Source organism: Chenopodium album, chromosome 14 (assembly GCF_948465745.1).
Source record: "Chenopodium album chromosome 14, dcCheAlbu1.1, whole genome shotgun sequence".
NCBI lineage: Eukaryota > Viridiplantae > Streptophyta > Magnoliopsida > Caryophyllales > Amaranthaceae > Chenopodium > Chenopodium album.
The window spans coordinates 761,595-905,773 of NC_137847.1; the positions used below are offsets into that span (position 1 = coordinate 761,595).

General features: G+C 33.7%; 12 protein-coding genes, 1 long non-coding RNA gene and 2 pseudogenes across 17 annotated transcripts; 7 read left to right on the forward strand and 8 right to left on the reverse strand.

Annotated features, from left to right (window-relative positions):
• Positions 1-3,082: 3,082 nt before the first annotated feature.
• LOC145578457 (uncharacterized) lies at positions 3,083-5,235 on the reverse strand. The gene is made up of 4 exons (XR_014098868.1): positions 5,101-5,235; positions 4,058-4,172; positions 3,874-3,977; positions 3,083-3,369 (listed from the first exon to the last, which is right to left on the reverse strand). It is a non-coding gene; the product is annotated as an uncharacterized LOC145578457 (long non-coding RNA).
• Positions 5,236-11,850: 6,615 nt separating this feature from the next.
• Positions 11,851-13,148, reverse strand: LOC145579669 (protein LATERAL BRANCHING OXIDOREDUCTASE 1-like). Its single transcript, XM_081636906.1, has 4 exons — positions 13,140-13,148; positions 12,605-12,849; positions 12,181-12,514; positions 11,851-11,979 (listed from the first exon to the last, which is right to left on the reverse strand). The coding sequence occupies exons 1-4, from the start codon at positions 13,146-13,148 to the stop codon at positions 11,851-11,853; spliced, it is 717 nt and encodes a 238-aa protein (XP_081493032.1).
• Positions 13,149-18,188: 5,040 nt separating this feature from the next.
• On the forward strand, positions 18,189-20,152 carry LOC145579759 (protein LATERAL BRANCHING OXIDOREDUCTASE 1-like; annotated as a pseudogene). The gene is made up of 4 exons (XR_014099191.1): positions 18,189-18,562; positions 18,672-18,915; positions 19,019-19,352; positions 19,457-20,152. The product of XR_014099191.1 is annotated as a protein LATERAL BRANCHING OXIDOREDUCTASE 1-like (transcript).
• A 1,412-nt stretch (positions 20,153-21,564) lies between these two features.
• On the forward strand, positions 21,565-23,864 carry LOC145579761 (protein LATERAL BRANCHING OXIDOREDUCTASE 1-like). The gene is made up of 4 exons (XM_081637001.1): positions 21,565-22,014; positions 22,126-22,370; positions 22,562-22,895; positions 23,242-23,864. Exons 1-4 carry the CDS (start codon positions 21,757-21,759, stop codon positions 23,476-23,478), a joined length of 1,074 nt encoding a protein of 357 aa, XP_081493127.1. The 5' UTR covers positions 21,565-21,756; the 3' UTR covers positions 23,479-23,864.
• A 1,595-nt stretch (positions 23,865-25,459) lies between these two features.
• On the reverse strand, positions 25,460-27,240 carry LOC145579760 (prephenate dehydrogenase family protein). Its single transcript, XM_081637000.1, has one exon. The coding sequence runs from the start codon at positions 27,184-27,186 to the stop codon at positions 26,029-26,031; it is 1,158 nt and encodes a 385-aa protein (XP_081493126.1). The 5' UTR covers positions 27,187-27,240; the 3' UTR covers positions 25,460-26,028.
• A 14,807-nt stretch (positions 27,241-42,047) lies between these two features.
• LOC145579758 (arogenate dehydrogenase 2, chloroplastic-like) lies at positions 42,048-45,042 on the reverse strand. Its single transcript, XM_081636999.1, has 2 exons — positions 44,467-45,042; positions 42,048-43,169 (listed from the first exon to the last, which is right to left on the reverse strand). Exons 1-2 carry the CDS (start codon positions 44,896-44,898, stop codon positions 42,414-42,416), a joined length of 1,188 nt encoding a protein of 395 aa, XP_081493125.1. The 5' UTR covers positions 44,899-45,042; the 3' UTR covers positions 42,048-42,413.
• An 8,294-nt stretch (positions 45,043-53,336) lies between these two features.
• LOC145579757 (uncharacterized) lies at positions 53,337-59,164 on the reverse strand. The gene is made up of 8 exons (XM_081636997.1): positions 59,027-59,164; positions 57,536-58,739; positions 57,386-57,451; positions 56,021-56,165; positions 55,720-55,938; positions 54,908-55,124; positions 53,883-54,078; positions 53,337-53,689 (listed from the first exon to the last, which is right to left on the reverse strand). Exons 2-8 carry the CDS (start codon positions 58,690-58,692, stop codon positions 53,578-53,580), a joined length of 2,112 nt encoding a protein of 703 aa, XP_081493123.1. The 5' UTR covers positions 58,693-58,739; positions 59,027-59,164; the 3' UTR covers positions 53,337-53,577.
• Positions 59,165-60,244: 1,080 nt separating this feature from the next.
• Positions 60,245-66,901, reverse strand: LOC145579756 (pyrophosphate-energized vacuolar membrane proton pump). The gene is made up of 8 exons (XM_081636996.1): positions 66,574-66,901; positions 63,233-63,807; positions 62,733-63,112; positions 62,477-62,563; positions 62,062-62,392; positions 61,400-61,810; positions 60,958-61,017; positions 60,245-60,792 (listed from the first exon to the last, which is right to left on the reverse strand). Exons 1-8 carry the CDS (start codon positions 66,815-66,817, stop codon positions 60,586-60,588), a joined length of 2,295 nt encoding a protein of 764 aa, XP_081493122.1. The 5' UTR covers positions 66,818-66,901; the 3' UTR covers positions 60,245-60,585.
• Positions 66,902-91,410: 24,509 nt separating this feature from the next.
• On the reverse strand, positions 91,411-95,847 carry LOC145578458 (uncharacterized protein At2g39795, mitochondrial-like; annotated as a pseudogene). Its single transcript, XR_014098869.1, has 4 exons — positions 95,502-95,847; positions 95,093-95,430; positions 91,623-91,841; positions 91,411-91,513 (listed from the first exon to the last, which is right to left on the reverse strand). The product of XR_014098869.1 is annotated as an uncharacterized protein At2g39795, mitochondrial-like (transcript).
• Positions 95,848-99,619: 3,772 nt separating this feature from the next.
• LOC145578459 (uncharacterized) lies at positions 99,620-105,445 on the forward strand. Of its 2 annotated transcripts, none has more exons than XM_081635769.1 (4): positions 99,620-100,021; positions 101,934-101,977; positions 102,971-103,277; positions 104,574-105,445. In XM_081635769.1, exons 1-4 carry the CDS (start codon positions 99,961-99,963, stop codon positions 104,876-104,878), a joined length of 717 nt encoding a protein of 238 aa, XP_081491895.1. In that variant the 5' UTR covers positions 99,620-99,960; the 3' UTR covers positions 104,879-105,445. The 2 variants fall into 2 exon arrangements, with proteins under 2 accessions (XP_081491895.1, XP_081491896.1); XM_081635770.1 differs by having other exon boundaries at positions 102,974-103,277.
• Positions 105,446-109,395: 3,950 nt separating this feature from the next.
• Positions 109,396-113,570, forward strand: LOC145578460 (monogalactosyldiacylglycerol synthase 2, chloroplastic-like). The gene is made up of 8 exons (XM_081635771.1): positions 109,396-109,985; positions 110,816-110,988; positions 111,517-111,678; positions 111,774-111,915; positions 112,057-112,281; positions 112,371-112,433; positions 112,532-112,606; positions 112,869-113,570. Exons 1-8 carry the CDS (start codon positions 109,677-109,679, stop codon positions 113,127-113,129), a joined length of 1,410 nt encoding a protein of 469 aa, XP_081491897.1. The 5' UTR covers positions 109,396-109,676; the 3' UTR covers positions 113,130-113,570.
• Positions 113,571-116,526: 2,956 nt separating this feature from the next.
• LOC145578461 (ATP-dependent Clp protease ATP-binding subunit ClpA homolog, chloroplastic-like) lies at positions 116,527-122,716 on the forward strand. Its single transcript, XM_081635772.1, has 10 exons — positions 116,527-116,666; positions 117,063-117,690; positions 117,913-118,027; position 118,082; positions 118,135-118,248; positions 118,409-118,594; positions 119,227-119,660; positions 120,305-120,380; positions 120,457-120,546; positions 121,345-122,716. Exons 2-10 carry the CDS (start codon positions 117,090-117,092, stop codon positions 122,533-122,535), a joined length of 2,808 nt encoding a protein of 935 aa, XP_081491898.1. The 5' UTR covers positions 116,527-116,666; positions 117,063-117,089; the 3' UTR covers positions 122,536-122,716.
• Positions 122,717-123,505: 789 nt separating this feature from the next.
• LOC145579763 (actin-related protein 2/3 complex subunit 3-like) lies at positions 123,506-126,213 on the forward strand. Of its 2 annotated transcripts, none has more exons than XM_081637004.1 (5): positions 123,506-123,588; positions 123,709-123,792; positions 124,440-124,548; positions 124,658-124,927; positions 125,736-126,213. In XM_081637004.1, the coding sequence occupies exons 2-5, from the start codon at positions 123,790-123,792 to the stop codon at positions 125,876-125,878; spliced, it is 525 nt and encodes a 174-aa protein (XP_081493130.1). In that variant the 5' UTR covers positions 123,506-123,588; positions 123,709-123,789; the 3' UTR covers positions 125,879-126,213. The 2 variants fall into 2 exon arrangements, with proteins under 2 accessions (XP_081493130.1, XP_081493131.1); XM_081637005.1 differs by having other exon boundaries at positions 123,510-123,588; positions 123,743-123,792.
• Positions 126,214-131,573: 5,360 nt separating this feature from the next.
• On the forward strand, positions 131,574-137,481 carry LOC145579762 (uncharacterized). Its single transcript, XM_081637003.1, has 2 exons — positions 131,574-134,505; positions 136,805-137,481. The coding sequence occupies exons 1-2, from the start codon at positions 131,886-131,888 to the stop codon at positions 137,215-137,217; spliced, it is 3,033 nt and encodes a 1,010-aa protein (XP_081493129.1). The 5' UTR covers positions 131,574-131,885; the 3' UTR covers positions 137,218-137,481.
• A 450-nt stretch (positions 137,482-137,931) lies between these two features.
• LOC145579670 (uncharacterized) lies at positions 137,932-138,510 on the reverse strand. Its single transcript, XM_081636907.1, has one exon. The coding sequence runs from the start codon at positions 138,508-138,510 to the stop codon at positions 137,932-137,934; it is 579 nt and encodes a 192-aa protein (XP_081493033.1).
• Between the last annotated feature and the right edge of the window lie 5,669 nt (positions 138,511-144,179).

The window sequence follows — 144,179 nt, forward strand, 5'->3', positions numbered from 1 at the left end:
CAATAAAGACAACTTGTGTACAAAAAAAATATGAAAATTTGTGGGGTCTATTGCTAACATAAACACAACTTGTGTTACAACATATGAAACCTGGGGATAAAGTTTAAAAGAGGAGTTGGAAATTAATCACCTGAATGTAATAGTATGTATAAGACTCTCAGATTGGTGAAAGTGACAGAACACTAATATTTCTTCTACCACGTAGATTTCCCAAAAATGTCATAGATATTTGGAGTGACCTAAAATGTCAAAGAGAAATAAGTTATAGATGCTAGAAATCATAGAAATAAATAGTAACTATCTCATGAAATTGTAAAGCCACAAAAAGAAACCTTAAGAGAATGTAGCATGCATCCTCTTATGCACCTCCAAGTCTTCTCTGAACCACAAACTGTATGAAAGGATCATTATCACACATGAAACTTCCTCGAGTTCAGTATTTTCATCAATTTCCTTGGAAACTGAACCACTTGTTTTGGCCTTTCCTAGTTCCGACCCTATGTCAAAGCCATTTTCAAAATCTGAAGCACAGGGCAATAACATATACTCCGTATTATTTATTTGCCTAGCTAATCCAATAAGCAAGATATATCCTGCAAAGGACTTGAATTGTGAGAACTGTAATTTCATGAGAATGTATAGGAACAACAAGTAAGCGACTGGTAAAAAAAATTACTTTATAATAGAACATAACAAAGTTTTTACCACTTTTATCTTTTATTATCTTCCTCTCTTTCTCCCTTCTTCCTGATTATAGACTTGCCTTTTATAGGGTTCTAATACTGCACACATTTTTTTTAAAAAATAACATTCTAATACTGCATTTTGTATAACTATAAGTTAATTAGATTAAGATGAATCCTAAAAAGAGGGAGGGTGGTTTGTTCTATACATGTGATTTTAGTTCAAGAATGGTCCACTTGTATAACATATATGCTAAGTCTCTATGAGGTATTTTAAATTAGCCAACTAATGCAATCATGCAATGCCTTTTTCAGTGGTGAAATAACTGAATAATCTTAATCATCTACGGAATTTACCATAATGATTGTGCCTACTTTTGAGGTATGATGCTGATAGAATAATTATCTTCAGCGACACTTTTAGATTAAGTCTTTATATTCTAGAAGAACAGAAAAGAAAAGAAATTGCATCATCAATTAATTATTAGCAGAATCTATCACTTCATATTTCATATTTGCAGCAACAGATGAAAGAAACATTTTAAAACATATCAATTTCATATTTTCATCATCAAGAATTTGACTATGCTCCTGCTGAAACTTTGTTTTTTAAGTTAGGTATATGAACATTTAACTTTCTCTTTCTATAAATCCCAACCTAACTTTTGCATGATACTAAATAACTCAGAACAGTATTGTATAAATTCCTTCAATAAACTATCAAGAATTATTGAAATTACTATAAGAAATTTGACACTGTAAGTTAACAAACTACAAAGTATATCAAATCACTTACTCATATTCAAGAAAGAAAGTAGTCCATCCCCTCTCTCCATCCCCACCACCACTACACCACTCCAGTCCCATAACCACCACCAGAACCGCCCCCTCCCCTTCCTGACCACCGCTGACAACCTTCATCCTCCTCCCACCAGGCCAAAACTCCCATATACCCCCCACCAACCAGTCCCTATTCCACCCCCACCCTTCTACAGCCCCGATTCCACCAATTCCCGACCACCATAGCCAACCGTCACCACCAAAAACGCCCACACACCCCACCAACGAGCCATAATCCCCCACCTCACCCAACCACAACTCCTTTCTCCCTCACGGACAGCAGCAACCAGCAACCCGAGTGCCCTGCTGCTGCTCCATCTTCTTGCACCACCACCAACAACCCCACATCACTAAAATTCCAGAACATTGGTTACTGTTTGAAATTGTCCATTTGCTTGGTTTTTGTGCTCTCGAATTTTATGGAGAAATGTTCGAATTGTATGTTATGCTGCTATTGGTACTGAAGCTAAACTCCACCTCTTATCAATCACAAACCATATAAGTTAATAAGAAAAGCATAATACAGGAAAACTTCAATGCAATACTTACATGCAAATTCTAGACAATCCAAACTTAAACAGGAGAACAAGAAAGAGATATACAAAATACAAGAACCATATCCTTTACAGGCAAATCCTACAAGGCACGCCTGTGATATATACAATACCCACAATAGATTTTACAACAAATTCCATCATACATACTAATTACAAGAAAAAGAAACACAATTTCATTCAAATTAATTATTCGTCCAACATAATCACTCCACAATGTGTGAATTCATTCAACGAAAATACGATCAATAAACAAGAAATTTGACAAAAACAAAAAGGGGGAAAACATTCAACAATGTTGAAGTAATCTTACAAAGGGAAAATAAATTTGTCTTAGATGATAATTATTTCAAATTTTAGGGCATAGTATTGACTGTATTGAGTAGCAAAAAGAGTTGTAGAGCTCAAGTAAAAGAATAGCACACTAATTAAAGATAAATTATACTAATTAGAGATAAAATATGAGCAATTAAAATTGAAAAGTTTGCATCATACCCATCAGCCATCACAACTTTCACTTCAACACTACTGACAGAAACAACACTTGTGAAGGTTTTACACATTTTAATATTAATACGTTAGTTCCAACCATCAATCCACTTTTCTATATTCATTGATATTGAATCAATGACACATTAAGGATCTTTTTACAATGTATAACAGTGCCCAAACTAATTAAAAGAGCAAAGCAAGTTCCTCATTTAACCGACTCACCTTAGTGGTATATTTGCACTTTGATGCTCAAGTACAATGATAGCATCATTGCTGATCCAAACCAAGCTTTCATTTTCCACCATACGGTGAGGATCAACATCAGCTAATGATAGCACAAACTGGAAAAAGAAGTTAGTAAACTTAATATCTGAAATGATTGCCAGCAGTTTTCACATTGATACCAACTAAAAATCAGGGACATAGCTTAAGATTTGACAGATATGTTTACATAGCGAACCATTCTGCCTTTTTCATGGGATAATGCTGAACATTATTTTCTTGTCCCAAATGTATAGATCAAATGGAATTTAACCAGCTAAAAAGATCTACATCTTAACATCTACATTTTTATCTTATATTATCAGAACTATTTACACATGGTCATTAATACCAATGTTTTGTACTTACATAAGTATATATGACTCAGGTCCCATAGGTCCTGTATAAATTCCCCTCTTTCTTTATAGTCTTCTTTCTCTTTGTGCGCTGAACTTGCTGCTGTAAGTAGTTTAAAGGGGTTTGTGCTTTAGAATGGAATCACTTGAATCAGCTGACTCATCCATGAAACTCTGAAAATGCTGCAGTACAATAATTATGAGAATCAAGAAGCCGAATGGCAAATGAAATTATTCAAATATCACAAGTCCTTTTAGGAAATACCATATATCATACAGTACAGAAATTAGCACCCTTAAGCGCTTACACCCTACAAGCAAAAGCAGTTTCAAAAAGAGCAGGTAATTAACACCAGAGATTCTATTCTCAAGACATGAAAGTCCATATACATTAAAATGACGTGTTAGGCTTATTGTCTAAGAGGCAATTAAATGGAGCAAACTGTTCTTTGTGCCCTAATTTGAAAAAACATTAATCCAAAAACATTAATTCAAACCTTAGAGCAGAAGAGATAAAATTCTCTTTCTGTTTTCCTAATGTGACTTAAAATCACTCAAAATTGAAGAACAAACAGTAAAGCAAGAACAAGAAAAGGTTAGGTGGAAGAGAATGGTTGAAGCAGAACCAAGGAGATGGGGACAAATTTCATTTATAATTATAACTATAACCTTTAATTTGCTCCATACCTTATTTAATAAGTTCGTCACAACCAAAACCCTCGATATTAAGATTAATCAAACCACCGAAGCTACATCCTCGATTTTCCCATCTCCTTGTCTTCTTGAGCAAACTGACAACTAACAACACGCATTAAAATCCCCTTATCCTAAAATCCCTAAAATCAAACACAATCGAAACACTCATACCCACCTGAGATACACGCACATCATTTCCCCGTATCTTGTCAGCCTCAAACTCTCTTTGCTTCCCTTACAAATCTTTTTGTACTTCCTTTGCAAAGTGTTTGATTTCTACCCCCTACAACCTGTTAGAAATTAGAGGTTAATTAACATAAATAATCCAAATCAAAAATTAACATCAATAACGCTATAAAAAGGTTAAGATAAAAAAATTAAACAAAGTTTATTGGATGAAAGAATTAGGAGAAAAAGTCATATGATGAGATCTCAATTAGTCGCCGGTGACCAGCCCACCACCCCACCCCGAGCCTACCTACTTGCCCACCCCCAAATCCCCGACCCTACTACACCACTCCATGACCCTACTACTTCCCAACTAATTTTTAATCCTTTTCTCTCTCCTTCCCCAAACACCACCACTGCTCCACCCCCTCTCTCTATCCCCACCACCACTACATCACTCCAGTCCCATAACCACCACAAGAACGGCCCCCTCCCCTTCCCGACCACCGCTGACAACCTTCCATCCCCTTCCCACCAGGCCAAAACTCCCACATACCCCCCACCAACTAGTCCCTATTCCACCCCCACCCTTCTACAGCCCCGATTCCACCAATTCCCGACCACCACAGCCAACCGTCACCACCAAAAACGCCCACACACCCCACCAACGAGCCATAATCCCCCACCTCACCCAACCACAACTCCTTTCTCCCTCACGAACAGCATCCACCAGCAACCCTAGTGCCTTGCTGCTGCTCCAACTTCTTGCACCAACAACCCCACATCACCAATTCCTCAATTGCCCACTAAATCACAGCCAACGCCACCGTTTACCTCCAAAAAAAAAACATTGTTCTATAATTGATACTACCAAATACCAATTTCACCCAACTATCAAATACGAAGTACAATCTAGCATCTTTACATCAACTGACCAAATAAAATATAATTAGATAAGCATTAATCTTAATATCAAGAAAAACATCAAATTAATCACGATTAAGAGCTAGATTATGAGTTAAAAAAATAATCAAATTAGCATAGACATACCTCGCAAGTTGCTTCAATGGAGGGATAGCTTAGAAGTTCACCTCCCTTGGTATGAGAAAGCATATGGCAGAAAGAAAGAAAAAGGAGAGATGGAGTGACTGAGTGAGAAAGATGGGTTCAAAGGAGAGAGAAAACAAAAGGTTGAAATGAACGGTGGAGCAGGAAAAGGGGAAAAGGCAACCAAAGCTGAAGACCAAAGTCAATCAACAAGGAAAATAAGAAAAAAAAAAGCAAGGGTATAATCGTCACTACACTGTAGAATTGAAACAGTAACACAACTCAACTTTTGTCAATTACATATTACTCCCTCCTCTGCCTTGCTTCCCAAGTTCCCATCTCCCTCCTCTGGTATTCTCTCCTATTCATCTTTTTCATCTCCATTTTTGCTTATACCTTCTTCTATACTCATCTCTAGATTCTCTCTCTCTATTTCTAATTGTTGCTTATTCTTGATTTCTTCTTCCATAATTGTTACATCACTATTGTTGTCATACTACTCCGTTTGAAAAATGAAATTTCACCTCCTGTATTATTCCATCAGTAAATTTAGCCCCCTTAAATATTATCCTCTTAATTATTACATGAAATCCAGACATGCCCTTAATATAAAATTTTCAACCTCTTCCATTTCCCCCCTCTTTCTTCCCATGCTCAGTCTTCTGCACCATCAACAACCTCTAATATCGAATTTCCACAACGTTCCCTCACTTATTATGATTTTTATATTGCTCAGCACTCTCACCTATTAAGGTCTTATTTGAAGATGGTTAAATGTAACAAAACACCCATAAACCTAATTAGGTGTGAGGATTTTGTTCAACTGAAAATGAGGTTCATGTCCTCTGGAATTTTATCTCCAGAAATCTTGTGGTCTCTTTTTACTGAACACCGTTTGGTTGTTGAGCACTGTCTTTCCTTTTTTCCGAAAATTTTTAGTGACATTCAAGCTCAACCACTAAAATTATCCCGGCCTATTGAAGTTATACACAGACCAATTCCCAATGAAAAGTGGACAAATTTCTATTGTGACGGTTCGTTTGTCCAAAAGATTAAGGTTCAATATGGTGGCATCGTTTGAGTTACTGCGCAAGGAACTGAAATTTGGCATACCATGTTTCTTGCTCAATCCCCTTTTGAATCTGAGCTGAAAACTGTCAGCAACGCTATTGATCTTGCCTTGAAGAAGAAGATAGAAAAACTCAGAATATATTCAGACTGTTTGGAGCTGACGGAGATTTTGAATGGGACGGCGTTCTTACAAAATACTTTTGATCGTTTATTGGGGTGAGTGATATTAATTACAGGAAGTAAATTTTAATTTTTTATAATTTTTTAATTAAATCTGACAGATTTTAATTTTTTTTTCTACAGAAAATTGTTTATGAAATTAATGCAATTAGAAGAATGGGAGGTGAAATATTTACCCAGGGAGGCCAATAAGCTTGCGGATTTTGTAGCGAAAAACAGTGATAAAATGGGAACATGCGAGTTGGATAAATGCGACGAAATTGATATGAGAGGTCTTCGTGATTATGAGATTAATTATATCATACAAGAGAAACAAAATCTTGATGAAGGGATTCCAGCATTTCGAGTTAAAAAACTCCAACAATATCAATCTGTGAGGTATTATTCTTAATTTAATTAATTTATATAAGTTTTTTCCTGATTAGGGTTCATTTGGAAAGAAATTAATCCAACAATTATTAGTGTTTATCTCTTAATTGAATATGGTTGTTTGGTCATTTTTTCCATGTTAGTCCTCCACTAATAACATAATTTTCTGATTGCAGGGTTGCTCCAAGAAATAAAATATTTAAAGTTGCATGATATATATGGTGGAGAGATGATGATGATGATAAATTGGAAGAATGCACCATTGCTCGGTTTATGCCTTGTTTGAATGTTATGAGTTTAGTTGCTTGTTATGATTAAAGTTTGAATCTTTGTAATTGTTTTTTATTTCATTCAATCTACTTGCAATGTTTATGCCTTTATTTCCAATTATTTGTAGTTTAATCATGTTTTTCCCTCTTCTACGCTAGATTTCTAGCTAGGGGAGGGGGTTTAATGGATTTAATGATATTTTGGTGAAAAGCTTGGAACTTTGGTGATTGTTTTATGTGTTGGTAGTTGGCTTAGAGTGTTTTATTGAAGTAAGGAGTGAAACTTGATCACTTTCATGCTTGAATTCTTGGTTATTCATGTATCTCGCGAGAGGGAATATGTGAGTGATTGAATACTAAGTCTAGCTAGACTACGACCACCGTGGCGGGGTTGGGAGGTTAGTGTTTTCCGGACTTTCGAGAGCGACCGTTCGATGCTAACGACTTGGACTTGAGCGAATGGACTTGCGAGAGCGACTATTTGTTCATGTTGCTTGTCTTCCACCAATACTTGACCTTCACCATTGAACCTTGCTTGCTACCTTATGTTTATTCTATCTATGATGCCACCTTCCCTAGTGTTTTTATTGCTTGATTCAAGTTCTATTTGTGGCTAGTTGTTATTGGTTAGTTGTAGTCTTGGACTTTAGTTTAATCAATCTCAAAATCAAAGAAAACACCCCTTCCACTTAAGACATTATTGAACTAGGTTTGACCAATCGCTTCCTTGTGGGATTCGACCCCTTTGCTTGACCATACTACCCTTTTCGATAGTGCCCTAATCATTTTATAATATCAATGATTAGTAATTTTATTAATAATTTGGTCAAGATCATGTGATATTTGTATTGTTAATTAGTGTTAAAAGATATCATAATAACTAAATTATTAAGTTTAATTATCATTATTGGATATCTTATTGGGTACCGATAATCGATCCGAAATTTGGGTACCCGAAATCCGGGTGCCCGAATTTACCTATTCAGTTTATGGATATCACTTTTAGTGATATTGGTTATCGGGTACCAACCGTTAGTACTAACTAAGTCTTCTAAAGTTCTAATTAAGTTCTTTAGAACTTTGTACTCCCTCCGCCCCTTAATTAGATTCCTACTTCTCTCTATTATGTGAGTAATAAATAAAGGAAATAGAAATCTAATTAAGGGACGGAGGGAGTAGTATTTTTTCTAGTTGCTAATGTATTTGTTTTTGAGGATTGAGTAGTTTTGAGGGTGTTTCTCTTGCAAGAAACCAAGGATTTTGATGTAACATTAATGTCTTTGGATTTGGTAAAATATGATCTCGGTAATTTGACAAATTTTACCGCTAGAATCAATGAAAGGGAAAAAATATTAGGGCAAAAGAATTGGCAAAATTGGGAGGAATACTGTTTATTATTGTTTGGATTGATGGGATGGCCTCATTAATTGATAAGCTTATATTTATAAAAAAAAAAATAGGTAATAATAATGCTTGATTGCTACGCATTATGTACTGTAATGAGATATGTAATTACATTTACAACTCCTTTTGCATGCCCCCAGTTTACAATAATTTTATTGTACATCGAACATTTTTGCGAAAAGTGACCCTTTTTCTTTATAAAAGTGACCCTTTTTCTTTACAAAAGTGACCCTTTTTATTACAAAAGTGACCCCTATTTTCACAAAAGTGACCTTTTTTTACAAAAGTGACCTTTTTTTTTACAAAAGTTACCCTTTTTTTTACACAAAAGTGACCCTTTTTTTTTCACAAAAACAGAGTATCAAAATAAAAAAAATAAACACAAAAGGCAAAAGTTTTTGTTCTATAGCAATCATCACCTCTCAGTTTCGAAAGTATTGTTCTTGAAGTTGCAATTTCAGTCCCAGATGATATCACACCCTCTCCCACTTACCACCTTCTTCCCAACAATACAATACATTTATCCTCCATCATATTCACTTTCTTCAAAATTCAACCATCTTTCTTCTACAATTAGCAAGTATTTTCCTCCATTTTTTCTCTCCTTTAATGGTGAAATCAATTAATCTTGAGAACAACAACCCTTCCGAAGATCCGCCAAACTCCTCCGACCCGAATTCCTCCCTTGCGTCCTTCGTCGTTACCCGTTTCTCTCTCATCTCGACCTCTTTCCCTGTCCTCGAATCACTGACACCCACCTCCAAATCACTGGCGCCGGAATTGGGGGAGGGGGGGGTCAGCAAGGTCGAATCGGAGGGGGACGCCGGATTCTTGGGAGAAACTAAGGGAGTGGCGACGGTGGTGGGTGTTTTTCTCGGTGATGAAGTTGCCCAGCCAGCCCGATTTACACTAATTTAGTGTAAACCGGATGTTAGTAAGAGTTTGTGTTACATTTATAGATAAAAAATTTGGATAATGATCATATGTATGTAGCCTTTAACGGTACAAAATTCATTTAATTTAAATAATTGAAATTGGTACGGAGCTTCTAAATTGGTATTCCCTCTACTCCATACTTCAATATACTTTTCACAAGAATTGAGGAATATAGAATTATCAAATTATATTTGTAATTGTATAGTTGCATTTTTATGGAAAATTACACAATTTAATGGGAATGCCCCATTTTCTCAATAAACCAACAACTTTATTCAATTATGAAGCCTACAAAAATGAAAAAGTTGTTGATTTATTCCCGAAAATATCCCCATGAGAAACAAATTTCGTTTCTCAATATGAAAATAGAGAATTTCCCTACTTTAATGTTGATGATGATAAAATTATACGGAGTATATTCTTTTGTAGTAATAATGTACTCATTATTGCATTCGAAAGAAAATATGAATCCATTATCAATGTAAGTACATTTTTTTTTTTTTGGAAAATGAGGATATTTAATTATGTTGGGACACCACAAAATAAATGAAAAGATTATTTTCTACTCATTAGAAAAAAGAATAAACTTCCTAAACTTTGACCCCCCTTATCTAATTACATATCCCATTACTGTACATATTGCGTAACAATCAAGCATATATCATTATTACCTAATTTACCTATAAATATAAGCTTATTAATTAATGAGGCCATCCCATCAATCCAAACAATAATAAACAGTATTTCCTTCCAATTTGCCAATTCTTTGCCCTAATATTTTTTTCCCTTTGTTTTTCTTCAAGACTTGCGTACAGTTAGAAGTTAATGATGAATTCCTCAAAGAAGTTGGCTAAAATTACCCTAATTTACCCATCTTCGAATGAACCCGGGAAGGTGATTCGAGCTGTAAAATTTGTGAAATTACCAAAATCATACTTAACCGAATCCAAAGACATTAATGTTACATCAAAATCCTTGGTTTCTTGCAAGACAAACACCCTCAAAACTACTCAATTCTGAAAAACAAATACATTAGCAACTAGAAAGAGTACTACAAAACCTCTAATTAAGTCAAAATTCGTTAAAGGAGCAAATGGAAGGAGCACTACTACTGCGCATTTGATTGGAACTTCCGGCACTTCATCGTTGTTGCGTAAAGGTGTTGTTACTATGGCTGCCGGGGATAAAGATATCGTCACTAAGGCTACTAGGCGTGCTATACGGCCAATTGACCTTGAGAAGATGAGACACAACCGAGATTATTCTTTCTTATTCGATGCCAATTGAAGGTGAAGATTATCAAGATTCAAGAAGTTTTATGTTGTACTTTGTTTAGTTATGAGTTTAATGTACGATAGATATATCCAAATCTTTATGTTACGCATGCAATAGTTTGGTATAGACACATACTTGAATATATATTATTCTACAGTTCTACTAGATTAACTAATTGTTTATTTGTTTACTTTAATCTTTAGGTTTTATTTCATGTAATAATCTTATTGTCTATATATCTATGATGTACTCGATCAAGATTATTGATTTTCTTGAATTATTTCTTCCATCAATAGTATATGTATGTGTATTCTCTTTACTTGATGGTATAGGTCCTAAGGCACGCTTCCTCTATGGTTGTCTCGAATTCTCGTATTTTAATTTGTTTCATGATTTTGGAATGTCGGTGTTAATTCGAACCGAATTCATCTAGTTTTGTCTAATTTGAGATCGAGTCAAGAATATTGGTTCAAATGATGTTACGTTGTTATTCTATAATATTTGATTTGTAAATCAAAGATGAATTGGCATCAAAAGGTTAAAAAAGAACAAAATTCCAATGCTTAATTATAATAAACTTCTCTGACCAATTTTATTATAAGTACACATTATACATAAAGCAAAGGGGCTTAATAAGATATCCCATACATACGTAAACACAAAATTTATATGAAAGAAGAAAGCATTGTTCCTTTAGAATGAAGCTACTTATTAGAATACATCAAGAATAACAATTATCCAAACCTTACTAGAGCAAGATTTAGACATATTTGACTGCAATACACAGTCTTATGAGAGTGAGAGATAGCTTGAAAGCTTCCCTCCCGATTCTAATGATCCTGGGATTGATTCTCATCACCCGCCCTTGTGGCTCTCTAAACACCAAAAAAAATAAAAAAATACACAGCTTATTGTACGTCATGAGGTTTAGATATTCATTGCAGGGATGGCTCTTTCTCCTTTTGAATAGTATTGGAAGAAAAGAGATCACATAATTCCGCCTCTTCTTGCATAGAAGCTTTTAGCGTAGTTGTCGGCTACCGTCGACTATAATAATATAAAAGATATAGACTGTGTTAATATGTTTATCTAAAATCCTAGCCATTTATTTTGTAAAAAATAAATTAATTAGAAGAGTACATCTACTCCGTATGTTTTAATTAAGTACTCGTACTATTAATGTCATGTTTGTTTTGGCTTAACGAACATGAATTAATAATTTATGTAATTCAATTGATTATTTTCATGTTTAAGGCTGAATATTTTCTATCTCTTTGTGAAAGTGTAGAGTACATACCGTAGCAATAGAAATCCTTTCTTTCTCCTTATCAATCACAACCTTGTGCACCACACTCTTCAGTTTGCCATTGGTCATCATCTGCATGCAACACATTTTCTTAATCAATTTCTTATTTCGTATTTGGTACGTGTATATATGTGTATGTGCTCATGTGCAGTGTAGGTATATTAGAGTTTTCCGTTTACATGCAACCTAATAAGTGAACTTGCCTTAAATTGAACTGGATAATACATAAATGTCTATTAAAAAAATCTATCATTGTCAAATTAAAGTACGTACCTCCAACTGGTCACCAATATTGATGAAAAGAGCATCAGGAACAATTGGAACTTTAAACCATTGGCCATCTTTAAGAGCTTGTAAACCTTCAACTTGTTTGTCTTGCTGGAGAATGGTAACGACTGTCCCATCCGAATGTGGTTTAAGGCCTATAACGCTTTCTGGTGTTGAACACGGCGGATAATAATTGAATCTTGTGAACAAGTTCATGGCCTCGTCTTCTCCACACTCTTTCAAAAAGCTGCCTTCATCCAACTCCACTGATTTTGCAATCGCCTTTAAGAGGGATTTTGTTACTCTCCTCACTTCCACGGCGTACTCCTCCAATGTTTCCCTGCAATATGATCATATATACATGTTTATCATCATCATATAGTTTTGACTTTTGAGGTTTATAGTATATGATTGTAAATTAAAATGTCACCTGAAATTTGGAATATATTCAGGCCAAAAGTTGAAATTGCGTTGATCAACAGGGTAAACTCTAAGATGCAGTCTATCATTCCAGTTGTAATTCTGACCCTCGGAGATTGTATCGCCTCCATAACCTTCAAACCAATCCAATGTTCTGCTATGCTTCTGTTTTTGTTCCAATGGCAGACCAAAGAATTCCTTCCCGACTTCACGGATTTTATCTAGTAATGAACTAGCCAACCCATGATTGATAAGCTGAAATAAAAAAACATCAGCAAGCCGCGAAATATTCAGTCTAATAATCTATAACAGCAAGCACTCTGACAGGAAAAAAAAAAAAAAAAAACATCAGCAAGCCGCGAAATAATTATTCTGATGACAGCAAGCACTCTGACAGCTAGAAGAAAAAAAAAAAAACATGGAATGGCTAAGTTAGTTCCCCTGCTGTTAGGGTTAGTAATAATCTACTATATGTACCGATAATGTACGTAGTATCGACCACTAGTGAGATTGTATATGGAAGGTCCAGCTTATACTTCCCTAACGATTCTCATTTTTAGTTTGTGAATACATTTTTTTTTAAAACACTAATATATTTATTGCGGATATGTGAAGATTTAGAAATTTAATAATAAATAAATACCGTTCGAGATGAAACTAATAAAATTAAATTCTAAGTACATGAAAATGTTTATTTGTAAGCATAAATCATCAATGTTAATCAAAAGTGAAGTATATGAATGGAATATTTATGTACAACTACCCGTTTTTTTGCTCTTCTGTGAACAACTACCCATTTTTAAGAAATCTATTTACAACTACCCATTTTTTTCAAAAGTTTGTGAATCACTCACTACCCACAAAAGGATTTTGTCTAATTTCACTGTTTGTGGGCCAACATTTTCGTTTCCCATCCATCAACCCCTTTCCCACCCTAATTAACCCCCTTCCCACCCTAATTAACCCCTTTTCCACCCTAATTTAATGTAGATTTTGCAAATTAATTTACATTAATTTTTTTGACAAAGAATCCAACTTGGCTTATGTGGAGACACATATTCATTGGTTCTATTTAGTAATCGTAGATAAATAAAACGATAGAAAAGTGTATATTACATACTCGATCATGTAGTCATGTAAGCATATCCTTTTTTTTTTTTTTTTTTTAAGTTTAGCGGGTCCCTACTCCTTAGTTGAGTAGGTCTTTAGTCCTTAGTTGAGAATCGAACTTGAAATTTAGGTATTGTTTGATTGAACCACTTTTTTTATGGACACTCATAATTTCTAGGAAATACACAATTGTGGTATAATGTTTGGTTAGCCAAATAAGAGCATAATAGAGGAACGAAGTTGACATTATTTGGAAATTTTCGAATTTGAAAAAGTTTTCTTAGGTCATTCAAAATTCACATGTTTTATAATTTCCTTAATGTCTACCAAACTAACTTAAACAATTTCCTAAGAATTAGATAAGAGAAATAATATCCCATAAATTGGAAGTCATTTTCCATTGTATTCAAACAAGACAATTCATATACAAGTTCCTGGTCAAACCTTCCTCAAAAAAAAAAAAAAAAAAAAATAAAATAAAATAAATAAATAAATAAATAAATGGGACCTAGTCAAACCATTCATCCTAAGATAAACTTATCATTAGAAATTAATTTGTTTAGCGCAATGAAATGATAAGTGTTATTCATGGGTGTCTTTTCCTAGCACCGGTTGCTAGATCATGTGCTCTAGCCACCACATTGCTATTGCAAAGGATTCCATCAGGTCTATTATTTTTTTATTTTTTTTTACTTGTATTTTAAATACTCTAGTACTCTACTTTTGATTAGCATTGATGATTTCTAGATCTTGTTAGATTCGTCTCGATTTATATTTTTTTATAATATTTTTTTTTAATTTTACATATTTCATGATATCAAAATATTAATACTTAAAATAATGTATTGATACCTGTCAAAAATAAATATATAAATAATGCATTGATAAGCTTTAACCGAGAATTGTTAGAGAATACATAATACGAAGTATAAGAATAGATAGACTAATCAATGAAATCATCGGTATAATCCTACTAGTGATACATATGGAGTAGTAAATTACCGTTGTGCCCAACACTACTTAGGGACCAAACTCCCTAACTACAACCTATTCATAGCAATTATTATTAATATTAAGGCTTTGTTCACTTTATCTTATTTTTGCTAAACTAAAATTATTTTTATTTAATTGAAATTATTTTTACGGAATTGAAATTAATTTTGCTGAACAAAAATTGAGTGTGGTGCACAAGGTTGTGATGATAGGAGAAAGAAAGGATTTCTATTGCTACAGTATGCATATAAATTATGAAAATTATAATTGAATTACATACACCACCTTAAATATGAATCGAATATTATTAATTGAATTACACAAATTATTCATGTTCCTTGAGCCAAAAAAAGGAAAAAAAAAAAGGTATTTTAATGTAATAGTATTTGGAAATACTTTGCACTCGTACTCATTATACATACGACATCGTCAGTTGTAAATGCTCAATAATACCAAGTATTTAACTTGGAGGTACCAAATTCTACCTCCGTTTCATAATTTTTACAACTTTTAAATATTTTATATCTCACAAATAACACCCTTAAATTACAAAAAATATGAAACGCGGACGGTCTAGATTTTTTGTGTTATTGTAGTCAATAGTAGCCGACGATTACACTACAAGCTTTTATGCAAGAAGAAAGAGCCATCACTGCAATGAAAATATGAACTCGAAAATAATATAGTTGGCTGTTAAATTATGTTGGTATGTACAATAAGGTTGTTACAGCCAAATATCTCTAAATAACGACGGCATCCTGAAGGAGCAATGCTTTCTTTCTTCTTTCACATTTTGTTCATGTTTACGTATGTATGTATGGGCTATCTTATTAAGCCCCTTTAATTTTCTTTATGTAATAATGTGTACTTATAATAAATTTGGTGACTCAAGTTTATGATAATTAAGCATTGGGATTTTGTTTTAACCTTTTGATGCCTATTCATCTTTGATTTACAAATCAAATATTGCGTGATAATCAAATAGCTACAATAGAATAACAACGTAACATCATTTGAACCAATATTCTAGACTCGATCTCAAATTAGACAAAACTAGATGAATTCGGTTCGAATTAACACCGACATTCCAAAATCATGAAACAAATTAAAATACAAGAATTCGAGACAACCATAGAGCGAGCGTGCCTTAGGACCTATACCATCAAGTAAAGAGAACACACATACATATATTATTGATGGAAGAAATAATTCGAGAAAATCAATACTCTTGATCGAGTACATCATAGATATATAGACAATAAGATTATTACATGAAATAAAACCTAAAGATTAAAGTAAACAAATAAACAATTAGTTAATCTAGTAGAACTGTAGAATAATATATATTCAAGTATGTGTCTATACCAAACTATTGCATGCGTAACATAAAGATTTGGATGTATCTATCGTACATTAAACTCATAACTAAACAAAGTACAACATAAAACTTCTTGAATCTTGATCATCTTCACCTTCAATTGGCATCGAATAAGAAAGAATAATCTCAGTTGTGTCTCATCTTCTCAAGGTCAATTGGCCGTATAGCACGCCTAGTAGCCTTAGTGACGATATCTTTATCCCCGGCAGCCATAGTAACAACACCTTTACGCGACAACGATGAAGTGCCGGAAGTTCCAATCAAATGCGCAGTAGTAGTGCTCCTTCCATTTGCTCCTTTAACGAATTTTGACTTAATTAGAGGTTTTGTAGTACTCTTTCTAGTTGCTAATGTATTTGTTTTTGAGAATTGAGTAGTTTTGAGGGTGTTTGTCTTGCAAGAAACCAAGGATTTTGATGTAACATTAATGTCTTTGGATTCGGTAAAGTATGATTTTGGTAATTTCACAAATTTTACAGCTCGAATCACCTTCCCGGGTTCATTCGAAGATGGGTAAATTAGGGTAATTTTAGCCAACTTCTTCGAAGAATTCATCCTTAGTTTTTCTGACTGTACGTAAGTCTTCAAGAAAATTAAAGAGAAAAAAATATTAGGGCAAAGAAAATTGGAAGGAAATACTGTTTATTATTGTTTGGATTGATGTATGGGATGGCCTCATTAATTGATAAGCTTATATTTATAGAAAATTAGTGCTTATATTTTAGGAAAATTAGGTCATAATGATAGATGCTTGTTTGCTACGCAATATGTACTTTAATGGGATATGTAATTAGATATGGGGGTTCAAAGTTTAGGAAGTTTATTCTTTTTTCTAGATTTTTTTTGTCTCATTAGAAAATAATCTTTTCATATTTTTATGGTGTCCCAACATATATTTATATCCTCATTTTTCCAAAAAAATAAAATAAAATGTACTCACATTGATAATGGATTTTTATTTTCTTTCGAACGCAAAATTGAGTATGTTTTCTACAAAAGCATATACGTACGAAGTATAATTTTATCTTCATCAACATTAAATTATGTAATTTTCCATAAAAATGCAACTATACAATTACATATATAATTTGATAATTCTATATTGAAGTATGGAGTAGAGGGAATACCAATTTAGAAGCTCGGTACCAATTCCAATTATTTAAATTAAATATAATTTGTACCTTTAAAGGCTACATACACACGATCATTATCCAAATTTTTTATCTATATATTAAACTGGAAAATTCCCGAGCCATGGTTAGTGTTTAAAATTAATGGTAATTGAAATTCAAAAATAGAAGTCTCTAAAAAAATGTAACTCAAAAACTAATTATAATAATAATAAAATAATTATATAATAAAGTTACTAGGTAAACTAATAATTCTAAAAAAATCTTTAAAAAAATATAATGTTGAGTTTAGTAAGCTTGTAAAAGATGATACATATATATGCACGAAATTGCATTGCTAGTATAATGATGAATATATAGCTAGCTAGACAAAGTTATTATTTTTCAACGTGATAGAATCTACATGGGCATATAGCTTATCAGGCTGTTGACCAGTCGCCGGCGAAGGAGTTCATTGAAGATCTGGTCGCTTCACTTGGTCTAGGCTCTGGTCGCTTCACTTCACAGAAAGGAAGATTTGTAAAATGAGAAGATGACCTAATCTTGAAGTCCAAGTAAGTATATTGGGCCCATTTTTTTAATTGGGCTGGGCTTAAACAAAACGAGCAGTACCGTACTCACGACACCTCTCACAGATTTAGCCAACTCAACTCCGCAAGTCATCGCTTAAAAGTATAGGGGGTCGGGGGGAGCTAAGGGAATCCCCCTACTCCCAAACATTTTTGTAGTTGGTAGGGTCCGACCTCCAAGTCACAAAGTGAGTTCCCCACCAACTCCACCAAGCATGCTTGGTTTCTTAATTACTTGTCACAAACGATTTTGCATATCTTTTGATTGTGTGATGAGAAACCTTATACTTAGTTAAAAATAAAGTGATATGTTGATCTAACATGACTAGATTCCTCATGACAATGAAAAACTTTTGTAAACTTATTTTGGGATAAAGGGAGTAAATAAATCTCCGTCGATTGTTAGCCTTTCCATGTATATCAAGTGAATGAAAGCTACGATAAAAACAATATACTTATCCAACTTTCAACTAAGCTCTTCTACCTTATTTTTCTCACTATTGTCATTTTTAGTATCACCAAGTAAGATGGTTGTATCATCTTTTCCTCCTATGAATCTAGAACTGCCATCAAAACCAGTTCAAGAATTGATCAAATCTGCAGACAAAGAAGTCCCAGAAAGATACAGAGTCCAACTTCCAAACAAATCAGATGATAATCACTCTGATATTGAATATATGGACAGTCCAATAATTGATCTTAGCCTACTTTCAGCAGGATCATCAAGCCAACACGAACAAGAACTGCGAAAATTTCTATCCGTTCTTAATTCCTGGGGTTGCTTACAGGTTTGTTTAGAACACTATTTGCCATAAAATAAATAAATAAACTTCTAGAGTACTGGCTGTCACAGATTATTAGATTGATTATTTTGCAACTTTGCTGATGTTTTTTCAGATTATTAATCATGGGTTATCGAGTTCGTTACTTGATCGAATCCGTGAAGTCGGTAAGGAATTCTTTGCTCTGCCATTAGAAGATAAACAGAAGCATAGCAGAACATTGGATTGGTTTGAAGGTTATGAGGTGATACAACTTGTGAGGGTCAGAATTATAACTGGAATGATAGACTACATCTCAAAGTTTACCCTCTTGAACACCGGAATTTTAAGCTTTGGCCTGAATATTTACCAAATTTCAGGTGAGAATTTTCTGCACACAATCATGTACTACATGATTAACTCCTCAAAACTATAGTTCTCTGTATTTACACCAAAGTTGATAAATATGAGCTTATATTGCAGGGAAACATTGGAAGAGTACGCAATGGAAGTGAGGAGAGTAATAAAAACCATTTTAAAAGAGATTGCAAAATCACTTGAGCTAGACGAAAATAGCTTTCTGAGAGAGTGTGGAGGAGTGGAAGCTATAAACATGTTCACTAGATTCAACTATTATCCGCCATGTTCAACACCAGAACAAGTTATAGGCCTTAAACCACATTCTGATGGTACATCAGTTACTATTCTCCTGCAGGACAAACAAGTTGAAGGTTTACAAGTTCAAAAAGATGGCAAATGGTTTAAAGTTCCGATTGTTCCAAACGCCCTTTTTATCAATATTGGTGATCAGTTGGAGGTACTTTGAAAGGAAGTTTATTACTATTACTGCAGTAATAGACCTTTTGTTCTGTTTTTGGTTGGGTCACAAATTGCTAACTGATAAAGAAATGTGATGTGCAGATTATGAGCAATGGCATATTAAAGAGTGCAGTGCACAAGGTAGTGATAGATAAGGAAAAAGAAAGGATTTCTGTGGCTACGGTATGTTCTCCACCCTTCGACAAAGAAATAGGACCATTAAGTGAGCTAGTTGGTGAGAAAAGACCGCAACTATACAAGAAGATCAAGAACTATGTTAGTGTTTTCTTCCAATATTATTCAAGGGGAGAAAGAGCCATCAATTCAACGAAAATCTGAACTTCTGGCTGTAATACTCCAAGTTGTAGGTTGTTTTATAAGGGCATTTCAGAAGGAAAGAAAAAAAAAAAAAAAAAAAACCCTATCTAAATTAGTGAATAGTCCGCGATAAGGCTGTGTACAATCAAATGTCTATAATCTTGCTTTAACAAGATTATGATAAATGGTTGTTCACTTGTGCTTGATGTACTTTAAATAGCTTCTGAAGGATTGCTTTCTGTTGTCATATTTTGTACATACTTAAGGGTAGTCTCGTTATAAGTCCCTCTGCTTTATGTAATGTAAACTTATATTAAGAAGAGTGACAAAAGTTCATGATAATCAGGTGTTGGGATTTTGTTCTTTTCACCTTTCGGTATGTTGAGGTAAGATAAAGTTTGATACCAAGTTCGATGTAAAAATCAAATACTGTGAGGTTAAGTTCAAATAAGAGCCAATAAGTTTAGTTCAGAATGTAATAACAAAGCTCAAGTAAATTTAAGTTGCTTAAGAATAATTTCCTATGCATTTTGAGATCTAAATTTAATGTACTTCAGTAATTTTTACAATAGCCCTAATATACTGTAATGTATAACATACATTAACAAATAATCACCCATTACTCAATACTAAAGCATCGTATAAACATTTTTAAGTCAACGCCACCAGCTTATACAATGGCGCATACCAGTGTAGAAGAGAATACAAAATTACCATCACAAACCGTTCAATAGTTGATTATACTACAGGAAAGAAGATACCAGAAAAGTATAGTGTATTTACCAGTTTATCAAATCTTGTTTTACGTCTTAAACCGCATTTTGATGGTATGTCAGTCACCACTCCTGCAAGACAAACAAGTTCAATTCGTTTGAGTTCAGAAAAGATAACCAAATTTCCCATCATGATGCCCCTTTCAATAACCTTAATGACCAGTTAGGTAACCTGAGAGTAAAATTTTTCTACTTTAAAACAGTGGTTGTATTTTTGTTACTAGATATGAAACACATTTCTGTCAAGGCATCCTAGATTCGTTGTACCCTCGCTTTCTTTTCTCGGTAAATATCAAGAACAAATTGAAGTGAAAATTATTGACAGTCAAAATCAGGGCCTCAGAAACTGACGGAAAAAAAAATATTGAATGTATGCTTATTATGGCACATATTGAAGAGTGTTGTGCATACGGCCACGGTAGTGTTAAATAAGGAGAAAGAAAGGTGGCTATTATGTGTTCCACACACAAAGAAATTGGACCACCAAGTGATTTAATCAACAAAGAAAGGCCACAAATGTACAAAAAGATCAGGAATTAGACTAGGGTGGAAAAAAGTATTACTGATAAAAATTACAGTTTATCCTCAGCTAATGTTATGAAAAATCAGAGCTGCTAAAATCAAATGTAAGTAATTTGTTGTAATGATATTCTCATCAGCAAGGTTAGATTGGTATATACTCATACAGTCCTATATAATATCCAAAAGGCAAAGGTACAAATCACTGATGATATTCTAAATCTCCAAGTTGGCATCTATCAAATACCTGACTACGAGTATATATTACTCCCTCCGATCCCAAATAAATGTCTTTTAAGTTTACACGAATAGACATAAAAGCATTGCTTTGGCATTCAAAGCCGACCACCTAAACTATACCAATTTACCAAGTGCTCCATATTGATGATCTCAGTGATATAATATGTATATTGAAATAATGCAAGTAGTCTGGTAATATGAAATGAAGAGAGCACACAGCCATAATAATACAAAACATAATGTCCCACCAACAATAAAGAACGACTCCATTTAAATGCTCGGCTCAAAAAACTTCAAAACCAAAAGCATCTAATCCCAATCTTTCAAATAATTTATTAATTTATTTGAAAGAAAAAAAAAAGGGGGGGGGGGGGGGGGGGGGTGGGGGGTTAAAAAACAATTTCTGCTTCTGTCCATCCCAATAGTCAATAATTGATAATTCATCAGAATATTTTTGAATGAAAACTACAAAAACCACAGAATTGAAAAACTAGCAAATTCAATATATATACATCTAATCTCCTTGTTTTCCGGTTGGATTCACCAAGTAAAATGGCTGCATCATCTGTCCCTCCCATGAAGCTAGAATTACCACCAAAACCGATTCAAGAGATGATTAAGACTATAGGCAATCAAATACCAGAAAGATACATTTACCAGCCTTCAGACAAAGCGCCTGATAATTCCGCAATTGGATATATGGATAGTCCCATAATTGATCTCAACCTTCTTTCATCTTCATCATTGCACCAACACGAAGAAGAACTGCAAAAACTGCGATCCACTCTGAGTTCCTGGGGTTGTTTTCAGGTTAGCTTTGACACACCTAAGAGTTCAGAGTTTCAGTATCTAATGTTTTGTTTGATACTTGCAGTTTTAGTAGAAAACTTATTTCAAAATTTGTTCTTTGATGTTTTTCAGCTTACAAATCATGGTTTGACAAGCTCGTTACTTAACCAAATCCAAGAGGTTGATAAGGATTTCTTTGCTTTGCCACAAGAAGTGAAGCAGAAGTATTCTAGAACTTTACAATGGGTTGAGGGATATGGAAATGATACGGTTACTGAGGATCAAAGTTATAGCTGGAGTGATAGACTGGTACTCAAAGTTTATCCTAATGATCAGCGGAACTTCAAGCTTTGGCCTGAAGAATTACCAAATTTTAGGTAATAATTCTAAACATAATATTATGTACAATATGATAGCTTCCAAAATATTTCCTCGTACATTATCTATGGATATGAGAAGAGTGGAAGACTTTATCCAGATGGGAAGTTTTCTAAAATAATCCTCAGAAGTATTTTGGGTATAAAACCCAAACTTGGAATTCATTTTGTCAATTTTTGAGCAATTGTAGGGAAACATTAGATGAATACACCAAGGAAGTGAGGCGGGTGCTAGAAATGATCCTAAAGGCCATCTCAAAATCACTCAATTTAAAAGAAGATAGGTTCTACAGAGAGTGTGAAGCAGAACAGAACATATATATGCTAGCAAGGTTCAACTATTATCCTCCATGTTCATCCTCAGATCACGTTTTCGGCCTCAAACCACATTCTGATGCTTCAGCAGTTACCATTCTCTTACAAGACAAAGAGGTTGAAGGTCTTCAAGTACAGAAAGATAACCAGTGGTTTAAAGTTCCCATTGTTCCTGATACCCTTTTCATCAATATTGGAGACCAACTAGAGGTAATTTCATAGGAAAATTATTTGTTGTATACAAACATTATTTATCTATTATTTGTTGAATACAAACATAATAGACCATAATTTATCAAAAAAATAAATAAATAAATAAATAATTGATTATATTTTCCGTATCATCTTTCATACTCCGTATTAACATAAGCTAAGAATTTATTATTGGCATGACAGTAACTCATAAATTTAACAGGTGAGGCACAGTATTTGTACACTAATTCAATCCTTAATAATTAAAAAAATACTCCCATAAAAAAACAGATGGAAGTAAAAATAAATATATAAATAAAAAAAATAAAAAATAACTGATGGAAGTAAATTTGGTTGTATGCAGATAATGAGTAATGGTTTATTGAAGAGTGCAGTGCACAAGGTAGTGATAGATAAGGAGAGAGAAAGAACATCTGTGGCTATTGCATGTTTTCCGCATACAGAAAAAGAGATAGGGCCTTTAAGTGATTTGATAAACAAAGAGAGGCCACAGCTTTACAAGAAGGTCAAAAACTACGTTAAAACGTACCTCCAGTACTCTCCAACAGCGGAAAGAGCCATCAATGCAATGAAAATTTAAGCACTGCAGACTCTGGAACGGAGATCATGTGTGTCTTTCAGAATTTGACATTTCTTATAGTCTTTACATAGTTAGGAATAACGCTGCAGATATTTGGATCCCCCCCCCCCCCCCCCCCCCCCCCCAAAAAAAAAAAAAAACCTTAATGGATATAAGTAGTACTGAATAAATGATGTACCCTAAGTTCCAATTCAGTGCTGAAGTTCTTATAAGTAGCTTCTGCAAATCAATATGCTCTTATCTAAAGCTTTTGATTAATATTTACGGGCAGTCTTATTGTCTTTTCTTTATGTAATTATACACTCAGAAGGTGCAGAACTAGAAATTCAAGGCAAGATTAAAAGAACAATATATTGGAAGAAAAGGGTGCAACTTCAAGTCTTAAACTCCTCCACCTTCCCAATTTCAATATGTTCATCACACCCAAACAGCTGGTTTCTTAACAACCCATGCAAATGCCCAAACAACTAATCTAACACCTCCAACTAATACATAGCATTCTGATTGTACATAATTATAGAATTAAGGCAAAAATTCATGCTAATGATCTATTCTGTGTAATTTATAGTCAAACTACAGAATTAAGAATCATTGAAGGACTATGATGAATAGCCTAAAATGCAAGTGCTAAAGCACATCATATGACAGACTTACCCATGGATATAACTCACTGCAATTGCTTTATGGAATCCATAACAGCAGCAAAAGGTACAGAAAACGATTGGATGTGGTATCTGCAGAAATGAGCAATACCATTGTCAAGACCCACTTCATAGAGTAGTGAAACTGATATGTTCTGTAATAACAACAATATCTCTTATAGTATTCTGCTTACCAGAACCAAAAATATGAGATACAGCCAGGGCAGGAACGACTCTCCAGCAAAGACAAAAACATCACATGCCTGTGAGAAACTACGCCACTAATGATGGATTCTAACTGTGGGTTAAGCATATCAGTCTCCTTTAGATGTAACTTTGCTCAACAACAATGCATATAACTCAAAAAAAAACCTGAAAAGATAGATAACCCAACATAAAAGTATCTGGTCAAGCTTTCATTTTAGTCTTATCTGTCAACCTTGAAAACTACAAAACAGACACCTAAGTGAGTAAATGTCATTCAAAAACAGGAAAAGTATATTATCAACAAAGTCAGTTAAACTGGATGAATAGAAAACACATTTGAACTAGACCTTTGTACTGATATACAACCAGCAGGAATACATTCTGAGCAAGGACACTACAAGAAATCAAATACATGACATACATCAGTCTCATAAGAAATAAGATACGCCAACCATAAAAAAATCAGATACATCAAGCGATACACCAGTCTCACAAGAAATCTCGTCAAAATATCACAAGGGACTACAGCATCACACGGAACATTAAAGCTTCGAGAGCTTCATAGATTATCATCTTTTATGCCATACTACGCAGCATAAGATTGACGCACTGCTAACCATCAACATTTAAAACTTGTGTGCTCAACAATGGCACCACAGCAGAAATATTCAGACCCAGGGTTGCAGAACCAGAAGTCTCAAGGCAAGATGACCAGAAGTAGAAAGGAGATAGCAACATAGATCTACATTATCACTGAAGAAATTTGAATATATATGTAGGCTTGTTAGACACATATTGACCTTGCATAAATTTGAAAAGTATTTTGAGGCACTTAGTATGAAAAGTAAATAGCTCAAATTTCTTTGGGATTTCTTCTGCTTGTGTAATTTTTTAGAAAACTGAACCATTTTAAGGCACTCCTGTGAAGGACACAACATTCATTTTCAATGAAGTAGCTTTCCTTTGTTTTGAAAAAAGAAAAAATCTTGTCTTTCTTTCTTCTTCTTCTCCTTTTAAAAATTTTCTTTGAAGACAAGGAACAGAGCAATTCATATTTCAATTGATGACCAGTCAATGTTTCCTTACTTGATCAATGAAGTAAAAGACAAATTGCATTCTCCTTTGCCATACTATTCTCAATAAATAAAAACTTCATTTATCAGATGAAATATGAGAATTGAACAACAGATAAACTCCAGTATCATAATCATACATATATTGCAAAAATTCTGCTCCTGTATTGTACAAAGTATTTTTTTGCTAAATAAAGAAGAGAATTCTAAAAAACAATTTATTCCATAAACAGAGATAGGTAAACACCTAAACTCAAAATCAACAAAGGAAAAGAATTTTAAAGGAAGTCCACAGTCAAACTTGTAACACATCAGATCAGTTCACCTAGCTCACTAAAGCACCTGCCATAGAATTACATCAAGTGACCATGTTAGATGCATCTCCGTTCCAAAGCGATTCCACTTTCCAAACAGAGAAGTCTCACTAAACCAGTTTTCCACTTGGATAGTCAGCAATATCAGTAACAGCATTGTGCACTAGACCATCCAATCCCCAACAATGCCTTCATAGCCACTTCAATTGAATCCAATTTCAACATCCTAGGATGAGAGTCGCACAACATTGATTGCTACAAAATTCATGTCCAATAGCCACACCAACAAATTGAAGAGCCGGGCTACAAAAAAATTCAGTTAATTTCTGTATTTGCATTTTCCCTGGGAGTCGAGCTCGAGGCAGTACCACTTTGTGCCGCAGCATCAGAAAGCAACTTCAACTCCTTCGCCTTCCCAATACGTTCATCAAGCTCAGTACACCCAAACAACTGATTCCTCAACAACCCATGCAAATGCCCAAACAACTGCTTCTTAACCAACTCAAACGCCCAATCTAACCTCTCCAATTGCTCCATAGCATTCTGATTGTACAGAAACAACCCATAAAACAGCTCAAAACTATCTTTCGACGTATTATCCACCAAATTCAACAAACTCTCATACCCTTTGGTATTAATCGGCGTATCCTCCAAATCAAGCTTCTCCAACACCCTCCCTAAGAAATGTGTAATGAACTGAGACCCGGCCGCGTACTTATCGTGCTCGGCACAAGTCATCTCCTCAACCCTACACCCAGCTCTCCTAAAAACATCCAAAAAATTCTCACACCTCCTAATTCTACCCTCTGAACTCCCAATCCTAACCTTATCATAAACAAATGGCAAACCTCCCCACCCATTTTTCCCAGATTCAGGTCCAAACATAGGATGAGTACATAATATATCAAAATCAGGAGGTAAAATCTGAAGAAACAAATTGCGAGGAAATTCTTTCACTGATAAAACATCAACAAAAAGCGTCGATCTCTTAAGACGTTGCAATGGAAGTGAATTCAACATATATTCAGTTGATAATATCGAAGTACACAACAAAATTACCTCCGGATGTTCTTCGCACAAATCATGAGGATCAGAAAAGTACGAAACACCAAGATTCGACGCAATTTTCGAGTAATCTGACCTAGAATACGCAAGAACAGTATGACCTTGTGAAACTAGGGTTTTCGCGAGAAATTGGCCGTAATTTCCAAACCCAACGATTGCAACCTTGAGCTTCGGGTAATCCGATGATGGTGAAGATGAATTTCCATTAATGGCGGCAAGTTTGGATTCATAGTCGTATGGTTGAGCCGCATCGATGCTGCGAATAGTTAGGGTTTTGACGCCGCCATGAAATCGCCGGCGAATAGAAAGGAGGTTGCCGGAGTTTTTGGAAAGACAAGTGTGGTTCGCCGGAAAAACCGCCGGCGCCGGCGAGAGTTTGGCGGTGGTTGTGGAGGAGAGAGAAAGCATTTGGATGTAATTGGTCGGAAAATTCGAGGGAGAATTTGGGGATTTTTTTTTTTGGAGGTGGAAAATTAATTTGGTGATTCTCAATAATATGGAAAACTATATTTTAATTTTTTTTTTTGTTTATTTATTTTGCCTTACTTCCCTAACTCGTTAGTTAGGTTCTGTTTTGATTGATTAAACTGAACTGAACTGAACTGAATATTTTATGAGAGAAGAAAATTAACAAGTGAACTGAACTAAAATAATCTATAGAAAACAGGCCCTTAGACTACCAAACATCATACAGGCAGCCAGGCAGGGATAGTAGTTAAAAAAAAAAAAAATCATGTACGAACTCGTAAAATAAGTCCGGTATTTTTAGGTCGAGTTTGAGGTTTGGCCCGAAAAATACTACATACCAGTACTTATGAGTAAATATGTAGAGGATCATATCTATTCAAAAAAAAAATTGTAGAGGATCATATAACTGGTTCGTCAAAATATAATAAAAGGCACGTGAAAATGTTTTTCCTTATAAAAAGTACTACTCGGTATTTTTGAGGTATTTCGTTACAAACAGAGATTGTATAGTGTGTGAAACTGTTTAATGGTGTAAATTTAGAAGTATTATAGCTAAAACACGAAGGAAGGTACTCCTTACATGAGTTAAGTCAATCAACCCAACATCAAATCGACCGGGCGGGTCAAATACCAAGCATGTTTGTCTTCAACTAATATAATAATTCGTAACATCCATAATTATGATTAGGTTAGATTAGATTGTCGTACTAGTATATGTATGTGTTGACTGACCGTAGTCTGTTGAGTAGTTGCTTTGGTGAGAAGCGAAGATTAGGTTAGAATAGATTGTATGTGTGTTTGACTATTATTATTAAGTACAGTAGTAGCTTTGGTGAGATGTCATTCATGCATTCAATACATAATTTTATAATTGTGTGATAATGATGCAAACAAGTTAATTAAACATCAAATTTTGTAGGCAATTAAGTAGGTATTCTATAGTTAATTAATTATTATAGAAACTAAGCTAAGTTTATGAAGTTGGTGGAGTGATTTTTTGGACTTCAGATATATACAATGTGAATGGATGGAAATTTGTTCCAATAACTCTATAATACAATTTCCTAAGATTTTAACCAATAAATCTAGTTACTAACATTCAACAAAAAAAATAATGAGTTTAAAAGACATAATTAAAATTTTATGATGAGATCTGTAAATTAAAAGAAGCTTTTCATCATTTAAAAAAAAAATAAAAAATAAAAAATAAAAAAAAATAAACTCACAATTGATATTTAAAAAATGTAAAATAATTATAATATGCTAAATACTCACTTAATTCATTCTTCATTTATTTGTCCTCAATTCCAACTTGTTGTATCAACAAAAACCGAGAGATAATAATTTTCTTGTGGAAACGAAATCCCTTGGTTGTTAACTTGCTAAAAGGGTAAAAAAAAAAAATGTTGTCTAAAGACACAAATACTCCAAGTGTAATTTTTTTTTTTTTTTTTTTTTTTTTTTGAAACCAAGTGTAATGTATTTATTTGTCGTGAAGTGAGTGAAAGAAATTCTTGCTTTTGTTGTAAAATGAATACTTCCTCCGTTTTTTTTATTGCATCATAAGGGATTTCACGCTTGCCAATACATTACTTTAGCTATCAATTATCTTCAATTTTACTTTTGTAAAAATTATAAAAATTTGATATTTGAAAAGTAGAGTTCGATACGAATCTAACTAGATCCTAATGTATAAATCACAAATGATGGTCAAAGAAGATTAAGTGAATAGTGTAAAAGTCCTAATGGTGCAATAAAATAAAAATGAAGGAAGTATATAAGAAGGGTAGGAAAATTAAAATACCTCGATGAATTAGAAAGTAAGAAGATCAACAAAAAGCACCAAATAGTGTCATAATTTAACATAACATTAAGTAGGTAAGACCGTAAGAGAACAACAATGTGCAAAGTCACAATGACTTAGACCACATGTCAAAAAAAAAATGTAATCGTCGTGAAAAACTACTATCATACTAGTTTTTTATTGGCTGATATTATTTAATTTTTAATGAAAAAATTAATTATAAATCATTTGCGTAATTTTTAAATTCATTTATTAATTTTTAAATAAATATTGAATTTTTTTTATCATTCTATTAATTACTTTACAAAATTTAGTTTTTATTATTATTGAAAATGAAAAAAATTCATAAATTAATTATGAAAATATAAAAAAAAAATAGTAATTTTTTTTTTAAAAAAAAAGAAAAAGAAAATACATGTATAATTAATTTTTTCATAATAAATAAATAAAAATCAGCCAATAAAAAATTAATATAATGGTAGTTAAATTAATTTAAGGATAACTATCATACAATTTTCAGTCGAAAAAATATACTAATGGGTAGTTGGTGATTTTCTTACTCTTTAATATTTTAAGTCTCGTCAAAAAAAATATTTTAAGCAGTCTTAAGAGCTATTCTTACCTTATATATTATGTCATGCATGTTGATTTTCCTTACAAAGTAACATACATATTGAAATGTTGTCTGTATAAGACCCACAATTAATCATTTGTATGTCCATGTCCAATTGTCCATGGTCTTCTAGGTTGAAATAAATTCCATTATTATATTTTTTAAAATTAGATATATTGTGAGGTTTATGTAGTGATGCGTTGTTTTTGTTGAAGAAAAACGTGAACCGAAAATAATACTGCAAATCAAATATATTATATAAGGTTTACATGTGATCTGACGTATAGGTTTGGTAAGAATAATTAATGTATTGTCATCATATATTCATATATATGTAGTATAGTGTAATATATATATATATATATATATATATATATATATATATATATATATATATATATATATAGGGGAGGGCTCTTGTGAGAACACCTCCCTTATGTGAGAACACTCTCTTATGTGAGAATAAATTTGGGTCGTTGATTAGATCTAATCCAACCGCAAAAAACATGCCATTAGTAATGGCAATTTCGTAATTTCGTTTGCTGAACCATCCTCCTTCCTCTTTCATGTTGTTCTTTCTCTCTCTAAAAATTTCAGCAGCTTTTTCTCTCTCTCCCTCTACATACTCCTATTTCATATACCTCTTTGGTTGTCTCTCTCTCTCCTCCATTGAAGGAGCTTTTAAGCTTTCTTTCCTCCATTGAAGGAGCTTCGCTCTAAGCTATCTCTCCTCCATTGAAGCCACTTCTAATTGAGGTAATCATCATAAATCAATTTCACAATCTAGGGTTTAAATCAATAGGTATAATTTCAAATTTGGGTCTACTTTTCAATTATTTAATTTTTTAACATTATCTTTTTAGTTTGATGTGTTCAATTCTTCATTCGATTTATGAGTTATAGATAATTTCTGGCCATTAATGGATGTTCAGGAAATTATTTAATTAATTTCACATTTTTATATTTTTGTTGTTCTAAATATTTGGTTTCATGTTATGAAATTAGTTGATTTGTGTTTGTTTATGTAAATTAGGTTTTGATAAATTTGATTCTATCTTTATAATTAATTATACTCAAATGGAAACATTTTATTGTTTGATAAATCTCTTTTTGGTGAATATTCTCGATGTGCTTTGTGTGAATTTCCTGAGCAAGACTCTCGACATGATTGACAACCGATATTTGGAATATAAAAATTCTTTTTGGCACAAATACAACAACAAACCGAAAAATTTGGTAATATCTATCTGTCTCATTTACTTCTGCTTAGAATAAGATATTCTAAACATTTATTTCAATGTTCTAAATCTTATATCACATGTACTAAAATTATACTCATATGTTCTAAATCAGTTGCTTTAAAAAAAATTCATGTTCCAAATAGTACTTATGCTCTTAACATGTTTACTTATACATTCTTAATATTTACCAGTTTTTTGGAATTGTACTCCGTATGTCATTTTCTAATACTTATTTTAATGTTTAATTTTTAGTTGAGGGCTTTTGCCGTGTTCTTGTCAACCAAGAGATCAAAATGCGATCAAGAGGTTTCTAGTTTCAAAACTAGGACATTAAAAAAATGAGTTAAAGAACCAATGATAACAATGATAATTGCGGCGTGTTTTTGCTTAAACACATGGAAACATATCATGGTGAGAAAGATATACCAAGTGGGATAGTGGATCAAAATTGAATGATGTAAGTTTGTTTTATAGTATTACGCATGTTCATATGTTCTAAATTTTTGTACATATGTTCTAAATTTTTATACACATGTTCTAAATTTAAACTCATAAGTTCCAAATTGTATGATGTAAGTAGCAGATTAAATTGAATCATGTAAGTTGTGTATATCTTATTTTTTTTATAATTTTTTTTTATAAGGATGTAAAAAGTAGGATAGCGGTTACTAAAGTCTTTTATCTTATTATATTGCAGATCGATCAAATGAAGAAATTGAGGGTGGATTTTTGTGCTAAAATATTATCACACAAGGAAAATGAGCTACATCACGAGATTACTTCAAGATCACGGAAATGGGCGAAAGAAAATATTTTGTAATATAATTTTAGAAATAGCATGTAAAACTTTATATAGTATAATTATACTTTAAATTGTGCCTTCACTCGAACTATTTTTCAAAATGTTGTATTTGAATATATAAGTTTGTCTTGTCTTTCTTGTGATCTACTTCATTGCTGTGCAAGAATATAAAAATACAATTTACTATATATTAATACTCATATGTTCCAAAATTTTACCCATATGCTCTAAATATTAATGTCAAAATATATAATGTTCTATAAATTTTTATTTTCTAAATTGTTATTTAGAAATCCCCTTAGAAAAAAACAATAGCATGTTATTGTAAACTATTAGTCATATGTTCTAATATTCTTACCCATGAGCCCATAAGTTCTAAATTTTTATACATATATATGTTCTAATTTATTACTCATATGTTTTAAAATTTACTCTTATGTTCTAAATTATATGTTTTAAATTATAACTCATTTTTTTATATTAAAACTCATATATTCCAATTTTTTATTCATATGTTCTAAATTTTTAGTCATATGTTCTAAATTTTTAATCATATGCTCTAAATACTATTGTCAAAATATTACTCATGTATTTAAGAACTAAGAATTTAAGTGATTAATTTTAATCATATGGTCTAAATCAAAATTTTGAAATCGCATTGGAACCATACACCACACATGATTACCAATTATAACTCATATATTCTAAATTTTTAGTCATATGTTCTAAATTTTAATACATATGTTCTAAATTAAACTCACAAGTTCCAAACTGTAATCATTTCTATAATACAAAAAAGTGTTATTCAATACACAAATTCAAAAAAATGTTCCAAAATTATTAAGTATCATCTAACTTTTTTTGGACAATTTCGAATATCGTGGTGACTCAATTCCCCACAACCTTTGCATAACCTCTTTTTTTTTTTTTTTTTTTTTTTTTCTGATTTTGTTCTACTGCCTTTTCTTTGTCCCCCTTTAGTCTTTTCCCACTTCCAGATCTTGTTTCAACATTTGAAGTCTCTACAGATCTTGTTTCAACATTTGAAGTCTCTACAGATCATAACCTCCAACATTATCATAACCTCCAAGTATTTCCTTCATCATTCGAAAAGTTTTTACAGGGCCAATATTCACCTATTATAGGCACAAAAAAGTTTTAGAACATATTAAGAAACTTTTGGAACATGTGAATAATATTTTAGAACATATGAGTAAAAGTTTAGAACGCACTGTAAAAATTTATGAAAGAGTTACCTTAGAGTTATCAACAATCATTTTTTTGTGCAAAATATGTTCATCTTTCTTCCTTCTTTTTGAAATAGATTACAACTTGGTGTGTAGAGGGGATGAGTATGTCCTTCGTGGAACTGTGTCACTATATACTTTTCATCTTCACAATGTTTTAGAACCATAAGAGCTCTGCACCCAACACGAGTGACTAATCTTTTTCTTGTTATTGAAATCTTGCTTTCCTTGCTTTGTCCTTCTTTATAATTTAGAATACTCTCAACAATAGGCTTTTTCTTCTCCTTGAAACCCTGTTTGTTGCATAAGACATATTGGAATGCCAATTTTTTCTCTGTATGCCTTTTACTGGTAGACTTCCTAGTGTTAAAACCAGCAGCAAGTGCATATGATTTATAAAATTCAACACCCTCATCAACACTATTAAATTTCATTCCTATTGCAGGTTTTAACTCATTGCGGCACATAGGAAACCATTCTTTTGTTCCTCCTGGAGTTAATATAGGTACTACTGTAGGAGTAGTTTTGGCACACTTGCATTGGCATTAGAAACATTATCAAGTTGTTTGTTGTTGTTAATAATTTCTGCACAAAAGTAATTTTAACAAGTTAAAAATTTTAGAACAAATGAATAAAATTTTAGAACATATGATTTAATATTTAGAACACATAATTAAATCAGAACATAAGACATTATTTAGAGCATAGATTTAAGACTAAAGTTTACTTAATTATTTACAGCATAATTTGGAATATTAGACTAAAACTTTAGAACACATGATCAAATATTTAGAACACATGATTTTAGACATCCCATTAGAAAAATCAAAACATGTTCCAAAATTTTACTCATTTGTTCTAAATTATTTATCAAATGATCCAAATTATTTATCAAATTTCACTCATCTACATTCTCATTTATTACTTTCCCTTGCTTTCCTACCAACATGTTCTAACTTTATACACATATGTTCTAATTTTATACACACATGTTCTAAAATTTTCAACCATGTTCTACGATTTTGGAACATGTTGTACATAAAATCATCCAAGTTAATAAAAAAAAAAACCTGCTTCATTATTTGCTTGTTCATCCATAATTGTCAACCTAATATAATGAACCTGCAAAAATAAATTCAATCCAAGCAATTAAGTTTAATAAATTCCATATCAAAGAAAAAAGCACTCCACATAATCAAACATAAAGCAAACAAATGCTTGATGAAAATCGAACATAATCAAACATAAAGCAAACATAATCGAAAATCGAACGAAATCGCAGCAAACAAAATCATAAGAATTAAAATTACAGTAAACATAATCAAACAAAATCGCAGCAAAAAATTGAAGCAAAAAAATCGAAAAATCGCATAAAAATCGAAGCAAAAAATCACTTCAAAAATTGACAAAAATAGCATAAAAATCGCTTAAGAATTTAAAGAACTGAATCATAAGAACTTAATCATAAGAATTGAATTACTTACCTAAGAACAAGAGGAGAGAGAAAGTCAAGCTTATGGAGAGAGAAGCTGGTAATTTGAGCAGAGTTGAATGGGTGGGTTTTAGGTTTGTGAGGGGTTTATATTTGAGCATAAATTTACATTTTTTCCATTACTCTTGGAGTGATCTCAGGTGTTGGATCTTGTTTTATTGAATGGTTGTGATGTATTCTCATATATGATAGATTTCTCATATAAAGAGCTATTCTCATGGGATCCCTCCCCTATATATATATATATATATATATATATATATATATATATATATATATATATATATATATATATATATATATATATATATATATATATATATATATATATATATATATATATATATATATATATATATATATATATATATATATATATAGTTAGTTTATTTTTACAAAAAATAAAATTATTTTTAATTAACTAGCATTCAAGCCTCATATAAGAATATAGAGACATTTGTCGTGTAATAATAAATTAAATGATTGCACCAAAAAAAAATATAAAAAAAATGAGGCACCACCTGGACCCAATAACCTAGTTTTATATTAGAAAATTAGGGTCTGATCACATTACTGAAATGAGCAGAACTGAGCTGAACAGGACTGATTGGAGCTGAATTGAGCTAAAATGAATATTTTATGAGAGAGGGAAATTAGGAGCTGAACTGAACTGAACTAATTGGAGCTGAACTGAGCTGAACTGAGCTGAACTGAACTGAAATTAAGATAAAGTGAACAGGCCCTTAATCTATTAAAAAAAATATTAGGAAATTTATAATTATATTTTAAATTAATTAATGAATAAATGATTGGTTTGATTCCAAAAATACCAACTCCTACATTTAGGAATGGATCTAATGGGTCTCAATAAATTAGGATGGGTACACAAAAACACAATCTCAATTGCATGAGATTGTTAATTAGGATATGATGAACATCTTTTTCACTCTCAACACTATAATACATGTAATACCATTATAATAATATAATAATTAATTGAAAATTTTGTATTTTACTACCCACAAATAATCCACTTTTTGACATTACTACCAAAAAAAATTATTTTAAAATACCATTCAAAAAGACAAAAAAAAAAAAAATTGATTCACCACTATGCAAAACCGTTAAATCTAACATTTTTTTAAAAAAAAATCTTTGATTTTCGTGCCATAAACATGACCTCCACGAGAAGTTTACATATATGGGATGATGGGAATGCATGGAGGGATAATTAGATGCTCATTGAAATAATTAATTAGTTTGTATTGAGGCTAGTTGTTTATATTTGGATCTTTTACTAATGTTTGGTGCAATTAAGTAAAAGATGCCACTAGTTTGGCTTTGTATCGACATGGGTTGGTCAAATATTTATGCTTTCTACTTTAATTGTTAAACTTTTATTTCATATAAGAAATATTTAGCTTTACTTGGTAGGTAAGTGCAAGACTTTGAACTTTAAGTTTTACTTAGTCTTTGACATGAGGTCATATATATACTCATATATATATATATATATATATATATATATATATATATATATATATATATATATATATATATATATATATATATATATATATATATATATATATATATATATATATATATATATATATATATATATATATATATATATATATATATATATATATACTGGAGGCTTGGAGCGTTTACATTGTGATACAAATTAAAGGTAGGTAAATAGCTAATGTAGGATATCTTGTAAATTCTAATATGTAGTATGCAATAATTGTTGTAATATAGCCTATGCAGAGGATAAATAGGTAAGGGAAGATAGGTCGTAAAAGTGTACTTCACTCCGTTCATTTTTGTTTGCCGCGTTTCTGGTTTAAGATGTCCATGCTAGTATATATTACTGGCACATCCACTTAAAATAATCAAATCTTTATAGGTTAGATAAAAAGGAACGAAGAGAATATTCGTGTTTGATTCCATGTACCAAGCATAGGTTTGGACTTTGGAGTATATAATAACTTGCAAATAGAAACTTTGGGTGATTTTAATCAGGTGGAATAATAGCATAGGTTTGGACTTTGGGTGATTTTAATCAGGTGGAATATCTTACTGACAAAGTAGGTGGATCTTTTGATATTCCTGGTAGGCATGGCTTCTTAGAATGGAAACTTCATTCTCAGTTATTGGACATTCCCTTTTCTGGACCCCATTTTACGTGGACAAATGGACAATTTCAGAACCCTACCTATGAGAGATTAGATAGAGGATATATATATGCCACTTCCTCTTGATTGGATTTACATCCGAATGCCTCAATTTCTCATCAGCCTATTTTATTCTCTCAGCTATTATTTTGCGAGAATCTGGGTTTACCAATATTAAGAGACGCCCTTACAAGATAGAGAATTGGTGCTTATGTTTACGTGAGATTACCTCACTTATTTGTTCTAATTGGAAAGAATTTTGTCCTAGTTCCCGAATGTTTTCAATTTCTAGGAAGCTTGATGGTTTGAAGCAGAATCTTCTGTCGTGGTGTGTTAACCATAAAAGACAGTGGGGCATTGACTGGAAGGATTTGCAGAGATCGGTTGTATCTAGTTCTTTGGATGTGATGGATCCTAATGATCGGCGTTCTCTAATCATGCTCCGAGAGGATATGGTTTCTCGAGCTCAGACTTCATTTCTCTACTGGAAACAGCGTTGTAAAGTTAAATGGGATGCTTTGGGAGATTGCCATTCCAGGCTTCTTTTTCGTTCAGTGCAGACTCGTCATCGTAGGAATAAGATTATGAGTCTTCAGGATGAGAATAACTCCTGGATTTCGGACCAAGTTGGCATTTCTCATCTTTTGGCACAATATTTTTCGTTGATTTATAACTGTCAGGATACTGCTCCTACTCCGGCTAGGTGTCTTTGGGATAGTCTGGACACTCCGATGTTGTCAGATCGAGACCGTCAGTTTCTTCTGCAACCCTTTTCTTCTTTTGACATCAAAGATGCCATGTTCCATATTGGTGATGACAAATCTCCAGGGCCTGATGGTTTCACTGCTGGTTTTTTCAAGTCTCACTGGGCTGTGGTAGGTCCTCAAGTCATTGATGCCATTTAGTATTTTTTTGCCCATGGTTATTTACTAAAAGAATGGAATCGTACTTTTTTAGTCCTTCTGCCTAAGGTGGACCACCCTGAAACTCCCTCTCAGTTTCGTCCAATTGGTTTATGTAATATCTTGTATAAATGCATTGCTAAGTGCTTGACGAATAGGCTGCGTCGAGTGTTACCTTCTCTAATTTCATATTCTCAGATAGCTTTCGTCCCGGGTAGGCTAATGGTAGATAATAGTTTACTTGCTCATGAACTTTTATCTTACATGGACACCTCTTCTTCTAAACGGTGCCCTGCTGCGTTAAAGCTTGATATGAATAAAGCCTATGATAGGGTCAACTGGGATTTTCTTTGGGAGACTCTCCGCCATTTTGGGTTTCCCCCTAGTGGGTCCACATTTTACAGCAGTGTGTCACTACGGTTTCGTATCAGATTCTAGTTAACGGATCTCCTACCAAACCCTTTCGTCCGAGATGTGGTCTACTCCGGGCGACCCCTTATCTCCTTATTTGTTTGTCCTATGCATGGAAGTTTTCTCTTTGATGCTTTGTCGGGACGAATGGAATGGCTTGTTCCAAGGACTGCGTATTTCTCACAGGGCTCCTTCTATATCTCATATGTTCTTTGCGGATGATGCCTTAATGTTTTTCCGTACCTCGCCGACGACTTGTGAGCAGATTCTTTCAGTGACTAATGAATTCTGCTTGGTTTCTGGCCAGATGATAAATTTGCAGAAGTCATTTGTTAGATTCAGTCGCAATACACATGAAGATTTTAGGGATTTCCTATCGTCGGCGGTCCAAATGCAGGCTCGTCCTTCCATTGGTAATTACTTAGGTCTCCCGGTTGATCTGGGTCGTAGCAAGTGTAAGGATTTTCAGTTTATGGTGGATAAGGTAGTTCAACGCTTGTCGTCCTTTGCCTCCCTTGGCTTGTCGGCAGCAGCTAAATTGGTCATTATTAACTCCATTTTGGTGGCCTCTTTTAACCATATTCTTTCAGTGTTTAAAGTTCCTTCTACTATTTGCGATCGGTTGGATAGCCTTATTGCTCGATTTTGGTGGAAATCGCGCAAGGAGTCGAAAGGTATGGCTTTAGCCTCATATTCTGAGTTGCATCTGCCTAAAGGTTTAGGTGGTCTGGGGATCCGCCATCTTCGCTCGTTTAACTTGGCCTTGCTTGCCAAGCAATCCCAGCGTCTCATGCATCATCTCCAACTTCTAGTTTCCAGGGTTCTTAGGGCTAAATACCCTTCTTTGCTTTCTACTAATCCTGCTAATTCTTCTGCTCGTCCTTCATGGGGTAGTCGTAGTCTATTACAGGATGGTTCGGTGTTTTCTATGGGAGCAACTAGGAAGGTTGGTTCCGGAGACAGGGTTAGTATTCTGAATGATTCGTGGCTTCCTAAAATTGATGTTGTTTTCAAGGATATCAGTCTGGCTATGGACCGTCCTAGTACGGTGTCTGAGTTATTGCTTCCCGGCTCTATGTCCTGGAATGCGTATTTGGTTCGACATCTGTTTCCTCCGCCTATTGCGTCATCTATTCTTGCTTTAGCGCGTCCCAAGCAAAGGATTGATAACTTTGTCTACTGAAAGTATACTCGGGATGGTTCTTTCACCACGAAGTTGGCTTATTCCTGTCTGCTTTCTCAGCAGTTTCCCGTGGGGGCTGCTGGGCTTCCCGAGGCTTGGTGGAAGCGTTTATGGGGTTTGCCTATTCTTCCTAAATGAAAGATGTTCACTTAGAAATTATTACATAGTGCTATCCCCACGGCGGCATTACTCGTGCAGAAAGGTTTGCCTATTGATTCTACTTGTGTGTTTTGTGGCCAAGCTCCTGAATCGGTTGATCACCTGTTTCGAGACTATTCGTTTACCCGTATGTTATGGAGGTCTGGGCCTTGGGCTCCTCCTACTTCTTCCTCCACTTCCGTTCCTTTTCATGTGTGGTTTACAGAGATAGTCACTGGTTATGCAGCTTCTAAGGATTGGACTATAATAGATCTTTTCTTTGGGATATGCTGGGCTATTTGGGTGACTAGAAACAATGTTAGATTCCGTTCAGAGGTTTATTCTCCCTCCTCTGTACTTGAGGTAACTTTCAGTTGGTCGACCAGAAGTAAGGAGGCACGCACTACCATTGATAGTTCGGCTGGTTCTCCTCCGGGGTTCTCTTCCTTTCCCTTTTATTACGTTCTAAGGTGGGAGCTGAGTGATGTGTGTGATTTTATTTTGATGTTTGACGGAGCTTGGGAAAAGGAGACTCTTAGTGCGAGGGCAGGCTGGTGTTTTTGGAGTTCGGATCCTTATCATTGTTTAGGTGGTGGTGCTCGGGCTTGTATGGATGGTTCTGCGCTTCATTCGAAATTACTTGCGTGTGGGTCTCAAGCATGCTCTCCAGCAGGGGTTCACTCGTTTGTTGCTTTTGTCGGACTGTGCGGTTATTCCTAGATTGCTCTTGGAAGCTACGCCTTCGGACATCTCGGTGGTTTGGCTTGTTCACGACATTCGCCAGATTTTGTTGTCCTTTCTTTCGTGTCATTTTAGAAAGGTTCATAGGTCTTCTGTTGTTGAAGCTCACTCCCTTGCTGCTGCTGGCCACCGTAGGGAGTTGCTTCGTTGTTTCTTTTAGTGCTTTTGTAGTTCTCTTTGTCACCAAAAAAAAAAAAAAAAAAAAAAAAAAAAAAAAAAACCTTGCAAATAGAATAATTAAAAGAAGTGAACTAATTGATGAGGTGCCTTAACAATAATACAACACGTAGTTTTTTTTTTTTCCTTTCTATTTGAGGAAGATACAACAACACGTAGTTTTGCAGACAAAATTAGAAGAAGAGTATGAACACAATACCTTCATAATTGATTTTTTGCAACCAACTTAAATTAAAGTAATTTCGTCAAATTGACACCTACCTTATCCCTTTTCTTGGGATGTTTGACAATATAGAAAACTAATCAGTTCATTTAATTTGTACTTAATTAGTTCAGACCATGCAATATATTACATTATCACTTATAATCTTTGTATTTTGTCATTTTGATCATTTATAGGTGTCCGTTGTAGTATATACCACGTAGAACTTCAAATCAACTTTTGTTTATTTTCTCATACGTACTCTTATATATGATCGGCCTTATCATCTATTTTTAATTTATTAATCGCAACATATTTCTATTTGAAAAGTTGTTACGGAGTAAATCATTATGCATGTCTCATACTCTCATTACAAATATTTGAAAACTAAATCTATATGAAAACTCTAAGCAGAACATATATGTATTGCTAATTAGAGACATGTATTAATCCATATTTTAATAATGTCATTCATTCGGTGATACTTGGACCAACAATAGGATAGGATTTTCTAGCAATTAAAGCTAACCTTTTTACTAGGCACTCAACTTTATTTGACTTGATCAAACACCAACTATTGATCATAATTAACCAATTTAATGATTGAGTCGACCTAAACTGTTCGTCTAACCAATGTTGTATTTCTACTCCGATCCATTTTACGAGTAATAATTATACCGTATACTTGATGAAAACTCTTATAATTAAGATTTAAAATTATTGAAAACAATACCAATAATAATTTTTCTTTACTTGAATTCTTATAAATGCCATGTTCATTTCCACTTAATTATTTAAGAATTGAGCCAAGATGAGTTATGTTCAACCTTTAATTTCAAGCCAAGCCACGTTAAGGTAAGCCAAATATATATAAGCTTGACTTTTTATTTTTTGTGATTTTGTTCGGATCTTTAATAGTACAATACTCCATATATAGTACATTAATTAATTATTTTAGTACGTATAAAGTATAATGCAACACGATCTTTATGAATTTAATTGTTATAATTACAGTCGAGGATAATCTATACTATAAGCTATTTAGAATTATTGGCAAACATGCAATTAATTCGGTGATTTTTTTTTTCTCTGAGAATTAAATTTGCAATTTGGGACTTGATTGAGAAAGAATATTATAACGAACGCTCCAAAATTAATAGGAAGTTAGCATGCATGAAACGCACTTCTCGTTTAGACAGCCACATAAATTTCTACTACCATTTTGCACGCAATTTAATTGTTTTGATAGATGCATGACAATTGATTGAAGAGAGTGATGGATCGATCAATATTGATTTCGTATCTTTGATACGTAAGTAATATAAATCGATACAAGTTAAAATTAGGACAAAACAAAATTAAAAGGAGAGTTACGTTCCAAATAAACTAAGGAGTGGTCGAGTGGAGATATAGATTTTGAGGAAAACTTTTAATATACTTTTAAAGTCATCTATTTATCTAAATTTTTTACTTTTAGGGAGGTTATATGCTAACATACTCCACAATTAAGCGTATATGCATGACATATGCACATTTAATATTGGACCTTGGTGGTTGAGGTGTTAGATGATATGCTAATTAGCTTATAAAATTGAGGTATGCCAACAGTTTAAACTGAAATGAAGAATACAACATGTGTAAAAGCAGAGTCCCACCTTGATGTTGTTTAAACTTTAAAGTGTCATTTTATTAATTAACACATGAAAAAATAAATTAACTTTCATGATTTGTACATTTATTTATCATCTCATGAAACTTACTTTCACTTAGCTATAATTTACTTTGATTAATATTATACATGCTTAGTAACCTAATTATACTACTTGAGCAAAAAAAAACATAGGTACATAACCATCAGTAACAAAAAAATGCAGCTAATGAGGATGCAATGGATTCAGGAACCCCCAAAGCATCCTGTATCCCCTCTCTAGCACCAACGGCTCAATACGCACGTGCTCGAATATTGTTATTGTTGTTGTTGTCGTTGTTGCTTGCTGTTGTCGTCGATTTCTTTATTTGTTAACACTACCTTGTCTACCTAGTACCATTGACCACCACAAAATCGGCCTTCTTCTCTGGAATCTCAGACGAGGGAGGTATTTGAAGACGATCATCACTAGGAGAAGGAAGCATGAATGTTTGATCAACCCCATTTTGTTCATTATTAGTCTCTAGCATCAATTGTTTTCTAACAAGATCATGCAAATAACCAGAAAGTTGCTTCTTTACCATCTCAAAAGCCCAATCCATTCTATCCAACTGTTCCATTGCATTTTTATTGTACAAAAACAATCCATAAAACAACTCAAAGCTATCTCTTGCTGTATTATCCACCAAATTCAACAAACTTTCATACCCTTTTGTGTTAATTGGTGTATTTTCAAGGGCTAACTTCTCCAAAACCCGGCCCATCATGTGGGTTATAAATTGTGACCCGGCCGCGTGCTTGTCATGGTCGGCGCAGGTCATCTCCACCATCCTACACCCGGCATTCCTGAAGACGTCTAGGAATGCCTCGGCTCGAGAGGTCCGGGCCGGGTCTGACCCGACCCGGACCTTGTCAAAGACAAATGGGAGCCCGCCCCACCCATTCTTGCCCGAATCAGGGCCAAACATTGGGTGGGTGCAAAGGATGTCAAAGTCCTTAGGAAGGACTTGTAGGAAGAGGGAGCGGGGGAACTCCTTGACCGAGAGGACATCCGCGAAGAGGGTGGACCGACGAAGGCGGTGGAGGGGGAGCGAGCGGAGGACTTTCTCCGTTGAGAGGATAGAGGTGCATAGAAGGATCACCTGAAAAAAAGATAACAATAACGTACACAAATTAGAATTTGTCAAGCTAGTACTTCGTACCCTGTATTTCCTACCAAATCCAATTTATTGATGAACAATAATGTTGTAATAATGAAAATAACTACTAGTGCTACAAAACCGCGTGAACATAACCAACTTAATACATGAGATATTTTACTAGGACGACTAGAGGAGACCAATGGGGACTAAAATTGTAAAATTCATTATTGTACTACGTACATCAATTTGACTAGTAATTCGGTTCATTGCATGATAAAATAGAATAGTTTAGAATGTAGACAAGTCACGCTTGATTTTAAAATTCGATCACATTTACAACACTGTCCTTTACGACCCTCTCGAGTCTCTACATACCAGATTTTCAATCATCAAAATGTCACAACAAGTAAAGGAGCGATTTAGATTTTACTTTTAGAAAGTGATGGATTACAAAATAAATAATTGACCTTCTTGTGACTTTTTTAAATAAACACGACGTGGTCAAAGAAAAACGATTCGAAATTTTGCGTATGGCTACTTTATGTCATTATAACATCCCATTTTCTAACCTTTTTTTTTTTCTTTTTTTATTTGGTAGCTCCATTTTCTAACTTGTATATTCTGTCATTTTTTGCGAAATACTTGAATAGGCTAATGAATTAAAAATCAAAGTACACCACACACTATTATTGTACGTCATTTGCTACAATTTCATAAACCGGCTAAACTAGGTGATATAATAATTAATATTTTCACAATGGATAATTGTCATGTTAATAATGTTACAAGCCATAAAATAATCAAGTTTATGGACTTCATTAGTACTCCTTATTTGTTTTAATTTATCAAAAAATGATATCGACTCTGAGAGTTAGGGATAACTCAAGTGGTTAGAGCTTTCCTCTCTATTCTAGGAAATTCTGAGATATGTTTTCATCCTGCCCTACGGCTTTCTAAACACCAAAAACAATGATATCGACTCTTTAAAAATTTATACTTAAAAGTGAGACATGTTTAATTGTTAGACTAGGTCATTTATTATGGGCCAACTAATAAAAAGATACTTGAATTATCTATGCAAGTTGCCTATTTTTTTTTTTTAAAAAAAAAAGTTTCAACCAAAATAATTCCCACTCTTTCGAAATTATTGTCCCAGTCCCATTATCTCAACTTATCACAATAACCACAAATGAAACGACTAACTAGTATTTTTGAGCAACCACAAGTTATAATAATTATGACAAGAAAAAATATCGCAAAATAGTAAACGTGACTAAATAAAAATAAAAAGGCTCACCTCAGGATGCTCCTCACATAAATCATCGGCGTCAGAGAAATACTCGACGCCGATCTCCTTAGCAGCACGGGAGTAATCCGACCTAGAATAAGCCAAAACTCTATGACCTTGCTGAGCAATAGTCTTAGCCAAAAACTGACCAAAGTTACCAAACCCAATAATACCAATCTTAAGCTTAACATCTCTATTAGCAACTTCAAGGGGGTCACTACAACCCCGAGTTGATGATGATGAAATTGATGAGGACACAACAAATTCATTAGACTCCGAGCCACCACCGCCGCCACAACGAACATGAAGGTTGTTGTTGCGGCGGTGGCGGAGAGGGATAGCGAGGTGAGTAGGAGGAGAAAATAAGGCTGAGCAATGTTGTGAGTGGCGGTTGACGGCGGCGGCCGCGGTGGAAGGGTGGAATGATGAGATGGAAAGCATATTTATTTACTATTTAAGGAATAATAAAGAGAATGAGAAGTAGAGAATAGAGAGAGAGGGGTAGGTGGACAAAGTTGGGGGGCTAAGAGTTAGGACTAATAAGCTAGATCTTGGCAACGAGTTATTGGGAAGAGAAATGGTTGGATTTTATAGAAGTTAGTAGTACTAATAGGAGTAGTAGAGGACACCACCTTCCTCTCTTTAGACTTTTTTGGGGTGATTTTGACACATGTCAACTTGTAATGGTGGGTAGTGTTTTTAGGTGGGACCTACTTTTTTATATTACTCATCATTTTTTTTTTTTAATCATGGATACTTGATTTTGTAATTTGTATTATAAGGCCTTGTTTGGTAAATAGCAGTTAGTTGATTGGTAAAAACTAGTTGTATTAGCTGTTTTGATTAGCTGGTTGCATTACCTGTTTTGACTAGCTGATTTATAAGAACTTTTTATGTAGAGTTGTTTGGTAAAATTAGCTTATTATTTGTAGTTGTTTGTTAATTGAACATATAAAATGACAATTTAGGACATTGATAATTTTTTTTTTTTTTTTTTACTTGACTAGTGTAAGAAATTGGGAGGGCAAGAATGTGAATTAGAGTAACTTTTAGGATAAAATTGTCTTTTGACATCCATTACTCAATAAGCTAATCTAAAAGGCTCTATTTTTTAGCTTTTTACAAATTAGCTTAGTTGCCTCAATAAGCTCATTTAAAAAGCTCTTTTACCAAACAACTAAATAAGATGATTTGTGTAGTCAAACCTCTAACTTGGTCAAATAAGCTCATTTTTTGTCAAAACTCTAATTACCAAACATGGCCTAAGTCTTGTTTAGTAATTAATTGTTACTCTCTCCGTGTTTTAATAAGCATTACATTTTGACTTTTTTCACTATTTATATAATGGTTTTGACTTGATTAATTTATCAATACATAAAAAAAAAATATTATTATATAATATATTGTTAGATTCGTTAATAATGTATGTATACTTTCATATTATAAAATTTCCTATGATTTTACTAATATATAATTGGATAAATTAATGGTCAAATTAGTGTCTCGACATGCGTGTTTGGTCAAACTGTAATACTTATTAAAAATGAAAATAGTAGCTATTTTGACTAGCTGATATGTTTGTATTAATTGTTTTAACTAGCCGATCGAAATTAGTTGTGTATGTATGCAAAGAAGATAAATAATTGTTAGCTATTTTGACCTTTTTAGACCCAAAAACTCGTTTAAATACGAGTAACTCTTTCTCAAACGAACAACCCAAATAGCTTTTTAAAATGATTAAATAGCTCTTTTTGCTTCAAAACCCTTTAACCAAATATCCCTAGTATTGGTTTGATTTAGAATACATTCAATTCACCTAAAAAAAAAAATTAAGCAACAAATAGGTGTAATCATGTGTACATAAGGTAAAACCAGATTTGATTGAATTCTTATATCAAGGTAAAAAGAACAGTACATGAACTTAGGATAGGAGTTTGAAGGTTAATTTCATTAAATATACTTGTGTGTTAATCAAGCTAAGTTTTACTCTAAGTTGTTTATGTCCAATTTCGTTTATCGGGTGAAAATTCTATTGAAGTATTTAGGTTAATAAAATTGGATAAGTTGACCAATCATGCTAAGCTACTTCTTACTACAAATATGGATTAACTTGCCGTACTAAATATACTTTGAATTGTGATGCAAAATAATCGTTAGATAAGAAATTGGACATTATGACATGCGATAAACAGATCTCCCAATGCAATAAACTAAATATTAATTATAATGTATTACAATATGTCAATGTCAGCCACACTAATTAATTGTATGCCTTATAAGATATCAGAGTTAATATTTTATACTCCGTTATGGTTTTATGAATCATTATGTGATCATGTATAATAATAATAAGATATTCCGTGTATCACTCTATATCATTATATGGTCATATATAACCATGTCAAATCGATCTTATTACACCAAAAGAATTAATTAGTACAGGCAAATCTCCTCAAAGCTATTTCGACATTTTACATGTATTAGGTATGGTATGTATGATCGAGTTAGGTAAGGCGACACATTAATTTGTTTTAGTTTTCTTGGGGAAATATCTTAATAAATAGTTAATTTGACCCAAAACATTTTAGAATAATAGGAAATTTAAATGTTTGACCTAGCCATTATATTACAAAAGTAAAGGTTAAATTAAACAAGGAAATTAAAAGGTGTAACGAATATAGCAAAGTCAGCTTTCTACTTGTTGGTGAAATTAAAGTTATTTTAGCTTGCTATATTTAGTATGAGACATTACTGAGACTTACATGTATTTGTAACCAAAATTACGATGAATACTCACAATAAATGGTGAGACATAAACTATGAAATCCGTTAATTAGCAGTTAGTTCCATCAAGAGTATTGGATATAGGACCATCGATAACTGAATTTTTTTCGAGTTGGTTAGGTCAAATTACCATTGTTTAGGGAGGCAAATCAGACTAATAATTTTATGGCTAATAATTTTGGTCATAGTCAACCTAATATAAAATGCATGGTTGGTTTTATTTAAACGATTACTCCATATATAGTCGTATTTGCTAGTTTTGATTTCCGTTGTAGATATTGTACTATTTATCTATATATTAATGAGTTAATTTAATTATTATAAAACAAAATATTCCAAAAAGGTAAATTAGGTTGGTACTATATACTTATATTAATAACCTAAATTTTACTTTCTCCGTTGTTTATAATCACAACATGTGGGCTTAATTGAGTCCTTGACACACATTTACGGAAGTGAAAAAATTAATTAATATTCTTTTTAAACGATTAAAGGTATAAATTGTTTAATATGACATATAAGTGTCAATTTTTCAATTGAGTGTATCTATTGTTAACTTTCAATTGATTGTAAAGTATTAACCATTCTTATTGAAATTATTATCAAACACTTGTTGCATTGACTAAATGAATTGTAATGTACTTCGTATATTAAGATAATTAGATGGAGGGTATTCCAATTACTAATTAAACTCGATCATTTAGGCCTTAATCAATTGATTATGAGAAATTACTTAAAGAAATGGCAATGATACCACAACATTATATATAGTGACTAGCAGCCTTTGACTGTTTACCAATTTTAAACCCAATTTTTTTTTTTTTTTTTTTTTGAAAAAAAAAAATGAAGCAAATAGATATAAATAAATACTTGGTATATATTTGTAAAATGTTTGACTGTTAAAAAAACAAGGATTTTAATGGAATTTCCCACGTGAGTAAACTAGCTAGCAGAAAATTATAATGCTTATGATTATAGGGACGACCAAGTTTTGCCGGCGGCCCAAATTAAAATTGATTATCAATATTAATTAGGTAATACTCAAGAAAAAACAAATAATTATCCAACTTTAATTTAGTGATATAATAAGTAAACAGATTAGGTTTCATCATCACCTTTACGACCATGACATGCACTAACTAGTATTATTGATCGATTAGGTTGGTCGATTTATTTTTGGATGTTATACTAAACTTCGCATTATTATTATCATCATACACATATTCTTTGTGGATAATGTAATACTTCGTATACAATATCGAAGTACATTATAATACAAGTACATTAATAATTGTTGTTTAGCTAATGTTTAATTTTAAGTAAGAAAAACAACCTGATAAAAAGGGTGTAAGAAGAGACCGGAAGAATAATGATCCTATACGTTAATACGTTAGATCGAAAATCAGTCACAATATAATGATAAAGTATTGGAGAATTTATAGTGAAATTATTCTTTATTTTATGATGAAATTATTGGAGAGAGTAAAATTAATTAATATTCTTTTAATCAATTGACTGTTTATACTCACTTTCAAGAATAAAATCTTATAGTGAAAGTGAAATTCTCCAATAAAATGTGTCACAATAAAATTATAATTAAAGTATTGGAGAGAATACTCAGATATGCTACTTTTAATGATAAAGTCTTGAATCCATGAGAAAACCCACATGTGAGTGGTGTGTTATCCCACATTGAAGAGTGTAGAAAGTGTTTGGAAGTGTATCCCACATTGAAGAACTAAGAAAGTTGTGTCCACTATATAAGGCTAAGGAGCTACTCCCTTTATTGCTATATGGTTTTGAAGTGGAACCTCCTTGGTCGTTGTAAACCATAAAAATTCAAACTTGCAATGTACAAATAAAGAGGAAGAAAGATATACGGAAACAATTATTTTATCCCGACCCTCTTTATATAGAGTGTTGTAGAGTAGTAAACAAAATATCTATCAAATAAATATTCTACGAGATCTTGAAGATAATATCTTATATTTTTTGATATTATCTCCTTATTTACATCTATCTGACACCTAATAATTAACAAAATTTCGATGTCAATAGTCGTATAAAGTGGACAGCTGTAACGGATGTGACCCAGACCTGTTTATTATAAAGTATATAAATTTTTAGTTTAAGGCAATTATATAATCTTTATATTGTCAAATTATATTCCAAGAATAATTATATATGGAGTATATGGGTACCACTAGATCTTTATATAGTTATAGTGTAGCATCTGTAAAGTTTTGAGGAAACGAGTTCTGAAGGCGCATATCCTTGCTACAATAGCTACTTATAGTTTTTTTTTTTTTTTTTTAGTTAAAAAAAATAAAATTATATAGACACTGTAAGGGCCTGTTTTCTTCTGCTTTATTTCAATTTAGTTCAGATCAGCTTCAATCAGTTCAGTACAGTTCAGCTCAGTTTAGTAAATTAGAAAAAGCCCTAAATATACGTCTCTTTTATAAATAAAAGAAGATTTAGATGTCACATAAAAACATCTTAGCTCTACTCACATCATCAGTTCATCACATGTGCCTCTCCGGTCAAAGATAACACTACTTATAATAAAAATTAATAAATACTACCTCTATTTTTTTTTAGTTGACACGTTTTGACTTTAGCACTATTCACATACATACTCCCTTTTAATCTTGTTTAGTGCTTTGTATGTAATGAAAAATATAGTCATGTGAGATCTTGTTAGATTCGTCACGATATATACTTCAAAATATCAACTTTTCATAATTTTGTTTATCGATAATTAAAGATATGAATAATTAAAGTTGTGCATTGACAAACGTGATTAAAAAAAACGTGTCAAGTAAAAAGAAACGGATCGGAGGAAGTAATTTGTACATTGCTACTCGTTTTCCATTCAACCAATGATTAAAAATTCAAAGAAAACGCCAAGATATACGACTTTCATTTCATATCACTTAATGATAAAAGTGTAATGATGAGGAATATAATCTAAAAATTTGACACTTGTAATATTGTAAGATTTGTAGCTTAAACTAATTACGATTATGCACATTTCTAATCTAAATTTATTAATATAGATTGTTATTTTTTAAATTAAATCAAAGAATATAATTCAATACCCGTGTGAATTGACTATTAAGTCTATAATTTATTAATAAATAGTTAGCCATATAAGCCAAAAACATAATGCGATGTACGCAAGCAAACAGTAGCCATCACCTCATTTCATTGACCAAAATTTATGCAAATTTTCAATATTCATGTAAAATTTTCACTTTGATAATTAAAGATGTGAAGTTATTAATTAAATGTTTAAAAAGATGGTTAAGGATAAGATCAAAAAAATCATGCGCAAAAAGCTACTCTCACTCTCGGTCCGCTTCTTCTCATATAATTGCGGTGATTAGGGGTTTATTAACCTCAACCCTATACTAGTAACAACTCTTTAATTATTATATACGATTAATCGTTTGATAGGTGTTTTTGTTGAGCAGGTTTAAATGGGTTAATTTTCTCAACGCTATACAACAAATTGAGTTGACTTAAACACGTACATTTGATCAAAGTTGCTTAATTTTTTATTTTTTTTTTATTTTTATTTATTTTTTTTTTTTTTTGAGGGAAACCAAACGGTGTATTAATTAATAGACAAAGCGTCCGATTACATAAGGTGAAATTTCCGGAGGACAATGATTCACTCAAGTTTGTTTTATACCGGAAGGAAAAAAGCTTGGCTAAATGATGGGCAACAATAATGTTGTCATCTCTCCTTACATGAGCCCACACACAAGAATTAAAACTAGAACTTAAATAAATAATAATAATAAAATTAAAAAAAAAAAAAACTTCCAAAACACCATCCAAATCAGAATTAAAAAGGCTTAGTTTGATTCATATTGTAATATTTAAATAACTTTTAATTGAGACAGTATTATTACTAATACGTCGTTAATTACAAATTTTAAGAGTAGCTTTATCACTATGAAAACCACTTAAAGGATTGTTTTTACAGATTATAACTTTATCATTTTGATTAGGACATTTTGAAGTAGAAAAGTATCCTGTAACTCATGTCAAAATTACTTCAAAATTCATTGACAAAAAGATGGTAGATAAAAGAGCACATCAAAAAATAGATGCATGGTATAAGTAAGAAAATGAAAATCTATCGTTGTTATTATTACAACCAAGAAACATTATACCGACAGACACCTACTTTAGTTGAGCTTATTCTCACATGTTTAGTAGGCTGAGATGTTTTGAATTTTTATTTTTTAAAAAATATAATTGTACTTGTAAATTAAATTATATTTGTTGTCAAAAAAAAAATAAAAATTTTATTGAATATAGTCATATATTCTTGCAGTTTTAAATTGTTTTTGCTTTTTTTTTTTTTAGTTAAAGTTCATCAACTTTTTTTAAATGTAATTTTTTACTGATAATGAAGGATGAGAAAATAACGAAGTTTATGTGAAACCTTATTTGATTCACATGATCGTAAATTTGCAAAATATAAATTTTTATAATTATTTGCTGATATAATGAAGATAATAATGATAAAAATTATATTAATCATGATTTTTAAGGACTAACAAAATGAAGGGATTACTCCGCCCTTCGTATTACTCACTTTAAGAGCAAAATTGTTCCATTTTATTCATTTTTGACAATTTAGAAGGTAATACGTCATCGTTTTAAGTTTCACAATTAAAATAGAAGATTTAGTTACTAGTAGTTAACTAGTATTAGTATATCACTAAATATATGTTTAATCATTGTACTTGTTGTCACATGTTCATTGATAGTCAAGCCGTCAAGCCACTTTTACTAAATATGAATAATTTGACCAAAAGTTAGTTTCCACGAAGAATGGTTCGTCACACTACTAGGCATACATAATAAATGAAATGATTGATTTGGTCCAAAGCAATTTTGTTTTTATTTCGAAATCATAATTTAATCATGTACATAAGATAGGCCTCGATTTTGCTCTTTATTATGATTGATACTTGGCTAAAATGATTTATGTTGCGTCAATTTAATAAACAAAATGAAAAAAAAAAAAGAAAAAAAATGAAGTAGAACATTACTCGCTAAGAACAAGTTTCATAAGCTCGTCATGTTCGAGAGCTAATATAGCTCATCACCTTGTCTTTTAGAGGAATTTGGTTTGATTTGTTATGATTTTTGTCTACTTTTTATCTCAAAAGTGATTTATATTGAATAATAAATTTTAAACGGAGTAGAAAACTTCTATAGTTATAGACTGTAAAATATCTACACAATATATACGTATAGCATGAAAGTTCAAGGGATTCCTACCAATAACGAAACTTGTCAATGAAAGACTACCTTGGATTAATGGCATTAAAAGCCTTAATTGTATTCCTCTTCAGATTCTTTATAACAACTTGCATCTTCTTTTTTAATTATAAGCTTGTTAATGATACTTTGACCATCTTTATTTTGATGGTATTCAGTGTTTTATAGTATGAATCTACCTTATTGGAAGCTACTAACTATTCATTTCCTATCACTTCTATTAGTTTGATAATGTCTTACAAATAATCAATATAATTTGACATTTTGTTAATGATTAATGGCGTACATATGTTGATATTCATTTTGCTAGAAAAGTAGATTAAATAACACTTACATCATCTATCCAAGAGCAAGATATTGAGTGACTCCAATCACTCACTCTCAAGTCCTCGAATTCGTAAAAGTGGTGCTAAACCTAGAGAACAACTCAACCATAACGTTTTAGAATCTTGGATGGATTGAATTTCAAATTCAAAGCAATATATTATGCTACTAACTCCAAATACCAAATCTTTATAATTAAATATGTAAGGATAAATTCAATGAATAATAGCAAAAGGTATTTACAATAATAGAAAGGTTCTCATAATCTAACTATCTTACTTAAATTGTAATGGTCTTCGGGTTCGAGCAGGTCCAAAACCAAAAGTTTATCAAGTTATATCCGGTTCGGACATAATCAGGTTTTAAGGTTACGATTTTTTTCATAACTATGACCCAACTGTTAAGCCCTGAGAAAAGAAAGCGGTCGACTTACCAAGTATAGCCTATCAACATTTTACAGAAATTGGTGAAAGAACTATTGTATAGTAATACTCGTATAAAGATGCAAATTTCAATTTTGACAATCACTTTCTCAAGGGAAATATCATACAAGTATTGAGGTATACAACACTTACAAACAATTCTACATTGAAGAATAATTTGCCATTGAATTTTTTTTTCATCTACACATACAGAGATACTACAAAACTGAGTACAAAGTAACTGATTTACTAGGAAAAAAAAAAGGTTTAAAGCAGCTACTCATAATCACTTGTCAGCTCCAGTTTTTTGCTTCTTCCATTTGTGTGCTGCCTCCAAGATCTTCAAATTGGTAGTTTGTGTCTCTTCAGGGAACATATAGTCAAAATACTCCTCGAATCTGTTAGATTTTAAGAGTGTGAGATAATGTCACACCAGGAGATACAATTTCAAAATAACAAATGAACAAAATGTGGACAAAACTACATACAATGAATTTCACATGCCCTGAATCAGACCAAAGGGGTCAACCTGATTTCAAAATATAACACAAATGAAATGCAAACAAGTGATGGCAATAGACTTTCACATACCCGGCTGGACCATCCTCTGTCATTAGAGGTCGTCGCCTCTTGAGTTTCTTCGGCATTTTAGCTTGAACTGAACCAACATCGCCAAGCTCGCCGAAATCTTTCTCCATCTTCAGCCACTCATCCAAGAGCATAGCTCTCTCCTCTTTCAGCTCAGGAGCGGAAACTCTAAAATGATTTAGGGCTTTTTCAAATACCCCTGAAGAATGAAACAAATAAGTTAAGAATTTCAGCTCAGCTGTACAAGGCTACAAAAGCAGAATCTTTTGATGAAAAAAAGGGGTTTTGCAGTTAAGCATTTGTTGTAATGCAGTTGCAGAAATATAAAGTACAAAGTTGGATTTGCAGCATATCATAACATAGACCCCCAAAGTTCATGATGGGACGCAATGTGAAGATGATATTAATCATTACCATTGCCTAAGATTATCCTACTGTCTCACACCGAAAAATACCCCAAAATACCTCTAATAAGGCTCCAATATGACAGGTAAAGATGAAATTCACTTAGCATACCGCTTATATCTCAGCATTACAAGAAGATTGTAAAATTAAAATTAAAACAAGAAAAGCCCATTCACTTAACTCTAAATTAGTGGCTACAAAAATCAATTAACACCTAAAGAAAGAGATCAATACTCAGAGAAGACATAAAATGGAGGCATCCACTTTGGGGTCACTGCCATTTTCATGCTTTTGGACTTGAGATTTTAAAATCATACGAAATGGTAATATAATTAACTAAATATTAGTCATCCTTGTACCAATCACACTTATTTTGATAACTGACAATAAAATAAATAAGGAATAAATAAACAAAAAAAATGCTTTCTCAGGCTTAAACTAATTTTTAATTTTTGAATAAAACTGAAAACACAAAAAAGTTGCAACGATAACGAACAGACAATATTTAGATACTGGTTAGTAAAATCACACACATCTAACTGGTATATTTCTAATGTGTCAGGTATAGTATCTTCTTGAAAACACAGTAAAGAATTCCCACATTAAGAGGACAAGATACTTACGTCTAGCACGTTGTACACACAATCTCTTCTTTTCAAGTAGAAGTTCTTGGGGCTCATCCTCTGGCATGTCTGAGCCACCATTTTCCTCTGCAGCAGAAGCTTCAAACTTGGCATAGCTGATCCACACCTTCAAATGCTTTGTTCTGTCAAGCAATCTCTCATATAATGCTCTTGTATTTTCAAATTCGCCCTCTGCTATCTCAAAATCAATGTATGCCTGTCAAAAGCCAAAGTGTTAATATAAATTGAGATATGATTTCCTGTCATAAAGCCAAAGGGTTTTTATAAACAAAGATATCCATGCCTCGGAAGTCAGAACGTCCAACATGATCCAATCAACACATCAAGAAACATAAAGAGGTTGATTTTTTCTTAAAGACCAAAAGTATAGCTCAAATGATCTGAATGCAAACCTACACGTCAACTATGCTGAAGCAAGATAAAAGACACATTAATCAAATAATTATAGATAAGTAGAGACAAAACAAACATAATTACTTAGGGCATATCAGAAATTGGATTGAAACAGTAAGAAACTACCAGAGAGATCGCATCTAATCCTATCAGTATCTCTTTGGATAAAAGAACCAATTTTATTATACAGAGACTGAATAAATGAGACCAGGCCAAAAGAGTCCACAGGCTATCAAAGTATCAAAGGAGGAATCTCAGATACAAGGAAGCAGCTTTATAGGAATTGCAAAGCTAGAACACTTTATCCATCACATAAACTTTAACTAGGAGTTTACAAGTACTTTTTTCCCCAATGATAAAAGCAAACAACATCCAAAAGGAAGGTCATAGTTAATTACCTTCCACAACAGTTCCGGCATATCCAATGCAGGTTGAGCTATGGCAAGCTCATAGATAGCCCTAGCTCTTTCTATTTCGCACAAAGAACGCTCCAACTCAGCATACTTGGTCCATGCATAGCAATTCTCTGGTGACCACTCCAAATATTTTTCATATAGCTTCCGACACCTATCTATGTTTCCCAATTGCAACTCTATTTCTATGTATTTTTTGAAAATCTGTCAGGGAAAAACACAATTGTTATAGCATGAACATATAAATTTGACAACTATGTAAATGAAGCTCCACACATGATGCTACCTTATCCTTTGGCGCCCTCCCAATGGCATTGCCCAATATCTGGCGAGCTCCATTGAGATTCAATTGTCGTAACTCAAACTGAGCTGCCAAAAGCCAAATCTTTGCAAAGGAGAATTTGTCGTGAGGAATCAACTTAAGGCACTCCCTGAATGAAGCAAGGGCAACAGTTAGTACCCACAAGACACAAAACTAAATGAAAAAAAAGAACACCAAATATATCCAGAATAGTGTGTTTTAGAGACCAAATTTGGAGGGCGATGAGTCAAAAACAATTTTCCTCCACAGTTAGTACCCACAAAACACAAAATGACAAAAGTAAATGTTGGCTAATAATTTTTCAGATGTTTCAATCCTCTTCCTGGTCTTACATTATATATGCTGCTATGCTGGGGTTTAAAAAAGGAAACAATTTCCAAGTTGAACTGATTACTACAATCTGTGAAACCTGGCAGGAGAGGATTGGGATATTTATTTACTAAATGCTAGAGAAATTTACAAAGCATCAAATTGCAAAATTAGTCAAACTAGTGCCTGAATGTGATGATGATTGAGCAATTGGATGTAAGTATCTTCTTCTTTTTCAAGTTTCATGTCTTTTCTGAGCTTTTACCTAATCAGTTTCAGTTCCAGGTTAAGTTACTTCTCTTTTTGACTGTTTCCCCTGGACTACAGGGAAGTGTTCTTGTATTGTGCTGCTTTTGCACTTTGTAGAGTAGGGTCGGTTATAAAGGTGTGTTTTGTTTTTATTTTAAAGGCTAGCAGTCATCCTTTGGGGAAAATGAGTTTTATAAACATTATTATTTTCCATTCCCTTAAAAACTCTTATGACATTACCACGTCCATTTTTACCATCTAGATCAGAGTTTGAGGCACACTGGCATTACAATAGCATCAGGTAGCCAGTGGGCACTAAGAATCTATACTTAGTCTCTAGATGAACGGATGTTGTTAAAGACATTTTACACCCTAAGATGAAGCCTGATACCTACAGTTTAAGAGCTAATTTATTCCTCCGCAGAAGGTATTAAACAAGCATGCCAATATCTAGCACCGAAAAAAGAAAAAAACCTCAAAGCTATAAGAAGCAAAACATTATAATACTAGACAAGCATCCTACACTATTGTTACATATCTACATACTGCCAACACATCTTCATCTAAGCACATATGTGGGTGAATTCTTCTTCGTCAAAGAGAAAAGATGGCTGGCATCTTCAGCCTAATAAGGCTAAGCATTATTACACTAGACATGTCACGACAGATAACTTTCATTCATATACATATATGAAAAGTGCATGTGACTCCCGCATTTTTCCAACAGAAGGTGAAAGACATTAGTGTCAATTTAGTAGTCTAAAATATTACCTGTATACTTCTCTTGTTCGCTCCATATCTTGTGCATCAAGTTCTTCATATAAAGCATAATTGATCCTAGAAATTAAACAGAAGCTGCTCAGTATTCACTACTCTTAAACAAAAACAGATAAACTGCAGAATTTTATTATCAATACCTACCACAGATAAATGTAACGCTGCCAATAGCGTTTTTCCTCAGCTGGAGGAACATTGGCTATAGCCCTCTCATAAACTTCTCTGACTCTGTCTATGACACCTACACTTTCCTCCAACCGAATGTAATCAAACCAAGTGTCATAATTAAAAGAACTCTTTCTAACTTCATCTTCATATTGAAATCTCCTTTTTCCCACAATTGCATCATCAATACCTCCCTTATCTCCATACTGCTTCTCAAATGCAACAAACTTCTTATACACCTCCTCTGCTCGTCCCTTAGGTATATGGTCGAGTGCAAATTTATAAATACATCTAGCACGTTCCGTCTCTTTGCACCTTTCTTCAAACTCCGCAAAAGCCACAAACAGCACCTCTGCTTCTTCATCATCTGCCAACTTGTCAACCGCTCTCTCATAGACATTCCTAGCTCGAGCAATTTCCCCATTTTTCATTTCAAACTTAGCATAACGTATCCACGCATCAACCTTTGGATGACACTGCAAAAACTTCTCATAAATACCCCTAGCGCGATCAATCTCATTGTAACGCAACTCAAACTTAATGTAGGAGCGCCATCCTTGCTGATCAGGCTGCCACATCATCCATCTCTCAAACACCTGCCTAGCACCAGCCACATTCCCAAGCATCTCCTCCATATGGATATACTTATACCACAGTTGATCCACTCTCGGGAGCAGAGACACAGCACGATCCCACACATTCCGAGCATGATTTATAAACTTATTCTTCATCTCCATATCCGCATACTTCAACCACAACGTATGATTCCTATAATCAACCTCCAAAGCACGCTCCCAAACTGACCGAGCACGTTTAAAATCCTTCTGTGACTCCTCCCATTTAGCATACTTAACCCACACACTAACATTCCACCGCACCCTCCGGATTAAATCCTCAAACTCCTTTCGTTTGCGAAGACGGTAATCAGCAAGCTCGGTCGAATCAGTAATCTTCTGCTTGGGTGGACGGATTTCAGATTCTTGCCGTTCACGAGCCTCACGCAGTATTTGCTCAGCAGTAATCTGAACAGGAGCAGGAGTCTTGTTCTTGACTCGGGTGGATCGAGGGAGCTTAACTTCGGTTTCCTTCTTTGTTAGGAACCCCAACGAGGGGTCCGACTCCTTGTACGAACCCATAGTATCCAGCTAACTCGCGACCTTCAGCTCACAACATAAATATTATACTGCATAACGCGGATATGAACAATAACATAAACCCAACATCGTATCAGATGCGATATCAAACAAATCATCAAATACAGTTCAATTATAACATTTAAACTCGTTGAATTATCAGGGATTATCAAATTGCAAGCAACGTAATCAATGGTTATGATCTTTCATATAATCTGAGTTATAATTTTGGAACCCTAAACTTACTACACTGACAATTAAATTAAATAAAATTAAATTAAACCCTAGATTGAAAATTGAGATTATCATTAGAAATAAAAACAGCAAATTAAATTACCTGAGAAGCTGCTTCAATGGAGGATACGAGTATCAGAAGGCGCTTCAATGGAAAACGATGAGTGCGCTTCAATGGAGAGAGAGAGAGGAGGAGGTAATCCTGTTTTTTTTTTTATTTACTTCGTCTTTTTTTTTTTTTTTTTTTTTTGGGTATTCGCAATTAGAGCTGAGCTGTTAAATGGGTTGTAGCCCCCCTTTTAAAAAAAAAAACCTAATGGGTCAAGAGTCCAATAAATAAATGGGACGAGTTTTTATAGGGTAGTCCAATACAAAATATACAAATAAGATCAAAACGGATGTAATTTTGGATGTGGGGGATAAAGAAACTCAAAGAGTCACATACCATACCGATATACCGTATAGTCGTATACCTATTAATGAAAAAGAAAATGGATGTAATTTTGTCGAATTCTTTTTTTACCTATACTTTACTCGGGAGGTATAGATTTCAACCATGCATTTTCTATAATTTCTCTTGCCCTATACTTTCATTTCCCTTCTTTTTCCACATTAAAATTCTCGATTTTCAAGCAGTTTCTATAAACTCTCTTGTTGATTTCTCTTAACGCTTAAATTTCTTCAAATAAAATCTAAACTTAGTTTATAGCAAATTAATTGCAAATAATATAAAAGCCTTAAGGTTGTAGGTTTCTATAATTTAGCGATGTACTTTCAAAGTTTTGGGTACTATCTGTATCTGTTATGGTTTGATTTCGAGAAATTATGATACTTCTTAAATGGGTGAGTTTAATATTAATTGGGTTAGGTTTAATATCAGTTGGGTTGATTTACTTGATTCATTGGCAGTGCATTTGTTGGTTACCAAGCTATATGGACTTTTTTCTTTTTTTTTTTTTTGAAGGGAAGCTACATGGACTTTAACCTATTTAAAGCGATTAAGCAAATAGCCTTCATTTTGAGACAATTAAAAGATTAACTTGTTTTAATTGATAGCCCAATGTCGTACAGAGTACAAGTATTATCTTTGACAATTTTTCTCAAGTTATTATAGAAAGTTTAATTTTTGATATTTTTTTACCGGTTAACACGTACACTCATTAACACTTCATTGAATCAAGCAGTGGTGCTATGAAAGTGTAGATTAAATGATGTGCATCATTGCAAGATATATATGGATGACAACAGTCTGTTTAGATATATGTGTTCACAACAATGCTCAACAACAGATTCTCTCCGGCGAAACATACACTTTCTCAGGGGAAAAAAGACGACTGCAAACTAAAATTGAAACAATTTTGCCCTAAAAAAGTTTGCAAAATGATTACTACTACAATCCCATTCGTACATAAAAAGAAAAAAGAAAAGAATATTGTTGACCATATAATTCTATTTAACCAAGACTGACCCAAATTATCATCATCATCAACCTCCCACCCCCCTCAATACAAAGTGAAGTAGGAGTTTAGCCCCTCAGCCTTGCCTTCTAACGACGTTCAAAAATTGTGCAATAAAATTAAAAACTACCAAATTTGTAGGCGACAAAATGGGGAGAAATCACCGCGAACTCCTCCCTTCGTTGCCTGCATTCGTTGATCATCTTTAGAAGATCTTGAAGAGCAAGCCACCGTGGGTAGCAAAGAAGGGGGCAAACACTAGTGACTCAACAGCCATCAGCTTGATCAGGATGTTGAGTGATGGTCCAGATGTATCCTTAAGAGGGTCACCAATGGTGTCACCAATCACAGCTGCCTTGTGTGCGTCCGATCCCTTAGGGCCAAGCGACACTGCATGCTCAGAAGCACCAGCCTGCAACAAGTTAATGTAACAGAATTAATACAATGACCTCAGTTCATAGAGTTGTTTCTGTTAACACAAGACACAAACTATTGTAAAAAAATTTACTAGGTTTTTCAGCATAGAGCTAAGTCAACACTAAGTGGAAGGTAGAATCATGGGGCGTCAAATGCTTACCTCAATGTATTTCTTGGCATTGTCCCAAGCACCGCCAGTGTTGGATGCAGAGATAGCGATCTGTAGTGCAAATAAAGGATTTTAATCTTAACAACTAAACAACAAAATACTATACACAAGGAAAATTCTCAATACAGATGCATGTTGATTCTAACACGGGGATATGATTTAGGTGCAGAAGAAAATCCCAATTCTCATCTTAATAACTAATCAACTAGGCAAAACTGTAGAAAAAGGTAGACAGGAATTTAAAATCCAGCACTTTGCATTTTAGACTCCCTATAAAACATGCGGTAATAGGAAGGTTTGCGTCTCTCCTATCTTTAAAATACCCCCCCCCCCCCCCCGCGCACCCAAAAAAAAAAAAAAAACAATTACACATAAATTCAATATAACTCAATTTTAATAGACAGCAAAATCGAAGAAAAGGATATATTCTTACCTGTACACCAGACACGAGAGAACCAGCAAGAACACCAGAAAGAGTTTCAACACCGAAGAGGGTTCCAACAATCAACGGTGTCAGCATGACTAGAGCACCAGGGGGGATCATTTCCTTGATGGAAGCATCAGTAGATATCTTGACACAGTTAGCATAGTCAGGCTTGGTAGTACCTTCCATCAAGCCAGGGATTTCATTAAATTGCCTACGGACCTCTTCAACCATCTTCAAAGCTGCACTTCCCACACTCTTCATGGTCATGGCAGAGAACCAGTACGGAAGCATGGCTCCCACAAGAAGGCCAATGAAGACTTTTGGGGTCAAGACATCAACAGTTGAGATAGCAGCACGGCTCACAAAGGCACCAAAAAGGGCTAGAGAAACAAGAGCTGCAGAACCAATGGCAAAACCCTGAAAAGTAGGACAGCAAATTGGTAAGAGTAGATTATTTTTTGACATGCTTACATAGGCAGGTGTTAACCAATGAAAAATCTCAAAGCTGATCAGAGATGGGTAGCCCCTGTGACCATGTGCAAACCAGCTTATTAGCATAGCCACCAGACATTATATGTAAGCTAAGCCTTGGGGCCAACCCCATATTTGATCAGCCACCAATTGGTTATCCAGAAGAATTATACACCAAGATATAAGAATTGCAATACCTTCCCAATAGCAGCAGTTGTGTTTCCAGCAGCATCAAGAGCGTCGGTTCTCTCACGGATGCTGTGGCTCATACCAGCCATCTCAGCAATACCTCCAGCATTGTCACTGATGGGGCCATATGCATCGATAGCTAATCCAGTGGCAATGGTGCTCAGCATACCAAGGGCAGCCACAGCAATCCCATACATAGCTGCAAAGCTAAAACTCACAAATATACTGACAGCAATGGCAAATATGGGGATAATGACTGATTTGTAACCCAAAGCCAGGCCAAAAATAACATTAGTGGCAGCTCCAGTTCGGCATGAATCAGCAACATCTTGCACAGGGCTACAATTGTAGATGACAGTCAGAATTTAGCCAAAAACAAAGAGCAAGTAGATCAATAGAGATGGTAGTTATCATGAGAGATACCTGTATGCATTGCTAGTATAGTATTCAGTTACAAATCCGATGATGAGACCAGCCCACAAACCAACAGCAACACATAAGAACAATTGCCTACACATTGAAAGAGAAGCAATTAGCCCAAAGAAACGCTATGAATACTTGCATGATGTGGAAAATCAAATCAAGTAAACATACTACTACTCGTAAAAAATACAGTTAAGTTTTGATATTTAAAGAAGCTTATAATACAAGAAAGAGGCTAAGGGTAGAAGTTGCTTACCAGTTCTTCACCTCCCTCTGAGTTCCAAAATCAAAAATGGTAAATGAAGAAGGAAGGGCAACCCATGAAATAACTGCAACTGCAACAGTCATTAGACCAGTGGAGATGACTAGTTGCTTCTTGAGTGCAGGCTCAATCTCCTTAACAGCCTTGATCTCGAAGAAATCAGTTGCAAATAAAGTTGTGATCAAACAGATAACAATACCAACAGAGCTGATCAATAGTGGGTACAATATTGCAGTAAATTCGTGGTTGATCCCAAATGAGGAAATTGATGCCACGACAAGAGCAGCACAGGATGACTCAGCAAAGGATCCAAAGAGATCAGAACCCATACCAGCAATATCACCAACATTATCACCGACATTGTCAGCAATAACCTAAAAAGAAGAATAGGCACCCATGTAAGTCACCAGGCTATAATATACAAACAACTCATTCAACTATTAAAGTTGAATATAAATATCGAACATTTCACTGAGAGTGAGAGGAAGGCTTACAGCTGGATTCCTAGGGTCATCCTCGGGGATGTTTCTCTCAATTTTACCGACAAGATCAGCACCAACATCAGCAGCTTTGGTGTAAATTCCTCCACCAACTCTGCCAAAGAGGGCCATGGAAGATCCTCCAAGACCGTAACCAGTGATAGCCTCAAAAAGACCTTCCCAGTCATCACCATAGTACAGCTTAAAGAGCAGGATGGTAATGTAAAGCACCAAAAGACCATTTGCAGCAAGCAGGAAGCCCATGACAGCTCCAGACCTGAATGCTACAATAAAAGCTTTACCAACACTCTTTCTGGCCTCTAGTGTTGTTCGTGCATTTGCATATGTTGCAATCTTCATCCCAAGGAAACCAGAAGCCAAAGAGGTGATAGCACCAAGCAAGAATGACACTGTGCTGAAGACAGCAGTGGCTAGTGCAGGTTTGCAAGTCTTGGATTTGTCATAGGTGCACTCCTGGCTTTTTGTACTGAAACCCTCCACAGATCCAAGGAAAACGAATATCAGCACAGCAAAAGCAACCATGAAGATGCCAACGTAAAAATACATAGTGTACAGGAAGGAGGTTGCCCCTGTAAAAGTAATGCACAATGTAATGTTAGCAATTCATCAATTAAAAAAAATACAAAAGAATTGACAGCACATTTGAAAAATGATAGTTTATGCACAGTTTCATATCTCTACCTAAGTTTAAATTCTGCAAAACATATCAAGAAAAAATTTCAGATACACAAGCATTCTTTTTCATAACCTAACAGCCAAAATCTCAACTAGAACTAGAATATAAGATCCAGCCAGCATATAAAGTGTCTTCACATCCTATTGTGAAATAAGGTAATGGTGTCTACAGTAAAGCTAGAATCATGACAAAATATTTACAGTGCAACCAGAAGAGCCACCAAAAATCAAAAGAAATTATATAACCGATTCAATACCATTATTTGGTCAAGTTTGCTTTCACGCAGCATTGATGAAGCTAACACATTGTTTACATAAAATACTTTTTACAGTATCATCACGTCACAGGACAGTATCATACCATGCAGAAACTTGACATCAAAATTCCACAATTCTAAACAATACTCTTTAAACTTTGATAACAAGAATAGAGGCAGCTTGATGTCATACACTCATACGACTAAGCAAGGAGCTATACATGAAGAAGCAGATATTTCAAACTGAAAAACTAGAACTCAATCATCAGAGACGGAAGGAATCAATTAGGCAAAGCAGCATTATGGAAGCTCAATTCTCCGACTAGTCATTGTAACCCACAAAGGGAACTATTAGTTTTTAAGATTGTCCAAAAGCCCACCCACACATACACAAAGGGGCTTAAAGAAAACAGAGACAGTATACTTATCAGTTGAAGTCAATATCATGGCCCACGACATATAACGGCCCATAATAAAATTTACACTGTCTTTTAATCAATGTAAAACAAAACATTACAAAAAGAAAAGAAAAGAAAAAAATCAAAAAGTAAGGCTATCTGGAAAAAATATTTTAAAATATGAAGAATAAAAATAAAGAACAAAATAGTCCTAAATGGGAGGGGGGAATAAACAAATAGCTAAAACACACAAACAGTACAAAGCCGAGCATTATACAAGCCTTAATGTCCCCCATTTCCCAGTAATGCCGCTAAATTAAGATCACAAGCAGCATGTTCCACAATATATTAGTCCTGAAAGGACAACATGCCAGTTCACACTTGCAGAGCCATACTATAAATACAAATCCCAACTGCACAAACATGATGCCATACAAAGCAAATGTGCATATTTTAGAACTTTAAAAAAAAAAAAAAAAAAAAATTGACAAAAAGCCTTGATTTGCAAGTCTGCACACCATGTGCAACACATTAAAGATATAATTAAACATCAGATCTAGATTGAGAACTCCTAGGATTTGACAAATTATATCACTAATTTTACTATATAGAAATCTCATAGCGGCACAGTATCCCCACATTCGTGGGCATTGGACCTAAAATCAGCATAATCATGATCGCAACAACATGACTAACAAACAAATACAGCACAACAACCTCACAACTTCCGAATCTTTTCATAAATCCTACTAAACCCTACCGACTTAAACCACATCTTATTGAACAATTCCCTAGTTCCTTACATGAAAGTACACAGTCAAGAGCAATAACAAAGCTTAAACAATTATAAAAACAATCAGATCTGGAAGAAAGAGTCAAAATCAAAAGGTTGAATGGCACAAACATACACATAGTTGATATTATTGAAATTAAATTTCACAGGACATGTATTCCACAACTTATTGAACAATTCCCAATCTAAATTATCACCACACAACGTGAGCTACACAAATACATTAACGAAATGAAAAAAAAAAAAAAAAAAAAAAGTTCTAAAGTTTTCTGCTCTTTTCTTGGTCCAAAACTACAACCAAATGACAGTAAAAAAATTCGAAAGATTTTCGCTCTTTCCTTAATCCAAGTCTACAACTAAATTGCCAATGCAAGCTGAAAATGTGTGACCTAACAATGAATTTAACAGCAATTGACCGACACTATAATATCATATTCCATGTGATAAAATCAATCTCTTCAAATGCAGATTAAAGGAGAAGCCATTTTCTCCACCAATCAGCAATTATAAGAGTCCAATTCCATTTAAGTATCAAAATTCCAAACCAAATCTAAAAATTATACAAAAGTGAAAGAAAATACAAAACCAGGCATTTATAATTTCCAGATGACTATAAATCACAAAGAAATATCCAAAATTAAATTCTTGAACACATAGGATATGATTGAAGGGTCGATAATAATTCAAATCATAAGCATTTAAATCAAATTCTCCATTACCATTTTTATTTCTAAGCATTTAAATCACAGCCCAAATTATAAAAAAATAAAATAAAATAAAAGTTAAACTCAAAATCTAGAATTACAGATAAATAGAGCTCCAAAATTTGATTTTTTTTTTTTTAATCGAACTAATTTATGAAATAAAAATCCTAGTCAAAGAACCCCACAAAATTATACACACCCAAAAATGAATTAATCTTTAACACATTCCACCAAAAATTAAAAAAAAAATTAAAAAAAAAAAATCAAACACACGCAGAATTTCGATTCCATCAATGTATACAACAAAATATCCAGCAAAATTAACACAAACCCATAAATCATCCAAGTCAAATCACACAAATTAGATCAAACAAACCCATAAATAAAAAAATCAAAATGAACCCAGAAATTAAAAAAAAATCAAAATGAACTCAAAAACAAATAATCAAAATAAAACCCCAAACAAATAATCAAAATAAAACCCCAAAAAAAAGAGAAATTAGTTCACCTTCAGAAATAGCACTCTGAATCTCAGCACATTTTGCAACAACGCCTGGGTCATTAAGACCTTCTTCTTCTTCAATCAAACTCTCAGAGTATCCATTCTTATTATTGTTACTACGCACAGAATCAGGGGAAAGCTTAACCTGTGAAACGATGTACCATTGAACTAAAGAGAAAACGATTCCAATTACCGCACAAACTGGAATCAAAATCTCTGTTCCAAGATCTGGAAGAAGAACAACACCCATATTTTTTTTTTTTTTAATTTTTTGGGGGGGTGATTAAGATAAGGAGAGAGAGAAGAAGAGGGTTTGGAGGAGGAGAAGAGGAGAGGAATGTGAGATGTGTGAGACTGATTTTATAGAGGAAGAGAGATGAGAAAAATGTTTTTTTAAAAAAAAAAAAAAAATTATTTTTTATTGTTTTTTTTACTGTAAACCTCCATTTTTTATTAGTTGATACGTTTTGACTTTTATAATCATGTGAGATCTTAATAGATTCGCCACGATAAATATTTTCAAAATATCAACTTTTTATAATTTTTGCTTATCGATAATTTTTTTTTTTTTTGGTGCAAAAGTGGGAAGAAACCCGAAAAGAAAATACATCCTAACAAACAAACCGGGGTGAGGTAACCCCAACTATGTCCTCCCAGAGAAGATTTTTTATTTCGATTGGAGGAACATCGAAATAAACTATCCTCTCTTCAAGAACAACTCCTAGATTAGCCAGACGGTCGGCTACTTTATTTCCCTCCCTAAAACAATGATTAACTACGACATTACTAAAAGACTTAAAAAGATTACGACAATTGTTCAAGATGTGATAACACTCGCCTCCTTGATAAAGTGCATTCGAAAGAGCTTCAATACATGCTTGGTTGTCCATTTGAACCACTAGCCTCTCAATGCCTTGATCAATAGCCATCTGCAAACCTGTTTCCAAGGCTAGCAACTCTGCTCTGTAAGAATTACAGATGCCAAACTTAGCTGAGAATCCCTGCACAAACCTACCAGTAGCTTCACGCAGCACACCTCCTCCTCCTGCCTGCCCTGGTGCCCCTTTAGCAGCTCCATCAGTGTTAAGAGCAGTCCAGTTTGCAGGAGGTGCCCTCCATTTGACAAATATCTCATGTCTGATCTTCCTTCCCAGAATATTACCTTGAATCGGGTCTGCACTAAGAGCATTCCAGGTCTCTTCTACTCTTGCTATGATGAAAGCCCCTGTGTCAAGTGGAATATCATCAGTTCTTCCAAAAGCTCCTGTGTTCCTCCACCTCCAAATCCACCAAAGAGTGGTAGCAAAGCAAGTTGGCCATTTGTCTGAGTAGGTTGACTCTACTGCTTCCATGTTGCGTATGAACCACTCACTAAAATTGCCAGAGAAGAAATTAGGCAGGAGAGCAGAACAGCCTACTTTCAACCAAATCTGTCGAGTTGCAGGGCAATCTCTCAGCAAGTGGATTACTGTTTCATCAGCATTGGTGGAGCAACGAGTGCACCTAGGATCATCAGCAATCTGTCTCTTGAATCTGTTAGCGTTGCATAAGATCCTATCATGAAGACAAAGCCAGAGAAAGCAGCGAATCCTCTGCTGCACAGGAGCTTTCCAGGCCAAATCCCATTTAGGATGATTAGGAATTGTATCCTGCTCTTTCATAATATGCATAGCATATTTTACTGAAAATTTGCCATTGGTCGAGCCTTTCCAAAAATGCAAGTCACATACTTCTGGATTTTCTACAAGCTTATGAGAGGCTATTGCTTGCAGTGCTGCATTAGGCAGAAGGTGAGCAAAAATGTCCCACTTCCACCCAAGATTTGGTTCCCACATCTGTTCAACCAGAACCCCATCCAATTCTGCTGGAATCAAGGAAGTAGCAGCATCCCTTAATGGATCATCCGAAGCCCAGCAATGATCCCAGAAAAGAGTCGATTTGCCATTGCCTACAGCCACTTTAGAACCTATTTTGATCCATTTTGCATTGTCTGTGATGCCTCTCCAAACATTCGACATGTTTGAGTTTGGTGTGAACATATCTATGTCACATCGTCCATGGCAATACTTGTGTCTCAAAACTCGAGCCCATAAAGAATTAGGTTCAGTTAGAACCCTCCATCCAAGCTTGGTGAGGAAAGCTGAGTTGGATTGACGAGCTGATCTCATGACAATACCCCCTTTCTCCCTAGGTAGCTGTAGTGTGTCCCAAGAAAGCAGATGCACTCGCCTCTTTTCTTTTGTTCCTCCCCAAATGAATCTTCTCGTGCGTTTATCAATGTCATCACAAATCGTACGAGGAAGCTTTGCAGTTTGCATAGAGTAATTGGCCATGGTCGAGATAGTTGATTTAGCCAAAGTAATGCGGCCTGCCATCGATAGATATTTGGTCTTCCATCCCGAGAGTCTTCTATCTATTTTTTCACAAAGATGAGCAAAGGTTTCCCGAGTGACACGACTTGTTAATGTCGGCATACCCAAATATAATCCCAAATCATCCGTGCTTTCCATCCCCAATTCTTGATTAATGCAATCTTGTTCTGCCTGAGACACATTGCGGGAATAATAAACACGAGATTTTGAGAGACTCACACGCTGCCCTGAAGCTTTGCCGAATCTGTCTAAACACTCCTTGATGACAGTAGCTTGTTCTTGGTTCGCTTCCGCAAAGAGTATTAAGTCGTCTGCAAAAAATAAATTTGACAGAGAGGGCCCTCCACGACTTGCAAAAATCGGCTTCCACCTTCCTAGAAGTACAGCTTCTTCAATGACTTGATTTAATCGTTCCATACAAAGAACGAATAAATAGGGTGATAACGGATCACCTTGTCTAATGCCTCGAGAAGGGAAGAATGCATCCGACTTTTCTCCGTTCCACAACACCCTCATCGAGGGGGAAGTCACACATTGCATAATTACCTCCACAAGCAACACTGGAAAATTCATGTCAAGCAAAGTATCTCGAATAAAGGCCCACTTGAGGCGGTCATAAGCCTTTTCGAAATCTATCTTGATAGTCATGTAACCTTTACCTCCTTGTTTGCGCTTCATCGTATGGATCACTTCTTGGACAATTACTATGTTGTCAGTAATTTGTCTCCCCGGGACGAAACTTGATTGAGAATGAGAGATAATTTTTGGGAGAAGAGGTTTAATCCGATTAACAATGGCTTTTGTGATGATTTTGTATGCTACATTACAAAGACCAATTGGTCGGAATTGGGCAGGGAGTTCGGGTTTGTCAACCTTTGGTAAAAGAACCAAGAAGGTCTCATTGATTGTCTCTGGCAAGCCTTTACCTTCAAGCACACTGAGAGCCATAGAATAGACGTTAGGTGCCACCAAGTCCCAATTTTTTTGGTAAAAGAGGGCTTGGTAACCATCCGGACCCGGTGCTTTGAGAGCACCCATGGTATTGATAGCTAGATCGATGTCACATCTTGAAAAGGGACGCACCAAAGCATTCCAGTCTTCATGAGAAATAGGCCAGCTTACCCCTGATGGAATATTATATTCCTCATCATTGCCATCATCCGTGAAAAGGTTGGCAAAATAATCCACTACTAACTCCTTGACCTGATTTTTATCATGAATCCATTGATCCTCACTATTTTTTATGGCTACAATGTTGTTCCTCCATCTACGTACAATTGTGCTAAGGTGGAAAAACGTTGTATTTCTATCTCCGTTTTTTAGCCAATCCACTCTAGCTTTTTGATACCATAAGAGCTCTTCTTGATTGAGTACTACATCCAACTCCCTTCTCAGCTTTGCCTCGAGTTTGAGAAGACCAGAATTTCTTTCAAACACAAGCTTTTTTTGTATCCCATCGATCCTAGCCATAAGCGTTCTTTTCTCTCGGAAGATATTATGAAAAATTTCCTTATTCCAATTTTGCAAATCAGAAGATAAGGACTGCAGCAGAGGAATTAGAGGAGCAGAATTCTCCCACTTACTCTGAATAAATTCACCAAATTTTTCATGCGTGAGCCAAGCTGCCTGAAATCTGAAGGGGCGATTTATCTCTTCCAATGGAGCAAAACCATTAGGAGATATAAACAACGGGCAGTGATCCGATTGTAGTGCTGGAAGGTGTCGAACATGAGCCTTATCAAATCTCATCCCCCATTCACCAGTACATAAAGCCCTGTCAAGACGTCCACTCCTTCTAGTTTCCAAACTGTTACCCCTAGCCCATGTGTGAGCAGGCCCCGAGAACTCCACTTCTATGAGATTATTTTCATGTATCCAAGCATTGAATTTTTGACTCCTCCGAGAAGTCTCCGCACAGCTTGAGTTTCGTTCCCATCCGAATCGAGTCTCATTGAAATCACCAGCGAGAAGCCAAGGCTTGTTGTTTCTACTGGCAAAATCTGAAAGTTCATCCCATAAATCATTTCTCTTTGCAGGATCGGGACTGGCATATATTGCAGAAAAATACCAAGGTTCTTCCCCTACCTTCGATATTTGCATAGTGATGTATTGATTGGCTTGTTCAATCGGGTCTACAGTGACTAATTCGGGCTTCCAATAAACCCAAATACCGCTACTAAAACCTTGAGCATCAACGCGAGTGTGACCATTGTAGCCAAGTACTGTAGCAATATGAGTCGCACGATCACCACCCATGTGAGTTTCGACCAATGCAAGCACAATAGGTTTATTGATACGAATCACTTCTCTGAGGACAGAAAGGAAATCTTTACTACCAGCACCCTGAACGTTCCATACCATACACGTTATGGGATAGGAATTGGACATCATATTATGATTATAATTCATAAGAACAGTTGATTGGGGGAAATTGGCTGCATAAGCTCCTAGGAGGTGCCTAAAAGCTTGATTGATCTTCCATGGCAACTTCAGAGTTATCATTAGTTCCGGTGTCATTAGCCTCGACACCGACCATGAATGAATCTCTACCTCCATCCTGTGAATCAGGGGGTCGAGAGTGTAAAGATACGGTTTTTCCATTGGCAAACTCGCGCATAGTATCTTCTCCGGGGGAATTGGAAGCTGGATTGGTGTTGGCGGTGGGTGAGACATGAGTGATTAGGGGGGAGATTTGTGACAAATTGGGTAGCTCAGTTGTTTCAAATTGGTGGTCAATGGTTAAGGCTGCTGTGTTTGCTTGGTTAATGGCTTCTTTAGTGGCTTCAAAAATAACTGGGAAGTTTTCTTTGCCTTGTGGTGCATTCAAAATCTTGTTAGGGGTGGGGTCCAAAGATAAATCATTAGTTTTATCTTTTAGAATAAAACTAGGAGCATTATTATCTTTTTGCCTAACTTCTTGCCAACTCTTCATACTTCCCATAAACTGACCATTAATCTTGGGATTATGGCTTGATTTTCCCACCGAGAAAGGAGCTTTTGGTGCAAGAAAATTATCTTGATTAGGAGATATTTCCATATCTTTTTTATTCCCATCTCTTGCGGTATTCTCTCCAAGATTAACTACCATATCAGCAGAATTTCCGCTTGTGATATCCTCTGTTTCCAAAACAGTTTTTTCCCCTTGATTTTCCAAAATTGCAAATCTGGACCCCCCCAAATTTTGCGTGGGTCCGTTGGCTACGGGAACAGGGTTGTGATTCACCCCTTTGGCTTGACCATCCTTGCCTGCAGTAACTGACTTGACAGGTCGCTTCCTGGGTGGAGGCTTTTTGACAAGCATCCAAGAACCATAGTCCTGTTCTTCCAAAGTAGAAGCAGCTGCAACTTGCGGCTGGGGTTCTGGATTTGGAACAATTGTATCACCTTCTTTGTTCTGTTCCTCCATAGCAGTACATTTGTCTCCTTGATGACCAATTTTTCCGCAATGGAAACAGATCATGCGTAATCCCTCATACTGAATCCTCCAAATTTTTCCTTTTAACCAAAATTTAGATAATAATGGCTTAGTTAAGTCTAATTCAATACTTAGACGAGTGAATTGACCTCGTTGAGCCATTGCAGTGTTATTGTCTACTCGAATGACTTTCCCTATCTTGTTACCAACCATCTGTAAGAATTCTTTATCGAAATATTCCACAGATAAATTTGGTATGCGAACCCAAGCAGTGAGAAAACGCATTGGAGCATCATCCGGAATGAAATTTGGAACCCATTTCCGAATGGTAAGATAGTTATCATCAAGCATCCACGGCCCTTGTGTTAGCACATGATTATAATCCCCAATGTTCGAAAACCTAGCAATGAAATAATCATGTCCTATATCAGTCAACATCAGTCCTCCCTTCAATTCCCATTTGCGCTTCAAACGTTTCATTAGAGACATGTAACCAATCTTGCTATTGAACATTTTGATAATCAAGGTGTGCTTCCATGGTTGTCTGAGTCTCTTCTTTTCCTCCTTAGTTAGGAGGATAATAGGGCATTTTGGATCGTCCACCATGTCATCAGGAGGTTCATCATCATCGGATATGTCATCATCCTCATCTATCATGCTAACAGCACCTTGAATACAGCCATGGCTATCAGTAGCAACCATGTCTCTGAAAGAAGTCATTGGCTTTTGACCTGGGGGAATTGGAAATCCTTCGTTGACTACTGGTACATTAATACCAGGGTTGGTCACATTATCATCATTGAAAATGAGATGTGTGATTTTGCGTTTCGGTTTTTTGGAAGAACGAGTGATGAGATCCTTCACTTGCGGGAAGGGTTCTTTGTTGAGAGCGTTTTCCATGAGAGAATTTGCTTATCAATAATTAGTTATATTAATAGTTATTTATGTGTATTGGCAAACGTGACTAAAGAAACGTGTCAACTAAAAAGAAATGGAGGAAGTATATGAAGTACATAACATACTTCTTGTGGGCTTGTGCCTTGTGGTATGAAATATGAAATCTTTGTTAAAAAAAAAAATTATTGAAATCTTTCAATTTTTCCTATTAGGTGAGAACTTAAGGTGTTGTTCATATTTACTGAATTGAACTGAACCAAACTGAACTGATTGGAGCTAAACTGAACTAATAGGGAAATTGGACTCAAATTCATTCACTTTATAATTAAAATACAATCTAATATAATTTAATGAGTTCAAATAGATTATCATGTGCATATGAATTTTATATACTTCCTCCGTTCTTTTATTATTATACCACTTGTCTTTTTAGGAAGTTTTACAAATATTACACCATTTCCTCTTTAAGAAAAAAATTATTTGTGTTCAAACTACAAATACCCAACATAGTCTTGCTTTTTCACACTTACTTTTTAATTTATCAATACGTCACATGGGCAAAATTTTGTATTTTTACCTTTCTCTCTTACATTTTTCCACTACCAAAATATTTGTATCCAACCCCTATGGTGCAATAATAAAAAAACGGAGAAAGTATATATATATTATATATATGTGTGTGTATTTTTGAGAGGAAAAATGTGCATATGAATATATGATGCATCCTTAATTTACTTTTTTGCCAAAAGATTAATACAACAGTATGCATTTCGAGATCATTATTAAGGCATATATAACACTAATATACTCAATATCATATACTACTTGTACGTATTATTAAAGATGGAAATGTGTCGGGTTAAATAGGAGACCTGCCCATCCCCACCCTAGTGAGGCAGGGATGGAGGGAGGTTTGGCGGGCGATGGGGGTGGAGATGGGGTATATATAAAATGTGTACCCGCCGTGGATGATGGGGTGGGTATGGATTTTATAGTAGACCCACCCTATATCCGCCCCGCCCTATACTCGCCTTATACCTGCCCCATAATCCTTTTAGAATAGTTTTAGAATTTTTGAAACTTGATACCCCCCGGGCTTAATCCGCCCAAACAAGTAAGAGTACCAAATTTTTTAACATAATTTGATATAATTATCATTAATGAGATACAATAAAACATCATGACTAGGGGTGTACATAAACAGGACCGGACCTGAAAACCGACCGGAATCGAACCTGTTGGGACCGGACCGGACCTGACCTGGAGATTCAGGTCCCGATCCGGATCAGGTCTAACTAAAACTGGGGTTTTCAGGTTTGGACCCGAAACCCGGTAAAAACATGTATTTAAAAAAAAAATCAAAAACCAAAACAAGAAATCAGTTTTCATTTCTAAACCCTAACTCCCTCACTCTCTCAGCCGCCACCAGCCCACCCTCACGCAGTCACGCTGCACGCTCTCACTCACCCCCTCAAGCGACCACCAGTCACCGGCCAGGCGTCCACCGACCACCAGCGCGAGAACCCCCCTACCCCTGCACGCTGTGACGCTGCATCAGCCACTGACGCGAGCGACAACCTTGCTCGGTTTTCCTAATGAAAATGTAAATCGAATTATGTTTGGGTATTTTTGTATTCGAAATAATGAATTAAGGGTGAGAATTTATATGTTAATTCATGTTTCAATTGCTTATAATGGTTGTCTGATGTTTGCATGTTGAATTTCTGTTATTTAGTTCATCTCTTTAGAAATCATGCTTTTATTTTTTTTTTTGGTTTTTGGAGTTTAATTAACTGTTTTCCAATTTTTTTTTTTTTTTTTGTTCATTTCTTTTGAATTCATGTTGAATTCATGCTTATGTAATTGCAACAGGTTATTTATTTATTTTTTTTCAAAAAAAAAAAATTCACAAAGTAGGTCTGTTCAGGTGCAAACCCGGACTGGACCTAATTGATCAGGTCTGACCCGGAACCGGACCTGTTGAATCAGGTCCGGTCTCCGGTCCTCAAAATCCACTGATTCAGGTCCCGGTCCTAACAGGTCCGTTCCGATTTTGGACTGATGTACAACCCTAATCATGAAAGTGGGTTTGGGGCGGTTTTAGGGCTGGTATGGATATCTTGTACTCGACGGACGCGGTTATGAATGTGGATTTTGTACCCGCCACGGGTGGTGGAGCAGGAATGAGTATAAGATTTTTAGACGAATTTGGGTATAAAAGTACCATCATCCGCATTTGGCCCACCCATTGTCATCCCTTCGTATATATACGAAGTACGACATAAACTAAATCTACAGATAATTTGTTTCTAAATTTTGAAATGCCTTTCCCTCTATTTTTTTCCGAAAATATGTTATGCATCATGCGGTTAAGCAAACTACTAAAAGATAACGTGACACTTGTCAATGGTGCGGAATTTTTTTTATTATGAACTTAATTGGAACCTAATATGGTTGCTTAAGTGAACACATTTATAATATGGAGGCAAAGGTCCAAAGTGTGGAGACTTGAATATTACGGCTCAATTCTCATTAATTTCATATAATGAAGCTAATAGAAGGTAATCATACTACAAATCAGTAATCAATGTTGGCAATTTTTGTAGTTGGTCCTAAAACTATTCCTTCACCCAAATTCTCAATTGTTTAATATTTTTTTAGGGATTTTTTTTTTTCCTTCATGTGAATGAATTAACTAAGAGCCTGTTCTGATTGACTGAACTGAACTGAATATTTTATGAGAGAAGGAAATTAAGAACTGAACTGAACTGAACTTATTGGAGCTGAACTGAACTAAAAACAATATGAAGAGAACAGACTGTAATTTATTGAATGGAAAGAATTGCTTTAAATCGCATTCTTTATAAAAAAAAGATAAAAAATAAATTGGACATAACTTTAAAGGAATGCGCAACTACTTCCTGTCATTATTGAGTCTAGAAAATTTTATAAGAATGCCATTTTGGACATTGGAGGGGCGAGGGGCCAAAACTCGAACCGTACCTTCAAGCTACTAAGTTAGTACTTACTCCTCTGAAGATCAACTCATTGTGGTTTAATTCATAGTAAATTCACGCCTTTTTTTTTAGTCATGGAAAACACTTTACATTACTCAATTTGCGCTTTATCACGAGTTTTACCAATTTGACAATGTCATTTTCGGCATAATAAATATGTTTCATTCTTACAACCATATACAGTGCAATTAATCTCTCACCTTCTATCCCAATTTACATATATTACTTTCTATGAAAAGAAATAAAACACCCATAATTCCAAAATTGTGTTTTTTTTATGTGTTTCTTTACCAATTATACATAATTATGTCTCCGCGTTTGTGAGTGTACACTTAAGTCAAGTTTGTGAAGAGGAGTTAGATAGATAGACCAAGAAGAGAATGCACTTGTATCTATTACTTCGTGCGAGCATCTTTTAAGGTAATGGTCCGTTGTCCACAATACATAGCATTCCCTATAGCACCCATTTATTTTTTTCATCAGTCATTCATGTGGTTAAACTTAAAACTTAAAGATATTATGGTCAAATGTGTACATTAATTAACACAAACACATGAATAGAAATATGTATAAAGAACATATGATACGGAGTATAGAGATATTGTTGATGTGGCGTTTTCATCTATAACCCATTTTCAAAATATTAAATTCTAGATCAAATTGTTTCATCTTATCCATATCGTAAAGAAAAGTAAACATAAACATAAACATGCTATTTTTAAAGAGAAAATCACTTGTGAAAATATTCCGAAAAAGTTACCATCCTTACGATAAAAATTATTGTATATCCTGTAAAATTTGTCAAATGTAGAAAACATTGTTGTAAAACTTACTTTCGTTACATAATTTATGATGTGTTTTCTTGACAGGACAAACATGTATTTGGATCATGCCCAACTAAAGATGATGTAGGATAATTACCAAGCAACTTACCAAATTAAGTTTTTCACGTCAATCTTAAAAATGAAAAAAATAAAAAAATAAAAAAAAATAATGCATGTTGATTTGGAAAAGGATGACAAAAGCCAACGGTGGAGAGGATAAAGATTTACAATACAGGGTTTTGTGACGTGTAAAATATTTAAAAATGGATGGCGCCAAAAGTATGGGCTAAATTTGGGTGAGAAATTGGCTAACTATATTACATAAGCATCCCTAAATATTACATACCATAAGAAAAAAATATATTGGGCATTATACAAGCAGCCCTAATTAAATAATTGCACTTTGATTGATTTATCAATTATTACATCTTATCCAAAAAGTATAAAATTCGTTCAATCTAATTCAATAAGTATGTAATTTTCAAATTATACTATATGGTGTTTTATTCATGCATCTAACTAGTTAATGCTTGAGCCATGCTCGGATTTTTCAATGTACATAGTTATCGGATTATTTTCATGCATAATATGGTAAATACATTTTGTATGTTGATTTACTTAGTTCTTTTTTTTAATTCGGTCAAATTGAACATAGGATTATGTATATTAAAATTGAAATTTTCTAGCTTATCTTTTACTCTAATAAAATTAATTTTTAGTTATTGATTGCTTTTAAATTTCAAGCTTTATAACTAACTTGAAATTATTTATTTTTAATGAAAAATAATTAAAAAAAAAAACAATGTTTTTGGCGGGAAAATTTTTTATGTGGCGTTGACATGTGTAATCTAAGAATATTCCCGGGGATTACTTTAGTATAATATATATAGATAAATAGATCTTTACGGAAAAGTATTGTGTAAAACGGACTCACGTGAGTCCCAAAAAAAAATGTCAGATAATAGTGGTCAGATATTAAATTATTGATATCAGATATTAGATTATAAGTGTCAGAAATTAGATAATAATGGTCAGATATTAGTTTTTTTTTTTTGTTTGACAACAGGTTATATTGGTCAGGTATTAAATTTCTTTTGTTTGGTAATAGGTTATATTGGTCAGGTACTAGACTTCTCTTGTTTGATAATATGTTAGTATGGTAAGGTATTATATTTATTTTGTTTGATATAGATTAAATTGGTCAGGTATTAGATTCTTTTTGTTTGATAATAGGCAATATTGAAATTCAATGAATTCCAAAAATTAAACAAGTATGAAGCCAGAATATCACAAATTCGAAATAACACCACAAAACCAAGAACTGCAATGCAATCAAACAACACATAATCAAACACAATTCTTCACATGAATCATGAAATGGGCAAGAAACAATATACCAATTCCTTAGCTCGTTTAGCTTTGCAACGAATAGAGCAAAAGAGAAAGACAGTAATAGCCCCAGTAAGAAGAACACTGGTAGGGACTTGAAGAGGGGTGGGATCGTCATTTGTAGCCAAAATTGACGGAGTATCCGGCGAAAGATCGATGGGTCCTTCTTCCACAACAGCGAAGAGCGGCCGTGGTTGAGAACTGGGGTGAAGATTGGAGGAGAAATAGTGGATTAAAGTGGGTTTGTGGAGGAATGTGGGGGGGAGGGTCATCGGCCACCGACAGGGGATTAAGCAGTGGCAGTGGATGGGGGATGAATGTGCGCATTATAAATCGGACTCATGTGAGTCTGTTCTACACAAAACCTTCTCAATTTTTACTTATTTAAACTAATTTTTTACAACTAAACTCATTGACTTTACCTAAACTCATTATACCTTACTAAAACCTATTTTATTTGTATTTACCATAACTTATTTTTCCTAAAATGCACTTATCTAATTTTTTTTTTTTTTTGAAACAAACACTTATCTAAATTTAACTGAACTTAATGTGCTCTATTCGCTTGATGTTCACTAATCTTATATTATCTGAACTTATTAAACCTTATTAAAACTTATTTTAGTTGTAATTTGAACTTATCCGTACTTATTTTTCCAAAATTGAACTTATATGAACTAATTACACCTAAAATAAATAAGTGAAAATAAGATGAATAAGACCCTTAAATTTAAACTTATCTTAACTTATTACAATAAAAATAAGTGAAAATAATATGAATAATCAAAGATTGTTGACATTCTTGACTTTTAAAACTATAGATAGATATTATCCTTGTGACAAGAAACAAGAGTAACGTATACTACCCTCGTCAAAAAAAAAAAAAAAAGAGTAACGTATACTACCATAGAGTCATCCAGATTATACAAATACCTTCAAATTGCATAAATTTTTTTACACATCAGTCATTGGAATCATTATTAATTCGTTGGAATCACTTTTTGTACATGGATTTTTTTATTTTTTTTTTTTGACACAGTGGATAAAATTGTTAGCATGGCAATAATCTACTCCGTATATAAGTGTTGTTTTTTTTTTTTTTTTTTTTTTTTTTTTTTTTTTTTTTTTTTTAACAAGTATATAAGTGTTTTAAAAGTGGAAAAAAAAAAAAAACGTAAAAACAGGCAGATAAGGTTAGAATATTCTTCTTATCTTACTTACACTAATTCAGTGGCATAGAATTTGTTCTAGAACAGAATTTAAATGGGGCGAATTTTATTCTTCGATGCTTTTTTTTTTCGTTATTTATTTTTATTTTTAGAAAAAATTACTTCCTCTGTTTTTTTATACTTGCAACACACTTTTTATCACGCTTATCGATGAGGTGATTAAACTAGGTAAATGAATGAATTAAGCTATGAAATTTAAACCGTACCAACCTATCCCTTTCTTCTTATAGGTGTTAAAATTTTGTAAATTAATTTATCTGTTTAGTTAGTCTAATATCTTCCTTAACATGCGTGCCAAAAGGGTGTGTTGCAACTAAATAAAAATGGAGGAAGTATAATTTTAACTGTTGTTGTTATAATGATTATTTTTATTATTTATTTTCTCTCTTTGGCTTTTACCTTCAAACCTTTTTACTCTTATTATGAAAGCATGACAAATAGTGTGGTGACATAAGTTTTATAATCAACCAAACATATCCTTGAAAGGTCCACCAAAATATCTCTATTTTTTTTTTTTTCTTTAGAAGATACAATATTTGATTTTCATTTGATGTTACTCCATAACAAACTACTTAATATACCGATTTTTCACTTATAAGTAATAAGAAATCTATCAATCACACAAATCAAAATCAAAAGATAGATGAGATTTGAGAAAACTTCATTCAAGCTGCATGTACAAGTAGAAATAATTTTGCAATAATTTTTTGTTTTTTTGTCTATTTCTGACGAACCTTGCAAAAGAACCTTAGATTTTCACGTGACAATATATACTTTGAATTTTTTCAGATATAATTAGTATTATAGATGCCAACAAACTAAAAAGAGTTGATAAAGTCTAAATCCAGAAGTACATATGAGTGCCGGGATTAAAACTTGATTATTACGCGGTAAGAATAATATGAACTAATTAATAACGCAAGTGATAATTATGTAGCTAGTGTATATATTTAGAAGGTGGTATATGTATATGAATCCATAAAATTTATTAGTTAACCTATCATTTTCAAGTTTCATTCATGCGTAGTACAGTACCGTATTTGATATCCAAGTCCATGTGTATTACGGTATATAATTGCCCTATTAATTTAATTAGCACTTGACCCAAAAAATAAAAAATAATATATTATATATTTATATACAACTATACAAGTTATGACTTGCATAACACGTATGAGTTGGTCATATATTCAAGTGCTAATTAATTTCTATAGTCATTAATGGGGTTAACACGGAAGGTTATAATACATAATAATAATGTTTGCCGTAAAGATGTGATTAGTACAACTACTAAACAAAGACATGTAAAATGAGGTATGATTAATTTATAGAGGATATATATTTCGTCAATCGATATTTTGGATCAACATGTTATATGCTAATATAATATTTCAATTCTATTGACTTTAATCAACGAGCTAAGATAATTGCCTCCCTCAAAAGTCATGAGCTGAATTATTAATTCAATAACTTCTTGCTCTAAGCTTTCTTACAATATGTACGTATTTAAATAATTTAAAGTAATAAAAAGGTTTAATATGGTTTTAAAAATAACTAAAGCTGATAATATTAGTATAAAGTATGGAATATATTCTATATTAATTAAATCTTTTTAGCTTGACATGCTTAATTAATTCATATGCATATTAGCACATAGAATTGAAAAGTTGCATAAAACTATTATACTAGGGAAGCCTACGCGCGCGATGCTAGCTATCGTAGGGGAGTTATAAATTCGAACCTCAAAGTTTACGTACTTTGAGTTGCTGTTGAATTATACTTGTCTTAGGTCGATCAATAAGAGATTATATCTTAATTTATTTAATTGTAGAAACATGTTTTGTGTTATGATTATTTATTTTGAAAATGATCCTATATATTATAACTCGCCAATGTACGTATTACTATATAAAAAGGCAATCAAAGCTATTGCATCATTCTATAACTACAATAGGAGTGTTATGGAGAGGACAAAACCCTCGTTGAACACCCTGGCACAAAGGCTATGTGAATTAGTATATTTCCCTGCAATTAGATAGTCTTTGGACCATATAATGGAGGAGATAGCATTTATGAGCTATGAGTATTTAACTGATGATGTATGAGTACATCTTAACTCTTTCCTATAATCATAAACTATAAGCTTTTCTTAGGATAAAAATCGAGACAATGACACAGTAACTAAAGCGAAATACATCTTCAAATAGCCTCTTAATCAAAAGCATAAAACTATAGTACCTCATACGTGAGACATAACTGCTACATTCCGTAGAAGACTCATCAAAAGAGTTGCTTTGTTTGACTCCCCTATAAACACAACTAAAAGAGATTACATCAAAAGTATTACTCTTTTTTTTTATTATTATTTTTTTTTATTTTTCTTTTATCATTTTAATGGTACCAAGCAATTACACTCCACCACTACGAAGGTACCATTATTGCATTCATCCGTCAACTCTACCAATCTTGAGCTGTCCCCAACTCTAACCGGATACGGGCGTCTCCGAATAGCATGCTTATTCACCTCTTTGTATAACATAAACAAATAGATTGCACAAACTTTACATTTCCTTTAGTATAAAAAAACAACCAGCAGGGTCATCATCCTTATAGAATTATCGCGGTGGTGGGTGGTGACCGGCAATACCAGAATGGAAACTGACATGTTAGCAGTAATTTCCAACAATCAGAAAAGGAATTCATGAGAAAAGAGGAAATTGAGAAATGAGGAGTTTTGGCCAAAGAAATAGAGGACAAAAATACGAAAGGTTAAATACTTAAATGCATCAAAATTAATTTTAATTGGGGGTAAATATGTCAATTAACTTTTTTAAGGGTATAATAGTCTTTACACTATTCATAAGAGTATTCTCACACTTTTTGTAAGGTAGTAGGTAGGGATATCAAGTTTTACTAATTGATTGTTTTTTCTGTCTTTCTTTCTTTCTTTCTTTCTTTCTTTTTTTTTTTTTTTTTTTTTTTTTTTTTTTTTTTTTGAATTATAATGAAATAGATGGTAGTATTTATTGATTCATATAATCTTGTTACCCTTCTTTGGGGGGGGGGGGGGGGGATGGGCAAGGTAACATGGCTTACCTTTGGCTCATCCATAAGCTTAAACAACTTGGCTTAACCTTTCAGTATAGTAGTATACATAAGGCGGATCATCAGCGCGTTTATCGAGCTCATCAAATTGCCAGAGAAGCGGGGGTTAATTTTATTTGCTTTAGTATTAGCATGTACTCTGTTTGTATCCTTTGTTAAAAAAAAAAAAAAAAAAAAAAAAAAAAAAAAAAAAAAATGTGTTATTGTAATGATGGATGGGGTGAGGATGGTTGAGTGTGGATCTTAGATCTTATGATTTTGGATGTACTTACCAATAATTATATGATGAAGACAATTTTGAACTTTATAAATTATAAAATATGAACCTATTGTTAATTGTTAGCTAGAAAAATAAAAACAAGTTGATTAAACTTATTGTTAATTGTGTGCGTGCTAACTCAGGTAATGAATTATGCTTGTACGAAGTATAATTTAATAGCTGTACTATCTAAGCCCAGACCTTTGGACGATGGGAAGGATAACGGTAAGGCCATATGGAATTTCAATCCACAAGTTTCGTTATTGGACTTGAATCTCATAATCGATTTCAAGGTTACGACGAACACGCTCTTAAATTATGATAATTTAGATAAATTTTTGGTCAGATTAAGGTAAATCAAAGTAGTACATTAACATATATGAGCAGTAATTAAAAGTATTCTTTGGATATATAATTATTTTGTTCCATAATTATATCCACTTGGATTTGATATACTCCATAGTATATAAATTACTACAAACATAAATTACTTGTATAATAAAGTGCGTGCATTTTTAAACGCGTATTGATGAAAATTGATAATTCTAAAAATTTACAAAATGATTCTAAAAAAAGTGTTGTGGTTTTTCCTTTTTTTTTTTTTAAAAAAAAAATAAATTTTAAAAAAGAATCATTTAGGTTATATGTTTTATTGGACAATTTTCAAAATGGCTACAATGAAATTGTGGTCATTGTAACTGAGTGAATCTTAGCCCTCTAGTTTATAAAATTCATCCTATTCATCCATTTAGTTGACTTAAAACATAAAAGAGTCAGTCTTTCAGACTCAAAATTCATTTCATATACTTCCTCCGCCACGCATTATGTGCAACAAACCTTGCTGCACGTTTCCCAAGATAAAATTTGTTAATGTTGATTAACTAAATGAAAGGTGCGTTAGGAGAGAGAGTTAATGGCCACCACTACACCACCTTCCAGCAACATCCACCACCACCCCACTCGCCGTTACCACGTAACCACCACCACCCCACTCGTCGTTACCACGTAACCACCACCACCTTACCTAGGCCTACCCCGTAACCACCACCACCACCATCATGATCCGAAACCCCACCAGCCAAATCGCGGAACCCCATCACCTGAGCGAAATTGCGACAACATGAAACCTCACTAGCCAATTAATCGCGAAAACCCACCACCTGAGCGACGCAACATCGCGAACCCCACCATCCAGAAACCCCACCGACGCAACCAAGATCTGAAACCACCGCAACCAATCTCACCCAGTTCGCAACCACCACAAACCACCCTTTACACACTCTCTCACCACCGCAAACCCTAATCAATTTTCAGGATTTCAATTTCCAGAAGGATCGGCGACAATATCATGGAGGAGGAGGCCGGTGACTCGATCGGCGGTGGATCTCGGCGCAACAGGGGTAGGTTTGGGCGACAAAGGCGACTTGGGGGGGGGGGGGTTTCACGGAGACATCAATGGAGGAGTGGTGCTCAGGGGGATTCGGGGTTGGGACTGGGTGGGTGGGTGGGCGGGCGATTTCGGCTGGTGTGGATCGAACCGTCGCTGTGAGAGAAGTGCGAGAAAAATGGTGGTGGCGGTGGCAGTGGCAGTGGCGGCTACGAGGCAGGTGAGAGAAAAGTTGGTGATAATGGTGGTGGAGGTGGTTGTGAAGGAGGAGAGAGATTGGGATGGGTTTAGATGATTGATTAATTAATTTTGGTTAATATGTTAATAACATATAATCTTAATCATTTAATATGTGTTAGTAAAGTTAACTAAGGGTACATTGGTCATTTTAAGTAAAAAAAATTACTAAAAGGGGAAAGTTTTAGTTTGTTGCAGATAATGTGTAACATCCATTTTTAGAAAATGTTGCACATAATGCGTGGCGGAGGAAGTAGATCATTTAATCAAAATTTAAATACATCGTATCCAAAACTAAATACAATTAATAAAAACTACTGAAAAAGATTTCAACTTTTTTAATAATGGAAAATCTGGTCTGATGGTTAAACCTTTGGTTTTTATCTAATTGGCTGATTTTTATCTTGTTGGAGGATTTTTAATTTTTTTTACCTTTGATGTCAAATAATTGGTTTCTTGAAATTAGAGACAAATCTCACCTTTTTATTTTTTTATTTTTTTTTATCTTCATCTTCTTCGCCCTTTTTTTCTGGTTTTGTTTTACATGGAGGATGATTCAATTCTTTCTTTAATAGAATTAATGGAAAAATTATGGACCTTGTAATACGGTAGAGACTAGAGTACTACGGAGTAGATTTATTATTGATAAACTAAAATCAAATGTTGGTTTTTAATGGATATTGAAGAATCCTTTGAACTTAGAAATTGCAGGTATAGGTATCAATGGCAAATTTTAGTTATTTGTTTTAGAAACCGGTCGAAAACTGTTTATTTTAAATCAAAATCAAAATTTTTTTAATTTGTTATTAAATATTTAAGTCAAGTGAATGGATGAACGAGATTGGTCATTAAAAATAAAGGGTTAAGATTAAAACTAATTACAATAGCTATAATTTTATTGTAGCCATTGAATAGTTATCCATGTTTTATTTATTCATTTATTTATTTTTTAAATTTTTTTTTTTTTTTAAAAAAAATGATTAGGTTATAAGTTAAACACACATTTCACTATTAAATATTTGCTAAATTAATTTTGTTTTTAGGCATGAGTACGTATTAAGACAATTAGGTACATGGGGCAAATTTTGCATTACTATGGCATGGACACAATAAATGATTTGGACATTGAATTAGTTCAATGATTAAAAAAAAAAAAAAAAAAAACTGGACCATGAAAATAATGGTTGATAAAAAAATCTTTTAAAAAATAGAAAAAAATATCTAAAAAATGCATGCAGAATAAGGTGAAAAGGCCCACGTAAACTTTGAATGGTGTGCAATTGGATGATTGAATAATGAAGATAATAGTCGTTTTCTTTATTGGTTTATCACTTTCAATTCCTTACTATTATTGCTCGGTTCTCAAAGGGGACATTTAAATTCCTAGCTTAAAATGCTCTTACACCCATAGAAGATTCTTATGTTAGTTTCTACTACATTATTGTCATTTAAAAAAAGATTTTTTTTTTTCAAAAAATTAATAGATTCATAATTAAATTAGTGAATGAGTTAAAAGTGATTGATTATAAGAGTTTCTATAATCTCATGAGTTTTTATGAGAGAAAAAAAATATATCATGAGTTTAGAAAATGCTTCATACATATACATATACATTTACAAAAGATCAGACTTGCTCATCGAGTTTTTTTGAAACCGCTACTCATACACATACATTTACAAAACATTTTACAAAATCATTGAAAATTTCGAATGCAAGCAAAAAAGCACAAAATAATTTAACCAAATGTATGCGTCCCTAAAATAATATTAGATAAATAATATAGTTTTATAATATACATGCATACATAAGGCGAATATGTGGTTAAGCAGCTTAGAATCAACTTAAATTTGTAAATACATCGTAGATTTGAGTCTCATCTTGTACTCATATAAGACTAGCTAATTAAAAAAACTGATCGAAAGAGGAATGATTGAGTGTTTGAGTCAAAAATACTTTTAAACTTGTCTTATATAAAATCACGTTTTGCCTAAATTAAGTGAAATTATATTCGTTGAGAATAACACGTCTAAATCTTACCCTCGAATCTTAAAATAAGCATTTGGAATGTCATCTTGTTTCTTCTTAGGACTTAAGACCTACTCAGCCACTCTAACTGTTTAACTAAATTAAACAAGGACCCACTAAACTTTTTAAGAAAAAAAGAATATGTTAACATGAGTAATATGCACTTTTCTCATTCGTCTTTATTCCCTATCGTTTTATCTACTAAATACCAATGAAGTAGAAGTGTGAACTTAATTAAACTCTTATACAGCTTTTTTCTCACTTATTCTCAATTGAATTTGCGATTGTCAATTCACACTTTAGTCTAACCAATTACCCTTCAACAACACTAATTAACTAGCACTAATTTTAATTGTGTATACATGTAGTCTTAATTTTCATTGCTCGGTTGTCCAAATTGTTGAAGCAAATAATAAAACATTAATATTGCCTATCTATCAAATAATATGGATACGTAATATATAGATTTTCGTCTAAAATAAGAAGTAACATGTTTTTAACATAAAATACTCCTTAATTATATGCTTCAAAAGGCATTTTTGTTTTATTTTTTTTACACAATTTCATAGAAATATTTGGATTATAGAACCAAACTTTAAACAACATTAAGTATTTCCAAATTATTTTGACATGATTCTATAAAAATGTTAATCGATCTTAAATGGATGCAATTATATTATTTTCCTTCAACTCGGTCTCATTTTATGTTACTTCGTAATTATTTAGTTGTGAATAACACAGTCTCATACTTTAACCTTTATAAGTTCATCGCATTCAAGATCATAAAGCTAGAAATCAACGCCACTATATTGAGAATGGCAAGAAGCAAGTCAAGTATGAGACTAATCTGTAATTCGTCGATCTATTCGTCTATGAGATGAGATATAGATCCTATTAAACAATTTCTAGACACCAGCCAAATAAATAAATAAATAATTTCAAATAATAATTAAAAACCTTGGATCCTCTTGCTGATCAGATTTGATATCAACTATCAAGATCACTTGCCCAAATTGTAGATGCATGGGATAGCTAATTTCTCACCTAGTTTACTCACCAATAAGGTCCACTTTTAAATCCTTGTCTAACACATGCCCTAAAATTAATCAATTGTTTCACCAAAATAACAATAACAATAACAATAATAATAATAATAATAATAATAACACAAAGTTTATATATGTGACTGGCCACACGTGTGGTCGGGATTACTTGGTCAAGGATTACTTGGTCGGTCAGAAATTACCAATCGATTAGGGGTTAATTGGTCGTTTGTAATTAATTAATTAAAAAAAGAAAAACAGTTGTCCCAATAAAACTGAATTTAGTTGTGGGGTACTTGTATTTTAGCTAATTAAATATATGTCCCTACGTAAGCCAGGTTGGATTGTTTGGCAAAATAGATCAATCACAAATTATACAATTAAATTTGCAAAATCTGGCCAAATTTCATTTCCACTCAATTTGGGTTATTAGCCTTAGGCCATCACCCTTCTACTTTTCCCTTTCATAAACAACCTGTCGTTATTTTGGCTTCTTACTTACTCCTATGATGCTTTTTCTCTCATCATTTTAATGTTTTTGTCCTTGTGTTGTGTTTGTACAATATTTATTATGGTACCAATGAGTTTGCACCTTAATTGATTTAGGAAAGGAGTGGAAATCACTACTCCTCTTATCATTTCTCACATCTTATAATAGGTAGTGTTCGATCCTTGTTATCTTCTTTTAGGAACGAGGTTTTCTTTCCTCTTACGGCCTTATCATCTTCAATTTCTGGATACGGTCTTAATAAGTCATTGGTCAATAATATCACAAGTCATTGTACTCTTATTAATAAATTAAATTTAGTCGTTAAAGACAATAATAGACCCAAATATATTGTTAAGTGGATTCAAATATTATTAAGTGCGGTGGGTTCTTTTTTTAATTGTTAAAATGTTGGAGCATAAGTTTACCAAAAAAAAAAAAAAAACTTTATGTTAGTGGGCTCAATTGAACCCACTTGTTTCAATGTGGCTCCGGTTGTGCCCCTACTTGAAGGATCCGTTAATCTTAGTGAAATGTTGTAATTTTTTTTTTTTTTTTTTTTTTTTTTTTTTTTTTTTTTTTTCAGTAAGAAGAATGACTCTGACCGAACCTCAACCCTCACGGTTTTTTTGGTATGGTATTTGCGGGTCAGACACTTTTGAGAGTGAGGGAGAAAGGGTAAGGGATCTTTACCCTCAAAAGTGTCTCTAATGGGGATTAAACCCCCAATGTTAAGGTTGGAAGGTACAATCTTTCCTACTAGACCAAGCTTAGCTTGGTTAGTGAAATGTTGTAATAGGATGATTAATCTATTGATCCTTTTTTGGTTTGTTATATACAAATTCCACATTTCAACTTACCTTAATTAAATTTAAATATACGTTAAAATCCATTGCCTAGCTTCCTTGTGAATCTTGCCCATTATTAGCACATGTGAGAATAATCCAGTGATAGAGTTATTATTAATCATGAATCTTACTCATTTGTATATTGTAAGAGGAAAACGATGAGACATGGTCAGGTATTATAATATGAGTATAATTCTTGTATTATCTTATGGTTGAATCACAAAAAAAAGATTTCCTTATGTGAATGATCTACATGGTTTGTAACATAGTAGCCAGTAGGGCACTGTCCATGTTATATTTTGCATTAAACAATGACAACGTAACCAGGGGGATAAAAATGGAATTTGCTCTAGTTACTGGATTTTTTTATTTATTTATTTATTTTTTTTAGAAAAAGCAATTTTCATTGTAGAACGGAAAAGGTTAACTCTAAATAAAAAATTTCTCAAGCCAATAAGGCTAACTATGCCTAGTTCCGTTCATAAAAACATATTCGTATCAGTCGTATGTATTAAACGGGTGACATAAGCGCAGAGGCGGAGGGGATCAATGGATCATCCATATCCCCCACCCCCTAGAACAAAAACTCTAGACAAGTTGGGATATCATCATATCAACTACGACTAGAAAATATGTTAAGTACATGTAATCATAGGCGGATCCGAGGGGGGGTCTACTCAGGCCAATGGTGGATCTTGGCTGAAAATATTAGAGGGGCGTGAATATGAATTTTTTATCTCTTACACAAAACTAATCGCGATGTCCCAATATTTCAAAAGGAAAATAAGGTTATTTAAGTTTATTAACTAATTAATTACAATAATTTACCAGGGGTCGGGCCCCAAATGGCTCCGGTGGAAGGTCCCCCTCTAACCCGGGCTTTGGCCCCCCAATGCCCAGATTTTGATATTATATAAATAAAACAAATATTCAAGTTTTATAATAGACATAGTTGGTTAGTTATTTGTTGCATAAATTTGAAAGGTCTTAATTCTCCTTGCTTGTATTTTTTCTTAAAATTTCTGGATCCGCCTTTGCATGTAATAAGACAAGGAGAGGAACCTATATCATTGGTGAAGAGTTAATCCACACAAGATTTAAGAGTGATCAACTTTATCTTTTTATTTATCTAGAAGATGAGTTTATCACTCATCATCAACTCTTTAAAGCAACACATTAATCAACTATCATTATCCGTAAATGACAAGCTAAGGCCCAATATTGGCTAACATCATTTCATATTTTTAAAAGGTAGTGTGGGCCAAAATATATACTCTGTAAATAAGATTTCATAGAATTATACTCGTAGTTCATGTGATTCATGAACTTCATACTTCGTAGTTCGTATAATACCATTGCTCAAAAATGTCAATTTTTTTTTTCCTAAAAAAACAACGGCTAAGTTTTAAAGACATTATTTATGATGTGATATAACATCAAGGTAAACTTATTTGTGATGTAATATTACTGATATAACATCAAGGTAAAGAATTTCTACCAAAAAAAAAAAAAAAAGTTAAAGAATTTCAAAAAGGGTAACATATGAATATATGATATTCCATAGAATATAATTTAACGTGAACAAGCTTTTATAGTTAAAAACTTCGAAATGTTAACATTAAAACATACAACAATTAACGTGTAATATGGTCACAAAATCACACTACAACAACAAACAAACAAACAAACAAACAAACAAAAAAAAAAAATTAAAATTAAAATTAACGTGTAATATGGTCACAAAATCTTAGACTAACACCGATTTAAGAAATACTTCGTATATTACAGTGTAATACTACTAGTACTTGGTCATTACTCATTACTTCATTAAGGTTGCGTATATCATGATCATAGAATAATCTAAAGTAGCAACACATATCAACTTTTATTTTTATTCTAGATTATAAGCCCGAAAAAATCAAAATAATAGTGCTTGTACATTGTGTTGACATGTCAAGCATTGATAGATAATGTCATAAGAAAAATAAACGAGAAAATTTTCTGTGATATTCCAAAGCTCTTTGTTGGCACAAAGAATTTGGAAAAAAGTTGTCCAGAAAATATACCAACTGAATACCTGGAAAGAAGCTGACAAAAGGCGAATACATTTTCCTTATCAGAAAATATTGAAGAAAAAAGCTATACAGAGTGTGCAACACAATGAGTTGTTTACTACACGAAATCTGTGGTTAATGAGATGTTGGTCAGTGACGAAGGCTATTGAAATTGTACGACTACTCGACAACTGCAGAAAGAGCATCATCTATATTAAGTGAAGCATGGATTAATATAAACTGTTGAAATCATCTATATTAAGTGAAGCATAGATTAATATAAACTGTTGAAATAAGTATAAGCCTGTAACCACGAAGATTTTCCTCAACTGCGCAAAACTGAAGAGCATGAAGCAACTGTAGATGTGCAAACGGTTCACTTGTTAACTAAGCTCAAAACAGGTACATATCTGATGTCCCACCAAATTGGCAATTAAATACTTGTATAATAGCCTAAATTAAGCACCTTTAGCAGCATTGGATTTACTAGCACTAGCAGCTGCCTCATCTGTTCCTTTGTCCATCTCACGTCCATTGACAAAAAGGCCAACTGACCTGAACCAGCGCATAAGATTCCGATGATCCTTTACATATAGCCATGCTTGAAGGAAAGGAAAAAGACTCATTTATGCCACGTTCCTCTATATAATTGTGAAAGGCATCTCTTGTTGCTTCATCAAGATTTCTGTTAATGAGAAGGACATCCAAGTTTATTAAGGCCCTTTTTGGTTGAAGGGATTTGGCTGGAAAAGAAAAGAAAGGAAAAGGTTTTAATATGTTCTCATGTTTGGTTGGATGAATGGAATGAAAATTTAAAAGAAAGGAAGGGAAGTGAAAGGAAAGCCTGTTTATAAATTTTCAGCTTTCCTTTCCTCCCAAAATTGGAGGAATTCGACTGGAAAGAGAAAATAAAAGCATATTTCTTTTCTCTTCCCTTCATTACATTTCATTAACCAAACATTGGAAATAAAATCTCTTTCTTTTCCCCTCCTTTCCTTTCTCTTCTTTTCCTTTACTAACAATGAACCAAACAAAGCCTAAATTTCAGGAAAACAAATCTGTTCACCTTCACCATTTCAAAATATTTGCTAATAAGACATTAAGACATGCTATAACCTTACATAGTCAAATAAACAAATCAATATCAAATGAAGCTGCGAAACATATACGCCTGGTCAAAATCCAAGGTAGACTCTTAACAACCCAAATATCTGTTATACAGAAATTATCTTCGATATTGTGTGCTTCATACCAATTTGAAACATACGAATCTCCTTAAAATCAGCTTATAGAAGAAAACAGTAATTCTCAATCAACAAAAAACTCAACTACTAACACATCTAGACCAGAATTCAAATTGATAAGAGAGTAAATCAAAATAAAAGTACAAAACTTATGAATCTGTGATCAACTGATCAATAATCCATTTATCCTAACCAAATTACCATTTCTCGAACAACTCCCAATCTGAAACTAACACCTATACAAACCCTCAAAAAAGAAATAATACTTTAATTAACTAAGATATAAACCAAAAAGCCCATGTCAATATCAAATGCAAACAAGTATGTGCATTTTGTGTCTTAAACAAGCATTGATGCTACACCAATACAGGATTTTGTCATGGGCATGGAACAAAACAGGACATCCATCAAGCATAAATAAAAAAGTACATGATCAAAAGGTGTCAAAATTAAACATTTACGGATAGAGTTGGGGGATCTATTAAACCAAATAAAAAGAACAAGAATCCAATATATCTATTTTAATTGTTCAAGCAAATAATATTCAACTATAAATAATCTGTAGAAATGCCTCAACTCTCCCCACAATTCCAAATTTCAAAAATAAGGTATTCAATCAATCAATCAATCAATCAATCAAAGCCTTAATCCCAAAAGTGGGGTCGGCTAACATGAACCAAATATGATTATTCCGTGTAGTCATCAACATAAATCTTTCTCCTCCATCCCTTACGATCCAAAACTTCATCCTCACGTAAATCCATGCACTTCATATCCTTCCTCACTCCTTCCAACCAAGTCATTTTTGGTCTCCCTCTTCCTCGTTTAATCCCTCCATGATCCCACTCTTCCACTCTTCGCACCGGTGCACCCACGGGTCTCCGTCTTACATGTCCAAACCAACGTAGACGATTTTCCCTTAAGGTATTCCTGACAACTAATTTTCCTTACCAAAAAATTCATCAAATAATCAAAATGATTGATAATTTGATAATCTTCCTCCAATTAATTAGTTAAAGATAAAATTTTAAAGCTGTATCAAATCATGAAAAAGAAAAAGGAAAAAAAAAAAATCAATAAGGAAAAATAATAATTAAACCAAAAAAATTTGCGCAAACACTCACAAGGGGTACGATACAAAAATCAATAAATGGGTTGTTCTCAGAAGCAGTCCCATAAAACTAGTTGGAAGTTACTGTGAAAATAATAAAAAAATATTGCCGTTTGAAAACTTTTCTTCTATTGCAAATTTCCCCCTTCCGTTTCATTAGTTCTCAAAATTGGTGTTCCCAGCATATCATTATTAGTTGTACTACCTAATATATCAACTTTGGGTAGATTACATATTGTCTGTAGGGGAATGAACAGAAGAAAATAGCAGAAGAGACATTGATAAGAACAGAGTGAGACCCTAGTATTGCTTGCCAATGTATGCCCTAATGCTGACTATATCAATGACTAATCATCGTGCTCTGCAGGTTGGCTTAGACTTGAAATCTATTGCTCTAAATAAACAAATATAAAGTTGATTAAGCTGAGCAGTATATCAGGTTGATGTTTGCCAAGGTGTGCCCTATTGCTGATTATATATATCTATGTCGTCAAACGTGCTCTAAATGCCACAACTACAACTCCATGGATAAACAATAGACATCTTTTTTTTGAATAGATAAACAATAGACATCTATTTGTGTATAAGGCTGGGTATGGAAATATAATTGTTTTTAAGGATCATAGAGGCATATAAGGTAAATATTTCAACTTTTTGATTCAAGATCAAGAATTAAACAATAATCCATCCAAAATTAGAGCAGGCAAATAGTAAATGACAGAACAATCAACAAGAACGATAACCTTTATTCAATGAGTGGCCAATGCAACCCTATCCTAAACAGAAACATTTTGTGGAGGGGAAAGATCTTGCATAGCAGATGAAAGGCAATACAGATGATTAATTAGAAGAATACACTGCTAGACAAGTTGACAGAGTAAGTCTAACCTTCAAATAGCCTTCTTGGTATCAAGTTACTTATAAAGTTATAATCTTTGCACCTCAGTTGATACATCATTGACATATAATCACTACATCCAACTACTAGTTTCACAATAATTATCATTCAAAGTTCATACCAAAGCCATTTTCATCAACAGCAGAAACCCTTCATATACTTGACGTTAAGGATTCTAACCTATATCATTGACCTGGGCTACTCCACTTCACTAGAGGCCAACCAATCAAGAAAGCATATACATCGATCCATCTCTACTTCCAAAATCAAGCAATCCACCATTCCACCCCACCTCAAATCACTTCAATAATCTATGTTTAGAAACCACACGAAATGGTCCTTTTCACCCCCCCCCCCCCCCCCCCCAAAACATCTTCAATTTTAGTTTCCTAAGCAAAAAAGAATCACCATTTACAATGTACCTTACCTATCATTCACACATCAAAACCCCCTACAATCTCATGGAACTAAATTGACAAGAACACAACCGGGCAAAAATGAGCAAAAAGTTCTTAGCACTTCAAAGTTACATACACCTTCAAAACCCCAATACAACCATATCAAAATATCAAATCATTGAATTAAACAAACATTATCAAGTAACCAACAAATACACAATATAATTTGATAATAAACAACAAGCAAAAAAACAATCAGCTAAAAGAGAGAGACAAGAAACGAACTCGAAAAGCGGGCCGGTGTATTTGTTAGGAATCATAAGGAACCCCTCCTCAGTAGTCTTAGGTCTAAGAGCAACAGAGTGAATCCCCACAGCATCCGGGTACATCCCACAAAGAAAATGCATAGAATCACTCATCCCAGGTTTCGAAACATCAACATGAACAAACAATTGATTAATCCCACCATCATCATCATCATTTTCATCTTCCTCTGTAACAAAATTAGCTAATCTCATTACAGAAATACTAATTTCCTCATTTTTGTAATTCCTTTTTAGCACTGGACCATTAGAATCCAATGCCCCCTTCATAATCGTGAAATCAGTAGGTGGGTTAACTTTCTGCAAAACAATCAATTGAATTATTGAATAAACAACAAAATTAGGGTTTAACAAAAATTAAGGATTTTTACCGGAGGTGGGGCCATCTTGGAGACTTCAAGGTAGTGGTCTTTGAGTGAGCGGAGTAAGACGGAGTTGACGGCGGAGGAGACGACGGAGGAATGTCGCCGGGAAATGGTGCGCCATGGTTGGTGAACGCCGGCGCCGGCGACGGCGGCAATTGCTTTTCTGAACATCTTTAGATATTGATGAACTCTGCTTAAGGTTGGCTCTTTTTGGGTTTGTGTTAATACACGACCTATGTAAAAAAAAATTGGTAGGGTTCGACAAGGCTCGATGAGGGATTTTTTTGCAAGTATTTTCGAGTCGAGTGGGCTAAGAGGAGTTAAGTGCGACTCCGTAATTTGGTTAAATTGGTTAAAATCTTGGTTTGTGAGAATGACTAAGAGATAAAGTGTTAGTGATTTGTACCGTGTACTTTATTTTGTAACTTGACTAGATAGTGCAGTTAGTGCTGTCAAATTTCAAACCGAAACCGTTTAACTGTCCGAAACCGACCGACCCAAATGAGAACCGAACCGATTAAAAACCGATTTTTTTGAAACCGAAAACCGACCCGAACCGTATTTTAGTGAACCCGAAACCGAATCGACCCGAGTAATGTTAAACCGTATAAGAACCGAACACGTTAACAAACCGAACCAAATATAAACCGAACTGAAAGAAAACCGAACCGAAAAAGAACCGAACCGTATCTAACCCGAAACCGATTCCAACCCGAAACCGTTTAAACTGGCAAAAAAATCGTTTACACCGGATCGTTAGCAAACTGCTACCCGTTTTGCACCGAACCATTTAAAAACCGAACTGATTGTAAACCGAACTGGTTATAAACCGAACCGTTTATGAACCAAACCGCTTCTAAATCGAACCGTTTACAAACTTTTTTATATAATTAAATGGGTTTTTTTTTTTTTTTTGACGGGAATATAATTAAATGGATTAAATATTAGAAATCTTAGAATATTTTTTTAAAAAATAGCAAGGCAAATCATTCATTAAGGTCTTAAGGATAATCAGTGTTCACAAACAAGAGCAAAACAAGCCTCAGGCCTTGCCTTAAACTATTAGCCACACTACTGCCTCTATACCGCCATCTCCTCCACCCACCCAACATTGGTATGAAATTCTAAGAGTAATAATCAATTAAAATTAAAATACAAAGTACAAAAAACTTATATTATTACAAACCCAGATTTACAAGTTCAAATAAGACAATTATCCCTACAAAAATTAATTATACTAAAAATTCTTACAAAAAATATAAACAAATCTAACAAAAATAAAATTAAACAAATAAACTTTTTACAAACAATTACAATGAAATCTGAGGTGAGAGGAGTAATTAATAGAACAAATAGATCTAAAATTGAAAACCAAATAACAAAATAATCTAAGTAATAAAAATAACTAACTGGTAAATTTTTCCTTGCTCTTGTTCCTCTAAAAAATGCTTCAATGGAAGATAACTGAAGAAGTAGTGCTAATTCAATGGTCGGAAGAACGGAGAACTCATAGATGCACCGTGAGGAGAAAGTCAAACACTTGCTAATTCAATGGTCGAAGAACGGAAAACTCATAGATCTCACAGTGATACACATCGGCGGCGAAGATTTCGTTTGTTTTTCCATTTTTTTCTCCTCCCTTACCATTTTAGCATCCAATAATCAACCAAAAATTGCTGCTCTTCGAGTTTTGCTGAATCTTTCTTGCTCTTCTCCGCCGCTCCACACATTACGAGCCTCACAATTCGAAATGCGAAACCATGGATCAAAATAAATGAGCAATTGAAAACATTGTAAGAAATTTTTAGATCGTAATATGTCAATCTAATAGTGGTAAAGTGAGAGTGAGAGTGAGAGTGAGAGTGAGAGTGAAAGGGTTTCATGTAAATCTAACCATTGATTTTTCAATCTATGGTTCAGATTGGTGATCCGTGTGTGTTGTGGGAGAAAGAATCTAACCATTGATTTTTTTAATCTATGGTTGAGAGTGGTGATCCGTGTGTGTTGTGGGAGAAAGAATCTAACCATTGATTTTTTAATCTATGGTTGAGAGTGGTGATCCGTGTGTTGTACATTCATCTACAAAAATATTATTCCTTCAATTCTTTAGTATTTTTTTGCCCCATTTGATCGGGATCAGTGCCCAAGACACGTATTAAAACAATTACTAGTATATCTTTATTTTCATACACGTAAAAATTATAAAAACGTTATATTAATAAAATGTATAAATAGATAAATTTAAAAAGATCACTAATGAGTCTATAACTTTGTAGTAATACATACGAATAACGATGATACGAATATTTAACTATGAGATGGTTAGATGCCATGTGTTAATAATGTGTACATATGATCGATTGAACTAATCAATATTACCATGTTAATTAGTTATTAGTGTTTTCTTTCATTATACAAATCAAAGCACTTTGTAATATCTTCATAATTTCATGAAAATAAATAATGATAAACGAGTCATAATTATCAGTCTTGTTGACTAATCAAGTATCGAATTACCAAATTGCAAATTTCCATTTCATAAGAAGTCAAGAACTCATCAAATCATGATTATGATACTATGCGTAGTATATAAATGATTAAATAAGAAGCATATAATAACCTAATTGTAAAACAATAATACATTAATACACTAACTCTTATAATCAACTTCGTAATAAACTAGTAAAATCAGTATGACTAAACTTGAAACAGAACATAATATGTATTTATAAAATCAATGAGAATTTGTTTATAATATGATGCCTAAATATGAAATGATTCGCGACTTGCCGACTTTATATAACACTTGTGAACGCAAAAGGTTAGCAAGTACTATCAAATTTCAAGCCAAAAACATTTAACTGCCCGAATCCAAACAACTCGATAAACAATTTATTTTTTGAAACCGAAAACCGACCCGAACCGTAATTTAGTAAACTTGAAATGGAACCGATATGAATAACGTTAAAGTGGTTAAACCATCGAAGAACCGAACTAGTAATAAACTGAACCGAAAAAGAACCGAACCAGTTAAAAACTGAACCGATAAAGATCCGAACCAGTTATAAACTAAACCAAAAAAGAACCGAACTGTTTCTAACCCGAAACCGTTTCCAACCTGAAACTGTTTGAACCGGGATAAAAACCGTTTACACCGCACCGTTAACAAACTGCAACCCGCCTGCACCGAACCGTTTACTACCCGAACTGTTTACAACCCAAACCGAATTAAAACCGCTTAAGAATAAACCGAAACCGAATCGAACCGAAAACTATTTAAACCGAACCAAAACCGACCCATGAGACAATTAAACCGATTCCAAACTGACCCGATTAACTACCGAACCGATTTCAAACCGAACCGAAACCGAACTGTCAAACCGTTTTGACAGTGCTAAGTGCAGTGCATTGGTGCACTTTAAAAATAAAGGACATACTACACTATTTACAAATTACCTCCGTCAAATGTTATGTACAATTTTGAAATATTTTATATCTCACAAATAATACCCTAAAGTTGCACATAACATTTAACGGAGTATCAATTTTGACTAGGAGTATTATAAGAAAAATGTTACAGAGTACATTAAGTAAAGTTTTGTTAGTTTATTCACAATGTATATGTTCATAGTATCAACACTATTATACATTTTTACAGAGTAGTAGATTGGATTGTAAATGTTGGGCGTATTGTCAATGACAAATTGAATATTTGATATATTTCTATTTGTTCCTCTTTAGCTTTGTACCCCAGTCTTTCCTCGGATGTTTTAAGATTGCCCCTTGTAAGGAGGGTTTCTAATCCTTTTTATATTTTCTTACCCTTTTAAAATAATATCAACCCATTATTAATTTTGCTGATAAATAATTAAATGGTTAAGGTTATACATACATGATCTGCGTGTCAACCAAAATGATGCACTTAGGACTTAGGGCCTGTTCTTTTCAGCTCCAATCAGTTCAGTTCCTAATTTCTTTCTCTCATAAAATATTCAGTTTAATTTAGTTCAGGTTCAATCAGTTTAGTTCAGTAAATAAGAATAGACCCTATATTCAAATATAGAGAGTAAACGAACTCCGAGTCTTCAATTTAAAGTGTTATACTCCATTAGATATTTTAGATTGAGAAACATTGATCGTGAAAAATATCAAAGCAAAGCAAACTATCTGGAAGAAGCTATGAGATTCCCAACATAAAGATAAAACAACACGTGTCTTCAATTGACTTCCCTTGAACAATTGAAGAAATTGTTGATCATAATTTTACATCATCTTTCTCTCTTTCTCCGCTATTTCTTCCCTTTTTCTACATTTCCTCTATTTTCTTCGACCCAAAATCTAGCGAGCCTTTGAGAAAATTAGAGCAACAAAATAGTACTCCGTAATTTTTTTTTGGGATTAATTGGAAAAATCACCCATTTTCAGCCGCTAAAATTTTTAAATAATCCAAAATTATCGGTTAATTATGGGGAAAAGAAAGCGAACAGGATCATCCGCTGCTCTTTACCATCATCCTTCTCCTTCAGGTTTTCCCTTTCTCTATTTTTTTTTAAACTTTTTTTTTGGTTAAAATTTCAAATTATGCAAGTGTTTTTGGTGGGATTTTGCTAGTTCATGTAATTTAGTGATGGGGTTTGATTGAAATGTGAAAATGTGGAAAATTATGGCCTACCCATCTAATAATTTGATGGTAAGTAATAAGGATCATGGGTTTTGATTAGATTTTGAGATTTTTTTGTAAATTTCTTGAATTTAGGTAAAAAATGTGTGTGCTTTCAGTGTGATTTTGTACTTTTATTCTGCTAAAATTGATCATTTAGATGGTATATATTCCTGTGATTTAATTTGTTTGCTTTTTGATGAGATTTGTTTGATTAAAGTTTCGATCTTGTTTTCTAAGAATTGAGTTTAAGTTGTTTTCTAAGAATTGAGTTTAAGTTGGATACAAAAATTAGCATCCAGTAGAGGTAGAGCTTATGAAGGGGTGATAGCTTTGGATCTGTTTTTAGCTGGTTAAATAAGTTATTTAAGTTCAAAAGAAGTTATTTTGAAGAATTCTATGATGTCAATTGGTGAAATGCCATATCGTAGTTTTACTTTATTTAATAGTCAAATACTGTGGAACATGAGGTAATGAGGTATGAATATGACTAATCAATATGTCAATTTTGGACAAATTTTAGAAAATGGGCAGTGTTGGATCCCTAGAAACATGTGGCGCCTATGTTGTGCTTTGGTGCTCGAATTGGAGCTGCATTTAGTTGGATACTTGGATATTCATCGGGACATGTGTATGAGCATCATGAATCATAGACACATTTATGAAGATCAAATTTTGTGGAAACTGGCCATGTTAGATTTTGAGACATGTGCTTGTATTGGACATTGATGCTCTTGTCCAAATTGAAGATACACTTTGTCAGCTGGCCAGTATTATCGGACATAGTTGTAAGTGGTGTTATCCTAGACATTGTGAACTGTCAAAGTATGAGAAACTTGACAAAGTTGGGCCTTTAATCACACCTGCCTGTGTTAGACATTGGTGCCTATTGCCCTAATTCAGTTTGAAGCTACATTTTCTCAAATTATTATGATTATAGGATAGTCAGTATTATCGGACATGGTTGTAAATGATGTTATCCTAGACATTTTGAACTGTCAAAGTATAAGAAACTTGACGAAGTTGGGCCTCTAATCACACCTGCCTGTGTTTGACATTGGTGCCTATTGCCCTAATTCAGTTTGAAGCTACGTTTTCTCAAATTATTATGATTATAGGACAATGATATGAACTGCAGGATTCCTGTGCCAAAGAATGCCAAACTTTAAGGAGATATACTGATTTGGGTTTTTACTTTTTAGACACATGCATGTGTTAGCTTTAGCACCGTATTCCAGATTGGAACAGTATTGTCAATTTTTTAGGATTTTCAGGCAAGGGTGATAGCAGTGGACTTGGATAGCCATAAAAGTAGGCCAATTATTATAATTAAGGCTAAAGTTCCTTCATCACAATTAATGATGAAGAAGATGAATCTGTAGAATTAGGTTTTTTTCGGGCATGCTTTGGTACTTTTTTTAGCTTTGGAGGTCTTATGCTCTTGGAAGCCTCAGTTGGACGGTTGTTTTAGTGCTGGGAAACTCTGAGATTTTCTCTAGTCTTTTTGTTATAGTTTCACTGACACTAGGTTTAGATAAAAACGTGATATTATCTGCTGAATTCTGAAATAGACCTTCCAATGCATGTTGAGTACTAATATATATAGTACACCATATCCCTATGTTTCTCCGATGCTAAATATTATAATAATCATTCTCACTGAATTAATCACTTGACAAACCTTGACAAGCACTTTGGATGGGGAGCTCACATTAAGATAAATTGCTTTTGGTTGTGTTACAAATGGTCATCTTAACTTCTTGATTCTTATATTACAGATTCCATGCCATGTTCAACAGGAAGGGATCTGACACTTGGGGAGGTTTGTTTTCTCCCTAGAATTGCTATTGCTATTATTCTACTAGTACTGATTTTTACTACTGTATTATGTTATTCATCTTTGGTTATTAAATCTGCTGGCATTTTACAATGCTACTATGCTACTGATAAAGCTCCCAAAGCTGCTAAACTAATAAAACAAATCTAGTTAGGAGGTTGGTAACACAAGCTAATCGAGACGTATAAGAAATTTCGAAGGTCTTCCAGCAATATCAAACATAGGCATACTTATATTCAATTCTTTGGATGTATCAAATATAGGCATAATTTAAACCTGGTAACAGTTGCTGTTCACATCTTGGAAGAAAGTTCAGATCACTGTAGGCTGAGACCCTTTTAACCACCCAATCTCTGTACTACACTCTTATTTATTTCATCCATGTTCAGAACAGGTTAAAGATAGAAAATAAAGGCCCAAAATCCATTGCTAAAGCAGAGTTTCCATTGTCTAAAAAAAACCATTCCCTAGGTTTTTCACCTTTTCCCCTTTCTTGTTTGTGTCTTTTGGCATTAGTTGTATTACTGCCGTAGTGCCATTACTACTATCTCTACGGCTCTACCTTATATCTCTATCTCTTCATTATCATTAATGCTTTTATGTTTGTGTATCAGTATCTTTTCCTTTATATTGTGCGGAAAATGTTTGTCTACCCTATTTTTACTGTTTTCTTCTTTAATATGTTCCCTAGTGGACTTTTCAGAGATAGTCTCCTCTCACTAGTTTGTGTCAGGGAATAGGGAAATACTGAAGCTGCATATTCAGATCTTGTCGCCCGGCAGGGTCTATAGTAGATGGTTAATGTTACATGTAGATGTTTTATTGGAAAATTTCCACTAACTGCATGCATTTTCATTTGTGAACCCCGGAATTTGATTTGAAGTGAGCTTTTGTTTATTTTATGCTTTCAAGTTACTGTGCTACAACTCTTTTATTGTTTCTTCCTGATCGAAGGGCTTCTGTTGTTTACTTGTGTAGCAGAACGCCTCTGATCCAGAAAACAGTGGTATGTTCAAGCCTCATTCTTCTGTTAAGGAAATTATGGATGGTCATGGAAAGCAACCAATCTCTCAACTTGCCCTTGGTCAACATCATCATCACAATCTGAGCCGCTCAATGTTGTTGAAGCGCTCACGTCACCACTATGGAAACCAGTATTCTCGTCGAAACTCATCCAATTACCATAAGCCTTCGGCTTCTTACGCCAAGGGTGGCCCATTTCACGATGAGCAATTATGTTTTAAGCTGGGTAGTAAATACAATTCTGATTTTGGACATTATGCAGGTTTCCTTCTCTCCTCTTCTTTTATCTCATGCCATCTCTTTCTTATGATCTGTAATTCTTGGAAGAGGTAAAGAATATAGCATGGATTTATGAGGACTAGATGCTGGTGTTATAAGTCATATTATGAGTACGCGCATTACATTTCAAGGGGCTTGAATGCTTGATTCCTTGTTCCTCATTCATGTTTAGCATGCAATTTCCTGGCTACTTTTAGCAAGATACAAGTTCTTTGTTAGATCCAGGGAATAGGCTATGTTGCACTTTTGAGGTTTATTCTGAAATGCTCATCCCATGAAAAGATGCTACATGTTGTGGGGAAACAGTTGCACCAAGTTGGGGTTGGGTCAAAGGGGAATGGGATGGAAAACTGCAATTCTAAAAATTATAAAACAGTGGGTACCTAAGGCAGCACAGTATTGAGTAAAGTAATTGTATATCGCCCATACTAGAGCTTATTGGGTACAGGGACAACTATCAAGTGAAGTACCCGTGTTACATAAGTAGGGAGTGTCAGATTGGGAAGATCAGTGCACTATTATGAGTATTATCTGTCTCATTTCTGAACTTTGTTTTGGGGGTGGCTCACTGGAATTTTATGGCTAGTAAAACATCACACCTCCAATACAACATCAGAAATGTATTTGACCTCGGGACCTAATATTCCCAGTATGTCAGTGTTAAAGTACTAAAGTTAAAACCTTATTGGCTATGATACTTGAAGGCACAGGTATAATCCGAAATACGGGAGATTTGTTGAAGGAGATCGTTATCTTTAAATCTACTGTTTATTTCAATGCCTTGGTGAAGGGGGAAAAGATACATGACGACATGCAAGTTTCAAGATGGCCTAGATACTAGACTAATGCCTTGGTGAAGTGGGGAAAAGATACATGACGACATGCAAGTTTTAAGATGGCCTTGTTACTAGACTAATGAGTTGGGTTTATTAATATTGATGATCGCTACAAGTGCATATATGCATAGTCAAAAAGTTGATAATGAGACAAAGGAGAGATATGTGTGTTTAGAAGCTTAAGCTTTCTGGAGCTATTTGTAATTTAGAGGTCATTTTTAGATCCCATAGATCTGCTCTACTATTGAACAAATATTTAACCCTAAACTTTAGTTGCTGATATTAGCGAAAGCAGTTTGGTCTTTTATAATACGATCAAGCTTTCTACCTGTTATTGTGCTACATTTTCTTAGCTGTTACTAAATGTGTTATTGTGCTTAGCCAATTTTCTCCATTGCTGAACACAAATTCTTACTTTTTTTATTTGTTCATTTTAAATGAAGATTTTACAGAGTTTAGGGAAAGGGCCTTCTGGCGGCCAGAAAGAATTAGGTCGAGCAGCTCGGTCATTCATGCACTTTCATCCGAAGGAGTGAAGAAGGCTTGTGGGTTATGCCAGAAATCATTCAGACGGAAGCCTCATCAATTTGGAACCACTGCCTCGGAAGAGCTATCAATTGTTGCAATTTTAGCTTGTGGGCATATTTTTCATGCTGATTGCTTAGAGCAGAGAACATGCCTTGAGGATAAAAGAGACCCTCCTTGTCCAATATGCTCAGGTTTTGCCCCAAAGGCCGAAGTTACTTGAATCAGGGAAAAATTTCCGGGTTTGTTAACATTAAGCATCATATGTAGATAGATGTAATGCACTTAACTTGCAAGGTTATGGGTTTGTGAATGGCGGCTGTTTACTCAACGGCTTAGAATACTGTTACCTGACCCCTTAGTCGTAGGCTTTTATTTCAATAGAGCTTGTTGCAGAATAGGAAGCGAAAATTGCTATGTTTAGGTGCTGTTATATGTAATATCTAATGGCAGAATCCTTACTTCGAATATAATACCGGCTCATCTTATTTTCGAATAGTTTTTTTGGATACGTTATTATTTACGGAGGACTTTGCAATGGAATTTACGATAAGATTTGTCTATGTTATAATCACTAAATGGAACTGCAATTTTTTTTTTTTTTTTTTTTTTTTTTCTTCTAACAACGGTCTAAAAAGGAGATTAGCTCTCAACTGACTCAAGACTACATCGAGAAAATTTAAACTTCTTAACCAAACTTATACAGGAACTAAAAAGGGAACTGTGTTCTAATAAACTTAGAAAAGGAGATATTTTGAAATACCTCTTTGAATTATCAATCCCATATTTTCTCTCTCTCTCCACCAACCCTTGAACCCATGACCTAGGACTTTAGATAGAGTATCCTTTGCCACCTAAGCCATGGAGGGTCAGTGTTGCATTAATGTGCATGTTATTATAAATAATTCAATAAACTTGGACTTACCTTTCAACGTGCCCATGAAGTTGAATATTAGTTGGATCTTGGACTTGGAACTGGTTTTTGACGATTTTACTTCTTTAGCTAACCTTCCTAACGACCAAATAAATCACATACTCCTACATACTTAACATACGTACTATTAGCAATGTATACGCGCGTGTGTGCTTGTTCCTACAAATCGAGACATAAAATGTTCGTTGCCTTATTGGGAGTTATTTAGAGACTTGGAACAATTGGTAATACATTAATTCTTTTGGTCATTTCGTTAAATTATAACTTTCAAGCTATTTGAAGAACTACTTGTAACATTTAGCTAGCACTCCTACCTCCCTTTTTCAACCTCATATTAAACTTATTTCTACCTACATTTTATTTTTATTTGTGATACTTGTTCTCTCATTAGTAGTTATACCAACACTCCTATACAAACCTAATTTGACTCTTTTCCTTACTCCATACAACCATGCAATATATGTAACGCAGTATATTTAATTGTTGTATTTATTTCTTAAAATATGAAGTAAAATTTTACGATTAGAGTGCTCACTTTTAATATGACATCATAAATAATAAATCGTAAACGTAAACGTTTAAGTGAATCTATGCAACCAAAGAAATAACCATATACTACTAATAACTGCCATTTCTTATAATAAATGTAACAATATACAACCATGCAATATATGTAACGCTGTATATACGAAGTATATTGTACTGAGTATATATATAATGACAAAGTAGTAAACATACACAAAAGGTCAAGAGGAGTAACATCAAATTGAAAAGGCAGTATAATAGAAAGATCGATAGCCGTTATTGAGCTGGCTGATAGTGATGATGATTGATAACATGGGAGCCTACATTAACTAATAACTGCCATTTCTTATAATAAATAAATAAATATTACGACTTATATGAATATAATTAAATAATAATTGATAATTTCTTATGAAGAAATCCAGCCAACACCAGTCTAATCTTGGTCTCACGCCCAACTCTTAACTCTAAATTAAACCACTCACCCTAACTAACTTATATACTTATATTCAACCCTCTTTGCTATGATAAGCAATTAAGTAATATTTCGACTTTACGAATACTATAAATTGAGTTGTGCCCAGCTAATTCCCCATATAAACAAAATTTGTTTATTTGGGGGTATAATCGTCTTTGCAAATACCAATGGAGGGATACATGCGTCTTTTCATGTACTAGTTGAGGGGTACATGTGTAATTTCCTCACTAAACCGTAAATGCAAGTTGTAAACAGTAATTGGACCGCTCACCAAAAGTACTGAATAAATGACCATGCTTTTTCAATATATTTACAGAAATGCCACCTGATTAACAAAAATTTGTTTATCTGACAGATAAACTTATATTTGCCGCTATAAATTATACCTTGATTGTCTATTCATATATTTTACATGATCAATAAAACACAACATTACGAATATTATATGGCAAAGAAATGTGTGTTTTATGGTTAAATATACATACACGGCTTTAGCTATATATATTGGTGCAATGCTTATATGGCCTTCTAAATTTGAGTCATGACCATCATATACTTCATAATATACTCCGTATTAGTCAATATATTACTGTATCTTTTGGGAAAAAACATATAAAATTTATTAATCAATAATCATATGACATTAACAATAAAGTCAATTGTTTTTCCTTTTAAATTCAAGCATTTCTTAAAAATATAAATCCTAGTATCAAAATTTAGCAAAATATCCTTATAGTTATACTACGTAACTCGCAATATTTAAACACGCTTAAGTCGTTTTCTCATTGAGCTACTGATTTGAGCAAGTACAGTTGTTGAATGTGATGCACTTAATGACAAAATTTAGCATAAGATATTCTATATGACGTTAGCCAAACAACTTGTCTAGGACAATTAAAAAATATTGTACACCATCATTTTGTAATTTCATACTCCGTACTTCGTACAAGAGACGTAAAAATACCATATACTCGTACAAATTTTCCGACTCCTATTTATTCAGATCAGGTTATTAATGCGATTTCTCTTTATCTTTTGTTATTTATTACAGAGTAATAAAAGTATTAAAAAAAATTAATTAGAAAGCTTCCAATTTAATTAAGGACGGGCTAATAAATATAATTAGAGAACACTAATGTACTCTTAATTAACAACTTAAAAATGTTGCCATACCCGGTTATCGTCCTCAACATTTTGACAAGTACAATAAATTGAAAATGATAACTTTTAGAATAATTTCAGGAGTTCTTGATATGATTTAAGGGTGAATATCTTTATAGTTGAGCTTTGACATCACTAATTTAAGTTTCTTTCATATTCTGAAAATGACAGTTTTTATGTGTAGACATATTGGATTTGAATAGTCATTAGAATATGAAATTGCATTTTGGATAAATCTTTACCCTCAAAGATCATTAAAACAACGATTGAGTAATGCAATAAGCAGCTCATAAACATCAAGTAGTCAAATGCATTTTCTATAATGGTAAGTCCTTTGGAAATTTATGACAAAGATATGCGTAAACGGTATAATTAATGTTTAATTTTTCTCAATTATTCAATTTTTAGCTTTTTATATGAAACTCTAAAGTATGCATATAGGATATTGCCTTTTTCAAACTACTCCCTCCGTTTCAATATGATAGTCCTATATGGAATCAATTACATAAAATAAGAAAAGAAGAATATTTGGAATCTAACATTAAAGTAAAAAACAATTCATAAATAGTTTTGCCTTATTTAATTTTTTTTGATTTTTTTAGAAAACCATCAAACATAATTGCATAATTCAATGGAATAATTTCTTTACTTAGAGTCATGTCATTAATTCACAATCAATTAATTTAACCAATCAGAATTAAATATGTATAAAATTGAAATTAAAAACTAAGTTAAAAGTGGAATAGATTCAATATGGGTAGATCTTTTGAAACGCCCAAAATAGTATATGAGACTAACAAATTGAAACGGAGGGAATAATTTATTTGTATTTACTCCACCATTTTAAGAGAAACCAATGCTTCAATTTCAAATTCAATAAAATTAAGACTTTTATTATTATATAATATTATAAATATAAATAATTATTTCAATTTTGATCTTTGTACTCACATTTTATATTTTTCCTATCGGACCAATCACATTAGAGATGAATATAATTATATAGATAATACAAAAGTACCACAAGAACAAAGTATTGAAATACCTCTAATTTTTAGGTGTTTTCACATGTACACATATACGTATTTATTTTTTTACTCGAGAACATAATAACAAGCAAACAACAAAAATTACCTTTAAAATCACTCGAAAACATAATAGCAAGTGAACAACAAAAATTAGCTTATATTTCACCCAAGAACCTAATGGACAAACGGATATTTAGCATAAGAATTGAGGGGCATACACAATAATTTCCTTCTAAAGCACCCGAGATCAATAATTGAGTGACAAATTAACAACAAGATTTCCACTTGGCAAAGTTGGCGATACTATTGGACTATTGGTATCTCTTAAACAATTTGTAAACTTACCAAAGAATAAACTTCATATTATTCGCACCAAAATTTACACAGTTAAGGTTCTGGCCCCATAAAATATTTTCTAGGACAAAAAAAAAAAAAAAAAAAAAGAAATATTATGAGTAATAAATAGAAAATGTTTTTTTTTTCCTTTTTTTTTTTTTTAAATAAAAGTACACTTGGCTATTGTTTGTTTATGGGCCAATAGGAGATCCGAATCTACTTATCAGAACATTCCAACTTTATAAAAATAAAAATTCTTGGAATAATTCCAAGCATCAAACTCACCCTTAAAAATAACTCACCCTTTCTACCATTCAATCGCCCAAAAAAACAAATTTGGACCAAGAACAAATCTTTTTTACTACCCTTCAAAAACCCACAAAATTTATAAAATTTTAAACGTTGGGTGTTGCTCAAAATTCAAAATTTTGATCAAATTTTTTTCAAGATTTCATCTTTTTTACTCCCATTTTCCGGCGGTCGGAATAAATTCGACCGTTGGATAAAGTTAAGTTGTGAGAAATTATTGTTCTTTGTTTGGGTATACTTAATTTCTGACATGGTGATGTCTGTAATTTCACCAAAAAGATCATCTTCATTGAGCTCTGTATTTTCAAAAGTTGGAGGTTATTACAGTAAAAAAAGGTGTTCATCTTTTTACCCTTCTTCTGTGATTTCTTCATCTTCTTCAATGGATATTGATGAAATGGAAGAAGATGAAGATGGTTCAACAATGGAGATGATTCAAATTGGAGCTCATCGCACAAAGAATGTGTTGATCTTGATGAGTGATACTGGTGGGGGCCACAGGGCTTCTGCTGAAGCTATTAGAGATACTTTTAAATTAGAGTTTGGTGATGAATATAATGTGAGTTTTTCTGGATTTTGATTTTGATTTTTAATGGGGTTTCTTAAATGTTCTGGTTTTTCTTTGTTCCTCTTAAGTTTTCCTGGGATTTTTTTCTTGATTTTTTTTGGGATTTTTGTGCTGTCATTTGGTTGATTTTTCAGCTGGATTTTATGAGTTTCTCTGACATTTTCTGGGGTTTTCTGGGTTTCTTATAAAATTTCTGGGTTGTTCTGTGTTCCCTTGAATGTTGTGGGTGGGTTCTGGGGTTTTTGTGCTGTCATTTGGTTGATTCTCTTACTTGAATTTTACTTATGAAGTCAAATGATATTTGTAAGCTTCAAATTTGTTAAATTCATAATTGATAGAGGTAAATTTTGCTATTTTAAGAGTTACAAATTTACAATTCTGATTTTGCTTTAGATTGTGGAGATGTATCACAATTTGATCCTAGTAAGATTTATGAATCTAATGTGGAAAAAAAAAAAAAAAAAAGAAAAAAAAAAGAAAAAAAAAAAAAAAAAAGAGGAAGTGAATTTTATAACAGTTGTTGTAAATTACCTGACTTGTGATTATTTCCTACAAATATTTTGGCCTTTTTACTTTTTAAATTTGTTGGTACTTTTTGGTTGTACTTTCTAAATGAACCTTCCTTTATTTGTTATTTTCATAAATGTTGTAAGAGAGAAATTTCTATGAAGTTGTCCAATACCCTAAACAAAGAGAAAAAAAAAAAAAAAAAAACAAAAAAAAAAAAACAACCCTACTTTATTTTTAATCTTGCTGTCTAAATCTTTTTTTTTTTTCAAAAATAAAATCTGTATTACATGGTTGTCACACTGTAATTCCAGATAATTATAAAGGATGTATGGAAAGAATATACTGGATGGCCATTGAATGACATGGAAAGACAGTACAAGTTCATGGTGAAGCATGTTCAACTATGGAACCTTGCATTTCACAGTACTTCACCTAAATGGATTCACTCCATGTACCTTGCTGCAATCGCCGCCTTCTATGCTAAGTATGTTAGTCTTTGCTTATACGATGTGTTCAATTTCTTGTTAAAATGGGAGATTACCTTCTCCGCGAAATTATCAATCCTTTGAAGAATCTATCAGTTATGTCTTTCGAATTTGTGTATACTGCTTTTTAGCTCCTTAAAAAAAAGAGATTAGGTATAAAGTATAGAAGCTTTATTATTGTGATCATGATCGATTTTTCCAAATGATTTATGACATGCATGTGACCTTTTCCATTGAAATAATTGATAATTTTAATCATGGTTGTTACTAGTTCATAATGCTTATTATAAGAAATGACTAATACTACATGTTGGTAATCATACTCTTCTTTTAGAAAGAGCCCTATTTATTGGCTTACAATTAGTCAACTATTAGGGGTGAACTATCACTAGCTACGATTTGCTCGTTTAAGGGGCATTTTGCCCTATGTTAAGTGGATAACTAAAGTTGTGAATAGACTTCCTTGAATAATTACTAATACACGGTGTATAAATGGTTAATGATGGAAATTTTTTGTGTGGATGAAGGGAAGTGGAGGCTGGTTTAATGGAATACAAGCCGGATATTATAATTAGTGTTCATCCTCTTATGCAACATATTCCCTTGTGGGTTTTGAAATGGCAAGGACTTCAGAAGAAAGTGATCTTTGTAACTGTTATCACTGATCTCAACTCTTGTCATCGAACTTGGTAAGTGGCAATCAGCATTGATCACTCGAAAATCAGAACTTACTTGCCTTTGCTTTAGATTGGTTTTAACATTCAGAAACAATTTAATTTCTCAGGTTTCATCCTGGTGTCAATAGATGCTACTGTCCCTCAGAGGAGGTTGCAAAGAGGGCTTCATTAGACGGCCTTGATGACTCTCAAATCCGAGTTTTTGGTTTGCCTGTTAGGCCTTCTTTTGCTCGTGCTATTCTCTCAAAGGTGAGCAGTCTGAGCACATATTTGATGATATCACTGAGCGGCAGCATTGTGCTTGTGCTAAAGAAATTCCGAATTTGTTGTGTGTGTTTGTTTATATGAAGATCTAGGCTTAACAGTTACTAACACAACTTCTGCTTGCAGGATGACTTGAGAGTAGAGCTTGAGATGGACCCAAATTTGCCCGCGGTTTTACTAATGGGAGGCGGTGAAGGGATGGGACCTGTACAAAAGACTGCCAAGGCTCTTGGAGAGTCCTTGTTCGATAAACAGCTTGGGAAACCCATTGGTCAATTGATCATTATATGTGGCCGTAATAGATCCTTAGCTTCTACTCTTGAATCGTTGGAATGGAAAATCCCGGTCAAGGTAACTTGCCTTATCCTTAACAATATAATCTACCTTAACCTTAACAATATAACTTGTTTTGTCGAATAACAACGCATTTTGATTTATAGGTTAGAGGGTTTGAGAAACAGATGGAGAAGTGGATGGGAGCTTGTGATTGCATTATAACAAAGGTAAACCTTAAAACATCTATTACTCTTAACAATTTTCCCCTGCTTGTGCTCTTAAGCCTAAAATCGGACTTAAGTTGAATGGTTTCGGATTTTAACAGGCAGGACCAGGGACGATTGCAGAGGCAATGATCAGGGGTCTTCCAATCATTCTTAATGATTACATTCCCGGACAAGTGAGTTTATACATTGGCTTACATCTCATTAATTGTTCGTTCATGTAGACCTGTCAAAAACTGACACGACCCCAAACCTAAACGAGGAAAACCCTTATACAATAGGCTTAAAACCTCGAAATTCCATACAAAGTTTTAACATTATATGCACCAATCATCCAAACAAAGAAAAAGATCTTAATCTCTTATAATCTTTTGCATGATTTTCATAGCTCAATGCTAACATCTAGCCCCCCTTTTTTCTTTTTTTTTTTAACTTCAGGAGAAAGGCAATGTACCGTATGTAGTAGAGACTGGTGCAGGTGTATTCACGCGTAGTCCTAAAGAAACAGCAAGAATAGTCGCAGAATGGTTTAGTACCAAGCGCGATGAGCTTAAGAAGATGTCGGAAAATGCCCTGAAGTTGGCGAAACCAGAGGCCGTGTTTGAGATTGTTAGGGATCTACATGAACTAGCCGACCAACGAGGGCCGTTAGCTAACTTGCCTTACATGCTGACTTCCTCATTTACAAGTCTAATTTAATTTCATTTTAGTGTGTTAATCATCATTATTATCATCTATTAGATTTAAATGGTTCAATTATTTGTTTTTTGGTAGGAAGAAGTCCCTTGTACAGCTAGTTTTTTTTGTATTCTTTTGGCCCTCAAAATCGATCAATCTGTGAAAAAAAAAAAAAATTGAAAAAAGAAAGAAACAAAAAAAAGATTATCGAATTTCATTAAGATTAGTTAGAGAAAATCTGATTCTAATTAAGCATAAAAGTCTTAATGTCCTAAATGGTTGAAGATTATAGGTTGTTTTAGTAAAAAATGGATTGTGAAATGGGCAGTTATTTATTTTTCTTTTTCATCAATTTGTATGTTGATTTTTCTAGTTATTTTGGATTTTGTACAAGTAATTTAAGAGAGTATATTGTACTGAATTGAAGCTTGGGCTATATTAACCTCATTGTTTATTTCTCCTTTTTTTTTGTTTTCATGAATATGTGTCAAAATAATGGTTCGTGACAAATAAAATGAGACGGAAATATTATGTTTTTAATTTTGGTAATCGAAGTTATGATATCAAAGTTGCTTTCCTTGAATGTTTATTATAGACATTGCTTCTAATCTAAGGCAACATAAATACATTAGTGGTCTTGACATATATATATGATTGATAATGACATGAATTATATTTTGCTAAAGCAAGATTGTCTTGAAAGTTACAATTAGAAGTTACTCTCATTACCTTATATTATGAAAGGGTGTTCATCTGAAAATAGAATAAGTTTTAATGCATGAATTTTTGTCTAATTAAGCAAAAGTAGTTGAAGTTGTCTTAGAAAGAGTTCTGGCTCTCACGTTCGTTCTTTAAGCAAAATGGTACACTTAAATTGGTAAACTTGCCATTTTATCAACACCTCGGTCAGTCATATTTGATTGATGAATAAATTAGGTTTGCCACTTGAGTCATATGTCAATTCGGGTTTATTTGTGTTTAATCCTATAAATTTAAATATACAGTTTTGCTAATAATGTTAAAATAACCAATATCAGTTATATTAACTTTTGATTTTGATCTAAATTAAACTACATACTTTCGGATATAATATGAATTGGATTAGAGGATATGAGTGGGAAATTCATATGCAAGTTAATTTTGTTAGGTCTAACCACCACCTTTACATATATAGTATTTCGTGTCTCCGTAGTTGATGATTCAATTTGGGTACGCCATAAGATATTTATCTATATATTTTCCATAAAGCTATTAAATTCAAAATTTATGACAAATCAGCTCTTGTTTGTTATCACTAAAAAGTTAATATGCCTACTTATGACTATCTAGCATTTTAATCATAACATTTCTTATAAAAAGTAGAGCAAAACTACCATAATATCGAAAGCAGATATTGCGTAGAATAATTGCAGGGTTTATTCAGGATTTTTGTTGAGATATATTTGCATTTAATTTGCAAGGGCTTACTTTTGGCGAAAATCAAATGCAATAAAAAGAACGTAATAATAAGAACTACTCAAATAATGATAGTGACAGATGATAAATCAATGTTTGTGGTGTCTTCTTGAACGTTTGTGCATGAGACAGAATGTAAAGGGAGAAAATCAATTGCCTTCAATTTGTGGGCTCCAAGTAGCAAATTTTTGAAGCATCCAAGTAGCAAATTGTATGACTTGTTTAGCATAAAACAATCTAGTGCCGACTTGGAATTTTTGGACTAACCCTCTTATTTGAAACTATAAATCGGGATATTTTAATCACTGAAGTGGCTAGCTTAGCAAAACTACAAGTATCTATCAAAATACTCAAGATTAATGACGAATAATATATTATGATTATTGGTGATGATTACTTAGATCATAAGTTATTATGAACTAAGGGTTGTATAAACTATGTACAACAAATTGAATGGCACATATAAAAAATGAATAGAGATCGAAAATGATGGAGACTAGATTATTCGTTTGCAAATATTCTTTTGCTTATTTGAAAGATAGTAGTTAAAATAAAGACATTGATAAGGGCCTGTTTTGCTCACTTAATTTCCACTTATTCAAGATTTAATTAGTTCATAAGATAAATTCAGATATAAGCTCAAATAAGTTTAGTTTGGGAAAAATACGTTCTGATAAAGGTTACTCAAGTACAAAATATAGTTAAAATAAGTTTTTAATAAAGTTAAATAAGTTCAGATAAATTTAGATATAAGATAAAATAAGTGAAAATAAGGTGAATAATACAACATACCTTTATGATTTTAAAGTTAAATTAACAACTATCCTTTACTTAGATTGTAGTTGTTGCTATATAAGTATGTTTTATCATTATGTGAATCTGATGAGCTTATTAACTTTTCACACATAATCAAATTTATTTTATGGTTCCGTAGCCACTTATCATTTACGAGTAATATTACCATAAGATATCATTATAGCTATTTATAGGTGCAACATGTAGAAAGATTAAAAGAGAGAATGCACAAAGAAAAATAAAAAGAGAGAGAAATATTAAAACCGGTGATCCAAAATGTGATAGGGAGAGCGATAGAGATTAACTATTGCTTAAGTACGAGTTGTAAATATAATGCAATTTAACAAAAAAAAAAAAAAAATATTGTTTCAAAAACTACGGGCCTGTTCACTTCAGCTTAATTTCAGTTCCATTTAGTTCAGTTCAGCTCTAATCAGTTCAGTTCAGTTTATTTCAGTTAGCTCCAATCAGTTCAGTTCAGCTCCTAATTTCCTTCTCTCATAAAATATTCAGTTCAGTTCAATTCAGCTCAGTTCAGTAAATGTGAACAAGCTCTACACCAAATAACGAGTAGAAAAATATATCATCTATTAGAGGACTAGAAAACACAATTTCCTTATATATATACACTCTCTTTTATACATACCCCATTATTTTTAGTCAAACTTTATGAGCTTTGACATAGTTTGAACCGATCAATAAAAAAAATAACATAATCACATAAAACGTGAATTAAAGTGAATATATTAATGATTTCAAATGCGTATGCAAAATAAAAATTGAGCAAAACATTCTTTACAAATGAACGTAATACTACCTCCGTTTTATATTATTTGCAACGATTTGATATAAAGTAGAGAGGAAAAATATCAAAGTGTTGCAAATAATATAAAACGGATATAGTATAAAAAATCGCCCACAAATAAAACACCAGAGTACTCCATACGTGGAAACAATCACAAGATTGGATTTTGCCATAGCCCATAGTACTACAAAAAGAATTCTCCAATTAAAAATAAAATGTGACAAAAAAAAAAAAAGAGGCTAAAAAAATGCAACCCCACCTCAAAATCTTGTTGTTTGTTGTATACCAATCCTAGTCGAATTTGCGGGCTTCAGGTAGAAACTTGGCCAAAAAGCTCATTAATGGGCCCTTAAATCTCTAACTTCAACCTTAAATCTTTCAAAAAAAAAAATAATAATAATACTGGGTTAATTACCAATTTTCTCTTTCACCTCTCTACTTTCAGAGTCTTGGTTCCTGCGTTTAGCATCTCTTCTGCCGGCAATTCCCATCTTTATTAAACAGTAATCTTCTATCTTTCGTTAATTTTCTGGGTGTTTGTTGTTGTTGTTGTTTTTGTTGTTGTTGTTGTAATTACTGGGTTTATTAGCAAATTTTATGTGTTTGCTGGGGTTTAGATTAATGGGTTAATCAGTATTCAATAGTAATTAGTGTTAACTTAATTGTTTGAATTTTTTGGATGATAATCTTGATGGGTTTTAGAGTTATACTCTTCTTTAAGATTATTATGATGATGTTGCCATTTTTAGTATTGGGTTGGATTGTATGTAGTATAATTGAATGAAATGATAATGAACGAGTGCGTTTTTCTTTAATCAATTTTATTGGTTCAAGTGTTAAACTGTTGAATTTATCTGATGATTGTGCTTATCTTGGTTGATAAATTGTACTGAATGCAGAATTCTTGTTGAATTCAGATTAAAAGAATGGCTACTATTTCTGCACCTCACTTGCTTAAGATACCCGTTTCATTAAACCATCAAAGAAGAAATGAGAAAATTCTGGGTAACAGGATGATGAATCCATCTGTTAGAATGACAGCACCTATTCAATACCCTAGATTAAGAACTCAAGCTTTACTTAAGCTACGAGTGAGTACCCCGTTTTTGGGAAGCTCTAGAAGTGTAGACTTTGGGTTTATGGGAAGCTCTAGGACTGTAGGGTTTGAGTCTAAGATGAAAGATGCTGTGTTGGTTCGTAGAGAGAAACCAAGGAGGAGTGTTATTACTGCGGTGTTTGATCGTTTTACTGACAAGGCGATTAAAGTTGTACTGGTTGCTCAAGAGGAAACGAGGCGATTAAGTCATAATGTTGTTGGCACTGAGCAAATCTTGTTGGGACTTGTTGGTGAAGGGTCCAGCATTGCTGCTAAGGTTCTGAAATCCGCGGGTATTACCTTGAAAATTGCGCGTTTGGAAGTTGAGAAGCTCGTTGGAAGAGGTGGTGCATTTGTTCCCATTGAAATTCCGTTTAGTCCTCGTGCTAAGCATGTCTTGGAGTTATCGTTGGAAGAGGCACGAAAATTTGGTAAGACTTTGCTATTGATAGTTGTTTATTGAAGCTGTAGTTCCTAGGAGAAAATTGGTTGTTATATGATATTGCATTTTGCATACACTTATTGTATAGCAGTCTCTCAAGTATTTGGTATACATCCGAAGTTAAAGTTCTGCCTCTAAGCTTGGGGAGGTTCATTAGTGTGCCTCAAAGGTCGAGATTCATTTGTGTGTTTTTTTTTTTTGTATGCTGAAGGTCAACATTATATTGGTGCGGAACACTTGCTGTTGGGATTGCTTAGTGAAGGTGAGGGTATAGCTGCCCGCGTCCTTGATAATCTAAGTGTTGATGCAAAAGAAATCCGCAAACAGTTTAGTAATTGTAAATTTTTTATATCTATGGTGATTAATTTGTGTGTGTAAAGAGTTTTCATAAGCTTTCTGTTCATGTGAGTGACATTTTCCATGTTGTAACTAGATTATAAGCATGATGGATGAGGAAAAGGAGCCTGTCCAGGCAGGTGGAAAATCAGGTGCTGGTATGCTCACATTGGAAGAATATGGCACAAATTTAACAAAGGTGGCAGAAGAGGTATGCACAACCCTTGTAGACCTTTCTCTTTTATTCTTTGGTGGCTGGAAATATGTACTGGAACACTTATTGATGACTATCAGAAACTGAATTAATATACTACTATATCTTTATGTAGTATGTACATTGTTTTTTAACTGAATCTCTTCTATTTGTAAAGGGAAAATTAGATCCTGTAGTTGGAAGGCAAAAACAAATCGATCGTGTCATCCAAATATTGAGTCGTCGTACAAAAAATAACCCGTGCCTCGTTGGAGAACCAGGAGTTGGTAAAACAGCTATCGCAGAAGGTCTGGCTCTGAAAATTTCTCTTGGTGATGTTCCAGAAACACTCGAGGGAAAGCAGGTATGTATTGCATATTGTGAACAACCTTTAAAAGTAGTGAGCACGTTTAAAGTGATGTTCCAATTTTAATATTTTCATGTATATTTATAATCTACCAAGTCTTTTACAATAGCAAGTCACTCTTAATAGTTGTACGCATTAATACTGTTTGTGGATAGCTTATACATTGAAAAGATAGTGCAATTATATTTATTCTTGCTTTTCAACCGTATAAGCTAATAGAGAAGATGGGGGCATACCTGCTCCTGTCTACCCTTTTAGAGAGGATGTCTATGAAAAAAGAACAAGAATTCCAAGAGATATATAGTGAATACTCCATGCTTGTTTGTTTAATGTGCTCAGAGAATTTTGGTGAGCAATCCACTTTATATTGCAGCAAAATCACATAGATTAAGGAGCTATTCAGTGTGCAATAATTTTTCTTGTATTATTCAACTCAACAACCTGTATTTGAATTTATCCTATTCTATCATAGCATGGGCTGATATTGCTTTGCAACATACTACTATGAAAATTAAAATTGCTTCTTACAGGGTCCACTCTTTGAATTGAATCTGCAAGTGATCATCCCAGTTATAGACGTTTAGGACTCATCTTTTGCTTTCAGGTTATAACTCATTTTTTGCTTTCAGGTTATTACTCTTGATTTGAGTCGTCTTGTTTCTGGAACTAAATATCGTGGAGAGTTTGAGAGTAGACTGCAAAAGATAATGGAAGAAGTCAAAGAATCAGATAACCTAATTCTTTTTATCGATGAAGTGCATACTTTGGTTGGGGCTGGGGCAGCAGAAGGAGCAATAGATGCTGCTAACATGTTAAAACCAGCTCTTGCAAGGGGTGAATTACAGTGCATTGGGGCCACAACGCTTGATGAATACAGGCAACACATTGAGAAGGACCCAGCATTAGAGAGAAGATTTCAGCCTGTTGAAGTGCCTGAGCCCACAGTAGATGAAGCAATACAGATCCTCAGAGGGCTCCGTGAGCGATATGAGATTCACCACAAGCTCTCCTATACAGACGAAGCATTAATTGCGGCAGCAGAACTGTCATCCCGGTACATCAGGCATGTATTCGTTCCTTATTTTTGCTCAGCTCCTTACAAATTTGCCTATCATCCATCTCTTACAGATTGTCTTGTAGACGATCAATGTTCTGAAAACAAGTGTTAGCCAGTTGATGCGTAGTTACTATACCACTTTGTCAAGTAATCAGGTTACATATGCTTTTTATCTATGGGGTGGAAGGGTAGGTTGCTTACTCATAAACTACTCATAGCTGTGTAATAATAATTCACTTTCATTCCATTTTGCTTCAGATTAAACAGTTCTTTCTTTCATAGGTTGGCAATCTGCCCCATCTCTGGAATCTTCTTTGTTTACCCACAATAGCTAGTTGGTATGAAGCAACCTTTATACTTTAAGACTCGTCTTGAGAAATATGATCCACTTTTTACTTAGGCTCACTCATGAAGATCAGTGAAACCATACTGATATTGGTTTTCCTTTCCTACAGTCCACAGTGTATGGAGCTTTGTTACTTCTTTCTTTCATAGCCCTCCCAACTCTCAGGAGGAAAAGGAAGACAAATAAAGTTTCATGTTTGACAATAAACTTTTATAAGATACATTTCTTCTTATATTTCTGCTCTTTTCCTTTCTAATGCCGTAGTCATTTATAATTTGTTCTGATGTATCTGTATATTCCACAGTGATAGGTTTCTTCCTGATAAAGCTATCGATCTTATTGATGAAGCTGGTGCTCATGTGCGGTTGCGCCATGCTGAGGTATGAATTTATACTTCCAAAGTTTTGGGATTGAAACTTATATGTTGGGGCCTTAATTGTTTCTCCCATCTTCCAGTTTCCTGAAGGAGTAAGAGAACTTGAGAAACAGGTCACTCAGATTGTAAATGAGAAAGATACTGCTGTCCGCAACCAAGATTTTGAGAAGGTAAAGAGTTTTGTTTACTGAGATATACTCCTTTTTATTCATTCTTGTAAATTGTAGCACCTGTGTCACACTTTCATGATCCCTAAGATGAGTAAATCTGTGTGCTCTTTATAATGGTCGCCAGAGAGTTATGATTTAAATTCAAGAATTTGCTTCTGTCCTTTCAAAATTTTGTTTTCATGAACTCATGTCTGTACAAGTTCCACTGCTTATATGACCTTGTCTTTAAACCATTTTAATGGTGTCCTTAACCCTGAGATACAAGAATTATGCATACTGTATGGATCTAAAAAGATGGATACAGAAACCTCAGTATAATATTGCTTGGAATTTCAGAATGACCAAGGAGGCTTATAAATTCATCTACTATCTGAATTACTCTCCTAATTACCTACTAATCCTTCTATTCTAAACATAGTCACTTCTCTAGAAGGTAGCGTTCTGGTTATTTGGTTAAGAACAAAATTCTGCTATTTTTAGGTCGGGTTGGTCGATCTCAGTTTTTAGGTGAATTTCATTCTCGATCTGACATTTAGTGGCCTTTTATTCAAATCAGTTTATGTTGGGTTTGGGTCGGGTCAGGTGAGTTGTTGTCAGGTTTATTTGTCTGTCTGCTATGGTTGACTATGAACTGTATGAAGCTTCCTTCTTCTGTGGGCAGGTCTATTTCTTTGAGGCTTTGTGTTGTAGACACTTCCTCTCTCTCAGTACATAGTGCTGCAAAATGCCTGACTTTTCATGCTTTGCCAGTGATATGTGGTGTTCTTGCTAAACAGTTTTACAAACTGCCATATGCAGGCTGGTGAGCTACGTGACCAAGAACTAGAACTGAAGGTACAAATATCTGCACTCATAAGCCAAGACAAGGAACAGAAAGAGGCAAATATGGACTACGTTGGAGCAGTTGTGACAGACGCAGAGATTAGGGAAATTGTTTTCTCTTGGACAGGTATACCAGTTCAGAAAGTTTCAGCTGACGAATCAAGCCGTCTTCTCAAAATGGAAGACAATCTCCATGGTCGTGTAATAGGTCAAGACGAAGCTGTCAAAGCCATCAGCCGTGCTATTCGTCGTTCTCGCGTTGGCCTAAAGGATCCTGATCGTCCAATTGCCAGCTTCATCTTTTCTGGTCCAACTGGTGTAGGAAAGTCAGAACTTGCAAAAGCTTTAGCTGCTTACTACTTCGGTTCTGAAGAAGCCATGGTCCGCCTTGATATGAGTGAGTTCATGGAGAGACACACGGTTTCTAAGTTGATCGGTTCACCCCCAGGTTATGTGGGTTACTCCGAGGGTGGGCAACTTACTGAGGCTGTGAGGCGTCGCCCTTACACATTGGTGCTCTTCGATGAAATTGAAAAGGCACATCCTGATGTGTTTAACATGATGTTGCAAATCTTAGAGGACGGGCGATTAACTGATAGTAAAGGGAAGACGGTGAACTTTAAAAATACTCTCATGATTATGACCTCAAATGTTGGAAGCAGTGTAATTGAGAAAGGTGGCCGCAGTATGGGATTTGATCTGACATACGACGAACACGATAGCAGTTATAACAGGATAAAGACTTTGGTGGTCGAGGAGCTTAAGCAGTACTTTAAGCCGGAGTTTTTGAATAGGTTAGACGATATGATTGTGTTCAGGCAGCTTACAAAGTTGGAAGTCAAGGAGATTGCAGAAATCATGCTGAAGGAAGTTTCCAAACGGCTACAAATTAAAGGCATCGATATTCAAGTGACTGAGAGATTCAAAGATAGAGTGGTGGAGGATGGCTATAATCCTAGTTATGGAGCAAGGCCGCTGAGAAGAGCTATCATGAGTCTCTTGGAGGATAGCATGGCTGAGAAGATGCTTGCAAGTGAAATCCAAGAAGGTGATTCAGTTATTCTGGATATTGATTCGAGTGGACATGTCGTCGTGCTCAATAGTAACAGCAGCAGTAGTAGCAGTAGCAGCAGTACTGACTTTATTCCTGAGTTACTTCCTATGTGAAGTTTAGAAGTATAGGTGAAATTCGACATCTTTCTACTTTGATTTAGGCATATTGATTGTATTTCATCTTCCCTTGAATTTCTCTCATCTAGTTATTCTTTTATTCGGTTAACATTTGGTGCAAACAGAATTGTCTCATTCGTATAGTAGTTTTTACTAGGTAGTTATCTCTTCACCATTATTTCAAATATCCAAACTTCAATTTGAGCTTGAAATTTTGTTCATATAATTAGTACTTCATATGTTTGAGCTCGGGCTTGGCTCGTTTGATCGAGTTTCTTTCTCTTTTTTCGAATGAATTTTATAGTAATCGAGCTCATCAACGAACTCATATATTCATGTCATGTTATATTGAGGCAAAGCTTATGTATGTGACATTGGTATTAGTTTCAAAAATTAACACTTCTAATGAACTTAGCGACCTTATTACGAAGTATTAAAATTGAATGTAAGGGGGCGTTTGGTATAAATTCTGTAAATGGAATGGAAAGAATTTATATAAGTAAGGGAAAGGGTAATGATACACGTTACTTTTGATATATGTTTGGTATCTTTATGAAATGGAAACAAATTGAGGAGTTTATGATTGAGGAGGGAAACACATTTTATTTCCACTAGTTGGATAAGGGTAACAATTTGGGGGATTTTGTTACCCTTTGAAAACGGTATTTGTTACTTGTAACTCATATCAAACTAATAGAAACGGAACACTTATTTGTTTATGTTTCCTACATTACAAATTTTCATACCAAACACTCCCTAATAGTTTTGTTTTGAACAAATAAACATATTCGAGCCTTTTTATGTTCGATTTGAACGTGTTCGAGTCTTGTTATGTTTTTAATTTTTCATGTTCAAGCGTATTAATTAAACGAATCATCTAACCATAGTAATAAAATGAAAATAATATGTGGTCCTCCTAAACGACGTCGTATAACTAGCACTAAAAAACTCAACTACCTAACAATCGCTGAAATCGATGAAATCAGCTCTCATCAGTGGGAAAAAAGGAAGAACTCAAAAACCTCAATATAATTCTAAGTTTTAATTCGGGTAAAATGTTCTCATCTTTCCTTAAATTTCTTGTTAATTTTAAATTTCTTGTTAATTTTATATAAATGTTAACATTTCATGTTTCCATTGTTTGAAATATCTTTGATTTGATGTTTGTAGAATCAAATTTGTGATTAAAATCTGTTGTGCCCAGATCTTTGCAAGGCTAAATTTCTGCAACATTGAGGTCTGAAGCTCATTATGGTGAGAAAAAAATAACACCCTTTTATTTACTTGAGTTTATTTTTGTTCAATCAAATTTGTATGACATTGGATTTAGTTAATGATGGGAATTTTCTTGTTTATACAATTTATGATGTTATTTGAATGAAATTGAAGCATTTATACAATTTTGACTTCTGGGATTGCTTTTGATCAGGGAGTTTTATGTAAATGTGCTTTCTTTAGCTACATAATACATGAATTTTCCAACTGAATTTTTCTGTTCTGATGATGGTATTCAAGTATTTGATATGATTTTTATGTCAAAATCTTAAATTTTCTATGGTATTCACGTATTTGATATGATTTTTATGTTGAAATCTAAAATTATAATACAATGTTATGTGCTTTTTCTGTTTCACCTTAAGTATTCATGTTGGATACTCGATACACTTTGAAACATTCGTGTTGGTGAACAGCAAGATCTTTGGAAAATGCTTGATTTGAACACCTAGACATGTACATTATGTAGTTGAGTTTGTGGAACGTAGTTTTGGAGTTGGGTTTTTCTAATCTTTAGAATACAATCAAGGGTTTAAAGGCAAATTCATTGTAGTTTGGACTTCGAATTGATTTGTTTCCAAGCTTTTGATGCTAGCAGAATTAATAAGTTGTGGCTATGATCATAGGTTTACCACTCTAGTTTTGTTGATGAGGAAGGCGTAACGAAAGCTTGTGGTTGTCCACTACTTGCTTTAAAAAGCCATATCAAGGGTCCTGCACCAATTTCTGATCAAGGTTAGGTTAATCACCATTCCTTTGAACCCATTTCATGTACTCCGTAAATGAATACTACAAACTATTTTCTCCTGTTATTGATCAATGTGTGTTGTGCAAACTTGTGCAGAAAGCACTGATATTGTTGATGAAGCAATTACCTTTTTCCGTGCTAATGTCTTCTTTAGGAATTTTGACATAAAGAGCTCTGCTGATAAGCTGCTTATCTACTTAACTTACTATATCAACATTGCATTGAAGAGGCTCGAGGGATGCAGAACATTGGCTGAAGGTACCAAGGCAATCATAAACTTGGGTCTTGAGGATGTTCCCGTCCCTGGAGAGTCTGGGTTTCCTTTCCCTGGTTTATTTACACCTCCTAAATCGCAGCAGGAAGCACGTAAATTTTCTTTACCCTTCTATGGTTATTATACAATACATGTAAACTTGCATCTTTCGTTGTGTAATCTGCTTATGTGAACCATTTGTTTCCTACACGATTGCAGCATTACAAATTGAATTTAGGACAATATAATTTTCCCTTTGGAAATGCATGTTTGAAGGACAAGTTCCAGGTTTAGTGCCATATTAACTTCATTCTTGACAGCCCAAAATGCACTTGTGTAAAATTTTAGGATACAGAGCCCTTTTTGTCAGCTTCAATAATCCAAAAGGCATTTGTTGAGGTCCAATTTCAGAATTTAGTGCTTATGTTGTCTTCAACCGGAGAATGACCTGATTAATTGTACATGAAACTCTATATAGGCTTTACCTCTGATTTGCTTCATCATTTTGTTATCAGATGTCATGAAGTAGGCATTTTATGTTCTAACAGCACTGGAGATTGTCAATAAAACAATATCAACTTGTAATGTATCACCTAACTTACTCAGACTTGGGTATTGGTAATATTGGTATGGTACTATGGTATCAAAAATGTTTATATCCTACAGTCATGCTAAAATTATTTCCTTTCATTTTGGTCCAAAATGACTTGTCATGTATCCTCTGTTCCTCACCCATATCAGAGTGTCGAGGATCTGACATGGGGTGTTTGAGTCCGTGAAAAGAAGAGTCTGGGTTATATAGTGTATTACTGCTGCTCTATTCCTCAGATATCATCCTTGAAATATCATGTTGAACTGATGTCCAGTTTCCCGCCATTTCATGACATTGAGCAACTCAACCTTTTTCCCACCCCTTAACAGTGTTATTCAGAAATTACCTGAAGCAGATAAGAGAAGAGACGAGTGGGAGACTACTGGGTGTTGCTTATCGACCTAATGGAACACCAAACAAATGGTGGTTGGCATTTGCTAAGAGGAAATTCGTGAACATCATCGCACTTTGATCAGCTGCATGCTCGAAGTGTCAGAAAGAAACAAGAATGAGAGCAGCATCCAGTTGCAACAAGAAGATGCGAAATATGTCCTGGTGTGATGAAGAGGATGTAGAAGAAACTCATTGTATGTGTCTGCTTCACGTGCCCATAGAGCTCCCTCGTCTATTATCTCCTGTAATACCTTGGACTTCTTTCAAGTAGGCAATGAAATTGATGATTAGCTGATTAGTGTCTTGTAGGAATCTACTAATCATAGTACAGAAACCTGTTAAACATATAATATCTTATTGTAAATGTTACAAAAAAATCTGAATTTGAAGAAATTAATGTCATCACTTATTCTGGTCATGGCTCATGGTGTTATATGTTAAACATGCTGTATTGTGGTTTACAGTTTACTATAGTATCAAAAATTTCAACATTTCAGGATAGATAAAATTATAAAATGGTGTAATCTACTAAAGATTGTGTTGTCGTGTATGGTACTACAAGTATATTGTAATGCTAAGTTTGCGAGCTATTTTTTTTATGCACATAGGGTAAAACGAGCAAAAATGAGTCTACCCCTCTACCGGATAAATTTACATAAAATTATTATAACAGCACAAAAACTATTATGAAAATTCTATACTGTCCGTTACACTAATTTTTTTATTGACTGATTTTTTCTTATGTCAAATTAATTATAAATGTTTAGCCAGCAGTCAAAAATGAATAGTAACATAAAGAGCATAAACATCATTATAAAAGTAAAAGCACTTAAAATTGTAAAATAAACTACATAATCAAATAATAAAATCATATTTATTAATAAAGCACGATGCTTCATAATAAGTTGTGGTTTTACCCGTTACATGCAAATCGGGTGTAGCTTTGTTGTACTCAACAGTCAACACAATGGCACAATTCTCGATGCATGGATAATGGATTCTTCTTTGTAAAATTTCATTTTCCCTCTGAAGAGAGTTAACATGAAAGACAATCACTCTTTTCCATGTAAAAAGAAGGCACATATTTTCCTTTTATTTTCTTTGAATTCTCTTTTTTGAAGTGGAAGATCGAAAGCATTGAACAAAAACAATGCAAATTTTGTTGCTTTTGCTTTTTCAGCCCTCTCTTTAAGACTATTCCATCTTCTAAAGAAGCTCCTTTCATATATTATAAATATTTAAATACCATAATTAACTAGTAAATTAATTAATTTTCACATTTTTTGAAGAATTTGGTCCCATTGTAAAAGGGCAAAGAAGGTCTTAAAGAAAAAACAATTGAACAAAAGCTAAAGTTTTTGTTCTAAGAATGGATAAATGGACCCTTATTTTCAGGCTGCAAAATTATATTTTGATCATTTTTAGAAGACAAATGTAATGATATATTAATAATCATCATCTTTTACCTTCTTACAATTCACTGTCATTGCAGGCACATGTTTCCAACTTAAGATGAACTAGCTAGGGCAAAAGGTAATAAAGTTGATAAATTGAAATTTATCCACTTGGCCACTTAGCTATGGTACTTTGGTCTTTAATTGCATGGAACTTATAACATGTATGAAATGTATAGTAGGTGTATACATTTTTCAAGTGATACTAAAAAAATCAATGACAAAGGTTTCAAAAAGATCTATTTAAGACTTTAAGTAATGGCCATTCAATTTCATTTTCTTTGCCCCATTTTGAGATAAATAAAAAAATTATCCCACAAAATGAAGGAGTGTATGACGTGTCTCTAAAGTTCTAAACTTATAAAAGTTGGGTTTGAATCATAACATGCCTACCAATAGGTCTAAAGAGTCTCGAGAATGAGTTCGATTCAATTATGATACTATTTCGTAATTCTGTTGCATTATTAGTCAAAAGCTACAAGAGATGATTTCAACTATCCGGATTGCCTCCTCAAATCTCGTCTAGTCCCTCGAAGCATCCTAGCCTTTCCAAATTCAAAAGAGTCGAAAATTGTATAGAATTGAAGGTGTAACCAACGATTTCGGACCAATTTCGGAAAATATTTCTAAAAATAAAGTGAGCACACATGTGAGATCTCGCGGTGTCATAAAAGTTGGTTTGGAATCATAACTACAAGTAAATAAATAGGTTAGCATGCAAAATCTCGAGAACGAGGTTAGTTCAATTATGTTGTTTATTCATAATTCCATTGTGTTGATTGGTGTAAAGAGATGGTCTTAACCACCTAAATAACCTCCCGGAAATTCATGGAGTCCATTGAAAATATCCTAACCTCTTTCCTTTCAATGCCTAAATACGCTAAAAATTGTCCAAAAATAATGGCTATGTGTAATTAAAGTAGTGGGTTGATTGTGAAGCAAACTCAAGTAACTTTCAATATATATCTTGAGAATATGATTGACTACTACGTTACATTACACTTAGCTTGCACCAACTCTAGAAAAGTTTACATGATCATAATTGATCAAAAGTTGGGGGGATGCAAAGATATATTAACAATGATATATAATTTGTTGTTTTATTTATGGTTTAAAAAAGGCTTAATTAGAGTCTTCTTCTTGCTTATTGATTGTCTTCAATAATTTATAGTGGAGTAAAGATTTTGGGTCTTCAAATCTTTAAATCAATTTCTGGCCCCCAATTAACACTAAATCTACCTGTGTTATTTTTTGATTTTCAGCTTCTACTAGTTGCTCTCTTGTTCACCATTTTATTTAACTGTATTTACCCTTTCCATGTCATGTAGGGACTTAGGATCGGAAATAGGGATCAATATGATTATACCTTAACTATTTCAAATAATGGTTAACTGCTCATTTTTGTTAGGTTTTTGATACTAAAGTTCTTTTTTTATAGACTTGGGAGTACCTTGATCTACATTCAATATATGTTTAGGTGCTCGTGTCATGTGTACAGTGTCTGTATAGATTGACGAGTAGTTATGAGTGAGTAGTTTATAACTTTCTACAGAAACTATAATTTCTCATAATGAGACCGATCACTTCTTAACTAAAATTTTCAAATAGTTATATTACAAAATTTCAACATTTTTATTAATATTCACATTATTAGGACATCGGTTCACTCTTTCCGTCAGTATTACATTTAACACAATATGGAGCCTGGGTGAAATGAGACTTGATCCATAGAAAATTCTTGTGTAATTGAGGATTGTTGCCATTGCAAGTGATCCTCAATAAAGTGCATGCATATATATGCATGTTAACTGGCTAGAAGAGCTCCACCATTTTAATTTTCATATACATAGATTATTTTACGTACAACTTCATTAAAGAGTACACACGCATGTAGTGTTTCATGCATCATCAAATTGACAATTATATATATTCGGTATCATAAGAAGACAAATACATTTGAATACATTATAAATAGACGATGAGTGTATTTGTATACTAATAAACATTACATACATCGATCCAATTATGTAAGATGAAACTTTTCATAGTAATTGATTACACAACCTTAATGCCTATAAACATCAACAAAAATTCACAAGATCCAATGCTAATGATCATGGAAACTACTATTCTACTTAGTGACACCATTTTATTCATCATGATTATTGTCTACCACATTTCACCACCTTTATAATATTTATTCACTATATATTATACAATTATTATGTGGATCCTCATATGATCAAAATCATGCGGCATCTTTTTATAATTATTTTTTCCTTATTTCTTCATGTATTATCATATAAAGTGTAACTTCATCATCTCTCCGATCTAAAGCATATAAGTTTAGAGTACAAGTAGCATAAAAAGAGAAAAAGCAAACATGGCCTTTGATTAAAGCTAAAGGGTATTTTTGTCACATTGAATTTTAATTTTACAAAGAAGAAGAGAATCCAACTTTACTTCTCTCCTCTCTCTATCTCTTTATTTTCTTTTTTCACATAAAATCTTTATTACCTTTAAATTTCTGTTTTTCTTTTTATTTTATTTAATTTTTTTGGGTGATCAACTTTAAATTTCTGTTATCCAAACGGCTTTATTTCTTCTTGCCTTTTCTTTTCGTGGACTTTTTAATTTCATAATACAGGAAGTTCCTGGAGCTGCCTCATCGATTTACATATTGGTTCAAGTATAGCATCATTAGCATCGCGAATAAAAGAGTAATTATTGTGTGAGACGAGTCACGAGTAATAAGATTGACTCTTATTATTAATTAATCAATTACGCAATTATGAGTGATCTCTATAATTGAAGAAAGTGAATTCGTCTTATATTATAATTTTATAAGACCGTCTCACAATATTAGTCACCTATGTACAAGTTATATGTAAGCTTGATTGTAGCTTAATGAATCTTTTCTTCTATGTATATTAGAACATGTATGGTCCTATGTATGATATAAGGGAAGTTAACCCAAATTATAACAAAAACCTAGGCCAAAGAAAATGCAAAAATTGATAACGAAATTTGAAAAGTTGTAGAAGGACTCATGATTACAATGTCCAAACAGCTTTTATATGCAATTTTGAAGTAGTAATAATGCCTATTTTTATTTTTCATTCTTATGAACATAAATCCAAAATAAGTTTAGGGTTCATTACCTTTAATATGCATATGCACATCCACTTTAACACATAAATCTCTTGCCACTAAATTTATACTTGGACCAACAAGCGTGACAAAAATGTAAATGATTATGAGTTAGTTTGAATTTGGGCCAAAATACTGATTTGACTTGTATATATACTTATATAATTATCGAATTCATGATAATAATATTTCTTAAATTAATTATATTTCAATAACTAATACTTTGTATAAAGCCAATGATACATTGAAACCTCATACACATATATTGCGAAATTTATAAATAGTTATTCATAACTCTTTTGTTGTATTTAGTTCATGTAAATGATTTAAGTTACATACCTCACGTTTTATCCAAGATTAACTCAATATTATATTCATTGTGATATAATTTAAATCTTTTGTGCACTCTTTCATCCAAAATAACTTAAGTTGATTTAAACAAAACTCTATAAAAAAATATATAGTCTAAATTCAAAGATCGACATGGCACTTATAAGATTAAAGCATAAGAAGAGAAAGGAGAAATCAAGAAAGGAGAAGGGTAAACAAAATATGATGAAACTAAAGCAATAAAGCAAAGAAAGAAGAACAACTAGAAGGAAAGCAGCAAATAAAAGTAACATACAAGAAAGTAGGTTTTGTGTTTTATTTTATTTTATATGAAGATTATGAGCATATCAACCAACCTTGTTTATGAAAATCTTGTTTATCAAATCTATATATACTACGTCCAAAGATGACCAAAAAATAATATATTAAATTGCCTGCCTCTCTAAAACAAAGCTACAAAATCCAAACAAAAATATAAAATAATAACAGCTTATGTAAGCATATTTGTTATTGCTAAGACTAAAAAATTTCAACTTCAAGTAGGTCAATATATTTTCAAAGCAAATTCTCCTTTCATTGAAACCCATGTTTTGTATACCTCGTGTAATATTATACTCCCTCTGTCCTTTAAAGATTATTACGTTTATACTTTAGCTATTATAATCCTCATAATTTCTTTCTTTTATTTAATACCTCATAAAATAAATTCAGACAAACAAAAGGAAATTAATGGAGTAATATTTAAAACCGTAAAAAGTAAAATCGATTAAAAAAAAAAAGAACAGAGCGAGTATATATATACTAGGATACTATTAAGAGGCCCCAGAAGTTCATTTTTTTGCAGCACCCTTCTCTTCTTTATCATCCCATTTTACAGAAAGATAGAAGAAAGAAATAGAGCAAAAATCTTTACCTTAAATTTGAAGACTCTTCTTTTCTCTCTTAAGAGGATGTTTGATTCCATTACTATTTCACACCTCAAGAACAAGTTTCCCAGATTCTCTTCACTTTTACACTCTCTTATTTACTCACTTAAAAACCCTTCAAAATAAATAAATCTTTCCAAAATGTTTATCCTCTTCTTCTTCTTCATCATACACTAAAAAACTTGTATTTTTAGCCCATTTTTTCTTACCAAAATAAATCAGTAAAATGTTCACTTCATTGCTAAATTTAGTAATATTATCATTCAACATCCTCTGTTTCTTCTTCTTGTTGTTATCATCATCTTCATCATCCCATGTTTTAGCCTCAGATTATGAAGCATTGCTTACTCTTAAGCAAGGTTTTATTGACACAAACCCTTCATTAGATAGCTGGAATTACTCGAATTCGAGCTCGGTTTGTTTTTGGAAAGGAGTTAAGTGTCTAAATGGGAGAGTAATCTCATTAGACTTAACTGATTTAAACCTTGAAGGCTCTGTTTCCCCTGTTTTAGCCACCTTAGATAGCCTCATTCATATCTCCTTAGCAGGAAACAACTTCTCTGGTAGACTCGAACAAGTCGTACTTGATAACATAGAAAATCTTCGCTTCCTCAACCTATCTAACAACCTCTTCAACGGTGGGTTGGAGGGTTTGAACTTTTCATGTACGCCGAATTTGGAAGTCTTTGATGTGAATAACAATAACCTTAGTTCACCTCTTCCTTCAGGGGTAACAAGGTTGAAAAAACTAAGGCATTTAGATTTGGGAGGAAACTATTTCTTTGGTGAAATCCCAAGAATTTATGGTGACATGATCTCCTTAGAGTATTTGTTTCTTGGAGGAAATGATCTTCAAGGAAGTATCCCAAAAGAGTTGGGTAACTTGACAAATTTAAGGGAGCTTTATGTAGGGCAATACAATGTGTATGAAGGTGGCATTCCTAAGGAGTTAGGGAAGTTGGTTAATCTTGTTCAATTGGATGCATCAAGCTGTGGATTATCCGGTCCGATACCGAAAGAGTTAGGGAATTTAGCATCCCTTGATACACTCTACTTGCATATGAACCATCTTTCAGGAACTATCCCTAATGAATTAGGGAACCTCACAAGTTTAGTTAATCTCGATCTTTCGATTAATGAGCTTAGTGGGGAGATACCTCAAGAGTTTATCAACCTTAAAAGCCTCAAATTGTTCAATCTTTTCATGAACAAGTTACATGGGTCAATTCCTGATTATGTGGCTGATGGTTTGCCTAGCTTGGACACTCTCAAGTTGTGGAAGAACAACTTCACTGGTGAGATACCGCGATTTTTAGGCCAAAATGGGAAGCTTCAAGAGCTAGATTTGTCATCAAATAAACTCACTGGTACTATCCCTTCAAATTTGTGTGATTCTAACCAACTTAGTGTCTTAATTTTGATGAATAATTTTCTTTTTGGACCAATCCCTGAAAATCTAGGCTCTTGTACTAGTCTTGTTAGGGTAAGATTAGGCCAAAATTACCTTAATGGTAGTGTCCCAAATGGGTTGGTCTACTTACCCAAACTTAACTTGTTAGAGCTTCAAAACAACTATCTTTCAGGTAATTTGCCTGAAAATGTTGATCCTGTGTCATTCAATCCTGCTAAATTAGATCAAATCGACGTGTCGAATAATCAATTATCAGGGCCTTTGCCTGTTTCATTGTCCAATTTTACTTCAATTCAATTTCTTTATTTTGAGGGTAACCAATTTTCTGGTCCAATTCCACAGTCTATTGGTCAGCTTAAGCAAGTGATTAAGCTTGATCTTAGCAAAAATTATCTTTCTGGGTTAATCCCTCTTGAAATTGGAAATTGTGTTCATCTTACATATCTTGATCTTAGCCAAAATAATCTTTCTGGGTCAATTCCTCCTGAAATTTCTAGTAATCGAATTTTGGGTTACTTGAATTTGTCTAGGAATCACATAAATGGTACGTTACCCGTGTCGATAGGGTCTATGAAAAGTCTTACGAGTGCTGATTTTTCCTTTAATGACCTCTCGGGCGAACTGCCCGAATCAGGGCAATTTGCCGTGTTTAATGCCTCATCCTTTGTGGGTAACCTGTTACTTTGTGGGTCGTCTTTGAATAACCCTTGTAACTTAACCCTGGTTCCAACTCCAAGTAGGAAATCGAGTAGTGGTGAGTTTAAGCTCATTTTTGCTCTTGCCCTTTTGGTTTGCTCCCTAATTTTCGCGGTGGCTGCGGTTATCAAGGCAAAATCCTTTAAAAAGAGGTCAGATTCTTGGAAAATGACTACTTTCACGAAGGTGGAATTTAACGTCTCGGATATTCTTGAATGCATGAAGGATGGCAATGTGATTGGAAGAGGGGGTGCGGGGATTGTTTACCACGGTAAAATGCCTTGTGGGTCCGAAATCGCGGTAAAAAAGTTGTTAGGTTTCGGACCCAATAGGCACGATCATGGTTTCAAAGCCGAGATTGAAACCCTTGGACAGATAAGACATCGTAACATAGTCAGGTTGCTCGCGTTCTGCTCTAACAAGCACACCAATCTCTTGGTGTACGAGTACATGCGGAACGGGAGCCTTGGCGAAGCACTACATGGTAAAAAATTGGGAGGGTTCCTAGGGTGGAATATGAGGTACAAAATTGGAATAGAGGCTGCTAAGGGACTTTGTTACCTTCACCATGATTGCTCTCCTTTGATAGTTCACCGTGACGTAAAATCCAACAACATACTGTTGAACTCGCATTTCGAGGCACACGTGGCGGATTTTGGGCTAGCCAAGTTCTTGTCCGGGGGCGGCGCGTCAGAGTGCATGTCAGCAATTGCTGGATCATATGGCTATATAGCTCCAGGTATGTGACTATCATTCTCTCAATTGAGTGTTGCAGTTTAGCTCTTCCTAGCTTACAAATTTTTAATGTCCTTACATGATATAGTGGACTAATTAATTAAAAAAAAAATTAAGATTAATTGCTGCATAAATTCGTTAAGTTAGTTAATTAATTTATATGAAATGCTTATAGTGTGAGTGAACTTGTGAAGTTCTGTCAATTGGTCAGTAGTTTGTTAGTAAACAAAAGTGGCCCACTTTGGTTTATATAGTTTTTGGTAAATTGTGATTGTCTGCTGTTGGTAAACATGCCCAAAAAATAAACCAAAATAATTCTAATAATAATAATAATAATAATAAATTAATAATAATACTTGTACTCATATTATGGAGTACGAGTACTACTTATTTTTCTAGTTGTTGTGTGTATGCTATCATTACTGTATTTAAAATTACACAATATTTATGAAGATATTAACTGACAATGATTTTTAAACCTAAGTATTACTTCATCCTTTGTATAATACGGGGTAGCACTAGAAAATTAGAGTAACGTATTGTAATGCATGATATATAAAGAGTAACTTATACGAGAAATATAGAAGTGTTTATTTTGATCGTGTCAAGTGATTTAAATCCATATACATACATTTTCTTATAAATAAATCTATACTCACATTGTCGCTTTTTTTTCATGAAATGATATCACATCTACCTATTTTTGTATTTCATAATACATTAATACTCAATAATATTTTATTTTCTAAGTTTTATATTTTATAATAAAAGGATATAGCTCAGTTTTAATCAATACATGTTTTTTTGTCTTATATTCTCAAATTCTTTTCATACAATAATAAATTACTCCACTATTATGGCGGTAATTTTATTTTAATTTGAAGGATAAAAAGCATTCAACAATACTGTACACATTTATCGGGAGTGTAAAATTCCAAAACTGGGATCTATTTTGAACCTTACAAAAAGGCTGCTTAGCTGTTACATTGCATTGTACTCTCATTCTCAATGTCCAATGAATGCGACCAAACATTATCATTACTCTCATCATTAGCTCTATTTTAAACCTACCGTCACTCGCATCCCTAGATACACGCTACTAGTACAAATTACACTCATAATAATTAAGACTCTAGTTTGACATGATAAAACTGACCTAACTAAATACAAATACATATAAATATATATATACATACTCCGCAATATATAATTAGGATTGTGTACGTGTTATGCTTGATTTGAATCATCGCTAGTTATAAAATAATATAAAACGGAGGAAGTAATGGTTTAAAGCAATCGAGTTAGATTTTGAACTATTCATGCATAGTAATAGGTGTGGGACACATTTTAGTAATAGGGTAGTCCATGATTTGTCGAGGCTAAAGTGAAAGATGTGGGGGGGCTATATGTGATGAAATGTTGGTGAATTGTTAGGTGTCAGAGGAGCAAATATTTTTGGGGAGAATTTTATGGAAAACAGCTAAAGAATGAAAAAAATTATAAACTTAAAAGTAAAATCAAAATGGAAAAAAAAAAATAAAAAAAAAATAAATAAATAAAAAAGGAAGCAAAGCAAAGTTGACTGATTAGTATCTCTGGGCCAGTGTGACACTATCATCCATCGTGTGCTGTGAAAGTGAATACCACATGCACATATATTATCGTGCCCACTTCCCCCTTAATGTTTTCTCTTTACATAAAGAAATTAAAGTGCCTATTATGATTCTCCTTTTTTTTAATTACTCATTTTCGTCATGTACGTATAATACAACAACATAGTAGATGTGACTATCAAATTGTTTGGATTAGTTTTACGTTCAAATGGATAATATTTTGTATTTTGTAACAAGTTTAGTTGAGTTGGGTTGTGTGTGTTTGAATATAATGTTGTTTTATTGTATGTTAAGTTGACTCAGGGGTACCTATAAAGCTATAATAATATAGTAAATGTAACAATTTCGATTAGTTAAGTGTCTTAATTGTGCCTATATGTATGTTAAGTAGAATTTTCAGAAAAAAATAATAAATAAAATATCTACATAAATAGCAATTTTCGAGTTGGGTGTATTAAGAATCTAATCTGGTTGATTCGATGTGAATCTTTCGAGGATTCAAATATATGATTTTGTTTTCTAAAGTCTCGGACAGTTTTAGAATGCGACTTCTTTAATGTGTTTAGTATCCGATACTTGAATTTTTTAATGCATGATTCTTATTCATATTGCCGTCTTTTTTTGTAGTTGTATTATCTTACTATATGATATTATGATAGTATCTAACTTATCAATTAATTTGACGTGCAGAATATGCGTACACTTTAAGGGTGGACGAGAAGAGTGATGTTTACAGTTTTGGTGTGGTACTACTTGAGCTATTGACTGGACGTCGCCCTGTGGGGGATTTTGGAGAAGGGGTGGACATAGTGCAATGGTCAAGAGTTCAAACGAATTGTCGTAAGGAAAATGTGCCTCTTATCATTGATTCAAGGCTAACCGCGGTACCCCAAGACGAGGCGATGCATTTGTTCTTTGTTGCTATGTTGTGCACCCAAGAGAATAGTGTTGAACGTCCAACAATGCGAGAAGTGGTCCAAATTCTTTCAGAATATCCTTACCATGCTATGGGATATCAACCTGCTTCATCGACTTCATTACTCGTTAATAATAACAATAACAATAATACGAAGCAACAATCTAATGATGTTAAGAAAGGATAAAAGGATTGATCCAAATCATCATGAAAAACTTGTGGTATAAGGGTTTTTTTTTTCTTTTTTCTTTTTTTAATTTTTTGGGGAAATTTTTGAGAATTGTGTATGTCTAGAAATGTAGTTTTTTGTTATTATAGTCTTCTATTGTGAAAATTTAATATGTAACTTTTTATTTCTAGTTTCACTGTCTAATTAGATTTAGGCATAGAGTGAATATTGGTAATGGAATATATATAAATATATACAAAATAATTTTGATTCGACAAATGTTTATGGAGATGTCCTAGACTCTAAGCCCCTTTATTTTTTTGAACTTATTTTGAAAGGCACGACAACTACTATAGATGGGCACGAGCCATGCCATGTTAGTCCAAAACTAACGTTTAAAGATTTAAATCAAAATTTAATATTATTGTTCTGGTTAAATGAAATTAATAATTCATGATCACTAAAGATAATAACGTTTTTGTACACCACGGAGAAAATTAAAAACACAAGAGTATCAAAGAGAATTTCCCAATTACTTATATTACACAAAAAAAAAAAAAATGTTAAAATTAGATTTCTGAAGAGACTAATCTAGTATTGGACTAAATAAGGTGTTGGCTAAAATACAATGCAATTAGTTGGCCCAAAGTATGTAATAAATGGGCTTAGAAATACCCAACAAACAAAAGTAGAGTATTTTTTTTTTTGAGAAAAAGCTAGGAGTACCAATAATTAGGAATTGGACAAATTGTCCATGAGTACATAAGGAGCAACATCAGAAGGGCAATGATGTTCCCAAACTTGCTCAAAACCAAAGGGTACTAACCTAGCTAGATGGTGTGCAACAAAGTTCCCATCTCTACGAACATGTGACCAAGACACAAAATTGAAATCTTTACAAGCAAACATGATATCATCTAAAACAGAATCGAGGTCTGAGAGAAAAATAGCAGCCTTTGAAAGCCTATTGATGACAAGTTGACAGTCGGATTCCACCACCAGATTCTTCATCCCAAACCTGCGAGCAAGCTTCAGGCCTAGAAGAATGGCTCTACCTTCTGCAATTTCTGGTGACCATCTAGCACGAGTTCTTCTTGTTGTTGCAAACAGAACGTCCCCATTCTCATCACGAGCCACAGCTCCCAAACCCACCCAACCTTCATCTTTTAAACAAGCATCGCAATTAATTTTGACAAAATCAGAGGGGGGAGGACTCCATTTCTTCGGGCTGCTCCTCTTCTTTACACCCACCCCACCATAAATCTTCGTTAAGTACTTGAGGCAGTCATCCATGATTCTCTGAACTCTCATCTTCACAGTCAGGTGAGGCACATTCTTAGCATTGAAGACTTTGTCGTTTCGCCTACCCCAAATAAACCAGAGCAAAGCAGCACCTCGCAGACACTGTAATACCCCGAATTTTAGAAAATATTTTGGAAAGTTCCTAATGTATTTAACTTGGAGCCAAAATGAGATTTAAATTTTGGCGCCAAATATAAGTATTTAATCATTTAAATAACTAATTATTTTCGGATTTATAAATTAATAATATAGGTTTAATTATCTTTTAAAGGTCGGTCCATATTTTGTACTAACTATTTCAAGAGAAATATCTAATGTACATTAAGTATTAACTAATTTTGATATTATCTAAAATATTTATTTAATTATATTATTATGATTTTCGATTTTATTTAAAAAAAAAAAAAAAAAAAAAAAAAAAAGGATTTGGCCGTGAGAATTGAAGGTAGTATTATCTTCAACTAACTTTATATGATAAAATCTCCTAATCTTCTTACTTCCTTATTTCCCTAAACATTTAACACTTATCTTATTTTTTTCTCTAATATCTTTCATTAGTTTCTTTTCCACATAAATTAACCTAGACTAAATTTCACTCATATTCATTTAACAAACTTACATTTATCATGTTCCCATGTTAATCTCAACCCTCCTTTAACTCTATCTTACTACCCCTTAAACACTATAAATAGACCCTCAACCCTTCACAAGTCCTCACACCAAAAATCAGAAAATTCTTTACTCTACTCTCAATTTCAAGCCCTTCTCTATCCCTTTCTTGTTTGCTCAATTAAACACTACAACCGCACCACCATTTTTGCCGACCAAACATTACCTTTTTCCGCCACCTTTTGTTGCCTCTAAACCATCCTGCTGCCGTGACTTGCTTTGCTAGAAGGTGGACTTAGCATTTTCTTTCTTTCGCCTTCTTTTTTTTTTTTTTTGCAGCAAGAATTCTAGTACTATAATGATGACTCTTTACTCCCTTACACCATCATCATCATGAGTATTATCATTATTTTCAATATTATTAATTTAAGATACTAATGATACCAACGTTACACTTCCATACTAATGTTATTATTCTTAGTAATAACATAAGCTATTTTTCAATTTGATAAAGTTAATATTTCGGTAGTTTATGCACAAATAGAGTATTATTCATAGTTTTGTGTTAGTTTTGTTAACCTTATATTAATTAAGGTTATTTTAATTGTGTAGGAGGAGTCCCTCGATCGTGGTCAAGTTTAGTGATCGTACCTTAATTATTCTCGTGATCAAGGTACGTATAGGTGGCTAGGTTCTTGATACAATGCGTGTTTTGGGTAAATGATTGTTTGAATGATTGTTTGAATAAACGTATGAATTTTTAAGTTAACGAATTTCATAATAAGTTGAAATATAAAATTTTACGGTTTAACGGTTTAACCTTTAAAAGTGTTGATCGATTTAATAAAAGTTGTTGATTTATAAATTACTTGATTCAATTAATTTGCAGCTCATTATGGGCCTGAGTATTTGGTATTTTAATTGTCCCTCTACCCGGGACTGGTTAAGTAAGACCATGAGCTTTGTATGATCTGGTCTTTCCTCGAGTATAGTATAACTTGCTTGGGGGGTGTGCACACTTAGGTGAGGAAAATTGGTTTAGAAATATATCAAAAAACTGAGAAGTTTATAAATTGGAAATCTATTGGTTTGGAAAGCTTTTATTGATGAATATTACTACCCATGGAAGGTTTAATTATTTTTGAAAAGTTTAATTTTGGAAACTGACTTGTGACAGGTTTAAATTTAAATGGTTATTTCGAAAGCATGTTTGTCTAATAAATGTATTTACATGCCTTGCACTTATTCGTACTTAGCATTTTTGCTAATCTGTTTTCCTTTTGTTTTGGTTCGCCCTGTTTACCATTTTGGTAAGCAGTCTTGATTTCAGGTGTGAAGTTGTTCGTGCGCATACTAGAGTCGGGATTGGGATCACATAGTTAGGAATTAATTTTATTTATATATGGACAAGTTTTTATTAGTTTACTTTGAAACAGTTATTATGGTTATTCCTATTATTAATAAAAGTTAGTTATTTTTCCACTGCAATTTGAGTAATTAATTAAGCCTTACGTTTTCACGTGGCGGTAATACGCCCAAGTCTATCTCTACGGTATTTGTATACGTATAAATATAGTATTTACGTAGAGGGAGATTTGGGGGTGTTACAAAGTGGTATCAGATTTCCGGGTCTAAGAAAGATTAAAACTGAAAATAAAACTTATGGGTAGACTTAAGATGGGCATATAGGATAGATAGAGTTTCGCATTCTTCGAAAGTAAAATTATTTTCTATAAAAACTATTTTCTTATTTGTAAAGATGATTGAGAAAGGATGCTCGAGTTCTCTTCGGAGGCCTATAATGGGTACGACTCTCTGTCTAGGAAAGGCTCTCCTCGACGCTGTAGGTAACTTTCCTGGGAGACGCGGGCTTGACCGTCCAATATCAAGAATCGAGTACATTATTATTTTTGAAAATAAAATGAATTGAAACTATTTGATTTGTAAACAGCTAATGTGCATTAGTCTAAGTATAAATTGGGTCGTCTAGTTATTTGTGTGTTTATGGAATTTCAGTTCCATTGGTATTCATTTTGGATTTATCCTTGAGGAAATTTGAATTGCTTACTTAAATAGTTTGTATTATCTCAGATGATGGAAACTGTTAGAAGACATTTCTTTGATCAAAGGCTAGTAAAATCGGATGCTATCTCTGTGCGTGACTTTATAACAGACATTGTTTGGCATGCTACTGATATTAAAAGACAGAGGAATATGAAATTTATGATTGAGGAACCATGGATCATCCTACTGGCCTTAGTTCACTTACCCAACACACCTAAATACGATATATTAATAATAAAGTATAAGAATTTAATTAAACCTAATGGGTTGTGGAACATAGATGCCTATATGCATGAAGGAAAGTGGCTAGGAACTTTAACCAATTTTAAGGCAGACTTACATTTTACTGAAGTTGAATGGAGCCAACCCCCAAGACCAGTAGTTGCTGAAATTCCGCTTCAACTTACACCTCGAGAAATACAAAACTTGAATAATCTAAACCATGATATGCCACCCTTACCACCTCCATGTTTGCACCTCGACTATACATCATCAGATGACTCAGAAATCCCTCACCCAAGTGACTTTGAATCTCCACCTCATTTCCCTGAACCCCCTATCCCAAGAGGTCAAGTATCTAGTCCAAACCACAGCACAAACTGTAAACTTAACCCCTATGTTAGCCCGAACCGCAATTCTAGCTATGGATCTTGTCGTAGCCCAACTTACAGTGAATATAATCCCACCTTTTTGCTTGAACCAAACCAAAATCCAACCCACATGGCTAAATTTTTAGATCCTGATTCCCCTCAACTTTCCACAGGAAACACAGGTGACGTGGCCAGAAAAGATGATCCAGCAAGCTAAGACCAAGAGGAGAACTTCAGAATAATAATTGACTGATTTCTTCTATTAGTAGCAAGTTGTTTTGTTTTGTAAGCCAAATAGTGGCCCTTATGAATTCCTAGTGACAAGATTATTTGTTTTAATAAGCCTATGTGGCTAAGTATGAAGTTTCAATTATTAATAAGAATTCAATGAATTTTTTTTAAAATGTGTATTTGTTATTCTAAGTTATTCAGGATGTCTTTGAGAGCCGGAAGTAGTAGACGCACTGGTTCCAAAATGAGCGCTACTCTTAGGAGGCTAACTACCATTGCTGAGAACATGAGCCAACTGGTGAGTCAAGGGAACCGTAGCAACGACTTGGATCAGTTTGGGGAAGTTTTTAAGAGGGTAGCAGCTGCAAAGCCACCCACTTACCTTGGGAAGGAGGATCCTGCTAGTTTAGAGAATTGGATAAGGGAATTTGACAAACTGTTTGATGCTATTAACTGTCCTGAAGAATTAAAGGTTAATAATGTTGTGTATTACTTGAGGGAAGAAGCTGATCTGTGGTGGAGTCAAAATAGGGATAGGCTTTTGGAAACCCCTAACTTTGGATGGAAGGAACTAAAGAAGGCAATAAGAGACAAGTTTTACCCTGCGTATCTGAAGAAGCAGAAATGCATGGAGTTTACCAACCTGAGGATGGGGAATATGACCATTAATGAATATTATAATAAATTTATTGAGTTGATGAGGTTTGCACCAGAGGTAGTACCAACGGAGGAGTTGAAAGCCCAAAGGTTCGAGCAAGGTTTGACCCTAAGTCTTCAGGGGAAGTTGGGAGGGGTAACCTTTGAAACACTAGATGAAGTCTATGGGAGAGCTGCCCACCTATATGGGATCCGAGGGAGAGAGTTAGAGAACTCAGCTGGAGGGAAAAGGAAGAGTGATGGGGGTTCACATGGAGTTGATAAGAGGCCTAGGATTGGGGAGAGTTCTGGGGGAAATGGGCAATCCAACAGGAGGGACAATAGGGGAAACCTTGGGAAGGGAGCTAATGGACAGGGAAATAACAATCATGGGAATGGAAATAACACCAGGCCTAAGAGAAGTTATTTTTGTAAGAGATGTGAGAAAAACCACCCAGGGAAGGACTGTGAGGGAAACCCTGTGACTTGTCGTTACTGTCAGAAACTGGGGCATCGGGAGTATGAGTGCTACACTAAGGAGAAGGATGTTAAGATGGGGAAAGTCCAGGAGACCAATAACCCACCTAAACCACCCCAGACCAATGGATCAGCTCAGAGGAATGGAACCAGTAGCGGTGCAGGAGGGGCCCCTAAGGGTCGTGTGTTCGTGATGAATCGTCGTGAGGCTGAGGCTTCTAATGATGTGGTAATTGGCACTTTCCTTGTTTGTTCTTTGAATGCTAGAGTCATGTTTGATTCGGGTGCGTCTCATTCTTTTGTTTCAAAATCTCTAGTCCAGAGGTTAGAGTTAGAGAGTCCATTGGTAGTGTCTCTAGATGTTTCTATTCCAACTGGGGAGGTGAGAAATTGTTCTAAGTTACATAAAGGGGTACTTATCACCATAGGTGGAGTAGAATTTCCTTCAGATTTGATTGAGTTTGAGTTGCAAGACCTAGATGTGATTTTAGGGATGGACTGGCTAGGAAGGTATAAGGCTCACATAGATTGTGCTGCTCAGAAAGTGAAATTGTTGGGTCCGGGTAAAGTGACAGTGACTTATAGGAAGGAAGGGAAGAGTTTAGGGATCAAAATCATTTCTGCCTTGCAATTTCGAAATTGTGTCAGGAAGGGTTATCCTATTTACATGTGCAGTGTTCAGGAAGTGAGAAAGGAGGATGAGAAGAAAGAGTGTATTCCAGTAGTTGAGGAATTTCCAGATGTCTTTCCTGATGAAATACCAGGTATGCCACCAGTGAGGGATGTTGAGTTTACCATTGAATTGGTACTAGGAACTGGACCTATCTCGAAGACTCCATATAGGATGGCTCCGGCTGAGATGAGGGAATTGAAAACTCAGTTAGATGACTTGTTGGATAAGGGATACATTCGACCTAGCTCTTCTCCATGGGGTGCTCCAGTGTTGTTTGTGAAAAAGAAGGATGGAAGTTTGAGGTTGTGCATAGACTATCGTGAGTTGAATAATGTGACAGTCAAGAATAAGTATCCTTTGCCTAGAATTGATGATTTATTTGATCAGTTGAAAGGGGC

Coding starts and splice junctions, on each gene's coding strand:
- LOC145579760 (XM_081637000.1), bottom strand. CDS start 27,186: ATGCTTTCTCTCTCCTCCACAACCACCGCCAAACTCTCGCCGGCGCCG.
- LOC145579762 (XM_081637003.1), top strand. CDS start 131,886: ATGTTCACTTCATTGCTAAATTTAGTAATATTATCATTCAACATCCTC. Junction 134,506..136,804: donor ATATGGCTATATAGCTCCAG/GTATGTGACTAT, acceptor TTTGACGTGCAG/AATATGCGTACACTTTAAGG.
- LOC145579669 (XM_081636906.1), bottom strand. Junction 12,515..12,604: donor GAATATATTCCAAATTTCAG/GTGACATTTTAA, acceptor ATCATATTGCAG/GGAAACATTGGAGGAGTACG. Junction 11,980..12,180: donor ATATTGGTGACCAGTTGGAG/GTACGTACTTTA, acceptor TGTTGCATGCAG/ATGATGACCAATGGCAAACT.
- LOC145579756 (XM_081636996.1), bottom strand. CDS start 66,817: ATGGGTGTTGTTCTTCTTCCAGATCTTGGAACAGAGATTTTGATTCCA. Junction 62,564..62,732: donor CAGAGGGAGGTGAAGAACTG/GTAAGCAACTTC, acceptor TTCAATGTGTAG/GCAATTGTTCTTATGTGTTG. Junction 61,811..62,061: donor CAACTGCTGCTATTGGGAAG/GTATTGCAATTC, acceptor CCTACTTTTCAG/GGTTTTGCCATTGGTTCTGC.
- LOC145579757 (XM_081636997.1), bottom strand. CDS start 58,692: ATGGGTTCGTACAAGGAGTCGGACCCCTCGTTGGGGTTCCTAACAAAG. Junction 57,452..57,535: donor CAGCGTTACATTTATCTGTG/GTAGGTATTGAT, acceptor TTTAATTTCTAG/GATCAATTATGCTTTATATG. Junction 55,125..55,719: donor TGCCGGAACTGTTGTGGAAG/GTAATTAACTAT, acceptor GGCTTTTGACAG/GCATACATTGATTTTGAGAT.
- LOC145579763 (XM_081637004.1), top strand. Junction 124,549..124,657: donor TGCACCAATTTCTGATCAAG/GTTAGGTTAATC, acceptor AAACTTGTGCAG/AAAGCACTGATATTGTTGAT. Junction 124,928..125,735: donor TAAATCGCAGCAGGAAGCAC/GTAAATTTTCTT, acceptor ACCCCTTAACAG/TGTTATTCAGAAATTACCTG.
- LOC145579761 (XM_081637001.1), top strand. CDS start 21,757: ATGGCTGCATCATCTGTCCCTCCCATGAAGCTAGAATTACCACCAAAA. Junction 22,015..22,125: donor GTTCCTGGGGTTGTTTTCAG/GTTAGCTTTGAC, acceptor GATGTTTTTCAG/CTTACAAATCATGGTTTGAC. Junction 22,896..23,241: donor ATATTGGAGACCAACTAGAG/GTAATTTCATAG, acceptor GGTTGTATGCAG/ATAATGAGTAATGGTTTATT.
- LOC145578460 (XM_081635771.1), top strand. CDS start 109,677: ATGGTGATGTCTGTAATTTCACCAAAAAGATCATCTTCATTGAGCTCT. Junction 112,282..112,370: donor AATGGAAAATCCCGGTCAAG/GTAACTTGCCTT, acceptor TTTGATTTATAG/GTTAGAGGGTTTGAGAAACA. Junction 112,434..112,531: donor GTGATTGCATTATAACAAAG/GTAAACCTTAAA, acceptor GGATTTTAACAG/GCAGGACCAGGGACGATTGC.
- LOC145579758 (XM_081636999.1), bottom strand. CDS start 44,898: ATGCTTTCCATCTCATCATTCCACCCTTCCACCGCGGCCGCCGCCGTC. Junction 43,170..44,466: donor TATGTGAGGAGCATCCTGAG/GTGAGCCTTTTT, acceptor TCTTTTTTTCAG/GTGATCCTTCTATGCACCTC.
- LOC145578461 (XM_081635772.1), top strand. CDS start 117,090: ATGGCTACTATTTCTGCACCTCACTTGCTTAAGATACCCGTTTCATTA. Junction 117,691..117,912: donor GGAAGAGGCACGAAAATTTG/GTAAGACTTTGC, acceptor TGTATGCTGAAG/GTCAACATTATATTGGTGCG. Junction 120,547..121,344: donor GCAACCAAGATTTTGAGAAG/GTAAAGAGTTTT, acceptor TGCCATATGCAG/GCTGGTGAGCTACGTGACCA.
- LOC145578459 (XM_081635769.1), top strand. CDS start 99,961: ATGGGGAAAAGAAAGCGAACAGGATCATCCGCTGCTCTTTACCATCAT. Junction 100,022..101,933: donor CCATCATCCTTCTCCTTCAG/GTTTTCCCTTTC, acceptor CTTATATTACAG/ATTCCATGCCATGTTCAACA. Junction 101,978..102,970: donor GGGATCTGACACTTGGGGAG/GTTTGTTTTCTC, acceptor TTACTTGTGTAG/CAGAACGCCTCTGATCCAGA.
- LOC145579670 (XM_081636907.1), bottom strand. CDS start 138,510: ATGAGAGTTCAGAGAATCATGGATGACTGCCTCAAGTACTTAACGAAG.